At 32.7% G+C, this 144179-nt stretch overlaps 1 protein-coding gene across 1 annotated transcript; it reads right to left on the bottom strand.

Annotated features, from left to right (window-relative positions):
* Positions 1-50838: 50838 nt before the first annotated feature.
* LOC146996645 (uncharacterized) lies at positions 50839-118211 on the bottom strand. Its single transcript, XM_085817961.1, has 4 exons — positions 118057-118211; positions 55407-55515; positions 52853-52985; positions 50839-51630 (listed from the first exon to the last, which is right to left on the bottom strand). The coding sequence occupies exons 1-4, from the start codon at positions 118209-118211 to the stop codon at positions 51242-51244; spliced, it is 786 nt and encodes a 261-aa protein (XP_085674087.1). The 3' UTR covers positions 50839-51241.
* Positions 118212-144179: the final 25968 nt, after the last annotated feature.

The following is a 144179-nucleotide window of genomic DNA, read 5'->3' on the forward strand; positions in this document are numbered from 1 at the left end:
AATACAACTCTCTTAATTTCGAAGGTGATCCTGCACACACAGGTCCTGTGTAATAGAAGGCTCGTCAACGGTCCTGCGGTAAAGTCTCTGAACACTGGTAGTTCGGTCCGAGGTTCGAATCCCACGAACGGGCTGGCTGGATGGGCGTTTTCGTGGTTTTCCCCATGTGTAACGTGTATACGAGCCAGTTTCCCTTAGAAAGCCTCCACGAAGGCATCCCTCCCCTTAGGCAGATAGCCCTAGTGTGCTTTGCAATAATTAAATAAACCAAACCAAACCAAAACCCAATGGCAGAATTTCTGCAACAATGTTTACAAAAGGAATTTCTCTTTACTTATTTAAAAGTAGTTTGTGCTAAATTACGGCAAAGTACACTGGGGCTATCTGCCTAAGGGGAGGGATGCCTTCGTGGAAGGCTTTCTAAGGGAAACTGGCTCGTATACACGTTACACATGGGGAAAAACCCGAAAACGCCAATTCCGCCAGATCGTTCGCGGAATTCGAACCTCGAACCGAACTACCAGTGTTCAGCGACTTTACCACTCAGCCGCTGGTGGGCCCCAAAGCGAAATTTATAGTCCATCTAGGGAAACTGCCCCTTTGGATTAATTAAATATTTAAACGTATTTAATATTTTAATTAGATATATAATGAATTAAATGCTTTTTAATTTATGTTAATCAGATTAAAAAGTGCAAGATAGTGCTATAAATATTTTCGTTAACGCAGGTTTGGCTTTAAACGGTTCAGATTGTTATTTAATAACAAACAGATTAACTATGAAAATTAAGTTATTTAATTTTCCCGAAGGGCAACAGTCTCGAAAGGAAAGCGAAAAACACATGGGTTGGTTTAATTTTAAATGATTTTGACTGTACCGTTCAAGGTAAATCTCTTATATATATTATATAAATTTAAAAAAAAATATTTTGCGGAAATAAAAACTCAGAAGAAATAGGAAAGAGCAGCCATTGCACATTAAATTTTCATCAATATGAATGGCGTAATATCACACCTAAGCTTTCTTAATTATCTACTAATAATTTTAATGATACATAAAGACAAATAGAAAATCAACTGAAATCGTGTCGTCATTCAGGACACGTGCATTGAACTTTGATTAGTTGCATAGTAATACATGACTGAAAACTTCACGTTTTCTATTCTGTTAATATATGATCTAGGAGTAATGATTATTCATAGTATTTCTGTAGCTTAGTGCTATAGAAAATATTTTAAAGAATAGTAGTGGAATACCCATTTCGAATGCATGAGATTGTTATGTATCACCTGTATTTTTAAAATTTGAAGAAAAACACGGAATTTAATAATTAGAATATATTTAATATTTTTAATTAGATATATCATGAATTAAAAGTATTTTTATTTATATTAATCCGGTTAAAAAGTAAAAAATCATATTATAAATATCGTTTTCTAACATAGCTTTGCCTTTAAAAAGTTCATAGTGTTAGTCAATAACGTACAGATTAAATATGAAAGGATAATATCTTTCGTTTTTCAGAATGCATGAAAACTGAAAACAACACATTGAGTTTATTATAAACTTGGTTCGCCATAAATGAGTTTGATTGTGTCGTACACAGTAAATCTCTTACTATATACATTATTAAAATAGAATAAAAAAAAAAAGCGCATATAAAATCTCAGGCGAAATAGGAAAGAGCAGTTATTCTCTACTATGTGTCCGATTAATGTGTCCACTATATGTCCGCTTAATATTCGTGAGAATTTTGATCTACATTCAGAATTCTCAGCAACACATAACATCCATTCGACATGGTTGTATGCCACGTGACATTATTCAAAGCAAGTGTACATTCTATTGGAACGAGTTTCTAGGAATGAAAAAAATGGCAACGTATTTTCTTTGATCTTCCGATTGCTCAATCGAATGCTGACCAGTTTCAGTCAAATCGTAAATTCTAAAGAAACGAAAACACGGGGTGCTAGAAACAGAGGGGTGTCTGTGGGCTTCGGAGCTGTGCAAAAATGCAAGAATCCGTTTAAACATCTAACTTTTGTGCGGCCAGAAAATATAGTAAAATTGAATTCTCTCTATGTAATTTTGTACTATGAAAATGAATTATTAAGTGATAATTATCGCTCAAATAATTTCTCTTGAATGCACAGGGGTAGAAATAGACATATTTGATACATCAATAAATAAGTTTTGTGCTTCGAATGATGACATGGAGTATCTGAATATCTGAGAAATAGTCTTTACTAAAGTGGCTTCCAACTTCTTTATGTCTAAGGACCATTTTTTCAAATTATAAACACATTGCGGGTGGCTGCTTTTTGGTTAATTTTTTTAATGCCAAGTAACATTTAGCTATTTTTAATTCGGATCGAATGATTAAATGTGTGTTACATGTATGTATGTACACTGCGCGGAAAAAAAAAGGATACTTCTATATCTAGCGTTCTACTGGGCCAGTTGACGAATACAGTTTCGTTAGTTTTTATTATTTAACATTTATTGCAGTTTTCGAACACCTGAAAACTAAAACTAATTTATAAATTAATTTCATGTGCATTTTTTTTCAAGTATTACATTTCATAATACTTAAAAACAACTTGAAATTTGGTACGTGTTAATTTATTTGGAATATGTTCATATTAATTTTATAATTTAAATAATTCATTGTGGTCACACGAGCATAATCCAAAATGCACAGCATTTCACGGCAAATTAAGAAACAACGCAATGTATATATATAAAAAAAAGGAAATCTGAATGGTTCCAGGTTTTAAATTACGCCCAAAGGGGCGTTTTTTTTTAAACATTTTCTCTGTTACCGTTACCTATTAAATATCACGGGCGTTTTTTTTTTTTTTTTTAAACATTTTCTCTGTTACCGTTACCTATTAAATATCACATTCCATAAACTTCAGCACTATTCACTAATATCACTTAAACCATAAAATTCAGCTCAAGAGCAGTATCGCAAAACAGTGTTAAATTTAGCATATCTTTAGAATTTCCGATACAGAGTCTCGAGCGTTGGAGATAAAAATGTTTTTTCTGTACATAGTTGTCATGCTCGCTTTGAAATCCTTCAGTTTGTTAATCAAAAATTCGTTAAAGTTTTACAAAATACGAAATCAATAATAAAACAAATTCCGAATTTGGGATTTCAGATGCCCATATTTGCAGTAGGATTACGTCATTCAAAATTGGATGGCTCTAGATACCGTTGTTTTATCACAATGCGAGAAATATACATACATTCGTGCAGATTTTTCATTATTTAATTTTTTAAATATAATGCAGGACTCTAACATTTGGTGGCAACAGTTAACCGATGTAAAATGCCAAAACGAAAGTAGTCCTACGGGACTCGAATCCTTTTGGACCAAAAAAAAAAAAAAACTGAAACGTTTTAGATTTTAAATTACGTATAAAGGGGGGTATTTTTAACATTTTGTGTGTTACCTTTTTTTAATAAATATCATGTTCTTTGCACTGAAACCATAAAATTCAGTTCAAGAGCAATATCGCAAAATAATTTTAAATTGATCATCCGATACAGTCTCACGCGCTGAAGATAAAAATGTTTTTCTGTATAACGTTGCCATTGCTCGCTTTGAAATCCTAGAGTTTCTTAATCAAATCCCTAATATTTGTACATTTATTTACTCATGTAAGTTTTTCCCTAACATTGAATATTCGAGATCCCGAGTAAGCTCCGCCCTTAAGATGTGGCTCTATTGCCATTCGTCGTGGGATAGGGCGAATTGGAAAGTTGTTTTTCGCATTATCAGTGATGTCTTCCAATGTCAATTGCATGAGATAGCGTTTGCTAGTTTCATCCAGGGAAATTATTTCCTTTAAGAAATTTTTGTGAGAAATGTGTTCCAAACCTGCCTATGTAGTTTTCTGCTTTATTATATTTATTTTAGATATGGCCTTGAAAATAATCAGTACAGATAAATGATACAGTTTTGCAAAGTCATTAGCAAACTGAAAACAATTGTAATTTTATCAGTAATACTTAATTAAATAATAAGAATATTTTAGAGCTGATAACACTGAATTCTCAGAAATGTTTTGCTTATTAAAGAGTAATATATTTTAATTTTTTGTTTCAAATCAAATGAATTTCCTAATACCTTAACAAAATGTGTGGCGCTCTCTCTAAAAATTTACTAAATGTCACCTGGGAATATTTTCTTCGGCAATCTACTTAGGAAATTCATCTCAAGACACAGGCCTATTTTTAATATTTGTATATCTCACTACACTCTGTGATTTTGTACTCGGTTATATTTATAAGTATCATTATAAGGCGTTTTCAGAATTAAAATTATATTACGGCATTCTCTACGGCAATGTTTTCTTATTTGTTTAGAATTCCTCTAGTAATTGTGCATGAAATATCACTACTCGTTATTAGCTCAGCCGGGTAACTGTTCTTGGAAATTTGTGCAAATTTTCCTCTTTTTCCAAGGTTTAAAACATGACTACTCCTACACTTTTTCCAAGAGTCTTTTCATAATAATACGATTTGGATAGTTTCGTTGATGAAGTTCCCAAAATATCCTGGAGAAACTTGACTCACATCTAAGTAAATATTAATTGGTTACAAGGTTAAATTTGGTTTACTGGTTAAAAATTTTACAAGGTTAAATTAGTTTAATGTTGCGTTCATTTATAACAAAACTAATGTTGCATAATGTTCAATCTAAGGAAATTGTACATTCTGAAAAGGATCCAGAATGGGGAATAAGGGCCATTAATTATTCCCTATTTTCCACTGAATTGCGTAATTCATCGGAAAGATATTTTTGTTGGCCAGCTTGGGCTACTGATTATTCATTGAGAAATATTAATAACCGTGCATACATAACTAGTCACGATGAAGCTTTATTTTAAACATGATTTCCTAGCGAGAATTTCACAGAAGTTTAATGAGATATTTTTGATTGCTATTTTTTAAACGGGAGGTTTTGCTAATTGCTTTTCCCGCTCAAAAGTTTTTATTAGCTTTGAAAACACCTTCTCAAATAAAACGTATATTTTAAAGAAGCAGGGTACATAGAAACTATCAATAGCGAATCCTAGACTTCGGAGACATGGGTCAGAATTCTCTGTATTTTATGGTGAAGTGAGTATAGTGTTTTGAATGTTAAGCCTAAACTTCGAAATTCTCCAACATTCATACAGAACGAAATTGTTGAAGTAATTTTTTAAAAAGATGAATTTTAAAAGCAAACTGAAATCGCGGACTGAATCTACGCGGACGAAAAATTTAGGGTAACTCGTTTTATGATCGCCTTACGGAAGACAAATATTACCTAAATCATTAAAACAATTTGAGAATCCTGTGCTAAAAGAAAGCTAGGGCGGAAATGTTGTCTGAGTCCCAGTAATTCATTTGGACCAATATGTAATATTGTTTTAGAAATTTAAGGTAATAAATATAATATTTTTCGAATGCTACACTGTAAAAAAAAAGTTCGCTCTTTACAGGCAAAAGTTTTGTAAAGTTGCAGAAATCAAAAAGTTACACAAGAATTTCCTGTAATGGTAACAGCTTGAAAGCAAACTGTGGCTGGTACAGCTAATTTGCCTGTAACATTACAGATAATGTTTCAGTAGCCGCGCGGAAGAATCACGTGACTGACTGGAAATCAGCCAATCAGAAGAAAAGTGTTTGAAAGCTAGTTGCAGAAAAAAACATGGCTGAATGCATTTTGGTTGTATAGCGCAGGTAAGTAAGAAAATGTTTACAATTACGTTTGAAATATTTTTTGTTCATTTTATGCAGATTATTCTCATGCACTTTGCACTGTTATATGTAGTGAGTAAGTATTTAAACGTTTAAGCTTTGCGATTAATTAATATCAGTGTTCGTAATGTCTAATGAGTTGAAAGAGTGCAGAATATTTATTCCAAATGCAGATCTAATAGTAGTATTTTGTCATTGCGCATCCGATAAATTACGGGTTAAATTGCCCGTATTATTATTTATAACTAATTATTCCAAAATTTAATCACTGTTGTGGTATTTAATTGAAACGGTAATGTGGTTGTTGAAAACAAAATTAATCATGTTGGCGTTCGTTTGCAATCGTCTGACCAAAGAACGTTTGACATCTTTTTCCCGGCAGGCCTTGCGAGAAAAGTTTATGTAAACATTTAGAATTCTGAATGTAATGTATATATATATTTTTTTGCTTACTAGGTTTAGTTTATTCTTTTTCTAGGATTACCTAATTAATTATACATGGCTTATAATTCAGTCTAATATGTTTATATACGAGTGTGTTATGAAGTAAAATTACAAAAACTTGAACAATGCGGTCGAGAATCTCGTTTATTCTTTAGTGAAATAATATTATTTTTTCAATGGTATTAATTTCTTACGAATATGTTATAATTCCAAAATGAAGTAATTATATTGATTAAAAATATGTCGCATCATACTTTTCGTAATGTTTTGGTTTACTAACTAGATGCAACTTAATTATTCCATATATTTTAATATACCAATATCAACAGGGAAAAGATGGAAATGACCTAAAATAGTATTTTTCTAAAAATTCGTTAAACTAGTTATAAAAGAAAACTAAAATTTTGTACATTATTTCCAAAAATATTCCATTAATATTTTATAAGTTACAAAATTTATTATATTGTATATATAACTACCATTGCATACTTATAAGTTTTTAAACATTTAATGTAGAATTTATGTTGATTTTATTTTGCCCAATTTTAATACAGTTTTGAAGTATGATAGTCTTGTTACTAGGATAGCATGAATCTGCTAATACAAGTTTAATATATTTCTTGACAAATGTTTCTCTTATTCATGTAATATAATATATAAATCATAAAATAAGTTTTCTTAAAAATAAATTATGATTGTGTATTGGAATTTAAAACAATTCTGTATCTGTATGTTAGTATTAAAAATAAAATAATAATAATTGTTTAATGAAGCATTGATTTTAGCATTAACAATTGTAAATATATATATATACTCACACATGAATAAATGGAAATGCAAGTTACTTTTCCTTACAAAGCCGTCCATGAATATATACTTCCCTTTAGACTGATAGCCTTTGCATGCTTTGCCATATTCTATCAAACCAAATGATGCAAATATGCAGAAAATTTTACTTTCTTTGAAAGTTAATGCCGGAAATAAAATTCAGTGCATTTGTAAACTACATTAATTCTCTTATAACTTGGTATTTAATTGTCCAATGATTTACTAGTCCAAACTAATGCATAATTCAGATATTGTTCAAATAAAAGAAAATTAATAAGGTCTGATTGTTAGACGTATATATGAAGATTTATTTTTTTAAATATTATTTTAAGTCAACTAAATTAATTTCAAATTTAAGTAAGTATTCATGCCTTTCAGTAGCATTATTTTTGGAAATCTTAAATTAAATAACTGAATGCAATATTTCTTGTTAATAAAAGAAAAGCAATGTTATCAAAGACTAGCGAAGTGGATTTGCAAGTTCTAATTACGAAAGGTCCCATGCTTTAAGGGGTCATTTTTAAAAATACTCGATTAAAAAAAAAAAGTATTTAACGTAAAACTTCCAGCTTCACACATGTGGAATATTAATTCGATATATTTTATCTCATTTTATTGATTAATTTCATAGCATTTCATGTGACACTAGTAGAAATTATTTATTAAATTTTATGCAGTTTCTGATCTACGTTTTCATTTTGTTATTAATTACGTTAGGTTACATAAGATTTAAAATTATGTAAGGTACAAAAACCTTCTGCATCTATTAATATATGCTGAAGTGAATGAAATTATGCCAGTGAAATTTTTTAAAATCAAAAACAAATTTCTGTGGAAAATTAGAGTTATAAATTCTAAATGCAAACAAAGGAGTGAATTTGAAAGCTATCAAATAAGCCAAAGTGTTGGTAATTTTTGCAGTTTTGCAGAAGAATTTTTACACTGTGCAGAATGGGAATATGATGTTTGGTTTTGTTAGTACAGTCAAAAGTCGTTAATCCGGACTCGTCGGGACTTCGGCGATTCCGGATTATCAATTTTTCCAGATTACAGACCATCAGTTTAAATCTGGTAAGATGGCATGCAGAAATTATAAAATTAAAAATATGAAACCGTAATTTATGAAATAAAGAACAATTATGATCTAAAGGGTATCAAAATTTACAAAAAAAAAAAATATGAAACCGTAATTTATGAAATAAAGAACAATTATGATCTAAAGAGTATCAAAATTTAAAAAAAAAAAAAAAAAAAAAAAAAGCAGAAGAAGAAAGCTTAATATTTATTTGTTTACTTTATTAAACATTTCTTTCAATGTAAGTTGTTTAAGTTGCTTCGTTTTATGTGATAATACTTTCTCTTTAATTCTATAAACAGCCATAATTTCTTCTTCAGTTACAAAGTTCCGCTGTTGAAGTCCTATAATTGCTGTGTCGAGAATACCGACTAATTTGTCAATCGAAATTTTTTCGTTTTCAATAACCTCTGTATCACTTTCTTCACTATCGGAAGCGAATTATATTGACGAGGAATTTGATTTAAATTATAAACAAGACGGAGTACATCGAGATGAAATACTACATTTAGTAAGGAATTATAAGCCAAATAAAATAAAAACATCTGCCCTGAAGATAAGGATTGCTGACAGATGAACATCCAATACATTGCGCGCCGCGGCGTTTCCCCCGCCCCGCAGCAGAGTAGCGTGAAATTGATAAACAGCAGATTTCTAAATGGTTAGATAAACAAAGGATTATGCCTTTATCCATTTTTTTGCAGCAATTCCACTTTTTGTTTAATGGACTTCGAAACATACTTTCGCTTTGTAGATCCTTTACATATTAGTAAATATATATCGGAAATTCTATTTGACATAATTGAAAGTTCAAGCTTACTTTTATAAAATTGCTCTAACAGTCTTCAAAAAATAATAATTCGGATCCAATTCGAAGATTAAGGAACAACGCAATTTGTAACATTAACTGAATTAGATAATTTTAGCTTAGCTTATACTGTCCGTTATACATTAAACGCACGTGTGTAAACGTATTATGCGCATGCGCACACGCATATTCGCAGCCGTAAAGGTCTTACGCGCATACCTCAACGCGACGCATGCGCAGAAAGTTTGTAGCTTTGAGGTGCGGATTGATCAAACTGAAGTACTGCAACTTAAACACGTAATTTAGCTTAAAATTTATTTGAACTTAATTTTCTAATTTATTTTGATCATGTATATTTCATGTGTCATAAGTCTTTAAAATGAACTTAATTCTCATCCTATTTATTAACACAAATTTTTTAAAGAAGAAAAAGTCACATTTGTTTTGCTTAGTTGCCCACGAAAATTTAAAAAAAATATTTGCAAAATTATCCCCCTTTTAATGCATTTTGGAAATGAATATCCCAAGATTTTAAAATGGATTTATCGACATAATGATATATAGAGAGGAGTTATGTTTACTTGCAGACTTTTTTCCTCCTTTTTACTAATATTATAGTATGAAAATCAAGGGGGAAATTAAGCAATAATTTAATTTTGAAGGATGTGATTACAGTAAGACCATAACCAATCAAAAATATTCATGAATGAACTACTGGTAACTATCATACTATTATTATATAAAAGAAACCTACATTCCAATAAGAATGTTTAGTAACATTAACATTTCGGTATCTGACAATAATAATCTTCATTCCTACTTCCCTATACCTTGAATTTCATTCTTATTATTGCCCAATGCTATTCCCTAGACCTCAAAGCATTTAATGCATCTGGAACTGCAATTTGTGCCGTCTTCTACAGCATGTAATCACCACTCAGTTTGTACTACCACGAGCAATGATCTTCAGAATTACCGTATTGCGTTGCATATTCCATCCCACCCAGCTTTAGAACCAGATTTTGAAAATTAAAAAAAATATTTCCATAATTTTCCCCCTTTTAATGCATTTAGAAAATGAATATCCCAAGATTTTAAAATGGATTTATCGACATACTGATTGTTTTCGTCATACTAACAAAGGCAAACTTTTGTACACTAAAGGCCCCGTTGAATCTTTCTCTTCTAACTGTTGAATATTATGTCAGCCTAATACAAAAAATGATCTATAATAGTGAAAGGAAATACCAACTGCCATTCACTGTGCAATTTTGCCATATCAGCTGCATATTCATCTTCTCTAATTATTTATGTATGATCTGAGGCTTAAGGAATTGCAAGAACAACAATGAGAATGAGAGAAATTCAAATTATAAAGAAATGAGATAACTTATTAGATGCTGCAATTATGTGTATTCTTATTGAAATAGAGGTTTCTTTTAAAGAAATAATATTGTGATAGTAGTAGTTTATACATGATTACTTTTCATTTGTTATATTCCTACTGTGACTGTGTCCTTTGGAAATTAAATTATTCGTTTAATTTTTCTCTCTCAATTTTCGGAAGATACAATTAGTAAAAATAAGTGGGAATATAGCATCAAGAGCATTAGATATCCCAATTTTCTTGAAGCTGTTCACTATTATTGTTTCATAAATAATAGGCCATGCACCCAAAATCCACTAGCAAATCAGTTAGTAAGATAAAAACGACCACTATGCAGACGAAAAATTTAGGGTAACTTGTTTTGTGAGCGCCTTAAGGAAGACATACATTACCTAAATCATTAAAACAATTTCAGAATCCTGTTGCTAAAAGAAAGCTTGGGGGAAAATGTTGTCCAAGTCCCAGTGATTCATTTGGACCAATATGTAATATTGTTTTAGAAATTTAAGATAATAAATATAATATTTTTCGAATGCTAAAACTGTTCGAGAAATTTATTCAAGTTCTGAATTCTGAATATAAGTATAATGTATATTATATTTAATAACTATGGTGGCTTCATTTATGAAAAGATTTGCATATTGGCTGTTTTTGTACAATGAACCTTTTCTAAGCTAGCTATGCGTGATTCCTGAAGATTTTGATCTTTAATGATATTGGGCATCATAGAGAAGTTATGTTTACTAATTAGTTATTTTATGAGGAATGCTGGTTAAATTTAAAAAGTGATTGACTGAGGTAGCTTGTCGTAATGAGACGGTTCACTGTAATGCAATTTTTTAAAGTATTTAAGCTGTTCCTGATTACTTAAGATATTATAAAGAAATAGGATTAAAAGTGTTATATAAGCACATGTTTAAAACATCTATTAAAATAATTTTTATAAGCTTTTTAAGAGCATGATTATGATTTTAAAAGAAATGTTTTTTTCTTTATTTAGGAGACATGGTTTACAAAGAAGGGAAAAACCATTCATTTTTTCTAAGCAGTCGAAACGAACTTTTATGAAATGTTATATTGTGTTATTTTTTAATTAATTCTTTTTTTTAGGTTTTATGTAAAGTTTATGAATTAAGTAATAAATTATTTTTACTTCTGTATTTTAATTAGCATATTATTTGATTCATAATGTTTCACAATAAAATTATAAATTCAATAAACTTCATAATTAACATGCTGTAATATATATAGAGAGCAGCAAGTTTGTTTTCTGTTGTCACATGTATATTTCACAATTTTGTATGCAAATCTCGAAATTTATAATAACTAAGAATACTTTTTAGTATCACTTTCTAAATGGTAATTATTAAGCTTAAAGTTTTATTACATATCACGTTTGTAAAAAATTATAGGTAAAATTAAAATGCATTAAATTTTAAGCTAAACTGAAGTATTAATTTTTGAGACAAATTTGTTTGTATTAAGCATCAAGAATTTTAATGGAAGCAAGGCTTTAAAAATTAAGGTCAGTTGGTGAAGTTTTATGCTTATTCAAAAAGCATGATATTAGGTTTTTAATGAAAGACTTCTATCTGTTAATTCAAAGGAAATTATTTGAAGGTAGGGTAAAAACGTTATGCAGTTGCCATCTATTACTTCAAACAATAGCAGACTGTTGTCAAACACTGAGTGCAGATAAGAATAAAAAGGTTAGTTGGACGTTGTAATTCAAGCTTATGAACAAAATTTTGAATTCCTTGTAGTAACAAAATAAAGTTCATTGCTATGTTGAATTCTTTAATTTACTGAAAATGTCATTTTTTAGAAGGAGAGAATATAATATTTTTGAAACATGAAGAACAGCTGTTCTGAGTTCTTCATAGAAATATTTCACAAAATGTCTTTTATTGTAATAATATGATCATATCAACATGCAACACATTTACTCATATAAGTTAAATCTAAAGGAACATGTGTCTATTTTAGCTAAAATTACTAAAAAGAAAGTTCTAGAACATATCTTAATAATTGACACTAAAACATGCAAATAAAGCATACTTTTTTTTTCAGCTATTTTACAGGCCAAATATAAATTCCAGATGACTTTCCATTATTTTATGTAAAGGATATACATGTAATTTAATGTAAGTAGCATATCAATTTGAACTTAATTATCAAATTAAGCTCAAATCGATTATTAATCAAAATGATATATATATACCTACAGATATTATTGCTTTATATGCATTTCAATGTATTTTATTATAATAAGCATTATTTTAGACCAAAAATCTATTACTTTTATAGACATATCCTTTAGTATTTCATCTATGAAAAATATATTCTACACACATATAATTACTTAATGAGATATTAGAAGGAAATAATCTGAAACCTTTACAGATACAGCCATTGGAATTTTACGTAAGAAAAGTATCTTCTACTCACATAATAACGTGCTGTAATAATACAAGCAAATAACCTGTAACGGTTACAGATATATCTGTTGAGATCTTACATGAGAAAAACATGTTCTTTTTACATAATTATTTGATGTAATATTACACGCAAATAATCTGTAACCATTACAGATATATCGTTTGGGATTTTACATGAGAAAAACATGTTCTTTTTACATAATTATTTGTTGTAATATTACACGCAAATAACCTGTAACCATTACAGATACATCGTTTGGGATTTTACATGAGAAAAATATGTTCTACTTACATAACTATATGCTGTGATATTACAAGAAAAAGATCTGTAACCATTACAGGCAAAACTCTTGTAAAGTTACAAAGAAAACACCTGTTGCTGTTACTCAAATAACCCATGGCATCCCAGTTTCCATGAGTTTTCTTAGTAACCTTACAGATTTTTTTTACAGTGTAGAACAGTTCGAGAAATTTATTCAAGTTATGAATTCTGAATATAAGTATACTGTATATTATATTTAATATCTATGATGGCTTCATTTATGAAAAGATTTGCATATTCGCTGTTTTTGTACAATGAACTAAGCTTTCTATACGTGATTCCTGAAGATTTTGATCTTCAATAATAGTGGGCATCCTAGAGACGTTATGTAACTAACTAGTTATTTTATAAGGAATGCTGGTTAAAATTAAAAAGCGATTGACTGAGGTATCTTGCGGTAATGAGACGGATCATTGTAATCCAATTTTTTAAAGAATTTAAGCTGTTCTTAATTACTTAAGATATTATAAAGAAATATGATTATAACTACATGTTTTAAACATCTATTAACATTATTTTTATAAGCTTTTTTTAAGAGCATGATTATGATTTTAAAAGAAATGTTTTTTCTTTATTTAGGAGACATGGTTTACATGTGCAAAGAGGAAAAACCATTCATTTTTAACAAGCAGTCGAAACTAATTTTTATGAAATGCTATATTGTATTATTTTTTAATTATTCTTTTTTCAGGTTTTTATGTAAAGTTTATGAATTAAGTAATAAATTATTTTTACTTCTGTACTTTAATTAGCATATTATTTGCTTCATAGTGTTTCACAATAAAATTATAAATTCAATAAACTTCTTAATTAACATGCTGTAATATAGAGAGAGCATAAAGTTTGTTTTCTGTTGTCACATGTATATTTCACAATTTTGTATGCGAATCTCGAAATTTATAATAACTAGGAATACTTTTTTAGTATCACTTTCGAAATGGTAAATATTAAGCTTAGATTTATTACATATTATGTTTGTAAAAAAATATAGGTAAAATTAAAATGCATTAAATTTTAAGCTAAACTGAAGTATTAATTTTAGAAATAAATTTCTTAAAGGCATAATTGTATTAAGAATTTTAAGGGAAACAAGGCTTTAAAAATTAAGGTCAGTTGGCGAAGTTTTATGCTTATTCAAAAAGCATGACATTAGGTTTTTAATGGAAGACTTCTTACTGTTAATTCAAAGGAAATTATTTGAAGGTAAGTAAAAAAGTTATGCATTATTTCAAACAATAGCAGACTGTTGACAAACACTGAGTGCAGATAAGAATATAAAGATTAGTTAGACGTTGTAATTCAAGCGCATGAACAAAATTTTGAATTCCTTGTAGTAACAAAATGAAGTTCATTGCTATGTTGAATTCTTTAATTTACTGAAAATGTCATTTTTTAGAAGGAGAGAATATATTTTTGAAACATGAAGAACAGCTGTTCTGAGTTCTTCATAGAAAATTTTCACAAAATGTCTTTTGCTGTAATAATATGATCACATCAACATGCAACGCGTTTACTCTATCTAAGTTAAATAAAGTAGTTTATCTAAGTTCTATCTAAGTTAAATCTAAAGCAACATGTGTCTATTTTAGCTAAAATTTCTGAAAAGAAAGTTCTAGAACATATCTTATTAATTTAAACTAAAACATGCAAATAAAACATACTGTTTTTTGTTTTCAGCTATTTTACAGGGCAAATATAAATTCAAGATGCCTTAAAAACAACAGTGTATAATGAAATTTAAAAAAAATCTTACGTTATTTTCCGTAGCAAAAAGATCCATATCATTGGTATCCATATCGTTGGCAAAAATAATCCGCAGCCTTATTCACAAGCTTGCAAAATTTGAATTAATCTAGGACCCTATAGTTTCACCAAGAGGAATTTTTTGACCAGTAGTGTCTTAGTAGACTGACCAATAGTGTCTTAGTATAGTGATGACTTGTACAGTATCAGAACATGTGTTTACCATTGAATGCTTAAGAACTTTATTGTTCTTTCCCAGGTGCGTGCCTCGGAGGAAATAATGGATGCAATATCGGTGTGGGGGAATGAATACAGTCATTCTGGACTCCGATTATTATCGCAAAAAATTCCTTTCCCCTTAAACGAGATATTATCATTTTAAATTTTACATTGGCATATTTTTCTCCCGATTCAATATAATAACATATATTTTTTAAATAATTTTGCAACTTAGGCTTACATCAATATTTCATTTAAATAAATACGTGTAAGATTGTTATTTTAATTTAGACAAAACAACTTTACTCACAGTACCTAAAAAAAATGTTTAATTTTTCAAAAGTGGGGGTTAAGGGGGCAGGTGTTCTTATGCCAATTACTTTAATGTTATGCTTTATATATATTTTATCTAGAATGCTAAGCTAGCACAAAATCGAATCAATAATAACAGAGGATACAATAAAAATAACTGTAACAATAACTTAACAGAATTAGTTGTCATTTGAAATATGCTTTACTCTATTAACTTCTAAAATGTCATCTAGAAATATTTCAAATCAAAACATATTATATATGCTTTTTTGTACAGTCGCAATGCAACTAAAAGTTGTTGAAACATTATTTATTAGTTGCCACATTCAAAGCAATCCTTTTTTTTTTTATTTGCTTTTCTTTGGGAAAAAACATATGCATTTCTATTTAAAAAATGTATTCTAATAAAAGTTCGCACTCTGCAAAATAAACGAATTGCTTCTCTGTTAACTTCAGGATAATGTTTCTCCAGTTTATTAATTAAATTAATTAAAGAGCCAATGACATGCTTCCCTTTATAGTAAGTTGTACCATGAACTGCACAAAATATGTTTTCGAACTCATAAACTGTATTCATCCATGAATGAGAAGCTGTAGTCAAACCTCCTAAGGACAAAAATTTAATCCATTCTGAATTAAATATTGGTTCATCAGCACTATTTTTAGACATTATTCCCAATGATGGGTCTTTGTCTCGCCCACGATAGGCAATATAACCTGCAACATATGTTAATGCTTCTTTTTCGGCGGTCGAAAATTGTCTAGAGGTTAAAATATATATTTAGAGGTTAATCTAGAGGTTAAAATATATTTAGCATCATACGATGATTTCAAATCCTGGTGTAGGCCAAAAAGAGAATTTATTGAAATTATTATTCCTTTTTGGAAAGGTAGTAAGTTGGCTTTTCCCTGAACTCTTAATCCACCAATGACTTTCTTCATTAATTCCAAAACTTGAATTTTTTTCATGATGTTCATTTAATCCAAATGCTGCTTTAAATATTTTATCTGAAGGAGGGTATGTTTTGGTACTAGTCATAATATCGAAAAAATTGTCGATTAACTCAATGAAGTCGGATGCTTTTTTATTTCCTGTGAGGTGGAGTATACCTTTTGCTGTAGTTCTTGAAAATAATGTTTTTGCTGGAGCGACTTTTTGTCTCTCGTTTCCCTTGACATTAAATAATTTGGTTTTAGTTTGTGACATAATTTAATTTCTCCTGAATCTTTATTTAAAACCGCTTTAATAATATCAACATTTAAAACAGTTCCATCTTCTAAAACAAATTCTTTATCTAAAAAGTGGTTTGTCAGTAATTTGAGGCAGTGCGCTGAATCTGCAAAAACCCATATTTTTTTCGTTTGCAATACTGGATTTGGAAACTGAGAACTATTAATCGAAATCTGTGACTCTTTTCACAAAGTACTAGATCCTCCTAAATCAGACACTATTGCTTTCACTTCTACTCCAGATGATTGAATATGTCTTATGAGTGAAAAAAGAAGTTCTTTCTTCATTGGAGTGTTAAAATCAAAAAATATTGGTTGTTTCTACTGCGAAAAGAGACCTCTGATTAAAACAAACTGCACTTTTTGAAAAGGACCAAGAATTTGGTCCAGTTTGGAGTCATAGCAGAGTTTAGAATCTATGTGCATTTCGTCGAAATTGAGAACGCATATTTTTTCTACAGAATTCAAATATTCGCATCTTTCCTTCATTACAGCAAGAACATCACTCTGAATTCATGGACTACATGAAAATTTAGCGCACCATCTCTTTAATGTGCTAGTGCTAGGTAAAGGAATTCCCAATTTTTTCTTTCCAAAAAATCGTAGCTTTTAGATGACAGAGCTCTTATGACAATACAACGTGAAATATCTTCACTAGTCCACCTGATTTTTTCCTTCTTTCCAGCAATGAGTTAATCTGCGTCTTTGTAAAAATATGCTTTAGACGTTTTTCCAAATTCTCCGATCTGTGCTGTTTTTTCCTAAATTTCGCTGTTTGGGATTTTAATTTCTGAATTTCCGATACAAATTTCTTTCTAGATCTTGTCCACCTTTTTTGTCGCTGAGCAAACATTCTAAAATTTTTCTTTTCTCTATTTTTCAATATTTTATTACAATTTTATAAGGATATTATTTTGTTCTTCAAATTATCAATACGTTCTTGTTTATCTTTACACTTAGGGCATTCAGGTATATTGTCACTTGTGAGTTTTTTTTTAAAATTATTCACATTTGATTTATTATTGTCAGCTTCAATTTCGTTCTCGGCCTCAAAATAAATTTTCTTTGGGCTTAATTCGTGTAGTCTTTCAAAAGCACTCTGCATTAGTTTTCTTTTCAAATGTCTCCGATTTCTTGGTGTTATTTCGTTTACTGCACAACATAAATTTACTTTCGACACAGTAATTTCAACAGTTTCTTTTGCTGCAATCCAAGCAAGCGATTTCTCATGTCATCTTCATAATCACTGCCCAGAAAATGTTCGCTGCAAATTCTTGCGTTTTTCACATTAATAGAATCCAGTCTTCGACATTTATGTATCCATTCTTTCGTCAAAAGCAAATTGTCCTTGGGAAAAGCATGAAATACAATATCTCTTCCTTTCGTATTTCTATAAGAGTTACGGCACGTTGCTACAGCACAAGAAGACATATTACATAAAGGATACTTTAAATATAGAATTTAAAAGTAAAACTGACTGAAACTATATATATTTATACACAAATTATTTTAAATATTTGCATTATTAAATAACAAATACAGTGTCTCAAAAAAGTGATGGGACACTTGTGCTTTACAAAAAGAAACTGTAATAAAATAAATAAAAAAAATATGTAAAAATTTTTTGTGGGTGTGTTTCATAATTAAATTTAGTAACAATTATTACATAACGTACATGTTTTCAAAATATTAATTTAATAAAAATAAAATTGTTTAGAACGGAGCAAAAAATGGCTCACATAAGTGATGGCACACTACGTACTATGCAACAAAAATCGTCTGAAGTAAGCAATAAAAATATCTTTTGGGGTATTTATTTTTACTCAGAAGCAATTGGCAATAATTTATAAAATCGTCTGCAGTATTTCTCTCCGGTTTGTTTTGGAATTTTTGTGTTTTTTAGCTCTGTGTAGCTATGAATGCTAAACGAAAAGAAACTTTGCCTGAAATTCGAAAATTAGTTATTAATTTGCATATTGAACGTGGAAAATCTATTAGAGGAACAGCTAAAACAGTTAACTTGAGTCCTTTAACAGTTTTCAATATCATTAAACGATATAAAAAGAATCATATGATCCAGGATAAAAGAAGACCTGGCCGACCATCAAAACTATCCAATGGAATAAAGCGAATTATCGTTCGAAATATTAAAAAAAAATCCAAGAATGAGTGCTCCTAAAATTGCTGCTGATTTACAAGCATTATATGGAGCAATTGTTAATCCTCAGACTATTAGAAGAGTAATTCGATTTGCTGGATATCACGGTAGAGCAGCAGGAAAAAATTCTTCGTAAGTGAAAAGAATAGAAAACTCACACTGGCTTTCGCAAAATCCAACATTAAGAATTCTAATTACTAGAATGAAGTTATATTTGCTGATGAGAATAAATTTAATATATTTGGTTCTGACGGTAGAATCTTGGTGTGGAGAAAACCCAGGGAAGAATTTCGCAAACAGAACTTGGTGCCAACAGTAAAACATGGTGGATGAGGAGTTATGGTATGGGGGTGTATGTCGTCCGCTGGAGTTGGTAATCTTGTTTTTATTGAGTATATTGACATTTTAAATCAAAATTTGAAATCTTCAACACGAAAATTGAACCTTCATAACAATTTTAAATTCTACCAGGACAATGACCCTAAGCACATTGCTTTGAACGTTAGACTCTGGCTGCTGTATAACTATCCTGAAATAATTAAAACACCACCACAATCTCCAGACTTAAATCCCATAGAGAATATTTGGCAAGAATTGGAATCAAGAATCCGCAAACACAACATTTCTTCAAAATAACAATTAAAATCGGTGCTTCAAGAAGAATGGGGTAAAATCACTCCAGAAATCACAAAAAAAATTAGTGGAATCCATCCCAAGAAGATTAAATCATGTTGTAAAATTTAAAGGAAATCCAACAAAATATTGAAACCTTTTAAAAAGTAAAATTTTTGGATAAATATTTGATGGAAAAGTAAGTGTCCCATCACTTATCTGTGCCATTTTTTGCTCCGTTCTAAACAATTGCATTTTTATTAAATTAATATTTTAATATTTTGAGAAAATGTATGTTATGTAATAATTGTTACTAAATTTAAGTATGAAACACACCCACAAAAAATTTTTACTGTTTTTTAAATTTATTTTACTACAGTTTCCTTTCGTAAAGCACAAGTGTCCCATCACTTTTTTGAGACACTGTATGTATGATTAAAATTAATTTGGGATATGCGACCTCCAGAAAATCGTCTCGCAACTGAATGAAACTACAGTTTTAAATGTGCGGAATCAGAGCAGGTGCAACAGAGATACTTCAGATTACTTCCAGTTCCCCCCTCCATGAGGCTCGCGTGGGCGAGGAGTCGAACAAAGGAATGACCTAGCCCTTCTATTTATCCCTGGAATAAGGGAAGACTGAGCTCTTCGATGTCGTGGGAAAATATGAGGGTTGTTTAATCTAACTTCTGTACATTCCGTTTTATAGAGACGAAAATAAGAAAGCAAATTGAATTCTTTGAATGAATGCAATTTATTTACTATGAAAATGGGTTATTGAACGATAAACTTTAAGGCAAGTAACATCTTTTCTTAAAAACATAGGAGTAGAAAGACACAAATTTATTACTTCAATGGATTTGTAGGGCAAATATTTTATTTATTTATTTATTTATTCCAATGGCAGATTGTGAACAATTACAAATGTAACCCAGTCCATTAATCTAGACAAGGCCAGATGTGGTGATCTCTTTATTATGGAGGCACCTAATAGGTGGGCCACCATCGCCTATCCTATGAAGGGACGGACAGTTACAGCCATGCCTTTTCCGGGATTTGAACCCAGGCCCATCGGCATCGCAGTCAGCTTCAGGTAATAGGTTCTTTCTTGGCCTTTATTTTCACAATCATTTGTCGTAATCGTCAAATTAAAAAGGAGGGGGGGGGGGAAGAATTTTCGACAAATAACGAAATCTAACTTTTAATGCGATCTCCCGTTTCTTGTATTTATATTTGGATACTTATAAGTACTTATATTTTATATACTTATATATGAAAAATTTTATACGCTTTATGAAAAAATAAAACGAAAGTGTGTCTAACGAACGACAAAAATTAACCAGAATATTTAATTACGAAATTTGCGTCTTTTTATAGCATTTTCAACTTGTCTCGAGGGATCGATTAATGAATTTACAATAATTCAAGGAAAGAAGTTTAAATAAAGTGCGACAAAAAATGTGTATGATTTAGTAGGCCGTACAAGGAAATGATGTGGTGTCCACAATTTTTTTTTTTTTTAATTCTGTGACTGAATATTGCTGAAACACAAATTCGAAAAGGAAATTAATCGATGATAAATTTATTTTGAGTACCCCCAACTTCCCTCCTTTATATTTCGCCAAATTTCCATAACAAAGCGGATTTTATCACTTAGATGAAACAACTGAAAAAGAATTCAACAGCAATTCAATATCATCTTATATAGGCTAAATTGAGGGCTACTTATCTCGTAGCCGCTCCAATGGCTGTTACCAGATCATCCTATTCAATAAAATTAGAAAATCCTGTACGAGAGGCATCATTTAAACAAATAACACTCGTGCGCTTTCCATATTCAAATAACCAATCTAACCAACTTGTTCAATAGTGTTAATGCTATAAAAAATGGTAAAGCACAAACAAAGAGCGTCTATGTTCTTTAAGATATTCTTTGGCACAAATATGTCACTTGAAAAGAAAAAAAATCGTTAACAAAAGTCATTACAAAGTCAAACGAGAAAAAAAAAAAAATCTGAATGGTTTCAGATATTAACGGGTCGCCCAAAAGGGTTTATTAAGGTTATTTATGTTTTCTCTGAGCTGGAAGCCTACCAGTCTGCTGTTGAATTCATTCCTGTTATTTTTTGTCATTTAGACTTATTATTAAGCATAATTTTCTTCGCACTTATGCCTAATGCAATTCAACAACAAAATTGTAAGAATTTTAAAAGCAGCAAAGCAACATGTTCAGTTTGTTAGTAATATGGCTTGCAAAACTTTTTTTTTTTTTTTTTTTTTGTCTTTTTATTATTAACGTTTTGTGCGTTAGCTTTATTTATTATATATCGCGTTCTTCGCACTTAAGCCACATTAAATTCAATTCAGCGGGAAAATAAACAAATATTTAAAAACAGCATATCAGCATATCTTTAGAATTTCGGACAGACAATCTTGCACGCTGGAGATAGAAATATTTTATTCCATGCACTGTTGCCACTGTTTAATTTCGAATCGTTGAGTTTGTTAAGCATAAAATCATTAATTTTACAAAATATGAAATCTCTTCATATAATAAAAGAGTCTGTGTGTGTCTTTCGTTCGCGTTGCGCGTAAGCTAATAGACCCACGGCTACGAAATTTGGTACATAGGTGCATCTAGATAAAAGCCAGTGCACCTCGAAGCGATTTTTTCGAAATTCGAATTAGAATTTTTTTATGTTTTGTGACGAAATCGCGTCATTTTGAGACATAATGGGCTATAGGAAAGCGAGATTTTACTCAACACGCTCCATTTTTACATCGTCATGAAACGTAGGCACTGAGCTATTTTACGAACTAAAAATAAATTTCGTGTTTCAATAAATTGATTAAATACGAATTTATTTAACAAAGGGAGCTTAACACCTTTTCAACCGGACTTTTTCTGAAAACGTTTATTTAAAAAAATGTACAGTTTATTTTTCTTTGATTTTCGGACACCTTAAACTTTCATTCTTGCGACTGCTTTTGCAAAAAGAATTTTGAAAAAAATGATAATATTTTGTATTTTTAAAAAATTTGTTAAATGAAGCTTCCGAGTACACTTCTCACATCTCACATCTTTAAAAATATGATTTTGGCAACAATTTTTCTGTCTTATTGTTGTAGATAGATTTTTGATGAAATCGCATTATTTTGAATAGTTTCATTCTTTTAGAAATATGCGTTTGGCAACAAATTTTCATCGTATTTCTGATGTCACTGTTTTTAAGAGATTGCCATACTTCATTGTCATTTTTTTTATATAGATATAATACATTTTTATTTATTTATTTATTTTATTTTTTATTTATTTATTTTTTTGATAAAGTTGTTCTGCAGAGTAAAATTCTGCGCGGAATTTTTTCTTTTGAGTTTCTTTCATGTTATTTTTTGCTTATTTCACTATTTGTAAGATATTGAAAAGTTTTGCTGATTTTTTTTCTTCAACGGAAAGTTGGTTAATTTTTTATTAGGATAATAAGTATTTGTATTAAGGGATATAGCTTATTTCATTGTAATTTTTTCTCTTTATGAAGTTGTTCTGCAGAGTAAAATTCTACGCAGTTTTTAAATTTAACGTTTGGTGTTCCCTTCAGCCATTTTTTCGATACATTTAAAACCCAGACGAAGGCTGGCAGCGAAGCTGCTAGTAGATTATAAAGTAAATACAAAAATTTAAAATTCGGGTTTCCAGGTGTCCATGTTCAGGTGGAAGACTACGTTATTCAGAATTGGATGGTTGTAGGTACCATCGTTTTTTCACAGTGCGCGAAACATGCATACATTCATGCAGATTCTTCATTATTTAATTTCTTTAAAAAGAATGTAGGGCAGCAATAGTTTGAAAAGCGATATCCCGTGTAAACCTCGAAACGTAAACCCCGTTTCGAAAGCAGTAGTCCGTTTGGGCTAACGCCTCCTTTGGGCTAATAAACCAGCTAAAGATGAAGAAATAAACTATCAGACAAATGAGATGACATATGAAGTGACAAATGAGATCATATGAGATGTCACTTGAAATGGAGCGGCCAGTCCTGTTAAAAATTAATGTACTAAGAATGTACGAAGTTTTAAACAGGATATATGAAGCAGATGACGCAGCATTTAGCTTGAAATTAATATATATATATTTAAAAAATATGTATATAATGTACGTAGCGTATTCGGAAACTAAGTACCGTTTCCTTCTAGCGCCGTCGCAGCGCCGCAGAGCTGTGGTAGGCGTCCCGCGCATGGGCACTAGTCTTTCTTGTTCACTGACTTTCAATTGCGCCATTTTGGTTGCTCTATGTTGTGTTTTTAGTTTGGTGTGCACATTCAAAATGTTTAAGACAATTAGTTCTCCCGATGACTGTGAGATTCGTGCCGTGATTAAATTTTTGAACGCGAGGAATGTTAAACCGACCTAAATTTATCGTCAAGTGACAGAAGTTTACGGTGAATACGCGATAAGTGATGGAATGGTGAGAAAGTGGGTAAGAATGTTTAATGCAGGTCGAACAAATGTCCACGCCGAGGCTCGGAGTGGTCGGCCTTCAGTTTTCACCGATGATAAGGAAAGTTGATGAAGCAATTCATGAGAACAGACCAAAGAATATGTATTGTAAAGAATATGTATAGACTTTCTTTTAACAGACGCTTCACAATGACAACTCTTTCAGAGGCATTTCCACAAATGTCACGTACTGTTTTGTTCGGCGTTCGCGATGGGTTCCAAAAATGCTCACTGATGTTCACAAAACAAAGCGACTTGGTAGTGCCCTGACATTTGTCACGCGGTGCAATGATGAGGGAGAAAACTTTTTAAACCAAATTGTGACAGGTGATGAAACTTGGGTGTGTCATTTCACACCAGAATCGAAACAACAATCGATGGAGTGGAGACACACTCATTCTCCGAAAAAACAAAAGTTCAAAGTGACAATGTCATCACGAAAAATCTTCTGGGATAGAAAAGGCGTTTTGCTTACTAGTAGTAAGCGCGGGTAACCGTGCGGTCAAAGGATGCCGCCATGGCGTAATATAACAATAGATGACGTAAGAGAACAATACATGTCGCAATGGGGGCGTTCCTTTGATGTGCCGCCTCCGCCATCTTGGATTACGTAACAACCGAAAGTGACGATACCAGCGCCATCTTGGATTCCCTCCCGCGTTGGAATGACATCATCAAAGTTTCGTTTTTATGGTGTGGCAACGATCTTTTCAAAGTTTTTATTTTTTGTGGCATCGAATATATATTTTTAGGTTTTGTTGCAACGAACTCTTGAACCACGTGTTTGGAATGACATCTCTTTTAATTTATTATTTTTAATTATTTGACACGTGATTAATATTAGTTTGATATTTGATTAATATTAATACTATTTTGTATGTCATTAATTTTTTTATTTACTCTTTTTAATAAGTATCTTAATTATTTAGTACATCATTATTTAATTAATTACTTTTAATGAATTTTTGTGGAAATTAATATTATTTTTCCTGAATTTTAAAAGTAACTCCACCGCTGGGATTCGAACTCGCTATCTCTGGGATGGGAGTCTAGAGCTTTACCTCTCGGCTACCCTGTCCCCTTATCAGACTTGTTAGTTGAAACTCTCTTTGTCCCTTTGAGTTTTTGCACCATTGATGACATAAGGCTGAAAGTCTGCGCATGCGCTTTGACATGAAAACCGCGTCACACATTTGTTTTTACACGACGGCTAGGATTTCTTTTGGCTTCTTAATCATTACTTTATTCATTGCTGTTTTAAATGTAAGATTTTCCCACTGTTTAATTTTTTTTATTATTATGATATTTTTAATTGTTTTCAATTTTCATCTCATTCTTACTTTTTTTAAGTTATTAGTTAATTTATTAATTTTTATTTTATTTTTTTCCCTTTCCCAAACATAAATTTTATTTTTAACTTCAACAAAAGTGAATTTAAATTTTCTTTTTACTTTTTATCTTGCAAAGTTTATTTTAATTTTTTGTTTAACTTTCTTTTTGGTTTTACAAAAGTAATATTTTTATTTACGAATTGAATTTTTCTTTTTCACTTTTTTATTTTGCAAAAGTTTTTTTTTTCCCAAAATTTATTCCTTTTCTTATTTTTACTTTACTTTATTTTAATTTTTTGTTTAAACTTTTTTTTTTTGGTTTTACAAAAGAAATATTTATTTTTCCAAATTTAATTTTCCTTTCCGCTTTTTATTTTAAAAAAAGTTGTTACTACATTTTTAACTTAATTTTTTTTACAAAAGTAATATTTAGTTTCATAATTTTAATTTTTTTGAGTTTTTTGTTTACACAAATGTTTTTTTGTTACATTTTTATTTTACCCTTAACTTTTTCCCCTTGTTTTAAATACAATACGATGTTACATTTCCATTTCTCCAAAAGTAAACTTACCTACATTTCTGTGTCTTTGAAATTTTAAGCTGGAATTTACATGCATATAACTTCACTAGATAATATTTTCTGTAACATTAAGCCAATATACACAATGCTCTTTCTATATAGTTTAACTGGAATACTACATTTCTTACTTTTTTTACTACTAAGTTGGAGATACTCAGAACTTTTCCTTCTAATGCATTGTACTAACTATTAATGCCTGTATTAACTTTTTTGGCCAACTATACAAAACTTTGTTGATTCCCTTTTACACGTCTTACTTTTATTCAAAGGATTCACCAAACTATGTCTGACAAATGTAATTTTTACACTTTCCATTTACACATTTACCCTTATATTTAACTTATAAAACATATTTATGCTGTATTTCTGATTCCTTTTTCCCATAATAAATACAGACTTACACATGTTTCTTTATTGTAAGACTTACTAACTTTAAAACAAATCTTACAAGGAGCAATAAATTTTCATGGTATGAAGCCAACTCAAACCAATGCATGGAGCATTTCTACCCAGTTAAGTTTAGATACATACCAATAGTACTTCATTTCTTCTTATTTTACTCTACAGACATTTATACATATATATTCAGAACACTCCCTTTTATTCAGTAAGATTCATTTATACTACTAACACAAATTTTGCTAACTCTTTGAAATATTTTACGAAAAATATCTTGTATTTTCTTGCACACATCCTACTTAAATCACGAAACATACACTGAACCTTGACTTTTCCTTCATGTGAAAACGTCACTCGGATTCTTAATATGATTCCACCATTTACCGCAGAACTTTATAAACACTACTCTATTTGAACTTATCACAGCCTAACTTAACTCTCTTAACAAGGTACAGAAGATTGAATTATATTTTAACTACAGAGAAGAATATCCACATTGTAATGAATTATTTTAAATTTGAATTATAGTCACATTTTGTGAAGAACTTAAAGTCTATAATACACATGGCATTAATATTCAGCCATGGAAATGAAACTTTATCGTCTTTTTCCCAATTTGGAATATAAAAATTTTTTAACTTGGAATATTTTTAACGTATTCATTGTATTTTAACTGAAATATACCCATATTTCCCATTGTCAATAATTTATTTAGCACTGAACTCTTACAGCCTTTTGAGAACGAAATTTAATTTATCATACCTGACAAATGACTCCTACATAGTTATGATACATTACACGAAATACTGAATATAGTTCCAAATAATGATCTAACATAGTAATTAACAAAAAAGACCTAACACAAATAATTTGAAGATAGAAATTTCAAACTGACATTGCTTAATAATGAACTTTTACAGCTTTTTTGACATTTAACTTCTCATAGATAATAAATAAAATTACACACAAATAATTATACAAAATAGGTAATAATGACAGAAAGTCCATATAAGGACCTACTATAGTCACCAACTTTAAAAATTTTAACGCATTTTGAATATGTCATAAGAAAGACCACACTTTTTGAAAAGCATTATTTTAACTAAACATTGGAACCACACAGTCCTGCGCACATGTATAACATTTTTATTTATCATGAGCATGACACATAATAAGTAAATAAAATGTTCGCAGTGTACGAAACACATTTCTCTTTTAACTGACTGTACTCTTAAGAACAATGCAGTATGGAATGCTTAGAACACTCAGTGCGACAGTTTTTCTTTTTCCCACGCATTGACCAAAATATACACGTACTTTAAAATCAGTTAAACAAATTAAAATGTTAGTATTCAAACAGGAATACTTCACAAATTAGATAAAAGAGAGGTACACAATGAACTTGAGTGATAAATACAGAAAAAGATATATTCGTGGAGAACTTTTTAAGATAAACTTGCTCTATTTTTGCACATGGGTTACATTTTGCATTTCAGATTAAGGAAACATTCAAGATAATTCCTGTATAACTAGGGATTTTCACTTGTTAGTAATGTAATTTATTAGAATGGTCGCAGATATATAGGACAAGGATGCCATTTCCAAGGAAAACAATTTTCCCCAAGCCAGACTTTAACAGTGAAATATAAAATGAAATAAGAAAATGTCCTATTTCCAACAAAATTAGTATCTGAGTATGCAAAAACATGAACAAGAAACGAATATTTTTTCTGAAAATGTTCCGAATGGGATAAGTCAGGACTAGTTTCATGGACAGAGCGTGAAAAATAATGATGAATTTTTAATTTTATTTTGTCTGTAGTACATTTACTTATGCTAAAATCTTCCATTTGGTTGACTGTACTTTACATTTAGACGCAAGTTGATAAATCAGAGTGATTTTGTGTTTTAAAGCTTCAGATTCAGAAATATTACAACTTCAGAAATAATACAACTCAAAAGCAAAAAGATTAAAACGACAAGAGAATATACTGCAAGCAAGCGAACGCGATAAATGACTTTTTTGGGCTGATTTTCATGAATTCATAGATCGGGTGCAAAATTTTAATGCACTGTATATGAACTATTTTTCAAATGTATTACCATTACTGTTTTTCAACTTTACATAGACTTTAAGTAAACATTTCATGTTAATTTACCATTTTTCTTGAGATTTATCTACGTATTTACTAAATTTTTGCATTTTGTTTATAATTTTAATACCAAAAGGACATAAGAGAACATTTTTTTCTTGAAAATGTCCATATTTTTACCCAACTGTTATTTCTTTCATAGCTTTGAAGTAACCTATTAAACACATAGTTATCTTGTATTGACCAAACAGCCGTTGGTCTTGCCAATGTTTGAGGGAAGTCACAAAGCTAGAGAATTTAAGTAATATTTTACCAGTACGGAGAACTTCTTACGGCGTTTTTGGTGAAAATTGACCGAATTTAGTAGTTCATTACTAACCAAGGAGCCTTTAACTATTTTTTTAATTCGGAAAAAACACACTCAGAAATTATCATCAAGATTTTCCATACAGATATATTGTACTACTTTTCATGCCATTAGATTTCCAATGAAATTTGATTCATTGTCACATAGTTAAATGTTTGTTATTTTTTCGCATACGAATGCATTTCGCGTCTCACATACGCTCATTACATATGATTTAACAAAACTGCAAACAAGTTAAAGGAATATTTCCTGAAATACTGTACATTTCATTCCGGAAAGTTTACATGAGTACCTTCATTTCAAACCCCTAATGTTTCTTTTCCTGCTTTCACAGTCAATTTAGAGTATAGAATTTTCAGTTTTGACAGAAGTTATTTGTGGGTGGCTGTGATGTGTTCGTGTTTTCATAAACAGTTTTTTGTGGAGTACCTTTTCGATAACCTTTTGAACACTTTGAAGGTTACCACTTTTACATTACTGCCACTGCAAATCATTGAGTTTTCAAATATTTTCCTATTTATCGCTTACAACGCTTCGTAAAGACTTGAGAACAAAGTTTTACTAAATAGTTATATTATTTGATTTAATAATTGTGTTACACATTTAGAAGATTTAACAACACTACCATGCTGAACCAGAAATTAAGAAAAGAAATGGAATTTTTATCTTAGTATACTATAGGAATAGATTAATTTTCTCTGACTTAGATGTATTCGAATGTAGATAATGGAGACTTTTAACTCAGCTCATACGGACTTGGAATATTTTCTCTAAGTCACCACGATCACTGACTTGCATTGTTTTACATTTTTCTCGTAAAGACTATTTCTTAAAAGAAGTTTATATACTAATTCCATTAGAAACATGTCTAAAAAATATCTCATCTTCTTAAGAAACATCAACGCTTTGATTTAAATTACTAGGAAAACAAGAACCATTGTTTTGTAAACATAGTTTCTCTCTGACTCAAAAAGTTTATGCTTTGTCATATTCGAAATAAACAATTAACCTTACATACCTAATATATTGTATTGATGAGTTATATTTTAACTTACTGCATTACATTTCAAGCGAATGTGTTTATTGCATCTTTTAATAAAATCTTAAAAGCTTAAATGAGTGTTTCATTACAAAATTTGTACTTTCTAACTTCATTCTACTGAAACGAAAACATTCATAACTTATTACGAAGAAAAAGTTTTACAGATTATACTTTTTGATTAATTTTCATACCACAGTATTATCTTCGAAAATTTGTTTCCTAATCCACTGCTAATATATTACTAATTTTCGCTCTTTCAATACACTTCGTACGTGATAAAAAAACTCAGTTTAGAAACTTTTTTCCTTAACGCCTTGTATTGCATTGCTGAACCGGGGCCATGCTTTCATTTTTATTACATATCATGCGAATATTTTAAAAAAAGCATATTTTTTCCTTCTGTTAGCACAATTTTAACCAGCATTTTACTATTACAGAGACTTCTTTAGTAAAATTTCAAGGGTTAAATTGATCGTTTAATTATTAATTTTGAAGATTCTGGATATATCCTATTTAAAAGTTCATAACCGATTAGCAAAATAATTTATATATGTACTTTGTTGTCCTCTTGGTTAATTTTTAAAGCGTTTTTCAACTATAACACTTGATTTCTAGCGAAGTATCGAAATGATTATTTACTTTCCACTTTTTCCAAAGAATTTCGTAGACACATATGTTCAGTACAGAATATTTTCCTAACTTAAAAATATTATTACCAAAATAGAAAAATATGCAAAATTTTCCTAAAAATTTATATATTTGTTTTTTAAAAACATGTACACGAATATCCACATTTAATTATTTAATGTGTACTTTCGTATATCAGAACTAAAATTTCGAACGAAAATTTTTTAAATAATGTCATATTCCATAAAATTTATGTCTTTGTGATGTCATCGTCTTTTCGCAAACGTTTTGAGAGTAGACGTTTAGACATTTAGAAACTGTTTTCTCTTTGCTATTGGAAACTATTTTATCTTTGCTGTTAGTATATGCCAATGAATTCTGGATACTTTTTCCTCTTGGTTTATCTTCAGCTTATGAGTTATTTAAATACTTAAAAATATATTTGTAGATCTTTTATGTTGACACTTGTGATAGATTTTTTTTGGACGTTTTTGGAAAATGTATTTTATTCACGTGAATGAAACTGATGTTTTCTCAAAATTTTATTATTCAGAGTGTTAGTCAATTACGATAGAATGCCGGATTGGTTCTCTTTATTCAACATTCATATGAACTTCGGTATTCCAAATCCCTCACGCAAAATGTAATTTTTCTATCAGTAATAGGAAGACGAATGGAATAAATGCAGGTTATGCAGACATAAGATAAAAAATCTGGAAGTAAAAGACATTCTCCAGATCTAAACAATTCAGCAGAATGTGCAAATATTCATCCTATTCGAAGCTTATTTTTTCAATTACATAGAATATAAAATGTAAATTTAATAAAAAGAGATATAATGAAGATCAAGTATTCTGCAAAATCTGGATGGTAATTATACAAAATTAGTCATAAAGCAGGTTTTCGTAAAATGTGGCTCCAGCGGAGGAAACACGCCGGCAGTCTTCTGAAGCTCTAAGTGAGCACCTGATCTTTGCTCTTACAAAAGCTAAGTAGAATTGTAAATTCTACGTAAGAGCGAAGATCAAATGACCACTTAGAGTTTCAGGAGACTGCTGGCATGTCTTCTTCGTTGGAACCGCTTTTTACGAAAACCTGCTTTATGACTAATTTTGTATAATTACCATCCAGATTTTGCAGAATACTTGATCTTCATTATATCTCTTTTTATTGAATTTACATTTTATATTCTATGTAATTGAAAAAATAAGCTTCGAATAGGATGAATATTTGCACATTCTGCTGAATTGTTTAGATCTGGAGAATGTCTTTTACTTCCAGATTTTTTATCTTATGTCTGCATAACCTGCATTTATTCCATTCGTCTTCCTATTACTGATAGAAAAATTACATTTTGCGTGAGGGATTTGGAATACCGAAGTTCATATGAATGTTGAATAAAGAGAACCAATCCGGCATTCTATCGTAATTGACTAACACTCTGAATAATAAAATTTTGAGAGAACATCAATTTCATTCACGTGAATAAAATACATTTTCCAAAAACGTCCAAAAAAAATCTATCACAAGTGTCAACATAAAAGATCTACAAATATATTTTTAAGTATTTAAATAACTCATAAGCTGAAGATAAACCAAGAGAAAAAAGTATCCAGAATTCATTGGCATATACTAACAGCAAAGATAAAATAGTTTCCAATAGCAAAGAGAAAACAGTTTCTAAATGTCTAAACGTCTACTCTCAAAACGTTTGCGAAAAGACGATGACATCACAAAGACATAAATTTTATGGAATATGACATTATTTAAAAAATTTTCGTTCGAAATTTTAGTTCTGATATACGAAAGTACACATTAAGTAATTAAATGTGGATATTCATGTACATGTTTTTAAAAAACAAATATATAAATTTTTAGGAAAATTTTGCATATTTTTCTATTTTGGTAATAATATTTTTAAGTTAGGAAAATATTCTGTACTGAACATATGTGTCTACGAAATTCTTTGGAAAAAGTGGAAAGTAAATAATCATTTCGATACTTCGCTAGAAATCAAGTGTTATAGTTGAAAAACGCTTTAAAAATTAACCAAGAGGACAACAAAGTACATATATAAATTATTTTGCTAATCGGTTATGAACTTTTAAATAGGATATATCCAGAATCTTCAAAATTAATAATTAAACGATCAATTTAACCCTTGAAATTTTACTAAAGAAGTCTCTGTAATAGTAAAATGCTGGTTAAAATTGTGCTAACAGAAGGAAAAAATATGCTTTTTTTAAAATATCAATACAATATATTAGGTATGTAAGGTTAATTGTTTATTTCGAATATGACAAAGCATAAACTTTTTGAGTCAGAGAGAAACTATGTTTACAAAACAATGGTTCTTGTTTTCCTAGTAATTTAAATCAAAGCGTTGATGTTTCTTAAGAAGATGAGATATTTTTTAGACATGTTTCTAATGGAATTAGTATATAAACTTCTTTTAAGAAATAGTCTTTACGAGAAAAATGTAAAACAATGCAAGTCAGTGATCGTGGTGACTTAGAGAAAATATTCCAAGTCCGTATGAGCTGAGTTAAAAGTCTCCATTATCTACATTCGAATACATCTAAGTCAGAGAAAATTAATCTATTCCTATAGTATACTAAGATAAAAATTCCATTTCTTTTCTTAATTTCTGGTTCAGCATGGTAGTGTTGTTAAATCTTCTAAATGTGTAACACAATTATTAAATCAAATAATATAACTATTTAGTAAAACTTTGTTCTCAAGTCTTTACGAAGCGTTGTAAGCGATAAATAGGAAAATATTTGAAAACTCAATGATTTGCAGTGGCAGTAATGTAAAAGTGGTAACCTTCAAAGTGTTCAAAAGGTTATCGAAAAGGTACTCCACAAAAAACTGTTTATGAAAACACGAACACATCACAGCCACCCACAAATAACTTCTGTCAAAACTGAAAATTCTATACTCTAAATTGACTGTGAAAGCAGGAAAAGAAACATTAGGGGTTTGAAATGAAGGTACTCATGTAAATTTTCCGGAATGAAATGTACAGTATTTCAGGAAATATTCCTTTAACTTGTTTGCAGTTTTGTTAAATCATATGTAATGAGCGTATGTGAGACGCGAAATGCATTCGTATGCGAAAAAATAACAAACATTTAACTATGTGACAATGAATCAAATTTCATTGGAAATCTAATGGCATGAAAAGTAGTACAATATATCTGTATGGAAAATCTTGATGATAATTTCTGAGTGTGTTTTTTCCGAATTAAAAAAATAGTTAAAGGCTCCTAGGTTAGTAATGAACTACTAAATTCGGTCAATTTTCACCAAAAACGCCGTAAGAAGTTCTCCGTACTGGTAAAATATTACTTAAATTCTCTAGCTTTGTGACTTCCCTCAAACATTGGCAAGACCAACGGCTGTTTGGTCAATACAAGATAACTATGTGTTTAATAGGTTACTTCAAAGCTATGAAAGAAATAACAGTTGGGTAAAAATATGGACATTTTCAAGAAAAAAATGTTCTCTTATGTCCTTTTGGTATTAAAATTATAAACAAAATGCAAAAATTTAGTAAATACGTAGATAAATCTCAAGAAAAATGGTAAATTAACATGAAATGTTTACTTAAAGTCTATGTAAAGTTGAAAAACAGTAATGGTAATACATTTGAAAAATAGTTCATATACAGTGCATTAAAATTTTGCACCCGATCTATGAATTCATGAAAATCAGCCCAAAAAAGTCATTTATCGCGTTCGCTTGCTTGCAGTATATTCTCTTGTCGTTTTAATCTTTTTGCTTTTGAGTTGTATTATTTCTGAAGTTGTAATATTTCTGAATCTGAAGCTTTAAAACACAAAATCACTCTGATTTATCAACTTGCGTCTAAATGTAAAGTACAGTCAACCAAATGGAAGATTTTAGCATAAGTAAATGTACTACAGACAAAATAAAATTAAAAATTCATCATTATTTTTCACGCTCTGTCCATGAAACTAGTCCTGACTTATCCCATTCGGAACATTTTCAGAAAAAATATTCGTTTCTTGTTCATGTTTTTGCATACTCAGATACTAATTTTGTTGGAAATAGGACATTTTCTTATTTCATTTTATATTTCACTGTTAAAGTCTGGCTTGGGGAAAATTGTTTTCCTTGGAAATGGCATCCTTGTCCTATATATCTGCGACCATTCTAATAAATTACATTACTAACAAGTGAAAATCCCTAGTTATACAGGAATTATCTTGAATGTTTCCTTAATCTGAAATGCAAAATGTAACCCATGTGCAAAAATAGAGCAAGTTTATCTTAAAAAGTTCTCCACGAATATATCTTTTTCTGTATTTATCACTCAAGTTCATTGTGTACCTCTCTTTTATCTAATTTGTGAAGTATTCCTGTTTGAATACTAACATTTTAATTTGTTTAACTGATTTTAAAGTACGTGTATATTTTGGTCAATGCGTGGGAAAAAGAGGAACTGTCGCACTGAGTGTTCTAAGCATTCCATACTGCATTGTTCTTAAGAGTACAGTCAGTTAAAAGAGAAATGTGTTTCGTACACTGCGAACATTTTATTTACTTATTATGTGTCATGCTCATGATAAATAAAAATGTTATACATGTGCGCAGGACTGTGTGGTTCCAATGTTTAGTTAAAATAATGCTTTTCAAAAAGTGTGGTCTTTCTTATGACATATTCAAAATGCGTTAAAATTTTTAAAGTTGGTGACTATAGTAGGTCCTTATATGGACTTTCTGTCATTATTACCTATTTTGTATAATTATTTGTGTGTAATTTTATTTATTATCTATGAGAAGTTAAATGTCAAAAAAGCTGTAAAAGTTCATTATTAAGCAATGTCAGTTTGAAATTTCTATCTTCAAATTATTTGTGTTAGGTCTTTTTTGTTAATTACTATGTTAGATCATTATTTGGAACTATATTCAGTATTTCGTATAATGTATCATAACTATGTAGGAGTCATTTGTCAGGTATGATAAATTAAATTTCGTTCTCAAAAGGCTGTAAGAGTTCAGTGCTAAATAAATTATTGACAATGGGAAATATGGGTATATTTCAGTTAAAATACAATGAATACGTTAAAAATATTCCAAGTTAAAAAATGTTTATATTCCAAATTGGGAAAAAGACGATAAAGTTTCATTTCCATGGCTGAATATTAATGCCATGTGTATTATAGACTTTAAGTTCTTCACAAAATGTGACTATAATTCAAATTTAAAATAATTCATTACAATGTGGATATTCTTCTCTGTAGTTAAAATATAATTCAATCTTCTGTACCTTGTTAAGAGAGTTAAGTTAGGCTGTGATAAGTTCAAATAGAGTAGTGTTTATAAAGTTCTGCGGTAAATGGTGGAATCATATTAAGAATCCGAGTGACGTTTTCACATGAAGGAAAAGTCAAGGTTCAGTGTATGTTTCGTGATTTAAGTAGGATGTGTGCAAGAAAATACAAGATATTTTTCGTAAAATATTTCAAAGAGTTAGCAAAATTTGTGTTAGTAGTATAAATGAATCTTACTGAATAAAAGGGAGTGTTCTGAATATATATGTATAAATGTCTGTAGAGTAAAATAAGAAGAAATGAAGTACTATTGGTATGTATCTAAACTTAACTGGGTAGAAATGCTCCATGCATTGGTTTGAGTTGGCTTCATACCATGAAAATTTATTGCTCCTTGTAAGATTTGTTTTAAAGTTAGTAAGTCTTACAATAAAGAAACATGTGTAAGTCTGTATTTATTATGGGAAAAAGGAATCAGAAATACAGCATAAATATGTTTTATAAGTTAAATATAAGGGTAAATGTGTAAATGGAAAGTGTAAAAATTACATTTGTCAGACATAGTTTGGTGAATCCTTTGAATAAAAGTAAGACGTGTAAAAGGGAATCAACAAAGTTTTGTATAGTTGGCCAAAAAAGTTAATACAGGCATTAATAGTTAGTACAATGCATTAGAAGGAAAAGTTCTGAGTATCTCCAACTTAGTAGTAAAAAAAGTAAGAAATGTAGTATTCCAGTTAAACTATATAGAAAGAGCATTGTGTATATTGGCTTAATGTTACAGAAAATATTATCTAGTGAAGTTATATGCATGTAAATTCCAGCTTAAAATTTCAAAGACACAGAAATGTAGGTAAGTTTACTTTTGGAGAAATGGAAATGTAACATCGTATTGTATTTAAAACAAGGGGAAAAAGTTAAGGGTAAAATAAAAATGTAACAAAAAAACATTTGTGTAAACAAAAAACTCAAAAAAATTAAAATTATGAAACTAAATATTACTTTTGTAAAAAAAATTAAGTTAAAAATGTAGTAACAACTTTTTTTAAAATAAAAAGCGGAAAGGAAAATTAAATTTGGAAAAATAAATATTTCTTTTGTAAAACCAAAAAAAAAGTTTAAACAAAAAATTAAAATAAAGTAAAGTAAAAATAAGAAAAGGAATAAATTTTGGGAAAAAAAAAACTTTTGCAAAATAAAAAAGTGAAAAAGAAAAATTCAATTCGTAAATAAAAATATTACTTTTGTAAAACCAAAAAGAAAGTTAAACAAAAAATTAAAATAAAGTAAAAATACAAAAAAGAAAAAATTTTGGAAAAAAAAAAAAAGAAACTTTTGAAAAATAAAAAAGTGAAAAGGAAAAATTCAATTCGTAAAAATAAATATTACTTTTGTAAAACCAAAAAGAAAATTAAATATAAAAAAAAAATAAACTTTGCAAGATAAAAAGTAAAAAGAAAATTTAAATTCACTTTTGTTGAAGTTAAAAATAAAATTTATGTTTGGGAAAGGGAAAAAAATAAAATAAAAATTAATAAATTAACTAATAACTTAAAAAAAGTAAGAATGAGATGAAAATTGAAAACAATTAAAAATATCATAATAATAAAAAAAATTAAACAGTGGGAAAATCTTACATTTAAAACAGCAATGAATAAAGTAATGATTAAGAAGCCAAAAGAAATCCTAGCCGTCGTGTAAAAACAAATGTGTGACGCGGTTTTCATGTCAAAGCGCATGCGCAGACTTTCAGCCTTATGTCATCAATGGTGCAAAAACTCAAAGGGACAAAGAGAGTTTCAACTAACAAGTCTGATAAGGGGACAGGGTAGCCGAGAGGTAAAGCTCTAGACTCCCATCCCAGAGATAGCGAGTTCGAATCCCAGCGGTGGAGTTACTTTTAAAATTCAGGAAAAATAATATTAATTTCCACAAAAATTCATTAAAAGTAATTAATTAAATAATGATGTACTAAATAATTAAGATACTTATTAAAAAGAGTAAATAAAAAAATTAATGACATACAAAATAGTATTAATATTAATCAAATATCAAACTAATATTAATCACGTGTCAAATAATTAAAAATAATAAATTAAAAGAGATGTCATTCCAAACACGTGGTTCAAGAGTTCGTTGCAACAAAACCTAAAAATATATATTCGATGCCACAAAAAATAAAAACTTTGAAAAGATCGTTGCCACACCATAAAAACGAAACTTTGATGATGTCATTCCAACGCGGGAGGGAATCCAAGATGGCGCTGGTATCGTCACTTTCGGTTGTTACGTAATCCAAGATGGCGGAGGCGGCACATCAAAGGAACGCCCCCATTGCGACATGTATTGTTCTCTTATGTCATCTATTGTTATATTACGTCATGGCGGCATCCTTTGACCGCACGGTTACCCGCGCTTACTACTCTTACTGAATTTCTTCCCAGAGGTGATATTGTGAGACTTTAAAAAAACTAAGGCGTGCCATTCAAAACAAACGAAGAGGAATGCTCAGTAAAGGAATTGTGTTGCTCCATGACAATGCTCGGCCCCATCCTGTTGGTGTCACTCAATCGTTAATTCGACAGTTTCATTGGGACCCCCATCAACATTCCACAAATCCAACACGTGACTGAAACTGTCAATTTTGTCACTTGTACAGTAATATACTATTGCAGTTTTAGGTCATTAATTTCTAATTTTAAGACATAGAACGATGTGAAAATTATAAATAAGTAGAAGAAGAAATGACAATGTCAAGTGGAAAGCAAGTAAAATGAACATTTATATTATGAAAAGAATGCGTCAAAACATCGTTTTTTCCTTTGTCTATATTTTCTTACTTCATCTATTTTCAGATACCCCGTGTAAAAATAATTGGTAATTGTAAAATTATTATAATGAGTTAAAGAAAAATCAAAAACTGCCAAAATGTTTGGCGACCCGCTGCTGCAGGACGCGACTCACAGTTTAAGAAACTCTGGTATAGATAAACAGTTAAAAATTGTAAAAAATAAACTGATTTGGCGATGTAGCCCTCTTTGGCAAACTTCAAAATGCAGGTTCTGAAAACTTGGAAAGTCGCCAAATTGACATATTCATGCAGCGGAAATGTAAAAATAATGAAAGAAGAGCTAACAAACAAAAGTAAACATATTTTGGCTGTCAATGGACACAAATTTAAAATAGAAGGATTTAACAGAACTGCTGGAAATTTAATCTTTGAAAAATGAGGTCAGGATACAAGAAATTCTATAAATCATTTTACTGTGGACCAGGGCTTAATTTCTAAAATTAGAAGTGCCGGAGCCCTATGGAAGACCGTCAGCAGACAGGAACAAGAGTAAATAAATAAATAAAATGACTATTAAACTCTCTAATAATTTTTAAATTAAATAGTAAATTATTATCAAATTAATTAATAGCTATTTAATTAATGTTTATAAATTGTTATTTAATCAATAATTATTATATATCATTATAAATTAATTGATAATTATTAGATAATTAATTATTATTTATTGAAATAATTAAAGATTGAAGTAATTAACTAATTAAAATTAAATAAAATGTAAAGAGATAAATTGAAATTCAATACGCGATTTAATATAATTTTATTGTTAAAATGAAATTTTCGAGATAAAATTTCTACTGAAATTGTTATTCAACTACATAAAAGAAGTTCCGAAGTCTTTTTATTCAGGGCTCTGGTGCGTTCCGACTAGAATTATGATTTATTACAAAAACTAAGAAGCACCGGAGCCGAGATACGGTGGGTTCCGGCCCAATTTAAGTTCTGATCGTAGGGGGAGGGGGAGTTCTTTTATCATATCAAAAATTAAACATACTTAAAGTATAGCTGATGAAAATTCCAAGGCGAAACAGAATGAGGATATGAGTGGGTGGAAACGAAAAATGAGGGGAATCTTGGTGAGAGAGAACATTCTCTTTGATTGACCGCAGCTCTCTGTTGGTATAATTATATCCATCAAGAAGATGGTTTTCAGGGGTAAATGAGTCCTGAATGGGACTCCTAAATGTAAAGTTGCGGGTTACGCCCCCCCTCCCATTCGTGGATACTGTGGGAAAGACGATGTATAGGACGTGCTTGAGCAGTTTATCTCAGTATTTCACTCTTTTTGTATTCGCTGTCATTTAACACATATTTAAGAACACGAATTTTCCTTCCTGGGAGGATAACTAACTGTAAGCATCGATAACAATACACTAGATACGATGGCATGGCGAGAAATTTAGACGTTCCTAAGCAAACTCCCCCAAATTTATTGCTTTGTGGAAAGGTTTCCGCATGTGAGTGAGGGGACTTTATTTGAACTTCTCATGAGTTTGTTTTTCTAGGGAAATAAGAATATTGCATGGTCTGCTTATTGTTAAACTAAAACGTTAGGAATTCTAAATTTTGTTCCCTTTAAATTGTGGTTCAGTTTTATAAAAAGAAATACCGAAGCTCATCTTAATTAGGGCTGCGGTGCGCTCCGGCTAAAGTGGTAATTTATCTTAAAATTTTAGAAGCACTGCTGTGGACAGATGCGTCATATTTTTGTCATTTTAGTGAAATACAAATACTACTGCTTTACGTAATAATAAGAATGTAGTGGATTACGTACTGAAGTTATAAAGCGAACAAAATGCAATAAAAATGTGAACAAATAATTATCACATTTGCGCAATTATAGTCAGCGAATGGAATTGAATTCCAAAAGTTAAAAAATTTCTAGGTCTGCAGTGGTCAAGTGCTTTTCCTAATGACTAAGACAAATGCAAGACATTTCCATTAAAAATCCTCTCTTTCTTTTAATGTAAAAATGCTATACACTTTTCAGTGTTTCATTTTATTTTGAAGTAAGTGAACTGTCGTATTGCAAGCTGCAAGCTAAATTCGATTTTTTTAAGAATCGCCAGAATTTTATCGCGTTTGCCCCTAACAGAGATATGATAAATTTTAGGGATAAAATACGATAAAATTTTCCCTTAAATAAAATACGATAAAATTCGAATGTGAAGGGACTACTTCACATTTAAATCTGCCACCTAATTGCTTTTTAGAGCCTATCTCGTCAGCTAATGAGACGAGAATTTCTTCTATTACTTCCTCAACCGTAATCTCCACTGAACTTTGATATTCTTTCGAAATCTCAGATCAGATTTTTCAGTTAAATATCCTCTTCGGTAAAAGCTGCTAATTTCAAATGTCTAATGTATAATCTTGAAACAATATCCAGATCACACTCTAGCCCACCAGGGGCCGAGCGGTAAAGTCGCTGAACACTATGGAAGTTCAGTCCAAGGTTCGAATCCAGCAAACGGGCTCGCTGCATGGGTGTTTTCATGGTTTTTCCTATCTGTAATGTGTATTCGAGCCAGTTTCCCTTAGAAAGTCCTCCACGAAGGTATCCCTGGAATAGGCACACGTGGACGAAGGCATTCATGGATGAGATTTAGTGCATTTTGTGACGAAAACTTTCTTTCTTTTTAGCTCGAAAGGGCTACTAGTCTTGAACAGAGATGGACAAAACCTCTGTTTTCTGGGATTGAATCAGAGCCGTTCTCTCTCTGAAATGAATCAGCTCTTTTTTATGTCTCATCTTTCACCAGTAATAACATTGATGAAAAAGATCGAGAAAAAGGGGTGAATCTGGAGCAGTTAGCGAGTATGGATCCAAGGACGGAAAGGATGGAATGAGCGGATCGGGACCAATTAACGAAGCTGGAGCGAAAAGAATCGCACGGGTCGTGGGATCTGAAAAATTGACTCATCAAATGCTAACTCTCTAAACTGATTTCTTTCATCTGTAGTTTTGAAGATTGCCTTTCTACACAGAACTAACAATAAAATGCTAGAATGAAAATTTTTCAAAACGTCGGGGATGATAATTATTCTTTTCTACCCTAATATGAGAACCGAACTTTTCTGTCACGTTTGCAATAAGATCTCCGCTTTTTTTTTTTCCCGAATCCGATTGCAAAACTATATATTCCTAACACTATTCCAACTACAGCTCTCCGTGAACGGTAAAAGAGTTACGTTTTCTAGAATCGGAATTAAATTCACAAAGTAAAGTAAATTGGTCCTTTGAATCCATTCCGGAGCGGATCAATCAATCCTAGCCTCGAACCTCAATTTTTCATCGAATCACTTTCGATGTCCGTATTACTTTCCAAATAAAATGATGTTACAACATCGGTTAACCAAAAGGGAAAAAGCTTTTATCACATGAAAAGCGATTGAAAAAGTTATGGGTAAGAACAAATAAAATTGAAACTACAAAGCATATTGGTCTAGAAACCAAACGTCGTATAAAATAAACAATTCAAGCGTCAGAATTAGAGGAGCTGACATCGAGGAAAAAACGATTTCTTTTGAGCAACGTTAAAATCTGAACCATCCCAATTTTTTTTTTTAATCCCAAAGGGCGCTAGCTGAAAAGGGCTATTAATTTCGTTTTAGGATTTTGTGTCGAAAACTTTAAAATGTCCGTTTCACTTTTCAAATTGTTGCCACCAAATAGTATCACCCTGTGTTACATTTAAAGAAATAAATAATGAAGTATCTGCATAAATGTATGTATGTTTCTCTCATTGTGATAAAACAGCGGTAACTACAGCCATCCAGTTTTGAATAATGTAATCCTCCGCCAAACATGGGCATCCGGAAACCCTAATTTGGAATTTGTTTTATTACCGATTTCATATTTTGTAAAACGTTAACGAATTTTTTATTAACGATCTCAACAATTTCAAAGCAAGCAATGGCAACGCTGTATGAAAAAAAATTACATCCAGCGTGCGAGACTGTGTATCGGAAATTCTAAAAATATGCTCATTTTAAAAATTATTTTGCGATATTGCTGTTGAACTGTATTTTATGGTGATATTTAATAAATAAAGGTACAGCAGTTTTAACTCCTGATTGGTTCTGGGTGAGCATTGGTGTATTGCAATAACCCTCCCCAAGAGCATTCCAAGGATGTTCAGGAGGATTAAAGTCAGGATATTTGGCTGTCCAATCCATTTGGTGTATATCCTAGCTTTCCAGATAGTCATCAACTAGGTGGGCCTTATGTGGTAGTGCGTTGTCATCCATAAAAATGAACTCAAGGCAAACAGCTCCCCTGAAAAGTCACACATTGTGCTCTAGGATCTCCTGTGTGTAACTCTGGGCGTTCATGGACCCAGTGTAAAACAAATGGAGCGGCTTGCGGGTATCTTGAATGATCTCTACTGAGACCATCACTTCTCCACCACCACATTGCTCCCTTTCCATTATGTTGCTGGAATGGCATCGGATCCCAGGTTCTCTCCATATCAATAATCTCTGAGAATTGGGTTGTAGGCTGAATCTGGACTCATCCATGAAGAAAACATTAGCCTACTGAAACTGTGTCCAGTGTTGGTGTTGTATGCACCATTGTAAATGCTTTCTTTTGTGAGAGGGAGTGAGTCGAATGCAAATAGCGAACATTCTAGCATATCGTCCTGTCTCATGGAGCCTTCTGTTCTCTTGAAACTAATGTACCTGTGGCAGTAGTGAGGTCACAAGACAGGGTTGTATGGCTGTAGACGTTCTCTGGCGCTTGGCTGAAGTACCAAATGCTGGTCATCATTGGTCTTTCTGGCACTCGGGCAACCATGTCCCATTCTTCTGGACACTGTTTTTAAATTGTCCTCAAACTAGAGATGAAATTTGATGTTACATCTAGCTCTCTTGCAACCTGAATCTGGGACTGCCCTGTCTCAAGCATACCCACAATTCTCATCTCATACCAGTATCCAAGCGATGATGTGTACTCATAAAAAAACAGCGAAAAACAATAAGATTATTTAAGAAAGACAATAAAATTCATTACTGTGTTGCAAAGCGGAAAGAGTTGAGCAGCTGGACGCAGACTTTTATAGCTGCTGCTGATGTAGCGACATGCACAGCAATACATAAACTCATCTCCCAGCACCACGGTGGCATTATATGGCAATACACTGTCCAGGTTTTGTGTGGTATTTTAGGAGAAATGAATGAGGGAAAATGTTTTCCATCTCTTAATTTTGTACACCAGTGTATTTACGAGTATTTTAGCTGAATTCGATGTGTTTTATTGTATGGACTTTTTTTTTATTGTTGCTTTCACCAACAGTCTGTTGTAATGCAAATTCAATTTATTGAATTTTGAAGTAACTTTGCTGTATGATAAAGTCTTGACAAAACCATGGCATCAATTGGTAGCTGAGAAAATACTGAAATACGATTGTAAATTTCAAAATTTTAAAATTTAAACTTTTAAAAATACTTTCATAGCACAAACATAGTGCTGCTGTTTAGATATGTCCTGTCTTTACATTACTTTGTTTTTATTCCCACGTTCTTCTTTTAACACTATTCCTAAGGACTCCTAAACACTGCCTGCTGTAGACACCGATTCTAAAAAGGGTTCCGTGAGCCAAAACATTTGAGAACCGCTGCTATAGGGGAGTAAGCACGACATCAACACCCTTCCAGGGATCTCTAGACCAGTGGTTCTTATCCTGTTTTGTTCCATGCACATCTTTCACCATTGTTAGAAGATCATCTCCCCTTCTTTCCAGAACATGAAAAATAACATATTTTTTTATGAATTAAACAGATAAATGTATAGAAAATGTTGATAACAAAACTTAAAAGTAGTTTTTTATGTTTATAATAAAAAATTAAATATTTAATAGCCAAATAAAAGTCTGACCACATCCCCCTTGGTTGAGAACCCCTGCCTTAAACATTAAAATCCTTACCTGTAGAAGAATGGGATTTGTTGCGACAAGTTTTTTTATGATTAACAACCTCATTTAAAGGGTGAAGGTAACTAAAAACTAACTAACTAAAAACTAAAAACTAACTAACTTAACTAAAAAGTGTTTAATAGCAAATATTTATACATGTATTTATTTTTATAAAAATCAATAAAACTATGATTTTATAATTTTCTTTTCTGAAATACTTTATAACATTGTTTTTTACTTGCTCAATTTTCTTGTTTGATTATATAACTTAAAAATCTATTAAGTGGAAGGTTTCAGATCAATGTCATAATTTAAGCAAGTACTTTTACTACGACATGCAAAAATTATGTTAAAAGAAAGGTAAGACTTATAATCCAATATTATTCTTGTAGTATATGAAATCCCTAATTTCTGAAATACCATAATCATTCACTTCTTCACATGTTGCAAAACTGCAATCTATTAAAATATTCATATAATGTTCTAACATCTCTAGTGAAACTAAATCTCACCTGTCCAAATCCTCTGGCATACAATCTGATGCACTAGGCTCAACATAGTATCTGATATGTAAGAACAGTTCCTACTAATTTATATGAAAAATTAAGAATAATTTGTGACTCATTCGCTTATCTTGGAATGTGCTGAGCATATTGTTCAATAAAAGGACTTTATTAAAAAAATTCAGGCAAAGAATATTTTCATGAAATAATATAAATCTGATTTAAAAGTTTTAATGAATGGATCTGGCAGAATCTGTCCTTAAGGACAAAGTATATTCCAGCTTAAATTTAGTGAATTTTGCAGGCATATGCTTGCATTCAGGTTGCCATGAGCTTTTTATCAGCTGCATTCAATGAATTCCAGTAAAAAAAGAATATGTTCATAAAAATACATGCTAGCTGCATTCAGAAAATTTGTAAGAATGTGCTTAAATGTCTGAGTATAACAAAATGTTTGAATATTTTTGAATAATTTGAATGCTGTTAAGAAAGTAGTCACTGAATTGTTAACTTGGACTTCTAATAGCTTAATGTAGATTTTTCAATAACCTGCACCAGAAATTTTCCTTTTCAACACAATATTAGAAATCGATGGTGCTACTTTGGTAGACAGATACACAGATTTTGGAGGTGTTTTTTTTTTTTTTTTTTTTTTTTTTTTTTTTTTTTTTTTTTGCGAGTGATTGGACTTATGGTAAATCCATTGCTGGACAAGTTATTTATGGTAACCGATACTTTGTTGTCATTTTATTTAAAAAATAACGTGTTTTATTATGCATAAATTCCGTGTTTTAAACATTATTCACGGCTTCTAAATATTACAAATCAATTTAATTTTGTATTTTTATTTGAAATAAAATTTTATTGTTTATGATATATTATATAATTTTATTTTGTGGATGATATAATCAATGTCACCTTGCTTTAAAAATAATTGGTTTTAATATCTAAACATTATTTATGGCTATTAAATATTAAAATGCAATTTAATTTTGCATTTTTTAAAAAACTGATTTTATTATGTATGATTATTTAAATAATTTTAATTCTATGCGTGATGTAATCAGCTTCCTGATTGATTACAGAATATTTGTGCATTAACGAACTGTAATCAGTTCCCTGATTGGTTACTGAATATTTGTGCATTATCGCACCATTTTAAAATTTTATTATTCATTTCTTAGATTACATTTCATAGCGAAAGGACATGTCCTTTTCAAAAATTAATGTTGTCATTGGTAAGTACCAAGACTTATTGGTATCGGAATAAAAAAATTGGCCTTTGAGACCTTTTGGCCAACCTGGCTTTCCTAATCAAAGATTTATCTATAAATTTTTAGAAGGGTCAGAGGAAATTTATTTTAAATTTTTGGAGAAACCTCGCTAATTGCTTCTTCAGTAAAGTGCGAGAAATGTGGATCACATATGAAGATCATTAAAAGAGCCGATTCTGAGGACGACCGTATATGTTATTGTGGTCAATAATCGCTGTAACGGTAAAAACGGTAAAGTATTAGACATTTCTCCTTTTTTACCGGCAGTAAACTTCTAATTGCTGTCATTTTAGCTCTAGTGTACTTATTTACTTCTTTTTTAAAGTAATATTTCAATTCTTTTAAACGTTGGTATGATGGTTTTTAATTCGATATTCAATTTAAGTAATATTTTAATCCAGTTAAACGTTGGCGCAATGTTTTTATAGTGGTGTTTTTATTCTATTTTTTTTTTTATAAAAGTAATAATTTAACCTTACTTTAGTATTTTATACTCGTAGTAAATGTATTTATTTACATTTGCCTATCACTTAAAAAAGAACGTTTTCAACAAAAATTAATCCATTATTTTTAACGATATTTATTTTTTTAAAGTTTTGAATACTTTACTATGCGTAAAATATGTAAAAACAACATTTTTCAAGATGGCTGACGATTGTAAAACCCGCGCCAACAATTACGCCAAAGTAAATTGCCAAATATCCGTGCAACCGTCTACCAAAGTAGCACCAAATCAATATTGGTTAATTATAATTAAAAGTCAATATATCAAATATATGACCATGTAGCAAAATCAAGTCATAATTTGTCCATCATATAGAACATAAAACTGTGTTAAAAATTATTGAGAAAATAAACTATTCAATTACATCCTGAATTATTCAGAACTGATTTTAAAACTATTTCTATGATGCAGCTGAGAATTTTAAAGATGATCTTTCATCAAAATTTAAATACAGTTTATCATCACAGAGCACCATTTCAGCTATTCAATCAATCTGTTCGGCCTTTTGTTCTTTAGGAAGGGGGAAAAACTAATTTTAATTTGAATAGTGCTTTGTGTAAACGCCTTGCATTGTTCTACTTACATATCTGACTTATCAAAGTAATTAAAAATAAATATATATTGTTTAGATTATTAATAAATTATCTATGCATATATATATTTTATTAAAATCTAATTTATTTTATGTTTATATATTACACATCTGTTCATTATAAACCTTTATAAAATGTAATACATTGAAATTATAATACATCATAAAACTTAATCATTATGTGTATCAATGTACTTTAATCACAATGCATTGAAATAATTAAAATGTTTTAAACAGGTAAGAAACCTGCTAAATAGCTTAAAATTTTAGGAATTCAGTGATTGCTGCTGTAAGGCAACTTCAATTACAGAATTATTTTTTAAATGAAAAATAAGTAATCATGATGTAATTACAAATGTTAGGTGGTTAAAAAATTTGTTATCCTGGAAATAAAACGCTCTTAGTATAGTATCAACTCATCACCTAGCAAATTGGTAATTAATCACTTAATGAGATAGCAAGTTTGCCTCAGTTATAAATTAAATTTTTAAGAGTTGCATGTTGTAATAGCATATTTTATTAAAAACTAGCAGACTAGAAGCAGTACATTTCAAAAACTTTAATAATTTGGATCAGCATATGATGAAAATTAAAGTAATTTTATTATGCATGTTTAAAAAAACTTTAAAACCTAACTGTAAGCATTTGAATTCAGCATATAAACTACTACCGATTGCTTTAAAAAAAAAAAAAAAAAAAAAAAAAAAAAAAAAAAAACTACTACCAATTGCTTAAGCTAATAAAACTTCATAGCAAATTAAAAATGTATTAATTTGGAAATTTGAAAAGGCATAGTTTAATCAGAATAATTTTGAAATTGAAAAACTATCATGCATTTAAGAAAAAGGATATTATACTATCAGAAAGAGGAAGGAAAAAAAATTGGGAGAACCTGAAGATATATGAGAAATTTTTTAAAGTTCAGTTTTTAAAAATCAGTTTCTGCCATGCCATAAATAACAACTTTTTTTTGTAATTATAGATGTATAAGTTGATTACATATTAAATTCTTTTATGTATTGTTTGATATTTTGATTGTACTTTTAATACTTCTTGATCAGTTTTGAGTTTTGGAAAAGTTTTGGCATTTTTCATTCTGGCATACAATTTTAACAGGAGGGAAAAAAAATAATCCAGAAGAACAATTGCAGTCCTGTATTTTGTAAAATGTTTCTAATCCATAATTTGTCTCCTTTCTCAGCAGCATTCACTAACTTCTAGACTTTAAAGAAAAATAAGGATATTCTTTAAAACAGGTGAAAAGGAGAAAAGTGATATTATTAAGTCAAAATTAAACTAGCATATTTTTGGAACACTTTGTATATACTAAATTGACTGCTCCAAGATGTGCATATTTTAGTATTTTAATATATATTATAGTTTTAAGCTAAATTTTTTGCAGATAAATTTTCTTTCTATTCTACATATAAGAATATAAAACAAACAAAAAAAGAATCAGCTTCCAAAAACTATGATGTTTTCTCAAATTTTACTTCATTATCGGTAGGTAAATAATTTTTATTGAGAATTCTATATTTCGCTTTATATTTTTCATTTCTACATATAACCCATTTTTTATATATTTTGTATTAAATTTTAACTGATATAGAAAATATGTCAAGGAATCATAAACTGATGTCTAATAAACACATTTAATATTACTAGAGGGTGTAATTTTAACTTAATAAGCGTCAATTATATAAATTCAGCCTTCTATAGATTTTTTTAGAAGTTAAAATATAAAATAAGAATGCATTAAGAAATATTAATAAATACAGAATTCATTCAGAAACTATAAACTAATATAAAAAATTAAATCACTTATGCACAGTCTACATTTTTTTAAATAAATGATTTGTATATTTTAAGGAATTTTTAGGACTTTTTTTTGGTCACCAGTAAACAACCATCAAAATAAATCTTATGTTTAGTTTACATACTACTGTAGTTATCCCAACTTTATTTTACATTAGTTTCTTTAATTTGATATACCAGCTCTTAGTTTAAACCAATCTATCATACAGTAAAATAAACATTAAATCAGTGTTAATTGTTTTTAAACATTTAAGCGACAGTATACTAAGTAGAATCTGTTCATAGAATTCATGAAATGGGAATGATTACGTTTGTTACCTAAAGTCTAGGAATAGATATTCATAAATGCACCAGAAAAATGAATTTTCATTCGTTTAATATTAAAAAACAAAATAGCTTACATCTGAATAGATATGAATTATGAAAATTATATCACGTGATAAAGTAGGATGTATAAACAATACACTTATATAAATAGCAGACATACAGAACATTCACGTGTATAGAAATCTATGGTGCTAAATAGCAACACAGAATACATGATACAAATCCAAAGCAGAATATTTTGTAATGTACGTATGTAATGGCAGCTTAATGGGAGAGGGAGAAAAGACATCCTTACAGATCCTTACAGAATTTACTACTACCAGGAGGACTTTGCATATTTACACTTCAAATACCTAGCTGATACTTACCATTAGAAACAGTAACTAATAAACCCATCCCGAAAAGAACAGGACGTGAAAATAACCAAAGAATCGGTACCAATTTTGTAAAGCCATAAAAAATGTCAAATGAATCTACAGAATATCAATAAAAAAAGACAACAGCTTGTAAATCTTTAGCATGAAATATAAAACTAGAAATAAAACATATTGCAAATATGGTTTTATACATACAAGTTATCTGCATTGATAAATGCCCTCTAAAATGCTGAGTGGTAATTTACATGATTTAGATTTATTCTTGTGTGATGTATGAAACTGTGTCAGTAACACCTGTCATTTCATCTCTTCGTTTTCGGGATTCCTAGCTCGTACTAAAGTATCGATCATAAATCCTCCATTTGGCTGTGGCACTGGTGTTGCTACATATGGATTTGAAATAAAAGGACGGACTTGTTCAGGTGGAGCATAGTTAGGCTGATACGATGGCCGAGGTATCCTTTCTTCACTTGCATAGTATTGATGATTTTGATAATACTCGGGAGACCTCGGAGGAACATAAGCATCAGGAAACTGAGAATACAGTCTGGGATGTGTTCCAGGATCTCTTTGAACATTTGGAGGAGATCGGTTTGAATATGTGTTGGGTGATGGAGGGCAAGGGTAAGGTTCAGGAGGAAACCTTATTTCACCTTGATAAATGTCCACGGTTGGAGCTACCGGTATAGGAATTGCTTCTGGTTCTGCAGACGGATTACCATAAAAGTGCTTCTTCTGAGTATGAATCTAATGATATAAAACCTTTTGGGCTGCTATTTTGTGAGTATGTATCTAAAGGTGTGAGTTTTGATGGGCTGGAGTTGCTAGGATACGTTTCCACCAGGGATGGCTTCAATGGACTTGGTCGAGAGGAGTAGTCTTGGAAAGGAGCTAGTGAAGTATATGATGGAGGGAAACACTTTTCCTCAGGTGCAGTATATGAAAAGCCAGGCAACTCTTTTGCTGGAGTATATTCAGCTTCTCTTTCATAAATAGCCGATTTGCTAGGATGTGGATTAGGCACACATGTGGTAGTAATTCTCTCTAATGGTACTTCATCATCACTATCATCTCCTTCACCTATGTTACTGAATGGTTCCATCATTGTGCTTGTGAAAGGCTTGCGCTCAGGAATAGGTTGAATTAATTTTATTAATACTAAAGGTCTGAGAAACTGCGAGATTTGGTTGAGAAACATTTGAAGGACCTGGGGCTTTTGCAGCTAATGGTAAGCTTTCTTTTTCTTTTGGAACTTCTTTATTACTTTTATCTTCAGGTGTTGTACCATGCCCACTCTTTGGTGATTTATCATAAGGAATAACACAGGGCACCATTTTTGTAGCTTCCTTTTTAACTGTCCTGAGAGGAGCTTTATCTCGAACTGTAACAACAGTGACTGTTTCTCTAATTGGTTCACGGGGCAGTACATTTGGAGCAATGTCTCTTTTCAATAACTTTTCTGGTTTTGCAGAAACTTCTTTAGCAGATTCTTTTTCAGTTGGACATTTATCTTTCACAACTTGTTTAGTACTGTTCTCATCATCATCTTCAGCAGAGTCTTGTTTGTCATCTTCTGATGAACTTTCCTCCTCTTCACTCTCATCGGAGACGATTGCTTCCTCGGTGCAGATTCTCGAGAAGTGGATTCATCATCATCTTCGCTACTAATGGCTTTCTTATTTATGTTGAGTTTTATTCTATTCCCTTCACAGCTTTTATTGACTTTCCACTGATCTTCTGATTCTTGACTGCTTTCACTTTCTTCGCTGGAACTCATGCTCTTTTCAGATTCAGAATCGGAGCTGACCCATTTACGAACCTTTGGTTTTTTTCTTTGGCTTTGTTTCTTTGAATGATGCTTCACTCTCTTCAGAAGATGCTGCTTTTCTTCGCTTTGGAGTTCTATAATGATAATAATGAAATTAATATATATATGCCTTTCTACATTTTTGAAATTTAAACATAAACATTAACACATAATTTTAATATATATTTACTGTCCAATAAGTTTTAAAATGTATATTAACCGCTTGCGCTACGATTAAACTTCACCGTTGCAGTGCCGTGTGCTACACTATAACAAGCGGTAAAGTGTTTCATTTACGCCGCCCGCGTCTGCGAGTGCAATCCAGAGCTGTAACTCGAGAAATAAACTGTTTGAAATTAATCATTTCTTGACTTATTTAATAACTTTTGACGAATGGTAATATATTTCACAGAGAAAATCTTTTTAATTAACAACGAACTTATTTAATGAAAATGAATATTCAAATAATAAATGATGTTCATATATTTTAAAAAAGTCAGCACTGTAAAGTTAAAATCTCTTACATAGTATTTTAATTTCTAGAAATTCTATATCATTTTTCCAGGTCTTCCATTAAAGTGTCTACTGAACTTCGTTGTCCAAACTGCCAAATTTCATCTCCAAATCTGTCTAATGCAAATCCATATGTACCAAAGACTTATTATATGTAATGGCCACCTTAACAAGGTTAAATACCCTTTCTGTTCTTTTATTTTTACATCTATATTACAATACTTGTCCACTTTCCAATAGGTTGATTTCGTATTATATGTATAAGGAATAGTTTCAAGAATAAGAATATATTGAAATGGCATCATTCTTATTAAAATTTTTTACTTTTCTATTTACTTTTTAATATCAGAAGCATTTTTAATTTTGCTGGTTCCTGTGAAAGCTTTTTTATGAAAAAATTATAAACCATACAATATCTCTTTCTAAAACTGAACACTTTCTGCTCTTTATTAGTATTTGCTCTTTTTATGCAATTCAAAGGATTTTTCTTTTGGCATTATGATATTGCTTAGTTCTGTGATTTGACATCTGATTTGAGCATTTTAATTTTACCATTTATTTACTTACAAGTCAAATGAGGAGAATACACTATTTTTAGCAATATACAACATAAAAGATATAAAAATAGATGTGCTAATTTTACTGTATTATGAATTTCAAAGATGTCAGCTAAAATTATTAATTTTGATTGTTCTTTTTATTTAAAAAATGTACTTTCTAGTTTTACATTATGTCAAATCAAAAGCTTTTAAAATCTAATGTTAGCAAGAGGAGAAATACATGAGTAAATATGGTAGAACTCACTTTTTGGGTTTAGGTTCTTGCCATTCTTCCTCTCCCTCGTTTGAAGATAATTCTCTATAACTAATATACTTTTGTGCAGCTCGTCGAGTAACAGGCTTATATGTGTCACTTCCTTCCTCATCCCAATCTGCATCTAAAACAGAAGATTAAGAAAGCATTAAAAAATAACAAATTATAAACATTTCAATTGATTCTCAGATGTCACATTATATTTAAGTGAATAGATTTATAAGCTTACACAGCAGTGCTTGGTATATAAGCTTACACAGCAGTGCTTGAATAGATTTATAAGCTTACACAGCAGTGCAGTTAGTAAGTAATTAATGCCAGGACTTAATTGTAGATAATATGGAACTGCTTATAAAATTGGATATTTGTGTAAATATCGCAAAATTTAATTCATAAATTAGACTCAATAAAATAAAAGTATATTGCACTGTATTACATTTAAAGTAATGCAAAAATATACTGAACATTATAATGCACTCTCTCTCCCTCTAGTAATTTAGAAAGTAAATATTCTGACATTTCATCCTAACGCAAAGATGATGATTGGTGGGTGATGCAGTTTCTGTACTGTTCTTTATAATTTATTGCTCTAAGTAATGGTAGGAGTAAAAATTATTCTTTTTCCAAGAAAGCAGTAAAATATGGGATGGATATTATTATATTTTCTGAAATAAATCGTATGTTTTCCAATCATTTATAATTGATAAAGTGCATTTACTTTATATTAAAAACTTTTACTTGAGGAATTATTTGAAATGTGTTTAACAAAACAAACAAAAAACAAATTAAATAAAAAAAATAAAAATAAAAATAAAAAAATCCCACTTTTATAAAAGCAGAAAAGTTCTCAGCCTGACCCAGAGATGGTGCTCCAAACAGCAAAAATTGTTTTCCTGCCTGGATGCAGGTGTCATTAGTTCGTATGACACGTTTCAACATGCTTTCTCAAGTAGTTTGTCTACACGAATTTTCGTAGTAGACGTCTTGCATGCTATTTGTTAAAATGGATAAACTTGAATATTGTGCAGTCATAAAATTCTTTGTTTTGGATGGACTAAGCCCTAAGGAAATTCATCCGAAGTTGAAAAAAAGTTTACGAGGGACTCTGCTCCTGCCATGTCAACCATTAAAAATTGGGCAGCTGAATTTAAATGTGATCGACCATCCCTCAAAGATGACCCACGTGAAGGACAGCCAAAACCCGCAACCACACCAGAAACCATAAGAAAAAAAGTGTATGATATTGTGTTGGACGATAGGCAAGTGAAGGTGTGTGAGATAGCTAAAGCTTTGGGGATATCAGATTTGAAAGATCTGAAAAAGTAGCTTCAGTTTAACGTCACCTTCCACATTTTAACGAAGCAGCATTTAATATCTCAAACATTTTATACAAATAATGTAACTAAAACAAAAAAATTATTACCACTCAAATAAATCATAACATTGAAAATCTTTTAATCTTTTCATCACAGGAAATACAAATAATTTTTATAGATAGAATATTGTTCAAGATATAAATAGAATAAAAGAATGAATATTATGGCTTGCTTAAATTTATTTTTTATATTTAAAATCTTTATTCAACAAATACATTTAAAAAAAATAATGAAAGATACTGAGTGTTCTTGTATATTTATCAATACACTTATTTCACTGTGGAATATAAGCAAATCATAAAATAAGTTCACCTTATTCAGGAAATTTCTAAGAAAGGTATTTTGATAAATGCAGTTGGTATACCACACATTAAAAGCAGAAAGTAATAGTTTCACCGTAGCATTAGTGATTAGCTGTTATCAGCTTTTAGAGGATAAATTCAGGTTTTTAAGTGCTACTCTCTAGGAGGTATTAGAACAAACAAACAAAAAAAAATTCAAACAAGTAAACATTTAGAAAGTGTTTTAAACGTTTAAAAGTTTTAAAATGTAGAAGAACGCTTGAGGCACGTTACGGCCGCCCTGTGGAAGTTTCACTTGAACGCGCTAGACACAGTACGGACGACGAAGTTAGTTAAAGCTTTTTTTTTAAATAAATATTAATCTTTTTAATAAAACCTCTAATTAATAGCTTTTGAATCATCTAGAATGAAATACTAGACAGAGTAGAATTACCTGTAAGAAAATGTCATGAAAGCAAAAGACACTATCTTAAAAGAATTTGATGGATAATACTGGTTTGACAAAAGTTGGGTTGGCAAAAGAACTGGATATTTCTGTGACAACACTAAAAGCGTTGTTTATAACAGGAAAAAAGTTGAAGATCAGAAATTTGTGGACAGTCTGCTTCAAAGTACAAAAGAGCAGAATAATGATATTGACAGCAATGATCATTATTAAGGCAGAAAATTCAATTCAATTTAATCAACATTTTATCTTTCATCAAACATTAAAATTATAAAATTAACATGAACATTTCAATGATAGTCTGTTAATCTTTTCTACTATCTCAGTTCTCTGGTTGTTAAGATTGTATTACAACCATGAACATTGAGACCAAATATCTCGTACTAACCTGAACTATCTCTTCCTCGTCTTCTTCTTCTCACTTTTCTTCTTGCCTTCCCTCTTGTTCTAACTATTCTCCATTCACCAGAGACTCCACTCTCTGGGTCCGATTCATTACTTGATGAAGGTGGAGTATGTTCAGAATCAGTGCTTTAATCATAAAAAGAATTACAATTATATACTGAAAAAACTGGATGTAAAACAAAAAGCCTTAACGATATCAAAATAATTCTCATATATTACGTCTTAGTATTACAATATGCAATGAGAAGTTTCTCTGCCTTCAGTTGGTGCAAACGTATTTAAAAGTTCCTAATGTATTTCCTGATGATGGTCATAAATCTTTTATTGATTTAATAGAAAAAAACATTAACTATTCAAAAACTGAGTTAACTTTTACTTAAATTCATTTAAAAGTTAATTCTAGATACAGTGCAGCACAATCTGTACGACTCTCATTTATACATCTTTTACATTTATGTGCCATTTCTTATTGGCTTCGATTCAGCCCTATTTATTTTAATAGTAAAATATTTCTTTTACACATCGCATACACATTGTTATATGTCACGTTTATTTGACTTAGTGCACTCGTTTTACATTATGTAGTCCAAACCTTTTCAAGTATTTTTCTCAGAAATGGGGATAGAAGAAGGAAACAAAGACATGAGATTTCACAGTCTAGTGTAAAGTTGAAAAACCAGTTCATAAATAAAGGGAATACTTGGAAGGAAAACTTTTTCCCTTTAGAACAGAAAGCTGTGTTAAGTGTACTAGACAGAGTAGTATAGCCTGATAAAAAATGTCATGAAAGCAAAAGGCACTATCATTAAAAGATAAAGTTAAAATATTAAAACAATTTGATAACACTGGTTTGAGAAAAGTTGAGTTAGCAAAGAAACTGGATATGCCTGTGACAACGCTAAAAGTTTATACATCTTTTACATGGTATCGCTTTTGGTAGAAAAATGTTGAAGAAAGAATCAGAAATTTGTGGACAATCCGCTTCAAAGATATTGCCCGTATGAGATGGAAAGTTTCCCAATGTCAAAAGCCTAAAAAATTTATAAAAATGCATAAGTGAATAATAGGATTAATAAATTTTTGGAATTACATATTTATTCAAGGATTTTGATACTTGCATTTGATATACATATGCTCTCAGAATTTAAATGATATTGTAGATTAGTTCACAGCAATTATTAATCATTTATTTGTTTGCATTAAATTTCATTTAAATTTAATTCACTTTAAATTTCCTTTTTACGAATAGAGAATGTTTGTTAAATTCAAATATACAAGGTATGCATATTATATAATTTTCAAAATTTTTTGTGGGGAAAATTTAAATAAATAAGAGCATAAAATAAAATATTATATTTAATGTATATAATAATAGAAATAAATTATAAAACACGAATATAGATCAAATTAGAACAAAAAACTTAGAAAGTTGCAGACAGTGGAAAAAGCGTATGGGATTCGAACTCACGACCCCATATGTTAAACCTTGTCACCGTCAACTTTACCACTAAGCTAGCAATGAATGAGCAGTGTAATGAGAGAGAATTACCGATTTTATTCGATTTTATCAAAAAATGAATAAAACAAAAATAAAAAAATAAAATTTAAAAAGTCATTCGAATTTTGGAAACCGCGTTTCGAGGTGCACTGGCTCTTCTCTAGATGCACCTATGTAGCAAATTCGTAGGCCTGGGTCTATCAGCTTACAGCCAGACCGAACGAAAGACAGACTCATAGAATCTTCCCTCTATTGTGAGTAGAGTTATATATCAGAATACCTTTCATTGTTACATATTCAAAGAATCCTTTTAATAACGTTCGGAACAATGAATTTACCAATAATTGTTTTAGGCTTTGTTGAATTAAAACAAATGTATACATTTTTAACAATGCTTATAAACCATAATCATTAGAGATATCAAATCTAGTGGTGCTAAACTCTTACGTGTGGAGCTTATTTGCTTGTTATTTTTATTGCTGAAATCGCATTCGAACCATTTTTAGAAATGGAGTTCTTTTTTTTGACAGTATTGTGTTACGTTTTTATCCCAACACCCTTTATCGACAGCCTATTGGGCATACTTATTTGTTTTGCGACTGCCTTCCTTTTGTTTTCTCGAAGAGAAGAGAGAATTCGGGAAAATAATGATGAAAACTGTATTAACCGTAATGAACACAAGTTTAATGCCGGAAACAAGGTACGTAATTTAGGTTTCCTTGATTCATATGCTGATATTAATGAATTTAAATGATGATTCCTTTGATGTCGACATAGACAGTGACACCGATCTCCTCGAAGTTAATAACGAAGCTTTTGATAATAACCATCTTAAGTTGCATATTGATAGTGATACTGACCACATCGGCCATTTTGCCAAAGACTTCGATAATAATTCTTATGATGTGCACAATATCAGCGATGAAAAGCAATTTAATTACCTCCAACATGAAACAGAAAAGGATTTTGATTTTCCAAAACCTGATAACTCAGGTAATCAAATAGGCACGAATAGCAGTATAACCATCTTGAACCAGGAAGAATTCAGTTTGAATACCTCTATTGAAACATTGAATGCTGAATGCATTGTATCGCTAAACGATCTTGGAGCACAAAGAGACATCGATTCTGGTAATCTCCTTAACACAAATAATGAACCAAAAATGAATGGCAAACTGGATCAAGTAGACAGAACAGAACTGAAACCAACTGAAGATTCTGAAGAACAGCTCGTCGATCTCGTCCTTGATACCGTCCCTGTTATCTGCTATGATGACGAGTACACTCAACATCCTTCTTCGAATCATAGCAAGCGTTTCAAAATTTCAAACATAAGGAAAACATTACTGAAATATTTCTGCTTTAAAAAATTAAAAATAAACAAAGGACTTAAAACATATTATATAGATCTGAGATAAGTTTACATAATTTCAGTTTGTATTCGTGATAACTTTGTTTGCCATGACACCAATCTCGACTGACCAGTACTTGCCTAAAAATTGGACATTGACTGACCAGTGACTGACTAAATGACAATCTCATTGACTAAAAGTAGGACATTGTCTGACCAGTGACAGACTAAAAATTAGACATTTTCTGACCAGTCACTAACTGACGATCACATTGACTGACCAGGGCCTGCCTAAAAATTGGACATTGACTGACTATGTGACGGTCTCCTTGATTGCCCGTTGACTGACTAAAAATTGGACATTGTCTGACCAGTGACTTACTAAATGACAATCTCATTGAGTGACTAAAAGTAGGACATTGTCTGACCAGTGACTGACTAACTGACTATCTCATTGACAGATCAGAGACTGACTAAATTTAGACATTGACTTAGCAGTGACTGAGTGACGATCTCATTGACTGAGCTCTGACAGACTAAAATTTGGACATTCACTGAACAGGAACTGAGAAAGTGAAGATCGTCTTGCCTGACCAGTGACTGAATAAAAATTGGACATTGACTGACTAAGTGACGATCTCATTGACAGCCTAGTGACTGAGTGACGATCTGATTAACTGACCAGTGACAGAATAAAAATTGGACATTCACTGAAAATCGACTGAGAAAGTGAAGATCTCTTTGCCTGACCAGTGACTGAATACAAATTGAACATTGACTGACCAATGACTGACTAAGTGACGTCCTTATTGACTGAGCATTGGATTTGGACGGAAGAAATTGCCTTTTTCGATAAGAGAGAGGAAAGATGTTTTCAGTCCAATCGATTGCGCTACAGCTGAAATGGAAACAGAAAATCATTTTAAAATTCTTTTCTAGAGCTACATTTGAGAACTGCAAAATTTAAATAAAATTATATGGTAACCTGGAATTAAAATATTATTTGCAGTTAAATGCCGTTGCTCATTTTTTTTTCTTGTGCTCTTAAATTAATTTACTAGTTTACAAACCATATTCAGTTATGATTTACCAATATGCTCTATTTTAACTATAACTTCTCATTGAATTAAGTTAAGCTGTAGCTATTATTGAAATTTTTTTAGGCATATTTTTCCTTGTTGTCTGTGCTCCCAATTCGAAGTGACAGTCAGCTACTTCCTTTTTGTTTTTCCTATGTGATTTGTCGGCATTTCGTATAAAAAAAACCTCCAGATTATCATTAAACACGAATAAGGATGTATTTTTGCATTTTAGATTTTTTTCTCTCTCTGGCCTTCATGTCAAAACTTACTAGAAATAATAAATGAGAATATATTGCTTTCTTTTCAAACGAAGCATTTTCAATATGTGTTCCATAGCAATGTGCCCTGTGTTTAAGAATGCTAAGAGTTTTACCCTGTTTGATTCCCCGCCAACGTGCTTGCTGCATGGTTGGCTTCTGCAGGTTTCCTTATCTCGATGTATATTAGGCGATTTCCCATAGAACGTTCTCCGCTAAGCCATCCCTCGCGCCAGGCAGGTAACCATCCTTTTCTTTGCCCTTTTCAAATAACCTAACTTTTACTCAAAGAAATCAGTCATGACATGAAATTTGGAAGAAATTAATTTAAATAACTTTTATAAAAATGTCTCGATTGGATATATACTGGAAGTTAAAGAATTTACACCCCACGGATGCACCCAAAACAAATATTAAACTGAAAGCTTTCAGACTTTGTATTGCGCCCAAAGGGATCATTTTTTCATATGCAGACATAAACGTTTGGACAGAATTCGGGCTAATGTCCCTCTGGATTAAAAATATTTAAAAACAGCGTATTTTATAAATTAGAAAATGAACCTTTCAAATACTTTCATATATTTGAATAAATATTTATGAGGCATTATTAATAAAAATGAGAATAAAGGAAACCCTATGAATAATCCTGAAACGTTTAGTCTGAAATTTAAAACTCAACGTAACTATCGCAAATGACTGAGTGCAGGGGGTGTTCAGGTATCCTTTTAAGGATTTTGCAAAAGAATTATATATATAAACAAACGTTATAATTTCATTTTCTGATATATTCCGTCTGAGAGCCCTTTTGTTGAACCATCATATTACATCTTGATTTGTAAGAGAAAAGTCTTTTCCTGAAAACATCAAGGTTGATTTTATGCCACTTCTCCTTCACAATGTTCCACAGTCCGTCCAATGTTTGGGGATGCCACGTATAAAGAGCTTGTTTGAAAAGTACAAATGCACATTAATCCATAGGAGACACATCAGGAGATTTGGTGGATATGCATCTAGAGGGAATAGCTTCAATTGCGGTTTCATATCTCACTTTTTTCAAAACATAAAGCAGTAGATTTAGAGGTGTGGTTTGTAGCCTTATCCTGATGGAACTTAATAGAGTCAAGATTGTTTGGATAAAGAGATGGAATTTCGTCTTTTTTTATATAGGTGTTTAAAGTTATTTCTGATTGTAATCCGAATTGATTTTGATATTTTTTTCTACTTTCCTTATTTTATGTTTCCCCTCATAAAAGAATCCAGTAAGAACAATAAAACCTTGTAGGATTTATATTTATGTTAACTAACATTTATTTTAAGTCTAAACTATCTTTCCTGTCAAGCCTTACTTTTCCCTGGAATTGCCAATGCCAGAGTATGTAAATTTTAGTAGAACGCGCAAGGATTCAAATTATCAGCGGAAGTATCTGAGTTAAATACGTAGAAAGGAAACGAGTTCGAAAGGGTGCTTTCTTGCTTCACGAGTGTGGAGGTGGCTAGTTGGAAATTAAAAAACCACGCGTTTCGGCCTGTGTACTTACCTCGGCAAATTGTTAATCTTTGAACGTAATATTCAGATTGCTGAATTATCAGCGGTATTTTAGAACACGGTGAGGTTAGTTACGTTTAGAGAGCCTCGTAGTTAGTCACTTGTTATTATCTCTTTTCAGTTTCTTATTTTTATTTTACCGCCGGGTCGGCGTAGTTTGTGAGCGTCAAGAGCACGCATTTGTAATTTCTAAAGTTGAATAAAAAGGGATTTAAACCCTTCTCAAGTCTTTGGTCTATTTTCCAGTTCTCAGCAGTCACCACTATTGTTGCATGCAGGTTGGAAGCGCGCAACATAACATTAGCGCCCTAACACTTGTCGAACTGAAATGGCCGAAAATTGGATGGAAGTTGCTGGACAACAACAAGAAATGGCAAGCCAATTGGAAGGATTTGGATACCTGGTCCAGACGTTGAGAGCGTCAATCAAGCCAAACGTCAATTTCGACGGAAAAAATTCAGTGGCGATATTTCTAGAAAGCCTCGACAATCACTTCCAGCTCTACCCTGTGCCTGAAAGACAAGAAGTTGCCATCGCTACAATCTTTAATCAATGTGCTCACCAATTTAATACTGGAAAAACACTGCAAATTCAATCATCATTTACAAGCTGAAAAAAAAATATATAATTGTGAAAAATCAAGTATTCTAACAACCACTATAATAATAAGTCAAATAAATAATCAAATCTGCAACTTCATGTCTTTAAATAAGATCTATAGCTCTGATTGTAATCTAATTCAAAGATTTGTAATCTTTGAATAAGGTGTAAATTTTCGGAGGCGTTTTTCATGTTCATTTTTAATGGTAAATAAAGAAATGTTAAGTAGGATTCAAATCCTTTAAAATTTCTACAAATCGTTGTCATACTATTGAATGTCGTGATATTGCGAATTAACGGAAAATGGTGGTGAAAATTTCACCCATGACGTCTAGATTAAGACCATTAGCTTTTAGGCTACGTGTTTTTTCGTCCTATTAAATGCTAATTTTTAAGAAAGTTTCAGTCTAATATATTGTATCATCAGCTCAGAAATCACATTCTGTTTTTAACCTCAGATATCAGAAAATGTAAGGGAGCCTAATTGCCAACTATGTTCGCTTGAGTTGGGTAAAACTTTTTACAATGAAAACAAAAACTGTAAACACACAAGATAATGGGTTAAAATTCAAAATTATCCTAACCTTTTGAAATAATAGCCAAATTAACAACTGCTAAATGTAATCGCAATGTAAGTTGGGTGAAAATACAAATAAGAAATCTGATGTGTACACCACATAACTTCTTTGTACAAAATATTAAATTATACGCATTTTTCTTGCATTTTATTTAAACTTATTGGATTGAATTAAATCTACTTCGCCGATAGCGCATAAATACTATAGAGTAAATGCATTCTTTAAAATTCACTCTAGTATTTCTTTACCATACCGACACTCTGGTGCTAGATTCACCTAACAGTATTATATTTCGTTCATAATATAACTCACAATGTACAAAATTTATATCATTTAAAGAATAGAATTGTCTAACCGTTGCCACATGTTCTATTCATATACTACAATACAGCTAGAAGTTAGTCTGACTTAAGTAGAGTTTAATTTCTGTGATTCAAAGTTAAGGTAATGTTTGATCACATTTAAGGCTCAGACTGGAGTAAAAAGATGTTGAAATGTATTATCCCTGTAAATTTAGTTAACATAACTTAGAAATATATTAAAAATGATTAGACTCCACCTGTAACGGAAATTAAAAAATAAGTTATCTGAAATTTGTTATTTTACTTGGTAACCGCTAAAGCAATTCAATTCGCGAAACCTTAGGTATTCTCCTGCCATTTCAAATTGCTTCGGAAAGAATTTGGAAATTTTTTCCCATAAAATTGTTCTATTTATTACAGTACCCTCTAGTTCAACATATTTTAAAGAGTATATTAGAATTTGATGCAGCTAGAATTTATAATAAAGCCATGTCTGCCTGATATGGACATGGTCCAATAAGAAGTGCATATACTCCCACTTCAAAAACACCGTTAACATCGGAGAATGAAAACACGGTCGTCGAATTTGCGGACCAAAGCAAGTATGAATGACACCTAAGCGAAGAGCACGGGAAATATCAAGACACAACTCCGAAGCGGGATTGCGCTATGCTGGCCTTTAACTTGAAAGACGGCCTCTTTGGCGATCCGAAATGGAATGAAAAATATGCATTTTCAATGGCCAGATAAAGGAAGCCCAAACCAACGCATCTAATTATTTACATATCAAAACGTTTGATAAACGTAACACTAAAAATGGGAAGAAATACGCAGCCTTTCTTTTTGATTTAGTACAAGAATACAAAAATAAATTTCAAGATTTTCGGAAAAAAAAAAAAAAAAAAAAAAAATAAAAAATTTTACATCTTTTAACTCGACTTAGAATCGATATAGAATTTTTCAACAAATCTTCGAATAGATTGCGTACATTTGCTATCTGATATTCACTTCAAGGCAGCATTGATGACGTCTCTTTACTGGCTTTTATAAGCCATGACTAGGAAGAGATAAATATGTCTCACTGCATACTCAAGCGTAATTCTTTGTCATCACTATTTGGCAGTACGCATTAGGGCATGAATTTTCAATAGTTAAGCCGATTAAATCTACTTCGCCGATAGCGCATAAATACTAAGAGCAAACTTAGAACAAGAACATCGGACAATCGTCTTCAGAAGTCCCTGAGAATTTCAACCACTTCACTCGAACCAGGTATTCAAGTATTAGTTTCTCAAATTTAAGGTCCAATAGTACTTTATAATTTGTTGTAATTGCAACCAAAATTTACAATGAAATTTATAAATAAAATGCCTAGTAAAACGTGAAAAACTTCTCTTTTGCTACAACTATATTAAAACATTATAAGTTAATAATGTTATTTAATCACGCAGTATATGTTTTAAAGTTATATTTTGTCGTCAGCCATCAGTAATACGCAGTGAAGGTTCGCCGAATTAATCAAGTAAATGAGAGATTCATTTACATTTTCTATATGTATGATATAGTGTATATGCTTTCTTATATAAAGCACACGTTAAGCAAGCTAGAAATAAGGCAGTCAAACGCGCACATTTCTCTGTTACAGGGGAAGTTCAACAATTTTTTTCGGCAGTCAAACCTGAGCAGACCGGAGAATTTTCAATGAAACCTAAATAATTATCTGATTTGCTTATTTTGTAGCCACGAGTTGCCACTGATATTCGAAATTTTTTGTGTAGTCCGAAATATATTTTCTTTTTCCAGTGCGGTCCTTGGCGGCTAAATGCTTGAACTTCTCTGCTTAAATCATCAAACAGAAAAAACTCTGTATGCTGTAGCTGCTGAATGTCTCTATTCAAGGGAGTGCCCGAGTATGGTTTCTGTCCGTTTGATTATTTGCTAGGGTAAATATGCAGTTTCGTGTATTATTAGAGCAGGTGCAAAATTAAATATTTGCGCTTTTTTGCCTATAGAAGCGAACGCGCCAGCAGCAGAGTTTTAAAATTGCTGAACACTGATAGCTTCATCAAGGTCGAATCACAGAAAGAAATAGGACGGATTTTTCGTGAAGATGAAATGTAAGAACTTTGCTAAAAAGTCTATATTAGTACTTACCACTTTACTATAAGTTTTTAAGATTTGAAAGTTTATTGAAAAGTCTAGATTGTTATTTAATCCTTCCTTCGGGGCTTTAGAAAATTGATCCTTAATGAAACATCAATGAATGTATCAATAGATAAAGATTATATAATTTATTCAAAATTATTTTGATTTCATGTCAGATGTTGAACTCTGAACACACATTTTACATCGAACTTCCTAATTAAATTCCTAAAAGATTTTTCGATGAACAGAACCATGATCAGAGAAAACAGCAGAAATTCAATTTAAGCAAAAGCCACCGCTCTGACTAAAACACGCAAAGCAGTTGTATTTAATACCTCTCGATGCGCACTTACGTGAATATTCACGGATCATCAATTGTATAACTGGCCTTCAGCCTCAACGGCTTTTGCTACTATAAATCACTTCGAAAGTCTTTCATGGGTTGGTAAATTGCAGAGGTTTCTTAGTAAAAATCTCGGTTAAACATAATTGATCGATCTGAAGTTTTTAAAATTTATATAGTGCGATAATGTAAGGAAAAACTAAGGAGTAACAGATTGGTTATAAGATTCTTTTTTTCATAATAAATACAAGCTCAAACCGTAAATATAATTTTAAAAATCCATGACATTATCGAACGAAACGTATTCCTATGTCAGATGCATTTTATGAAGAAATATGATTTTTTTCAAAATTTGTAGCTCTAAATTCCCGAAGTATTTCACAGTCCAACCTATATATGCTGCATTCATTTGTTTAAAAGTTAGTAAAGTTTTATAACAGATTTTTCTTAAAAATCCATCAGAGTGAAGAAATAGTGCCCTTAAAAACTATTTAAGAGCAATCACAAAGCAAATTTCGTAAAAATCTAAATAAGTGTTGATTGAGATATTCTTCTTATTTATAATCGAAAATGCAACACAAATCTGAAACGATTACTTTTTGGAATAAAATAGTTGTTTTAGTTAATAATCTCGCTTGTCGGAATGAGATCAATCCCACGAAATTCATCGTGGCAAGGATTCAAGATTGCGCTTGTCTTTGACAAAAATCTCTGGCACCATACGGATGACTGTACGACTATGCCCAGTTCGGCGCTTAATTTTGAATGTGAGTACCCCATGGAGGTAAGAAAGGAAGGAGTCGCCAAATCGGCATTAGAAGTGAGGCACTGCTCCGAAGCTTCGGTCACCAGATGGGGTGTTTCTCGTTTATGTTCAGAAGCTGGCTTGACAGCGCTCTGATAGTATTTCGACACACGACAGTTCCATACAAATCGAAAAACGGGACTCTTTCCCGTAAATGAAACATTTCTATGTGATGGATAATAGCAATTTGTATAGTTTAGTGACATTTACGCAAAAATCACATCTTGTTTATTTTTCGATAACTAACAACAGCGATTTTGATTATGAACTTGTTTTATAAAATTTTAAGCTGTTGAGCAACAAAAATATAGATTTTAGCGAATAAGTTATGCTTAAAGAATGAAAAATACCTCACCGTACATTTAAAATTGTATACATATTTCGATACCCTTGATGGAGTATTCATTATTTTTTTTTATGTTCCAAACGCCAAAATGTTCTAAATAAAATAAATTTTTTTTCACATTCCCATATTACTATAGCATGTACTTTTAAAATTAGTGTAAATTACTTTACTCGAAAAACATAGTGAATGCACAGAAATTAAAACTTCCACATGCAGGAAATGAAAAATATGAAATATGTATAGGCATTTATGCATGTTCTTGCAAAAAGCATGTGTCTGCCTTTAACAAAATACGTAAATATTTACCAAATTATTTATAAATATATTTGAAATGAAGGATTTATTCATTCATAAACAATTGGGAAAGTTACCGCGAAGAAATCTAATTATTAAACGTATCTAAATTTATAATGATTACAGATATTATCTAAATATATAATTACATTAACACTGAATTGTAAACATAAATTGAAATCCTGTTGACAAATATGTTATAAAACTATTTAAGCAAGAATTGTTTGTACTGGAAAGCAATTTGTTAAAAGGTATTGTAAAGCAAATTCTATGAGATGTATACTTAAGAAAGTGATAAAGAAGACTTTTACAATATGTATTGTTGAAATTTAGGACTAAAGAATCTGATAAGTATACTTAAAAATAATATTTCCCTTACATTTTATAATAACTCAGTTAAAAGTTTTAAATAATATTAAAAAAAAATCAATTATTTATTCCCCTTCAGAAATATTCAGAGAACGTTAAGTGCTATTTAACGTATTTCGCTATTAAAATTAACAGTGTTATGATTTGAAATGGACCGAACAGAGCAATAATTATAAACTGACTTAAAATTTTCAATTTAAAAATGTCTCAGAAGCTAAAACATCATGTTATATTTGAGAAAGTATTTTATAAAGAAGCTCTATAAATAGAAAAGAAATAGAAAAGAATAGAAAAGAAATAATGCATAATTTTAATACTAATAATACAATAAACTTTTACCTTAATTTTTGTAATCCTTAACCGAATAAAATCGAATTACTTTACATTTTGTTTCTAATGTAATTAACGAAAACTTGTGAAAATATTTCATTCAAATTAAACCGTTCTCAGCAAGCTGCTCAGTGAATGGTATAGCATTTGTTTCCATTCATAATGAAATGTTGTTTAAAAATGTATTCTTTTCATATACTTTGGAATGTGAAATACTTTAGGAAAAGAAAATAAATGCATTTAATATGTATATTTGCTACGTAATTTCAAAATGTTTACATCCGATCGTGTCAAAAACCCATTGAACCTTAATGGCAAATGACCCAATATTTTGGTCACCACGAAGGGATCGCCAGTGCATCAAAGTAGTGTATGAGGGAAACAGATTAGGGGCACTCCATCTTACTTCCTACCTCCATGGTAAATAGCATTGCAGAAAAAATGTTGTTCCATTATAGCGAGGATTAGGGCGAATCACTACTTCCGGACAGGGAAAGGAAATTTCATCAGTAGGAAAAGCGAAACGACTTTATACAGGAATGAATGTAGCATGATGTGTTGAGAAAGTAGTAATGAAATGTGAAAGTATTTAGAAATCTGAAAGAATTGGGAAGAGCGAGACTCATTGTCGGCTTAATGTCTTGTCGGTTAACTGTCCGTGTCGGCAAAATGTTTTGTCCGATAAGTGTCCTCGTCGGCTAAATGGCCTGTCGGGCTAACTTGTGTCGATTAAGTGTCTCGTCGGCTAAGTGGTTGTCTTCTAAGTTTAAGCGACCGATTACAAAAAGGTTGCTTAAAAAATAAAATTTAAGGGAATAAACCTTACAAGAAAATGTAGATCAACTTTTCCACTGTGTGAGTGAATTTTTCGTACCTATTTGAGTCACATCAGTTATGTCAGACTTGTGGAGATTAGTAATAAAACATTAAAATTGAGACAAATACTTCATCTCTCTTTCGAAGAAAATGTAGGATATTCTCGTTTATCACTTAGACTCTATATTATTACCGAGCTATTGCAAGATGCAACTTTGCCGGTTCATGAAGTGATGCCCGACACGACGTAATGAGCACTGGTGTTAGAGTGAATCTCGGAGGAGAAATCGGAGGCAAGGGAAAGAAAAAGGAGTTTGGCCCTAAAAGGAACAAAAGCCAAAGAGTGAATCACACAAGTTCCTAAAAACCAGACGAGAGTTGGAAAGAAAAATCAAAAGTTATGCGATGATGAAGTCGTACAAATACGAAAAACAGTCAAGATACTGTATAAAAAAAAAAAAAAAAATAAAAAAAAAAAAAAAAAATAAAAATAAAAATAAAAAAAAAATAAATAAATAAAATAAAAATAAATAAATAAATAAATAAATAAATTTAAAAAAAATCATATAGGAATAGATACCAAAACACATACTATACGATAAAAAGGAAAAATATAAACGATAGAGTTACAAATGTAGAAATTACTCAATACAACTTCAAAATCAACGAAGTTGAAATGAGATATTTGAAAAAGTATAGTCAACCACCGACCGAGGAACTACGGAGCAAAATTATGGTCGCCATCGATAACAGTGTGTTCAAAACGAAGTCTAATATTTTTGTCTTCGTGATGTATCTTGTAATTAAAAACTTATGCATAGTTAACGAAGTCGCGTTGGAAGGCTTTTGTAAAGAATTTCTCATTGGTCCATTAATATGTATTCAGAGGTGATGCTAAAACGGTTTACTAACTTTTAAACAGATGAATAGAGCTCATACAGGCTGTGCTTTCAAATACTTCAGAAATTGGGTTCTTAAAATTTTAAATATACTTATTGAAATGCGTTTGACATTGAAACAGGTTTTCATCATGGACCTTATAAGAAGTAGACTAACCCAAACGGGTTTTCTCCCTCGTCTGAGGCGTTGCCGGCTGTCACTCTGATCACATCCGGAGGAGAAAGGACGACTTGCAGAAATTTGACAGTCGTGGTCTATTGCAGCGTGTATATTTGTCAAGAAAAAGCTGGTTGTAGCGCCTCATTTTACAAATTAGAATTTCTACATATTTTTATTTTTAAAATTGAGATTGACTTTTAAAAATTTAGCATATTTATCAAGCATAATTAACGTTCCAAATAATTATAAAGCCATTGCATGCTTTCAGGGCTGGATATTTGTTTTGGTTTTCCTATGCTCTAAGGAAATTTGTAACTACTTCTTTTAGAAATTAATATTTTAAATCTGAAATAATAGAAAATTTCCGTCTTCTTAAGAATTTTATAACCATCTAATGAAACCTGCTGTGAGACATATTTCAAAAGAAATCTTAAATGTTCTGGAATCTGGAGAACTAAATTTCCGAAATATTTCACAGTGCTACCTTAAACAAACTGCATTAATTTTTTTAAAGTAAGTAAACTGTTATCATACAGTTTCTTGAAAGTTTATCACAGATAAATGTTGATGTTGATCAGTAGCAATGAACGAGAATACAATACCTTTGTTAAGGAGCAGAGATGACGTACTTGTAAAATTTCCCGAGACCAAGTCGCAATTATGACGTTTTAATATTAATCTCAACAAGTTTGACATATATCACGTGTTTCAATTATGAATGAAAAATTGATTCTTACTGTGAAAATATTGACCTCCCTTTCGCTATAAGATTTTTTTTTAATTTAATGCGTGTAAGCAATGTGTACACCGATTTAATGCCCGAAAACACTAAAGCATCAATAATGCTTACTCAAGCAAAGAAAGTAAAATATAATTATAAAAATGCCTATTTTAACAAAGATTAGGTGACAAGTCATATAAATAAAGTCAAATCTCTATCTTCAAATCTTTGAATAAGATTTTTATCATCGTTTGTAAATTTTCAGAGGTGTATTCATGTTCGTTTTTAGTCGTAATGAAACTAATGTAAAACTGGACTCAAATTCATCCAAATCTTAAGACATCTCCATATTCTTGATATAAAAATTAATTTCGTAATAAGGCTAATTAATTGAATGGGGGATATTATTTCTGGTCACGTAAGATTGCTTCAGTGGCCTCTCGATTCAGACCACCAGCTTTAATATTTGTGCTTTTTTCGTACTACGAAATGCTAATTCTTAACAGAGTTTCAATCTAAAGGATCATGAGCAGAAAACAGCCTGACCTTGGTTATTTTATTTCTATGCCACTCAACAGGGATAATAGCTAACGACGCTGACTGCCGCATCCAAGTGACCGGGTTCGAATCCCGAAGAAGGCATGGATGATTGTAAATGTATAGTTCCTGCTGGGCATTTTCCTCCTAAATATGCAGCGAGACGAAACACCTCTCGAGAAGTTGTTGGCACAGAGTTGGCAGACCCTCAGACCCGTTCCCCCTGGGTTACTTTCCCTTGAAATTATGGGTGCAAATGAGAAGAGTCGCACTGTCACCTATATGAAACGCAAGGTTCTTTGCATATTAGAATGAGATTAACAAAATGAATGTGATTTCCGAACTCATGATGAAACGCAATAGCCATGAACTGCTAGTCTAAACAATCTGTTAAGAATTAATACTTTGTAGTACAAAAAACTCTAATCCTAAAATCCAGTGGTCTCAAACTAAAGATCGTCGAAGCAATCTCAAGATCAATCATATAATAATTAAATCATTAATAATTCATTAATAATTATAAATAATCAAGAAATGAATTAAGATTTTTTATTCCTCTTAGGAGCATACTATAAGTTTTGGAGATTCCAAAATGTGATCGCGAACCATATTTTCAATATAGCTCTTTTAAATAATTCTAAATCGACACTTCGAAACAAGTCATGATCCACCATCCACAACACACAGATTAACAAAATAGTTTCAAAAGCAGTTCAAGACACCGCCTCTAGGACAGAAATGTACGGGTCTGCGTTATTTCAAAATCTGCGTTATTTCAAAATTTCCTGAATGTCTACCATATGTAAGGAAGAGCATACGTAGCGAATGTATCGAAATTTAAAGTGAATTAGTGATTTACTTCATTCAGATGATAATTGTACAAGTGTTCTCAATATCACGCAATAATAATCAGTAGTTATACCAAACTACGAAAAACGTTAACCAGAACGCAACGCACAGCGCATTCAAAGAGAAAACTAATCCGATCTCACGCTGAGTTCCCAACAATAACAGGAGCTATTTAAAAAACTAGCAATAACAGTAACTAAGCAACTGAACTCGGATGCTCTCTCTCCGGCATTTATAGCTTTCAAGCGGGAGATATTTTTAGCGAAATTTAAATGTGTTATTGAAATTATTCAGCGATGTAGGAAATTCCCTCTACACTGCAATGAGAGACATATCAAAACGAATTATATGACATTTCCTGTTGCCACGTTGTCTTGTAAACTTGGCATTGGGCCTCTGAATAGGAATAGAAAGTATACAGTCTAGACATGATTGACAGAAACCTGGACAGATGCCACGGCTGACAGAACCAATTCAGATCCATTAATATAGAAAAAAAAAACTGATGCTAACATTTAAAATTTCAAATTCATTTACGCAAGCCTTTCATTATCCTGATTATTTCAACTACTCTAACTCGACGTAAATAAAATATTACATTAAATGTTTCAGAAATATTTCTACATCGATTTGCGTGCGCAGTCAACAGTATGTAAGAATTAAAGTTTGGAGGTATTAAAAGATTTTCTTAATAGGAATAAACTGGTTTTATTTACTAATGTTTGCTCTTCGATCAAAAAAACGAAAACCGATTTCATATACCTTGATAGCGTCATATCTTGAGAAAAGAAAATCAGTTATTTATGAATGAACAAATCTTCTTCATCCGCTATCCTCGAATGATTCCTCATTCTGTAATTATGATTTTGTTAGGCTATGGTTTAGTAGCTTATTGTGATGAATTAATCGTGGACACCAATTAGATTTGATCAATTAAATAAAACTTGTTTCTGTCTGAGCGTATTATCCGTAAGTCTCCTCCAACTGGTGAATATGATTTCGTTAAAACTTTTTATATTTATGAATATTCCTCTCGTTTAATTCATACAATTATTACAGCCATTTGTTTGCAACGGTTCAAAATATTTAACTTCTTAAAATTTTAACAATTTCATTACAGTTTTCTTTCATCGATTGCACTGTATTCTTCTCTACTGTTCATCGATTACCCTAGAATCGTGATTTTTGCACCTCCCACCACGTTCAATTCCTGACGAAAGGTTTCATTGAATTAAGGTATTTGTGAAATTTTACTTAGGTATAACACCAACAACAGCTAATTTCCAAGCCCACATACACAAATAAAATTGTTCTCTTGAAGACATTAACGTCCTCCTCTTTGCGAAGCAAATCCGTACGTTGCTTCAGAGAGAGGACATATAAATGTTTGTTGTTCTTGAGCTCAACAAAAACCTTACGCAAATACGTATATTTAGTTTTAAGTACAAAACAGTGACTATTAATAACTTATTAAAGACATGATTATAGATGGAAATAACTAATTATTCAACGCATTCCTTGAAGTTTAGTAAACCTGAGTGACTATATTATTCTGAGTCACCTCACCAGTATTAGATTGCGTAAAACCGTGTAACACTGGCAATTCGAACTGGGTTTTAATTTCGGCAAAGAGTGTGGCTGCAGGCGTAGTTTCCTGGATTGTTTCCATGTTTATCGCGTTTGTGAGCCAGTTTTCATTAAACAAATCTTCCATAAAAGTATTCTTTCGCAAATACAGGTAATCCTCGTGTGCTTACAATATTAAAATAACCATACTTATTTTAAATTGAATAAGATAACGACTTTTCATTCTTCTAAATCATTTACTCATAGAATTCAAATTTTAAATTAAATTTAAGCTAAAATGATGAGTCATTCGGAACAATTAATTATAAACTTTCCACTATTCTTTTAGATGTTAAAAAATAAACCAAATAAATTCTCAAATTTCAGTTATATCTCTTGTTATTTACTTTAATTTTGTATCACAAAAATTGTGCTAAATTGTTAAATGAACTCCATAGTTTTATACATACTTCGACATTTGTCGAAGTCTATATTGTGCGACCCATTATTTTCTCGAAGTAACGCAGTTTAAGCAGAACGATGATTTCGGTTGCCTGCGAGTGAAGTCTGCTAGAAGCGGTATCTATTCATTTGTTGACGAATTTAGCAAATTAAATATGTAACTCTTGGCATTTGGATAAAAGTTTTTAAGCTTATTTTGAATAATTTAAGTTCTTGATGTTTTAAATAACAAAACATTCGTTTTTTTTCTGCAACATCTGCAACCTCGGATTCAAAAATTGAAACGAATTCTGTGTTTCTGACGAGCATAAAATCATTCCGCGTTTAGGAAGTTTGTGACAACTATTCGTAAGTTTCACTAACTCTTACATTTTGATGTGTGCAATCTTTTATTGCTTATGCCGCAATTTTTGATCGGATCAGAAAGTAACACAAATTTAAGCTCAGACTGACAGAGCTGAAAAGTAGGAATATGGCTCGTATAGTGGAATGCTCCCCACTATCTCAGTAAAAGATAGTTCCTGTTAAATCAAATTTTAGGGTCAACATTAGACAGTGGGATGTGCTACTGGAAAGCTACGCAGAAATTTAACAATAGTATAAATCTATAATAATTCTAACTTTAAAATAAATTTTGCTTTTATAAATATTCGAAATTTAACTACATGAGAAAACAACCTCATTCTTGTGATACTACTTTTATTACAACAAGTCATCATTTTAGATTTGTGTTATATTTTCGGTCAAAAATCACAAAAAATGATGTGATAATTTTTTATTTAGATTTTCACCAAACTTACTTTGTGATTAGAGTCAAATAGTTGTTAACTTTGCTAATTTTAAAAAAGGTTGAGATAATTTTGAATTTTAACACTTTAGCTTATGTATTCGCAGATTCACAGGTAATTTTGCGCTGTAATAAAGTTAACCCAACTCAAGCGACTACAGTTAGCAAATTAAGCTCCCTTACGGTTTGCGCTATTCGAGGATAACAAAAACAAGAGCAGATGATATATCATATTAGACCAAAACTTTGTTAAGAATTACCTTTTCATACGACGCAAAAACACGATACCTAAAAGAAGCCGCTAGGGAAATTTTACACGACCAGTGATGACATTTTACATTCAGTTAATTAGCATTATTATGACATTAAATTTTATTGCAAGAATTTTGACATATTTTAAGATGCAAATTGTTTTGAGTCCACTTTCACATTACTTTGATTACCATTAAAACGAATAAGAGTAACGCCTCTGTAAATTTGAAAACTATGATATAAATGATATTTAAATATTTGAGCTACAGATTTAATTATTTATACGACTTATCACTATAATCATTGTTAGAATATTCAATTTTCATAATTATATTTTACTTTTACATATTTAACTTGTATAATGATGAGTGAAATTTCTAAGTTTATCAAGCATTAAATCGGTGCGCACATTGATGACAATCATGTTTAAAAAAATAAAATTGAGGGGCGGGGAGAAAATCTAGTATTAAAAATGCATATCAATTTTTTTCACAGTGTTAATCAATTTTCCATACCTATGTGAGTCAAGTATATTATGTCAGACATGTAAAGACAAATATTAAAATAATAATACTGAGACTTGGTCGTGCAGAAAATCTTACAAATACTTCATCTCTCTTTCCAAAAAATTGTATGATATTCTCGTTCATCATTGATCAATATCTGCATTTATCTCTGACGACTTTTTAAGAATATCTTTGATAGCACTTTACTAGCATTTAACAAATGAATGAAGGTTATACACGTTGGGCTGTCTAATTCTTCGGAAATTGTGTTCTGAAATTTTAAAAACATATCATATTTCTTAATGAAATACGTCTGGCATGAAAGCAAGTTTCCATTCCATTATGCCATCGATATTTAAAATTGTATTGATTCACGGTTTGAGATTATAATTATTACATGATAAAATTATAACGAGTTTGCTATTCACTAGTTTTTTCGTATAATCTTGTGCTTTATGTATTTCAAACTTGCAAGTTGCTGTAATATTTATATGATAATAGTCTTATTTTTTTAATGAAACTGCTTTGTGTATTTCAGGCAGAACGTTGGTAATTCAGTAGTATGAACATAGTGCTTTGAAGCGGGTTTTTTATTATTGATTTCGTTTATGGTGTTATGAATTATGTGAGTTATTTAGTCATATTAAGTAATTTATAAATTTTGTCTAATGTTAGTTCCTCCTTGAAAACGTGCTACGTTTCGCAGAATTGGTTGTTTGCTTATTATAAAGCTTGATAAAATTAAAAAGAAAGTACAGGCAACTTTAGAGCACATACACTTCCTAATTCTATTGATGGAAGTTTGTTTTAAATGAATTTTTCATTTATTGAATTAATATTTAAAATGGTATCAGAAATCTACAGAAGTTTCCATCTTTTCTTTCTGGTAAATGAAAGCTGGACCAAAAAAAAATTGTTATCCTTAATATTTGATTGATTATCAGTTTGTCGACTTTTCAGAATAATTAAATCCTCTGTCTAATAAATTATTAAATATTTCAGTACGTTATTAATCTTCTTTTTACTGTTATATGCAAGGTAAATCTTCAAAAATATCTATTTTAGTTATCATTTTTTTGGTATAAATTTCGAGTTGTACGTAATTATTATGCACGTAATTATTTATGGAAATTTATAACAAACTTGGAATTTTTTAATTCAAGGTGTCCACTTTTATTTATTAACTAAAAATAATCCTGTGTGTAAACTGGTACAAACCTATACCTGGCTACTGCATTTTTCTTAACCGAATCATAAATGACCTAGTTTGAATCACAACCAATCATGCACAAGAATTCGAAAATTCAATTGCTTATAACGACAAGCGCCCCATATAAATTACGGACAAAACATGAACCTCTTCTACCAGTACTAGTAGTGAGGCATCACGGACAGGACTAGTGATACCAAATCGCACTATAGCCCATTAAAGGTTCTGCTATGAAATGCACAGAACATAACAACAAAAATTCCGGAGATTCATCACTTTGTAATCCAGAACTTTGTAATCATGCTAACCCACTCATCGGCTTAAGGTTGCGAATTTCTCTCTCTATCGCTGCGACCGGCTCCATCAACGCGGGGGTGAAGCACTAATATATGTGAAACGAACTTTTGAACAATATTTCAAAAGTTCCAGTGATTCCTACGGAATTGAGGCCGTCAGAGCAGTTGTCAAGCTGCCCAAACTCGGTTCAGTGATATTTTGTGTCGCTTATAACAAACCCAATAACCGCCTATCTGCCAATAATCTTGATTATTTACTGGATACAGACGTTCCCACTATTTTAGGAGGCGGTCTCAATGCGCAGCACTACGATTGGGGTTGCAATAATACTAACTTAAATGGACAGACTATGCACGATTATATTAATAATCATCATCAGGTATATATGTATGCACTAGAAGAATCTACTTATCGGCCTAAACTTATACTTAATATGTTGAATGAAACTACTTAATATGCTGAATAGGAAGCCGAACATCCTGGACATCTTCATCTCTATGACCAGTGTACCTATGGCATTATCCATAATCAATGATATGACATGTGATCACGTGCCAGTTCTGGCTTATTGGAGTTAACAAATCTAAGGACCTTGCCCCCAGGAAATTTAATGGAATGGGATCTTTTTCATAATCTGCTTATGACTTACACTCTCAGTTTCTGGCCGCTTAAGAAAAATACGAATATAGACTGTGCCATTAAGAAATTCACAAGTTTTCTCAAAATTGCAAAGACCTAAGCTTGAAAAACAGCGGACCGAAATTAGTTTGAACACCAGCTCTCTATGCATATTAAGGAAAGCATCAGTTTCCGCAATCGTTTATGAAAAGATTTTAATCGCACATGGAATCCTGCGATTAGGATAGAGATGAATAGACTTAATAGGCGCATCAAACACCTGATTCAGACTTATAGGCCAGTACGTGGAACGCTAAAATTGAAAAAAATTAACCTGGAAGGTAACTCTATTCGGAAATACGCTAAGTCCATGAAATATACTAGTCATTTAATGTACCAGCACCAATTAAACATGCTAGTGGCTCTGACCACGGAAAGTCTGAAATCTTTGCTGAGCATCTGTCAAGTCAATTCATCCCGAACACCTCTCCAGCTGATATCGATTCGGACCAAGATGTTGCGGAATATATCACCGAATATTTAAACTCGGCCAGTGTAATGAACATTGTAGATATGGCTTCTCCGCACGAGGTGAATTCTATCATTAGATCGCTTAAACCTAGAAAGGCCAACAGTAAAGATGACGTTAATAACCGGATGCTTAAAAACATGTCATTTAAAATTATTTGTAAACTCGCAGGCATTCTTAAAGCCTGCTTGCACAATAATCCGAAGATTTTTTCCGAAGGCTTGGAGGCATGCAACTGTTTTCTGATTCCCATGCCTGGGAAATCACATGAAAATACTGCTGTTTAGAGGCGGATAAGCCTGTTGTCATCACTCAACAAGATTCTAGAACGTTTGATTTACAATCGCATGAAATGCTTCACTTAACATCAGCACGGATTTAGAAAAGGACTTTCTACGTATACGCAGCTCGTTCGGCTTACTGAGTTCATTGGTTCAGCCCTCCATAACGAGATGTGTGTTGCAATCTGGACGAGGCCAAGGCTTTTGACCGCGTCTGGCATCAAGGTCTCATATATAAGCTGATCAAGTTGGGAATGCCCCGCAGCCTGGTTCTGCTGATTAAATCTCTCTTGTAGAGTCGCATCTTCGATGTTAAACATGGAAATGAGATCTCCAGCGTTAAAAGCATACATGCGGGCGTTCCGCAAGGCTCTATCTTGTCGCCGATACTTTACATTTGGCATGTCAATGACTTTTTCAGTTTCAGAGACGACCACAACACGTTCCTGGCTTGAATACTATTAAGATTTTCTTTTTAAATTTTCCAATTACAAAGTTTTAGCAGGCACATTGTAGCGAGTGGGGGGATTTCAATCCCCGCATCTCGGGAATATAACATGTGATTTATCAATACCAATCACGTGATATATAAGTTTCTCCGCAAAAGCGTTCTATAGTACATACACAGAAATGCACACCAAAATAATAACAATAATAATAATACTTATCTCGGTATGGTAAATTTGGAAAAATGTGTTCCTGATAGCACTTTGATGTTGTTAAAAACAAATTAGAGGGCAAAAGATTAGGCATTAAAATATCAGCTGGCTATATTATTTAATAATATTTGCCAGTTTACTCGTACGTTTCAGTGGTAAACATTTGCAATCGTTTATATACTTTATTTGATAAATTTGTCAGAAATATTTCTGAAAATATTTTAATCGTTTATAACATTTACATTGAAAAAACAAAGACAATAAAGTGAATAATATTTTTTTCAGTTGACTTAATTTAATTCGACATTATACATTTCAGTTTATCATTTGGCAAAACGAGTAATAACTTTTATTTCTAAACAGAAACCAAATACTGATGTTATTAGTTTATAGTAACTATTTGAGTCATTTTGTTGGGATATGTTATGATGTATTAGATGTGTATGTGATGAGTTATTATATTGGGACAGATTTCATATTAATAAGGAAATGCCATATGAGTTATTAAGAACTCATGCTAAACTTTTCAGATAATCACTTTGTCAAATTTATTTAGTTTCATTCAGTTTGCTTTTTATGACCCAAATGAAACAAAATGCTTTGTTTTGAAAATCGAAAATCAAGATATTATTAATTTCTGCCGAGCATTAAGTTTCAGATTTGTCTGCATTGCAAAGCTGGCTAAATAAATTACCCTAAAATATATTAGCTGTAAATAAACAACATCTTTAGGCAGTATGTGACTCAATATTTTCCTTCATAGGAAGTATCTTCTTTCATTGTTTCATAACAATGCCGAACAGAAATTCATTTATGCTCTCTTTCCTAAGTAGATTATTCTTGTACGTTGAAGTATTTTACCTTCGTCCAACATTATCTAAGTACGCAATATGTTACACGCTAAAAATCCAAGAACGCTAGAAAACATGAAATATTTTATTTGCACCATAAGTGATTAGAAAACACAAATTCATTAGTGGTTTTAAGCAGCAGAAAATTTAACCTCTGAAGTTACTCATAAGAAGAAATTAAGGGATTTCAACAGAGTGATGAGCGAATAAGCCCTGATTTTAAATTAAATATCTCTACAACAAAAATTGATAGAATTATGCGGTAAACTGTAAGTTTACAAGCAAAACTGTAAAAATGGTGTACAAAAGTTTAGAAAATTTAGTTACGAAAGTCGGTAACAAATGGCGATCTAATCGCAATGACCTATCAATAGACTTCCAATTCGAAATTGTGCAAGCAGGAAAAATGGGCTTCCAATTCGAAAGTGATCAGTACGAGTGTTGGCTAGTGAAAAAAGGCTACCGTAGAAAGTGGAATAATGTATTCCATTGAACAACATGTTTTTTCCCTCCAATTTCACCAATTACAACATAGTCCTACGGCAACACGTCGCAGTTTTCAAAACCGATTCAATGTTCCAGTTGAACCCGATGCAAAACCCATTCGCATGCTCTTCGCAAAATTCGAACGGACTGGCAGCGTGGCTGATGATCGAAAGGGAAATGTTGGGTATAGGCAAACTGTAGTCACTCCTGAAAATGCAGCCAAAGTTTCTGGAATTGTAAAGTAAAATCCTAGGAAAAGCATCTGACGGATTGCATCAGAGACAGGTTTGAAGTACACGAGCACGCAAAAAATATTAAAAAAATAGCCTACGGCTGTTTCCATACAAAATCCAAAGTCATCAGGCCATACTCATGAAAGCTATACAACAAAGGGTTGACTGGCAGCGTGGCTGATGATTCCAACAATTGTCGACAACGACAGATTTCATGTGAGCTGCATCTGATTCACAGATGAGGAACATTTTCATTTGAATAGATGGTAAATAAATAAATAAATAAATAAATAAAAAAAAAAAAAAAAAAAAAAAAAAAAAAAAAAAAAAAAACTGGAGATTTTGGTGTTTCGAAAATCCTCATTCGTGTGAAGAAAAAGCACTGCATTCGCCTAAAGTTACTTCATGGGCTGCGATATGCGCCAGAGGCATTATTGGACCCTTTTTCGTACGAGAAACGTTTTCGTCGTTTTCCCCATGTGTAACGTGTATACGAGCCAGTTTCCCTTATAAAGTCCTCCACGAAGGCATCCCTCCTCTTAGGCAGATAGCCCTCGAGGCTTTGCCATAATCACACACACACACACACACACACACACACACACACACACACACACACACATACACACGTACGAGAAACGTTACAATTTTGGAACAATTTGTCAGCATTCAACTAGCGTTGGAGGATCGACCAGGTATCGACTGGTTCATGCAAGATGGGGCTCGACCACATCGAACGGATAAAGTTTTTCGCTTTCTTCATGATTACTTTGGGAATAGAGTAATTGCGTTAGATTATCCGCAATTTACTGACACAGGAATAGCTAGGCCTCGATATTCTCCCGATCTGAGTCCTTGTGACTTCTTTCTGTGGGGCGCATTGAAAGACACTGTCTATCGAAACAATCCCGCTACTCTAAATGAGCTTGAATCGTTGATTAGTGTTGCATGTGATTCCCTTTCCGTTGAGACATTGCAAGACGTGATGTCAAATTTCATTGTTCGTTTACGCCACCTCATTGTTTCGAACGGTGACCATTTTGAAAAAATTGTATTTTGATTGCAAAGGCTGCTTCGCTTTATTTTGTTTTTTTACTCTTTTCAGGAAAAGAGTTTTCAGCGCAGAGCGCCATCTGTTAACGATTTTCGTAAATAAATATTATAAACTTTTGTACACCATTTTTACAGTTTTGCTAATGAACGTACAGTTTACCGCATTATTCTATCGATCTTTGTTGTATAGTTATTTAATTTTGAAATCAGGGCTTATTCGCTGGTCACCCTGTAACTGATCCACATAAACCAAGGCCATCTTGATGGGAGAAGGCCCAATCCAAAGGGGTTCTCCCCTGATGTGACGTCACGAGCGAGGGCAATCACATTGAAGCCACCTTTAAACGGTATGAGCGTAAACAGAGCACACGATTAAGCTAGAAGTTATGTAATATTAACTATTCCTTAACTATGGTAAATTTAATTTCTAGCAAAAAATAAATAAAAATAAGATTTATCGAAAATTAAGTTCATTTCCTAGCTCACTTTAATGTGTTTTCCTTGAATAAATTCTGTTTGACCTGTACTTCTTAAACGTTAGTTCGTGATACAAAACAAACACTTTTATGATGAAGAGATTCCCTCCTCCCCATTTTTATTCGTGCTCTAATCAGTTTTATTACGTATACCATAACACTCATGTTAAATATTATAACAATCCAGTAAATTTCTCTTGTATTTTTTCATTTTCAAACTATGTATCAAACACCTCGTAATTTTTTCTTAGAATAAATTCCTCTTCTAAATTAGACAATAATAATAATAATAAAGTTCTTGAAAGTTAAAGAATATTGAGCTTGTATATATACTTTGTACATTCACTAAGTTTAAGAAGGAATGTATTAATAATTATAGTCTACAGCGTATTAATTATATAACATTAAATAATTCGCTGTAATTCCTTTTCCTTTAGTTATTACTTAATTAAGTTGCATAATATTAATTAATAATAATAATTGCATAATTAATTTAGTGTTAATTGAATTTTAACAGATTCCGCGAAAATGTAGCGTTTTGGAATACAAGTCAAATTACTTAGCCAAAATGAACAGCATATTACAACTTTTAAGTTCACCAAAGATGAACTACTGTGTAAAACATGGATTAGTAAAATTAATAGGGAAGACTTTGTACCCGGATCATGTGCTTGTGTGTGCGTTTTGATGAACGTTTCATCATAAGAGACGATAAAGCAACACGACCAAATGAAACAGTATTAATACTTCAAAAAACAAATTCCAGTTTTATCAAAAGATGCATACCGGACTATTTTTTTATCGTCAACCTAAATATTTATCTTATCCTTTACCACAAAAGCGAAAGACACCAGAAGACAGGACTAGAGAAATAAAGCAACGGTGTGAAATTAATTTAAGAAAAAAACTGTGTGCTGCAGACAACATTGCCCCTTTTTAGAATTTTTGAAACTTTACAGCAATAAATTATCAAATACGTGGGTAATAATGAACGCATCTGATTATATACTTTTTTTTTGCGTATTGAGATGGAATACTGCCCAGTGGTGACTGTGTCTTTTAAAGTCGAGCCTGATTTAACTGTTTCAGTTCTTTGTGAAGGTTTAAATATAACAAATATGTTTTAATGGCTTTTGGGAAAAGATATACTATCTAATAAATGGTTAAAATCAATTGTACAGTTATAGGAAAAACTCAAAAATAGTCGAAGACGTGCTTGATTTGCTAACGGAAACTCTGCAGAAGTGTTCTGAAAATACATCTGAACAGATTATGATATAGCGATTAAATGCTTTAGGGAAAAGATTTATTATTGAAAGCTAAACGCCTAACCTACACAGCTGAATTGATAACATGAACTTGTACATTATTTTATAACAGCCCTACGTGTTATTTTCGAATACGAGGAGGCACGTCCTTGATTTTACGGCAACCTTCCTACTTCCTAAAAAAAAAAAAAAAAAAAAAAAAAAAAAAACATTAAATACTGGGTGCTTTGGATTTAACTCCCGACAGCAAGATTAAATGCAAAGTATTTATCTCATAAATCTTCACATCTATAAAATGATGAAAAGGTTGGGAATCTTTTACTTGATTTGTATTAAACTTACTATTACTAAACGGTAAAATTGAAGGTTTGTCTTGTACAGGTGTTCCTCAAAAAGCTTCTACTATTCAAACCACTATGATTTCTTTAATCTTATCTTCAAATAAAGAAGTTGTTGCAATGTTTCCTGTCCATAATCTCAATCCAAACGATTTAAAAATTTAGACTTTAGAGGTGTTAAAATTTTTTCATAATTTTGTCTTCGAGGTTGTTCACATAATTTCCGACAACAATGTTAACTATAAATCCATAAATGCTATGCAATGGTCATATGGCGTCTGCTACTGAAAATGAATTTTACTTGGGAAAACATTTTTTTTTACTATTTGATTTAGTTTATTTACTGAAATGTATAAGGAATAATGGGTTGAACCAAACTGAAACCAATCAAACCAGCTTTTAATGATACAGATAATAAGCTGTATTATGCAAGTCTATTCCCTTTGAAAAAAATATGTACCATAGAGCAGCACCATTCTATACATATAGCTCAAGCACTTTTGAAAAAAGTATTATATTCAACCTCTTTAGAAAGGCAAAATGCTTTTACCGCAATTAAATATTTTGAAGAAAAAACTTATAGCACTGCAGGGTTTCCCTTAGTTCCATTAACCAATTATTAAAATTTTTGATGATAATGATCGTTTTAAAAAGCAAGCAAAAACCCAGAAATTGAAAAAAAAACAATCCTTATTAATACATTAATTTAATATTAGTAATCTAGAGTATCTTGTTGAAGACATTTCGGTGAGTATTTAAATTTATGAAACAAATGTTTGGTTATGAAAATGAGTATTTCTTAATTGCCGTAAAATTTTTATATTGAACATCTTTCTATATGTGTCTATGGATAACAAATGCAAAAAGAATCAACATGTCAAAATCTATGTGTAAATCAAATAATGAAGAAATGGAATGCATTTATATCGCTATGTTCCCAGATTAATTTAAAAGGAATATATTTTTATCTTAAAATTATGATATTACCAATTAAATGTAAATATTCATAAATCTTACATCTAAGAGATGCATAACTCTCTCTTGAATGTCAATCATTTAACTTAACGTGAAATATTAATATTTACAGCTCTCGAATTTCTGGGTACGATTTTTTTATATGAGACAGCAAAAACATAGTTTCTTGTAGTGCTTGGAAATAAGTGAAAATATTTAAATTTGAATACTAGTCACACTATGGTTAAAATTTCATATTAATATTTATCTTAATTTGTTTAAAACTATTTGAGATTGCAGTGTTTAAAAAATTACTTTATAATACAGAAAAAATGCAATAAATCAAGTTGAATTTGTAGAATAGAAATAGATCAGAAAATTTTCAAAAAATGAATTTTTTTAACTTTATTTGAAAATACTTAAATATTAATATAATATTTCAAAATGCATTACTTATGCTATTGAATTGATCCAAAGAGAAAACATTTTGCTTAGAATGAGAATCATTTTACAAAAATAGCCTTCATTCAACATGCATTTCTGAACAGTCAGATGTGAGTATAGATGTTTGCTGTTTGTCATTGGTTAGTGAACAACACTACATTTATATCTCTTCTTTTTTCTTTCGCAATTAAACAAACGGCAAAAGCCTCTAAATTAACATCAGAAATTAATTCATTGTCGTGTTAATTTGCATTAATAAATCAAATTTTCTACGAAAGAACAGAATTGTTTCTCTAGGTGCGTGCAGTGAATAAGAGTAAGTTAGCGTAAAATTAACCAATGAAATCCTGCGTTAATTTAATTCTGCATAAGGTTTCATTCCGACTACGTGATTTGATTTTACATCCATGCTACCAAGGATCCTTTTAATCTCAATCACTTTACTTTTCATTTTTACTTTTGTACTGATGTGTTCATGAAATAATAAAATCCGGAAACAATTTTTAGAATACAAGAGACAGAAATATATGTTCTATACCTAGTCCAGTGGTTAGCTTGTTAGACGCAGAATCGAAAGGTTCCGAGAGCGAATCCCCGCTAACTCATCGTTAATTTTTCTAAATCTTCTAATACTCCTAAATTTTTTTCTTTCTACTCCCTAAATTTTCTATCCTTGGATCCTTGAAATCATGATATTCACACAATTTTTGTAAGATTCATGTAAAGTGCAATCTCAAACCGTTGGTTACGTTCCGTTATCCAATTATGAAAAATAGAAGAAATTTAGTGTGGTGTTTCACTTACTTGTTACAGCAATATTCAAAGCTAGATTAGTTAGAGCTACGCAAGCAAGTGCTATCAGCTTAAGGGAGCCATATATCTGGTAAGGACCTTTTAGGAGAAACTAGGTGTTGTTAATATTACACAAGACAGAAAATCAATCATGTGGTCGAGTTTGCACGATGATTAAACTACGAGATCAACCACGCCATTGACAGAGTACGCGGTTTATGTTCAAGCAATTTCTGTTCGTGACTCAGTATTTTATACCGTTAACGTTCTGTTTTCGATGGCACATATACAAGACAGCACATTGCATCCTATGTGATCTGTGACAGCTAACAGTTTTGTTCCAGCCTTTCCTTTTCATATATACAGGTAACAGTTACAGAAAGGGAGACAAATTCAATCTCCTAGAGTTTAGGTGGTATTGTCTCGCACACAGCATATTCACCATTTCCAGACACAAATCGTGTTGCAAGATACATCAAATAAGCATATACAAGGTATTGTTACCATTTTGACTCAACACATTATTCTCCGTAGCTTAATTATAGATAATCCAAATACTTTTTACTGGTAGTTCGGTCTGAGGTTCGAATCCCGCGAACGGGCTGGCTGCATGTGAGTCTTCGGGGGTTTCCCCATGGGTAACGTGTATACGAGCCAGTTTCCCTTAGAAAGTCATCCACGAAGGCATCCCTCCCCTTAGGCATATAGCCCTCGAGGATTTGCCATAAAAAACACACACATACTTTCCAAATACCCTTTACATTAGTAATGCCCTTTACAAAAACAGCACGTTAAAGAGAAAACACTTCATGAACTTTGCAAGGTTTTACAAAAAAATTTACACCCAGTTACAGCAGTAAGAAGAGTTTAACTTTAAAAAACAAACTTAGTGAATGTTATATTCTTGCTATAGGCGTGGATCCTATTTACATAAATAAGTAAATAATACTAAAATATACAATAGAAATTGAAAAAGAATCTGAAAGATTTCAGATTTTATATTACGCCCAAAGGGACGTCTTTTTAGCAATCTGTGTGTTATCTTTATTTATTAAATATCATGTGCTTCGCACTTAAACCAAAAAATTCAATTCAACAGCAATATCGCAAAATAATTTTAAAACGAGCATATCTTTAGATTTACGATACACAGTCTCGCGCAGTGGAGATAAAAATGTTTTCCTTTTCCGTACAGTCTTGCCAATGCTCTCTTTGCAATCGTTGAGTTTGTTAATTAGAAGTTCGTGAAAGTGTTATAAAATATGAAAGCTGTAATAAAATAAATTTAAAATTCCAAATTTGAGCTTCCAGATGCCCATATTCAGAGGATTTCGTAATTCAAAATTTAATGCCTCTAGATACCGTTGTTTTATCACAATGCGAGAAACGTATGTACGTGTATACAGCTTCTTCATTATTTAATTTCTTTTAATATAACACAGGGCAATAATATTTGGTGGCAAATATTTGAAAAGTGATATGGACATTTACAGTGAATCGACGCTAAATGCCAAAACGAAATTAATAGCCCTTATGAGCTAACACTCCTTTGGGCTAAAATGAAAATTTATATAACGAAGCATATGACGTTGTTTTATTATAAATTTGCAACCATTCTGCGTGTTGTCACTCGAGATTTTAAGATGGTGTTCTCCGGTAAATAAGTAAAAGGTAATAACAATGATGAATGTAAATTTGGGTTGACAGTTTCTCCACAGAGAGGGATTTAAGATTAAAACTTTTATATTAAAAAATGGATGGTGATCGATTAAATGGGTTTCCGTTATTTCGAAATATCAGGCAGGAGTTCTCTGTCCGATGGGAGTGATGCCTTATTGAAGAACTTTCTAATAGGAAATGATTGTATCCAAACTAGACTTGCGGAACATCAGAGAAACGCCGAAGTAAATTTTTTACTTTTTGTAGATTTCTATCGTTATAGCTGTTTTCTCAAAATTAAAATCTGAGTTTATGATTACGTACAAAATAGTTTCTAATTCTGGAGGTGTAGGAGAAGCTGCTAAGGGGAAACATATTTCTGTCTTGCCTTCTTTAAGCGTCTTGGTGCAATCGGAGCTTAAAGAAAGTAGGATTTCAAAATTAGGCAAAACAGACTTTGCCTGTAGATTTTAAAAGTTATAGAAGGCGAATTTTCCAATTTATTGGAATTTGTGAAGAAATGTGAAGTAATTATAAATCAAAATGATGTGTTAGAAGTGTTCCTTACAGACGACAGTGTCCTAATCAGCAGTCAGCTAAGGGTCGGCAATATTTATCGTATGGTATAAAACCCGGAAAATATAAAAGAAAAAAGAACTAAGAACTAAAGAAGAAACTGAGGAAGAGGTATTTGAGAACGAAAAGAATTCCAGTGAGAGTTTAGTGGGAATTCTGAGCATGGCAATGACAGGACTTTAATAACGTGACTTTGTAACTAAATAAGAAATATTGCCTGTCTATGAATTTGAAGAAAATTTATTAACACATCCTTTAATAAAAAAGAAAATGTTAAATGGAGGTCGATGAGAAAGAAATGTTTATAAAACAAACAAGTAAATATTGAGATATTGGCTAATTTTGATTCGCTCAAAGTTATAATAGCTTCGTTATCTCATATTTTTTATTTTATAATTTCTACATTTTAAGTTATTATATTTACATTCATGTTCTAAAATTTGGACTCACCGAAAGCTTGGCGATTTTGGATTTGGACTTTGTACAGAATCTTTCTAGCAAACGTCTGCAGGTTACGTTAGAAAATTTTTCGCAGAAATATACCTCCACTTTGGCACAAAGACATTTTGTAATTTGCTACGATACATTAGGAAACGAAATAAAATATATAAAAATTTTAAGACTCATCGGTTTTACCATTCGCCTGCTGGTGGCTTGAAGATTAAGAAAACAGAAAACTTTTACAGTTGATGTGAACCCGTATATAAGCTTAACAAATTTTTCTGCTTCGTGTAAAAAGTTCGTGTTCTATAAACGTCCAATGTATGAAATCTTACACGTCGAGTCAATGAACCTTTAAATAAGATTAATTTCAAACCATATTCATATTATACTCTTTACTCTTATTGCACTATTTGAAACATTTAATGGTGTACTCATGTTACTTGTTAAGGTCGAAATGACTGTAAAATGTTTAGTCATTGAAGTCAATAAGTTAGCTGAAAATTAATTAGTTTAGTGCTCTGAGAACAATACGTTAAATGTTTGTATCATTACAGGTGTCTGCGAATGTGTTACGGCGCAATGCCGAAGTATTTAAAACTATTTTTCCCATACTCATTCAGAAGATTAAGAAATTCTTCGCATTGTGCTTAACAATATATAGTGAAATACTAGCTAATGATTTAAAATGAAAAATGTACTAGTCGTGATTGTGTCCCCTAATGTTAGTGTTTGCTAAGTGAATAAAGGTGGTATTCAGTAGTAGGGAAACTATGTTTGTTTGCTTTTAAAATCAAGTCTTATTTATATATTGTATGTGTAAAGCGGTAAAACGGAAACATCAGAAATTAATAGGGTCCGAAAAGGAAAAATATGATCGTCAGAAGAATCGGATGAAATCAGGAAGAGCAAGCAAGCTGAAATTAAATTAAAGGAAATGGGGCTACAGCTAGAAAAGTGTAAATTGGACGCAGAGGCGGCTAAAGACCGATTAAAGGGAATAGAATTTCGGGAAAGACAGTTAAGAGAGAGAGAACATCAGATAAAAATTAAAGAGCTAGAAATTCTAGAAATAGATAAATAAGAAATCAAATCGTTCTTATAGGAATGAAGGTGTGCCAGATTCTGAGAGGAAGGGAAAGAATTTCTTGAAAAATTTAAAAATAATGAAAATATATATATATATATATTTTATACATGTTATGATTCACCCGCCATCGAAAGATTAGGAATGGCTGTTCTTTTCCGATCATGCTGAAATGATGTATAATCTGTATAAAATTGCTGAAGAACATTAAGGAGAAAATTATTTTGCAGAGTTTAAAAACCAAAGTTAAAAGTTGCATACCTACTTTGGTTGAAATGAATTTAGATAACTATAATAAGATTAAAGACCACGGTATTAATGGAATTCCAGATTACCCTATTACAACATAAAAGAATTCAGAAAGATGTGTGAAAAAGCAAAGATGTGTGAGGAAACTGATACTCAGCACATAGCGAGGGCTGAGGCAGCACTTAATTTCTACTTAGAATCGTGAAAATGTAAGAATTTTGAGAAACTAAGAGAACTTTTAATTGTAGATCAGGTAAAAGATCATTTACCCGTAAGTGGTAAGGCGCATATATTGTTAAAGAGGTAGAAAATTGGTTATCTCCATCAGAGCTTGCAAATGATTTGCATAATTACGTTGCAGCAATGCCTAGAAATTACAATTTGAGTGCTCAGGAAGTAAATTAAATGGGACCTAAACAGGAACTGGTAAGACAAGGGGAAAAGGTAGTGGGACTGCATAAGAGTAAGGGAAATTTCAATCTTGATTAAAATTTAAAATGAATTCTGAAGAGAATTTTTCGTGGCGTCTGTACGAACGTATGTACGTACGTATCTGGCATAACTCAAAAACGAGTAGCCTCAGAACATTGAAATTTTGTATATAGGACTGCTATAACATGTAGATGTGCACTTCGTATTTGGGTTGCAATGAGCCGCGCAAAACGTATGTAAATATATTTATATATATGTGGAGTATAATATATTTATATATGTATTTTATATATATATATATTTATATATTTTTTATTTATATATATATTTATATACAGGGTGATTATAATTAAAGTTTAAGTTTCAAAACGCTATAAAAAAAGAACCACTGATGAAAATGATGTGAAATTTGAAAGGAATGTTATTGAAGAAAGCGGAAAGCGTATGGCAGAAGAAAAAATTTAGTTTCAAAAGTTAGCAACAGATGGCGCTGTAAGCGGGAGAATCACGACGAGAAACGAGAAATGATTCGTAAAACAACGGGTTAAGGTGGAAGTTACACATTAAAACGCATTGACAAATTAGAATTGTTGAATAATTTTATTTGCATGACTGTACATATCACATCGAAAGGGACAAATCGGTTTCAAGAGTTTTGCGGCGACATACCGCATAAGAACCATTCATCAAAGCAGTTCGGAACTGTCGCGAGACTGGCGCAAAACATGTTCAATATGGTGTCCACCGTTGTGTGCAACATGTTGAAAGCGACAAACAGCATGTTCCACAACGGATCGCAGTGTCTCCGGGGTGATGTTCAGAATGTGTTACGAAATGCGTGCCTTTAATTCCGCTAAATTTGCAGTTGGAGCACAGAACACAACACCCTTCAGATATCCCCTCAGCCAGAAATCACACGGAGTAAGATCAGGCGATCGGGACGGCCAGGCTGTAGGGAAATGACGGCTGATAATTCGAGCATTTCCGAAATGGCGCCTCAGCAGCTGCTTCACGGGATGTGCAATGTGCGGAGGAGCGCCATCTTGCATAAAAATGTTTTCATCCACACATCTATGCTGTTGCAGAGCTGGAATCACGTGGTTGCGCAAAATCGACGCATACCTCTGACCAGTGACGGTTGCGATAACAGGACCGGAAGCACCCGTCTGCTCGAAAAAATATGGTTGTAGGATGAATGATGCCGTAAAGCCGCACCATACCGTGACCTTTTCAGGATGAAGTGGTACGGGGTGCGTTGCCAGTGGATTTTCTGTTGCCCATATTCGACAATTCTGGGTATTCACGTATCCTATCAGATGGAAATGGGCTTCATCTGTCCACACAATTTTCCACGGCCATTCATTATCCACTTCCATGCGAGCCAGGAATTCTAACGCAAACGTCTCCCTAGCTGTCAAGTCAGACGGAAGCAACTCCTGCACATGGCCAATTTTGTACGGATAGCATTGCAGGATGTTTCGTACAATTTTTAGCACTGCGCTCGTAGGCCTGTCCAATGTTCAGGCAATTTCTCGTGCACTGCACGGTTGCACACCACCGGCCGACCCCTCTTGTAATGCTGTGGCCACTTCTTCAACTATCGTCGAATGCACTCGTTTTCTCCCTCTACCAGATTGCACATCAAACGAACCTGTTGTTTCGAATTTTTGCCTCATTTTCTTTAGACCTACGACACTCATTGGACCAACGCCTTCTTTTTTACCCTTCAGTGTCCTGAATTTTTGCAGAGCTACTCTTGCACAATCATCATTCTGGATGTACCAGGAACAGCCTGGTACCTGGAGGCTTTATAACACTGAAATTTAACTAAAATTTTAATTTACTTCTTCTTCCGCTTGCAGTGCCATCTGTTGCTAACTTTTGAAACTAAATTTTTTCTTCTGCCATACGCTTTCCGCCTTCTTCAATAACATTCCTTTCAAATTTGACGTCATTTTCATGAGTGGTTCTTTTTTTATAGCGTTTTGAAACTTAAACTTTAATTATAATCACCCTGTATATATAAATATATTTATATATATGTATCCACTCTGTTACCCGGCTCAGTGATCTCAGTTTCTTTACTCTTATATGTTTGTAAATTCTAAATTTTTTGCTTTAAAAATGATTAAATTACGTTATTCTTATCTTCCGGTTAAGGTTTTTATATAGTAAATCTGTATGCAATATTTTTAGAATTATCAACAGTTTTAAAGTTTTTTAAGTGCCGCTAAGCCTTTTTTTTTTATGGCGGCCATTGAAGTTTACATTTGAAACAGCAGACTAGTGGATTTGTTGCCAACCTAGATAAACTTAGCTTCGCAACAACAAAGATAACGCCTTCATTTATTATTGCCAATTAAATTATGCTTAATCCTTTCTGGAATTTTTTCGAGGAAATAAGTGTTTAAGATTTACTTCGTAATTTTTAATATAGATATTTTGAGTTTTTATGTATTTTTGCCTTCTCGCGAATTGAGAACTGAATTAATTGAAGGAGAAATACTCAATCGTCTGTGAAAAACTGTTTCTTTTTTGTTTTATTTGCTTAATTTCTTTTATACATCATTCTAGCTTTATTATACTATTTGAATAGAACATGTGGCAACAATTAGATAATTCTATTCGCTAAATTATATAAATTTTGTGCATTATGAGTTATAATATGAACGAAATATAATACTGTTAAGTGAATCTAGCGCCAGAGTATAGCTATGGTAAACAAATACTATAGTGAATTTTAAAGAATGCATTTATTCTATTGTGGTTTATGCACTGTCGGCGAAGTAGATTTAATTCAATTTAAGTTTAAATGAAATGCAAGAAACAATGCGTACAATTTAATATTCCGTACAAGGAAGTCATGTGGTGTACACATCAGATTTTTTTTTCATTATACTTCTGTTATGTGTAAAAGCTCGACGGTTTGATGGAACAGAAAAATGCTTCGAAAAAAAGGCATGACGAGTTTGATTAAAGGGTAACATAAAAATCTCGAGGAATTGTTTATATTATCATTCATTTTAGTTTAATTTTATTCACTGTGTATCAGTTAGAATAGATATTTATTTGCAAGATAAAAATTCACATTTTGCGAGAAATGGTTTTACTATAAAAAAGAAAAACAAGATATGCCATATAAGAACTGCTTATAATTGCTATTTTTAACAATATCATTAGATGGCGTCCTCACCGACCTCTCCGTCAAGAGGACATCGCATCTTGTCCACTAAGATGTTCCACCTATGGATATTAAGCTTTAATCTTTGAAAGAGCTACAGAGTTAAGAAATATAGACTATCAAATGCCTATATAGGTCCTAAGCCTTTTAAAGAATGAAGACCTGCGATCTGCAAGGTCCTCCCTGTGGGGTTTAGAAAAGCGCTACTAAATGAAACATAATTCAGAATTTTAAAGTCAAAACCAATATTTTTGAAAAAAACTAAAATCTTCAATCTACTAGTTTTGTTTCACACTTTGTACAGATGTTCCTGAGGTTGCGTCCCTAGATGATGATGTACTACAATTTATTTCATAACCACCGCTCTACTTACAACAAGCAAAGCAGTTTTATTCAAAGTTATTGATCTAGCATTCTCAACTTGGCTGTAGAAGTTTTTTTAAAACACAAATATCGCTAGACTATTCTTAAAAACTGGTAAGTAATATCTTGGTTATAATTTGTTTTCATAATGAGTATTATTTCAAACTGGAAATCTAATTTGAAAAATCAATGGCATCATCGAATCGAAACCAGTTTCCATGTCAGATGTATTTCTTGATCAAATCTGATTTTTTTTTAAAATTTGAATAACTAAATTTCCGAAGTATTTTTCAGTCCAACGTGTATAAGCTCTATTCTTTTGCTTAAAAGTGAATAAATTTTATTACAGATTTTCTTGGAAGGTTATCAGAGATAAATGCTAACATTGATCGAAAGCAATGAACGAGAATGCCATTTATTTGTTTAGAAACAGGTGCGAAGCATATGTGAGATTTCCTAGACGTCCATGTCTGAGATTTAAAAATTTTATAATCTCTAAAATTCTGACATAGTTTACGTGAGTCTACTAGGTACAGAAATGTGATTCAGACTGTGAAAAACTAATCAGCGTTTTGTTACGAAGTTTTCTTCTTAAAATTAATTTTTTAATTAATATTTCTGTAATTAATGTGTGCATGGATTTAATGCGGGAAAAACCCTGAACCTTCAAACATCATTATAAAAGCTGCAATAAAAGTAGAATGCAGTTATGAAAAAAAATATTCTAACAAGGATGGTAATGCAAAGTTAATACTTACTGGATAAGTTTTTAGACATTCAGAAATACAGCTATCATACAGTTTAGAAAACTGTCGAACCTCTTTATTATTAAACAATTAATATAAAGTCATGAAACAGTAATAAGAAGGTAGTTTGACACCTAACAACCAAGGTTTTAAGTGTGCACGTCCAGTGCGCTGCCGAAAGCAAGTGTCAATGCGACCCAAAAGGCGCGAGAGAAGTATCAAGGCAACGTATTTTACCGTTGCGAGAGGATTTCAAGACTGGTTTTCAGCATGGACGGGCAGGTTATTTGACGTTCCGAACTGGATTGAAATAAAATGCGTTTTTAATGGCCAGATAAAGTAAGCAAACAAGTACATACAATTATTTCCTTTGCACCGTGTTGGACAAACATAATCTTAATAATGGAAAGAAAATACGCAGCCTTACTTTTTAATTTGATTCAAGAATATGAAAATAAACTGGAAGATTTTCGGTTCAAATATTTACTGGAAATGCAGCGGGAAGAGGACTGTACTGAACCAGGCAAACTCCGATCCGATGCACCAGCAGAAGAATGTCTTTCGCAACTACTATTTTGAGCGTGATGGGTGAGTTCAATGAAAAACCTGGCATCTAATGCATGGCGCAGCTAAAGGGAATAGCAGCGCAACACTGCGATTTTACCAGGAACGGTTTCTAAAGTGACGTAACACACTGTGTTCGAGAAGTTGCATGGAACACGGGTAATTTGCCGCCAACTCTGATAATAGGAATGCGACGAAAACCTCGCATTTAAGAATCCATCTTGGGGATTTTAGATGAACATCGCACATCTAGTGCAAGAGCTATTGCACGTCGTCTGCATATGGATCAGCTCACCGTTTGGAGAGTATCGCGTACCTATAGGTATGGTTATACAGATAAAAGTATGGGGGATATTAGGCATGTACCGTGGGTAACTTGGTAGTACCTTCGCATACTAACTACCTGTTAAAAAAGAAAAAGAAAAAAAAAAGGAAACCAAACATAAAAACTTCATACGCATTTAAAACAGAAAACTGTTAAGGAAATGGACAACTTAAGTTTTAAGAATGACCTAGAGCAGCGATTCTCGACCAGTGGTGTGAGTACCACTGCGGTGGTGCGTAAGGGGAAATTATGTGGGACGCAAACGATGTAATATCATCTATTAAATACAAAAATTAACTACCCAAATGTACTTTAGCCGTCCAGACGGTAAAATGGTTAGGGGAGCCTAACTGCGATACCGAAGGGCCTGGGTTCGAATCCCGGAGAAGTCATGGTTGTAACTGTGCGTCCCTTTCTTTATAGGAGGCAATGGTGGCTCACCTATCAGGTGCCTTCATTATAAAGAGACCACCACATATGGGCTTACTATAGATTAATGGACTCTATTACAAAACTGTAACTGTTCACAATCTGCCATTGGAAAAACTATATGTACTGTTTATGTGTTTTCTCTAACACTCTTAAAAGTATGAGATCTGAGCTTCGTTCAAGGTTAAAAACCGCTCATAGACTTTAGCAAAATAATACGTTTCTTTTTTTTTTCTTTTTTCTTTTCTTTTTTTTTTTTCCCCACAAATATACTTTTAGTCACAGACAAAAAATGTATAACAAATGATGTTTTTAGAAAGAGTAATAGAAATGGATTTTGCATTTAATAGGAAATAAAAATGAGTTTCCGTAAAAAGGTATTATATTCATTAATTCTGTTATAATTAGTATATCATTAATTTTGAGGCTCATAACGCTCTCTTTTCAACTAAAAGCATTTTAAGTCAATTTGCTGTCTCTAACAACAGGCATTTTGTTTTCTTGTTGCTTTGTATTCCTCACTTTTATAAGCGATTTGAGAATATTGTCGTTTGTCCTTTGTGTGAGTAACTCTAAACTCAACGTTAATATCAAAAAGATTTTATAGCTACACGCTATCAGACCGATCGTGCTGCATGCAGCGCCTGTCTGTACTGCAGCCGCAGAATCAAATAGAATTAATTTTCACAGAATGCAAATTAAATGTCTAAGGAACATTAAAAATGCATCGTGGATTATATGTAACTCAGCCTTTCACACAGACCTCAAAATCAAACGTATCAGTACTGAAATTCTTGAAACTACATAGAAGTTCTACAGAACATACGGCAATTACTTCCATGAAGTAATTCGTAATATTGGAAAGTATGAATACCTCATCGAGCAACCTCACAAGAGAGCAAAACAATAGATCATAACGTAAACTGATCAAGTTCAGTCTTTCTCACGTGGAAATCACTTCTTCATTTTTTTTCGTTTCCAGCTGCATTCGTTAGCCGAGCGGACAAATCGATTTCAAATGAAAGACATCTCGAGTTCGATCCAAAAAGAAATCATGAATACATTTTCTGGACTTGTAAATATTTTATCTTCTTAAGTATTTAACTTTCTGCATTTACATTAATGCCGCATACTTAGCACAAGATTTAAGTTAACATTTTGGCGGATTTGAACAATTTGTTCTCCCCCACTGCCAGTCTTAATTAGAAACTGATGTTGTTGCACGGATTCGTAATAGATTCAAAGCACGCAAATCCGATGATAGAGTGAGAAAATTTTTCTTACCAAAATAAACACTGGAATTTTTTGCGGAATTTTCCGCAGAAAAACAAACTCGTACAGATGTGGAGAGTATCAAACGGTACAATCCGTTGTACGCTTCAAACAACTAAGAAGGTTAAACACAACGCAATGCAAAGTGCATCTAAAGAGAAAGCTACCTGGGATATAAGTCAACTCATGCGAAACTAACAAATCTCAACGAAAATAACTGAACTGAACAACTACTGAGAGCAGATGAGGTCCCTTCGGCCCTAAATAGTTTTCATCCTATCGCGAGATATTTCTAGTACTTTCTGTTCTAGAAATTATTGGAAAGCAATAAGAGGGCAGAATTACGGTTACAGATAACATCATGGTCAATTACATTTATTTAATTTCAATACAAATTCCCGAGATACCGATTTACTGAATGTTAAATATGCTTGCCATTGTATTCTTATCTTTACGGTATAGCTTTCTCTTAAAATTGTCTCGCGCTACTTTACACAAAAAAATACGACAATTATATTTATAATCCTACTAAAATTACATATCTAATTACAAAATTGGTAACAATAATTTAGCGTTAAATATATTATAATTCAAACTGCTGTCGCAAGATTTATGTGAAATACCACCACTTAGGAGCTACAAGGAATACTTATCACATATTTATGTACTTTTACTTCTGGTGCGTACCTCAAGTACAGTAAGTTTTAGAATCTGAAAGTTTAGCAGAAAGTGTCTACAAATATATTTTAATGGATACAGCCTTCCAGTGGAGCTTTGGTAAAGCTCTCCTCAATAAAACATATGTAAGCGCTTTAAAATGTAGGTTTTAATGTAGGTCAGAACTTTTTGTCACATTTTAAAATATTGAAATCGATTATGTATTTTCATTTGAAGAAAATGCATTTACGCATATATTTAAGCATACATCCCTATATAAAGATTTTGGAATTTTTTTGAAATTGCGTCAAGTGTTGAATCATCGTTAGAGACGCTCTAAATCAAATTCTGAATTACTTTCCTAAACTTTGCTTAACAGCAAGCCAAAGAAACAATTTAACAACAAAACCGAACAATAAAAGAACTAAAACTATAATTTATTCCAAATCCACCGCTCTACCTATAGTAGGAAAAGCAATTTCTTTTAAAAATATGAAGGTATAGCGATGAAGCTTCGCTGACGTCTGTGATTCTATACCGTATGGAGCGCAAAAGGATACGAATAAACTAGGAAGTAATATTTTTCGTACTAATTTCAAACTGAAAAATATCTCTACGAATCCGCAACATCATCTAATCGAACCCATATTTCTTGTCAGATGCATTTCATGAAGAAATTAAATTTGGGGGGGGGGTATTTCAAGAACTTCATTTTCAATTATTATAAGTTTGAGAAGTATTTGAAAGGTCGAATTTCTATAAGCTGCATTTATGTGTTTAGAATTAATAAAGTTTTCTCACAGATATTCTTGAAAAGTAATCAAAGATGTATGCTAATACTGATCGATGGCACTGAGCGAAAATGTCATGCATTTGTTTAGAAAGTGAAACGAAATATTTGTGAGGTTTCCTGCGCAACTAATCCTCAATTGTTTGGTATCATGAGTTCGTTCATCATGAGCTCGGAAATCACATTCATTTTGTTAACCTCAACATAATTTGCAAAGAACCTGGAGTGTTATAATAGCTGACAGTGCGATTTTCCACAGTTCCACCCAAAATTTTAAAGGAAAGTTACCCGGGGGGGGACAGGTCTGAGGGTCTGTCAACTCTGTTTCACTAGCAACAACTTCTCGAAAGGGTTTTGTCTCGCCGCATCTTTAGGGTGAACCATGCCAAGCAAGAACTATACATTTATAAAGAACATCTATGCCTTCTTCGGGATTCGAACCCGGGCACTTGGGCGCGGCAGTCAGCGTCATTAGCTGCTATCCCGGTTGAGTGGCATAGAAATAAAGTAAATAAGGTCAGGCTTTTTTCTGTCCATGATCTTTTAGACTGAATTTCTGTTAAGAATTAGCATTTCATAGTACGAAAAAAACAAGAATACTAAAAGCTGGTGGTCTGAATCGAAAGGCCACCGAAGCAATATTACTCGGCCAAAGAAAATATTTTCTCTTCGGTTAATTAGCATTATTATGACATTAATTTTTATGTTAAGAATTAGGAGTTTTCTTAATATTTTGATGATTCTGAGTCCATTTTTACATTAGTTTCATTTCGACGAAAAACGAACATGAATAACACATCTGAAAATTTACAAACGGTGATATAAATCTTATTTAAGGATAGAGATTTGATTATTTATATGACTTGTCGCCTAATCGTTGTTAGAATAGACATTTCTCTAATTATCTTTTACTTTCTTTGCAGCTTGTGTCATCATGAAGGATGCTTCAGTGTTTTTCGGGCATTAAGTCAGTGGAGACATTGTTTATGCACATGTTGATTAAAAAAAAATAAAATTAAAAAAATTTTATAGAGAAAGGCAGATCAATATTTCAACAATAAGAATCAATTTTCCATTCCTAGTTGAGACATGTGAATTATGTCAAACTTGTAGAGATTAATATTAAAATAATATAATTACGACTTTGTCTCAAGAATTTTCACAAGTAATTCATTTCTGCTCCTTAACAAAGGTATTGCATTCTCGTTCATTGCTATTGATCAATATCAGAATTTTTCTGTGATAAAGTTTCAAGAAACTGTATGATAACAGTTTATTTAGTTTAAATATTAATACTGCAGTTTACTTAAGGTAGATTGTCAAATATTTCGAAAATTGAGTTCTCCAGATTCCAAAACATTTCAAATTTCTTTTGAAATATATAATAGTACGAATTGCAACGAATTTGCTACTCACTAGGTTTTTCGTACACTCTTGCGCTTTATGTATGTATTTTGCGATTGCCAGACATTGTTGAGATTATTTCAATATGTTGTTAAATCAAACTGTTTTGCATGTAGATGCAGAGCGGTGGGTTTTGAATAAAATAGAGTTTTGTTATTTTTATTGTAGTTTTTTCATGCTGTTGTTGGCGATAAAATCTATTGGGATTTAACTCCGAAATTTGCATTAAAAAGCGTGTGACACGATAACAGAGCACTTGATGTAAAATTGTTAGAATTTTAAAAGCATTATCCAGAGACGCATTCATTGATGGGAACAGCTTCAGTATTAGAGTACCTTCAAAGTTTGGCGAATTTGTTTTTGCACCAAACTACATGAAATACGTTGTTTTGAAAAATGGTTGCCATCCAGATTGTCGACGAACCTCCGTGTTTCAAAAAATGGCGGCCATCTTCATTTCACCAGAAATCGTGGATAGTAGAAATAAATTTACGATTATTATACACGATTTTAAGAGAAAGAAATATTAAGAAATGATTAATAAAAATGATTAAGGTTAAAAGGATGTAATTTTAAGAACAATACCGAAAACCTTTAGCTATTTCACCTTTAATAAATAATTTGGTAAAAGCGTAGAATAGGCTGCATCAACAAAGTAGAGTAGGCAGAGCTGTGTGACGTCCATAAACGGGCGGGAATAAGTTTTTGACGTCACAATGTAAGGTCCATGCAATATCATCAATGACGTCACAGCAGAGGGTGTGACACGTGCCATCATCCAAAACCTTCCGAAGGGAGGTGAGTTGTTTCAGGCTACTGGTTGAGATCAGGTGTTTGTTTCCTACTGCTACAAGTTTCAGTTTCATTCGATTATCGTTTATCAGTACTGTCAGCGAATAGGCGGCCAAGATAATTTTTGCACCTCTTGCATCTTAACTTAGGATTATAAGATAAAAAATGTATAGTAGTACTGACGTGTACTGACGATAGTACTGACGTGAATAAGAGTTGTATGTTTTAGACTTGAAATGCTTTATCTCTATCGTTTTAATGATTCAGCATTCTGTTCTAAATCCCGAATCGAAAAGATTTAAACAGAAACGATTCTGTCCCAGGTACAGAATATACGGGTTTAGAAATGTCTTTTATTAATTAAAATAAGTTGCAGACATCAATAAGAATTATCTATAAAAAGGACACATTAAAAGTTTTCGTATTTAAAATTGCATTATTTATTTAAGAAATCACCGAAAATGAGTTAATTTTGTAAAAAACAACAACAACAACAACAAAAATACCTATCAGTCTTTTTGTCAATTAATAAGATTCGATTTATTAAGATACAATAACAAGCTGAATAATACTAATTCAGAAGTCAAACAACAAAAATCAGCGTTATATTTTAAAAATTTTCACAGGACTAGTTTCAATGGTTTTACCGAACCACCATCCTCAGCTGCAAAACCGCAAAGGAACGAGATAAGAAATAATGATTAGATAAGATAAGAACGCCTGGACAAGAATAAGCAAGTGGCGCCATCTGTTGATGAAACCAGAACTAAAACATAATTTCTTTACAGGCCGAAGCCAAAGATGGATTGAAATTAGGATCGTTAACTAGAACAGAAAGATTTTTTTGAATGTGAAATGCCTCTAGAAAATCCAGTTCTCCAATAGAAGATGTTTTTTGAATAATTTTGGCAGCAGAAAAATTGAAAGTGTGATTTTCGGACCAACAATGTTGAGCAACAGAAGACTTCTGTGTTTCCTTTTTTCTGACATATGCCTCATATTCCTTGAAGCTAAATTTTAAGGCTCTCTTAGTTTGTCCAATGTAAATTAAACCACACTGGCAAGGAATCCTATAAATACTCCAGAAATTTATACCCGGAATGGGGTCCTTGGGTATGGAACACGGAATTATATTGATGGGAGAATAAATAACCCGAAAGTTAAATTTCTGCAAAATATGTGCAACTTTATAGCTAATTGATGGAAAGAAGGGAATGACAACAGAATTTTTATAATCTCCTAAAACAAGAGTGTGCCTTTTAGTGTGTTGAGATGAGAATTTTTTAACTGCTTGATTAATAATGTTGGGTGAAAAGCCCCGGTCAATAGCTATTGCTTTTAAATAATTTAGTTCTTCATCAAGGGCTAGTTTGGAGGAGCAAACTTGAAGTGCACGGAAAACATAGGAATAAAGTGAAGCTAACTTTTGTTTAGTCGGATGACATGATTAAATGTGTGGTGGAAGGCAAACCGATGAAGGTTTACGGTAAACAATAGTACTGAAGTTGGATGTGTTACGTGTGACCAGAATGTCGAGAAACGGAAGAGAATTGCAAGTATCAAGTTCAAAAGTGAACTGAACAGCAGGATCAATAGAATTCATTGTTGAAAGAACTTGATCTTTATTACCAACTTTATTACCTTCAAACAGGGTAAAAGTGTCGTCTACGTAGCGGAACCATGACGGGTAGTTTAAAGTTTCAAATAATTTTGATTCAGAATAATGCATGCAGATATCAGACAGGATGGGACTGAGGGGGCTTCCCATGGCTAATCCCTCAGTATGCTTGTAATATTTATTTTGGAAAACAAAATGTGTTTGTTTCAAACATAGTTGAGTGAGAGAAATTAGCTCATCAATTTCGATGCAAGAGAAATGAAATTTGCGAAGTCTGGTTTCTTGACATCTTAATGCACCGTCCACTGGAACATTGTTGAATAATGATTTTACATCAAAAGAAAGCATGAGTAAATTTCTAGGGGAAATGTTTTTAACCTTTTTTTACAAACTCTGTTGAATTTTTTATGGTGTAAATGTTGTTGTCGGTAACAGTTTACAATTGGGTGTCCCTTGTTTTTTGGCGATTCTTTTTTTGATGCCAAGATCGGCACCAGGAAGGTACGATTTCTTGATGGTTGCTACACAAAACAAAAATAAGAGGTCAAAGAATTGCACAGACTATGTGTCGATGTACACATTGATCTGTTTTCACTTAAAAAACATCCTAGAATTGCACAAACTAGGCATTGCGCACTGCCTTAAATTTGTCCAAGTACACATCAATCTATTTTCATTTAAATGAAATCAGGAAGCTAAAACAGAGTTTAAACTATCATGGTAACCAGAAGTGAGATTTTATCGCCAAACTTTAAAAAAAAAATTGTCGCTAATCGAAAGGGCACCCAATTCTACACTAGAGCCTTATTGTCTAATAGAGTTAAAAATCTAGAAACTAAATATTTAGCTAATGCATACCAGGCAGTACCTAAATTTGATACAATAGGACGAAAAGGAATACCACTTTTATGAATTTTGGGAGGAGCATATAATCTGGCACAATTAGCAACAGATGGGATAAGCGAATGTTTTAAGTTGCTTGAAATGATTTGTGAAGATTTGATCACAGTTTTTATTTTTGACAAGTCCGAAGGTGAAGGATCTTTAGGGATCGGTTTATATCGTCTTTCCTTTAAGAGTTTAGTGACACCATCGATGTAAGTGTTCTTATCCAAACTTGCTCTTGATGAAGAACTAAATTATTTAAAAGCAATAGCTATTGACAGGGGCTTTTCACCCAACATTATTAATCAAGCAGTTAAAATTCTCATCTCAACACATTAAAATGCACACTTTTGTTTTAGGAGATTATAAAAATTATGTTGTCATTCCCTTCTTTCCATCAATTAGCTATAAACTTGAGCATATTTTGCAGAAATTTAACTTTCGGGTTATTTATTCTCCCATCAATATAATTCCGAGTTCCATACTCAAGGACCCCATTCCGGATATGAATTCCCGGGGTATTTATAGGATTCCTTGCCAGTGTGGTTTAATTTACATTGGACAAACTAAGAGAGCGTTAAAATTTCGCGTCAAGGAACATATGGCATATGTTAGAAAAAAGGAAACACAGAAGTCTTCTGTTGCTCAACATTGTTGGTCCGAAAATCACACTTTCAATTTTTCTGCTGCCAAAATTATTCAAAAAACATCTTCCATTGCAGAATTGGATTTCCTAGATGCATTTCACATTCAAAAAAATCTTTCTGTGCTAGTTAACGATCCTAATTCCAATCCATCTTTGCCTTCGGCCTTTAAAGAAATTATGTTTTAGTTCTGGTTTCATCAACAGATGGCGCCACTTGCTTATTCTTGTCCTGGCTTTTTATCTTGTCTAATCATTATTTCCTATCTTGTTCATTTGCGGTTTTGCAGCTGAGGATGGTGGTTCGGTAAAACCATCGAAACTAGTCCTGTGAAAATTCTGAAAATATAACGCTGATTTTTGTTGTTTGGTTTCTGAATTAAGTTTCGATTTGTTTGAAATAGCTCAGGAGTAAGACCCCTCATGTGAACTGAAATATTTATATAAAATCCGCGAACTAAGTAATAAATTATATTTAATGCTCTTATCACTTTGCATGGTAACAGAAGAGGGCACCATAAGATACTGTAGTGAGTGCTTTTCAAAAGGGAATCAAGAACTTACGGAAATATTTATCGCATCACAATTAATTATCCGTACTGTATGGAGACACATAAATTAAGTCCAACTTATAAAGATCAATATGAAAATGTTAAAGCAGAGTTTATCCATCTGGGCAATGGAAAATTTTACAAATACTTCTCTTTTCTATCTAAAGAAATATATAATATTCCTATGATTATCATTTATAAAATAATCATTGTTATCTGGTAACTCTAAAATATATATATGTGATAATCTTGAATAAACTTTGGATAAATGAGAAGGCAGCTTAGAGGTGTCACACACAGCAAAATCTGGGAAATTTGTAATTTCCATTTCATATCAAGTTTTGCCTTTCTCTTGGTATTTCTATTTGAACGAACAATTTTTGGTAATAGGCATCGATTCGAAGAAGCATCCGTCTTAAAATAAAGTAATCCAATATATTATGTTTAGTATGAAAAATATTATTGACTTTTTCTACCAGTTTCGTCTTACGCAAATGTGTTATAAAATGTTTAGCCACGTAATTGCTCTACCATTATGATTTACTACTTTTGTGCGATCGACCAATCAGACTGCGACTCTCAGTCACATGTACGTTAACTACTCTCACGTATTCATTCTCAGTCGACGAAGTTCCTCGGTAAGATAAACTGCTCCAGCATTTACGCATAATTTTTACGACCATTTACTGATGTTTCAATAAGAATTAATTCAACAATTCCGAATTTCTTCCCCGTATGACTTTGCCACCTCTTCAATTTCGCCTGCGGGCGCGGTGCTACGGCACCCTTACTGGAATTAAATTTAAAATGAGAGTGGCCTCCGGCCTTACTTGAGCTATAGGCTAAAAGTCTTATGTAGTTGATAGCTAGACTATGAAAGGACGATTTTCATTTTCTTGCTCTACCATTCTCCTACTCCAGTATTACTGAAAAGTGGCCACCTCTGCATTCTTATCAATCTTTTCACTATTGAATCACATCATGCCCGCTGCCCTGGATATTTCGTCGCGAAAATTTAATCTTTACTTCGCTATGATTAGTGTCATATGCCAATGAGCCTATTAATCTGTAAAATCGTTCTTTCCGCTTTTTGCTTTAGTGTCGTAGTTATGTGTTATAAATTTTTTTAAAAAATACCAAAAAAAAAACATAAAATTTAAAAAAAAATACAAAAAAAGTTTAAAATTATAAAACTTCCAAAAAAATCAAAGCTTGATTTTTCCTATCCCTAAACTTTCTCGAGCTAATGTAGATCCCTCTAGTGTGCATCATGATAACCAATTATGCAATTTTCCTATTTCTGCTCACTACTTGTGCATGGCTACTTGTGCATGTGGAGGTACATGGTTTTGAACCATAGACACTCCGTAACTTATAATCATTGGCATTGGCATATCAATGACTGTTTGACTGACTGACTGATAACATATCGACAGAATACCACAGAAATCAGTAGTATATCTGGCTTAATCAAATTTATGCCATCCCTTGTATTACTCCAGTAGAAAAGACTATCTTCATATAATGTTCGCCGTAAGGAGAAGCAAAGACGGATAAGGGATAGGAAGACCAGCAACGCAAGAGCTCACTAATAAGTAAACAGACCCAGTTTAGGCGTGACTGAGCCATAATATGTATGACTATTTTCATTCATTCATTATACGTATCGCCGAAATACTGCATTTAAGATGCAATGTGTCCCGCTCAGTGACTCTTAAGCCCGAAGGGCGCATGACGATTGTCTGTCTGGGTCGAGGTAATGGGAGGAGTCGGAATTGAGAAAAGGGGGACTATTTGCAATCAATCAATATATGTCTTGCAGCGCTATCGCTAACATGTGCGATGTTGCCGGCTAAATGACAAATCTGCCCAAGAGGCGCACGACGTAACTTTTCGGACGGAGTGGACTGTTTTTTGTTTTGCTCATTACATGCTCCGCCCTTGGGCACAGCACGGAAAGGGAGAGATGTCCCGTGGATATCGTTTTAAGGGAAACTGGCTCGTATCCACGTTACACATGGGAAAACCACGAAAACGCCCATCCAGCCAGCACGTTCGGCAGAATTCCAGCCCCGGACCGAACTACCAGTTTTCAGCGGTTTTACCGCTCGGCCGCTGGTGGACAAGCACCCGTTTCTGCTAAGTATTTTGAAATAACTGCTATACCAATTTTAGGTAAAGAGGTGGCTGTCGAGTGTATTGTATATAACTGTTTTCTTTGTTTCAGATTCATAGCTGTTTTACAGCGTATCTTTCCCCCCTAAATTTTTCTGATGTATGTCATAACTTTCGATCGCTGCGCTGGGCAATGCTGACTCAGCCTTTCATCCCTTGAGGAGGTCGATAAAAATGAGTACCGATTTTGCTTGGGGACTAAACACCAGGAGTCCGGCGGCAAGCTGACCACTTGTCCAGCAATAGGCACAAGCATCCCGGGCCTAAGGTCTAGAGAGCAGATATCAGGGCACTGCCGGCCATGGCTTTCTAGGGGCTGTTTGTGCCGCTGAGTTTAGTTTTAGCTAAGTTTTATATTTATAGCTTTCATTTACTATGCGTGTGAAAAGAATCCACCATTTAAATTTTTCTCGACATCTAAGACATGACTGTCTCGAAAGCAGTGTGCGTCTACTGGGGGCTCGAGAACTTTCTCGTGTTCGCAGGAACAAAAATTCTAGCGCTAAAGGTCTTGAAGAAAATGTCATGCCTCCCTCGAGAAAGTGCTCTTTTGTTTTATCTTATTATTTACTCGAGAGAAATTATACGTAAAATGTACTGACTTCGTATGCTTACGAACTTGACTTTTTTTTTTTTTTTCCCAGGAAACGTATTGTTCAGTGTAAAAGACAATTTAATGCGTCAATTCTCACACGTGTGTGTTTTAATATCTTATTTTAGTTTGCGCTTATGAGTGCTGCAAATATGATTACTGATTAACACAACCTACTACATCGGTTCCCAACGAACCATATTATGTCTTGTATATAGCATTAAAGTCAATATTATTACGAATTTTTTACGTATATAAATTATTTTAGCGAAATTGTATGTGAATTCATATATTTTTTGTGTAATGTAACAGGAAGGTTTTGAAAGAGAAGATCTTCTGCAAGAAATCTCTACATGGAAAGTCTATTTAACAGTGATAAAATGGCTGTCTCCCTAAATTGGCGAGATATCGTCAAGCTAGCGATCGTTTTCGAGACTAATTTTTGTCGTTAAATTTCCCGAGGAATCGCACAACGTCGCGAAACTTGGCGACGATTTGGTCCGGCCGCTGTATAAGTTTAATGCTGTATTGTACTTGAATAATTGTAATTAGTCCTAGTATATGCAACTGTAGATCTAACTTTAACCGTGTATATCTTCCAGTAATTTTGAGAAATGAAAGTTGCTAGAGATTTCTCAGCGGCCAGATGGAAATTATATAACACCGCAGAGAGCATTAGCTCTCAGTTACTGTTACTTCTGACATAAGGTCTAGTTTAGTTCCGAGTCGTAGTTTTAGTTCAGAGCTGAATTCGGAGTTTTCAGATATCCGACAGAATTTCGCCTTTTAGATACTCTTTCCATTGTATTGTGCTAAACGTTCTTAGTAGACTGAAATGTAACTACTGATTGTGCTCTGTGATACTGAATTGAGCCGTACGAGTATTTTTGTGGTGTAAGTTGTTTCTTTGAGTAAAAAAATAATTTAACAATCTCTCATCGGTTCTGTGTGCATCCAATACATTACTAACCCGTGCGTACTCAAGAATGTTTTGGTGTCAGACATGGGAGTGAATGCATTTCTTTCCGAGTCGCACAGTCATCCCTAGTTCTCGTTTTGATTGTCATCCCTTGTATTACTTCAGTAGAAGCTCTCTCGAACTCTATGCGAAGACTTTATTATTCCGAAATGACGTCTTGAAGGGCTGCTTTCTAGATCTTTAAAGACGTCCGGAATCTTGGAAGTGTCTGCTACCGTCGGAATACTTTCCATTATCCGATTCGAATTTTCAGTACAAACACGCCGTTCCGAATATGGAGTGAGTCTCAGTCGTCTCAACATTGTTTTGTTCTAGGACTCTAGATCGAAAAGTCTGCTAGGCAGGTTTCCTGTTTGAAGACTCCTGTTTGGTATTAATACTAGCGATGAAATACGCGAGATAATGGCGAGAGTTGGTTCTAAATAAACTAACTGAGTTAGACCACACAAATGTTTCATTATTTACATAATGTACAAAGTTACAAGTTAGGTGCTCTATTAGCACAGACAAGGTGGGACAATGGAACGTACCATAGATCCGCTGAGTATATTCTTCAGATACTAACTAAACTAAATTTGGCTCGTCTCACAAGACGGCGCTAACCATGGAGGGGGGTTATATGACACCGAAAATTCGGCCTCCAGTGAAACAAGTTTAAATAGATCTATATAAATTTACAATCGAATTCAAATTTACTCAAGTATAAGAAATGCACAATGAAATACAATTTAACACAAATTATTTCAATTATAATTAAATTCTTTAGCATATAGTAACAAATAAGAATGTCACACATAAAAAAATTACACTTGCATTATATGAATAAAGTCCATCCATAATAAGGAAATGTTACATTTGATTGTCATCTGGTATCGGAAAAATAATTAATTTTCTGATAGGCCTTTTAAAGAGGTCCTTTGCAGTCGCATGCATTAATTACTTTCTTTTATCCAATCCGTGTATAACCTCTTCAGTTCGACCTAAAACCTAGTGGTAGATAGGCAAGTTGTCTTCCGTCACGAGCACCATAGTTCCGGATTTAAGTTTTTTTTTTTTTTTTTTTTTTTTTTTTTTAAACTGCCACTTCGTTCGCTCCTGACGTTGCAATAAATGATCCCGTTGCCACATTTTTTCAAATATATTTTTGAAAAAATGTGGCAACGGGAAAAAATGTGGCAGCCAATTTGATGACTTTTTTCCATCTGGACAATTTGTTATCAGACGTATTGAAAACTTCTTGTTCTACAGGGGCTGTTATAGAAAAGCCAATAAAAAAATTAACCAGACGATAATTCATTAAAATCCCTTGCATCTGAAGAGAGAGGTGAAATCGTTTTATAGTTTAATATTTTCTCTCATTTGGCTACTAAATTTTAAAATTCTTCAGTAGTTAATTTTGAATTCACAACTGTTTTTCAAAACGCGTTTTGAAGGCAAGGCATACCAAAATTCGGTGCACGGTATGGTGTAAATTTCCACTCAATATCCCCTGACAACATATAAGTCGGTTAATCCTTGTTGGGTCACCTTGGCTAATTTGAACAGCTTTTTTAATTCACGTCGAGCTCCACGTAAGTTTATGACATTATGTCTAATTATGGTTGAGCTTTTCCCCTCCTCGCGAAAACCCTCATTTGGGCAGCAATTAATTCCTCCGAAGATAGGTCCGAGATAATTTTCTAAGTGATTTGCTTGTGTAGCGAGGTACACAAATACTGCAACATATAGTTTTTTGAAAACGCCTTTTCTTTGATTTTTTTTTTTACTTTGAAAAACATGAACCGCGAAAATAGAGCCTAGACTTGTTAAAATTTGATTCAGCTGTCACTTATTCTGCAGGCAGAGCACCCATTATTATCCAATTATTAACACCCATTATTAACACACCATTATTAACCCATTATTAACCATTATTAACACAGAGTTGAGCTATTAGCACAGCTCTGTGTTGAAACACTGTACGCATCATGTACTATTTTTCTAGCAAGACTCCTGCCGCTGATGGGCCGAAATATTTGTCTAAAAGCTCTCAATAGTGCTTGTGTTGAAAGATGGAATTCTTTCAGATGAGAATAGTACATGATCAAATAAGTCAAACTGTATCTTTTCTTTAAATTTTATTTATTTGATAATTATTATCGCCTGTCCAACCAAAATTTAAGCTATTCGGTATTTAGGGAATTGTACAGAAAAAGAACTTCTTTTAGAACTTCATTTATTTGCAACAAATGTGAAGCTTAACGATATTCTCTTATATCAATAATTAAGAATTTCATTTAATAAATCATTAAAGCGAGAAAGTGTTAAAGCCAGAATAATAAATACGAATGAATATTAAATTTTAAATGAACCAAAATTATTTTTTCTATAAAGTTCAAAATTTTAATCAATTAAATAATTTTCAATACTTCGTAGTTATATACTATTTTAAGTAATACAAAATTTTTAAAACTCAAAATCAATAGAAAATACACGGAGATCAACTCTCTCTAAGAAGTATACGCTTACATTCGTCCCCATTAAACACTTGCACTCGTCTTTAAATCTTTATGTAATCCTTTTACTGTTTTCTCCTCATATACATAACGATCTGTTTTTGCTCAAAATATCAGAGAATTTCAGAGAATCAGCATTGGGCTAACCATGGCAATACCTGCTCCTACCAAAACTGTTGTGATGTTGTCAAACCAAACGTTGTTGTCAGTTATGAATAAAAGCCTATTTTATTATTTTTTTAAAATTTTATTTATGTTTTTTGTTCCTTAGACTGTTTTAAAGGAGAAAATTTTACTTCCCCTTCTACATACATTCACTTTCTAACTGGCAACAAATTCTTCGTTTTGTTACAACCAGTGGAAGGCCTTTATCGTCAAACATCGAGAAGGGATCTTCCCGCGCAATTGGGCATCATTACCTATTGTCTATTTTGCGTGAACGCTTCTCCCCTTAGCCATTTTGTGTATACGAGCCAGTTTCCCTTAGAAAGTCCTCCACGAAGGCATCCCTCCCCTTAGGCAGTTTCCCTAGTGTGCTTTGCCGTATTCTCAATACACCACCTTAGGCATTTAAGTGTGAAAGAAAGACAAAAATCCGGGCTTGATATATCTTTCAAGTACAACAAAAACACAGGCCCGTATTCGAGGATACTCTTAAAATAAAAGTTTCGCTTAACGAGCCGTTGAGAAGCACACATAAAAGAGAGAGATAATCAGACAAACCGATGAAGGCTGAAAAATCAAGTTTTCTTTAATGTATAACAAATGCTGGTTTCTTTAATCATTAAATAACTTACGATAGATTAACTGAGAATAAATATAAACTATGAACACTTTCTTAGTTTTTAGAAAACATTTATTGAGTATGATAAAAGTTGAGAATAAATAAGAACATAATCTCTTTCTTATTTATTAAATTTGACTTCGACGCATAAAAAATATATATAATGTTACGCAATTTGTACATGTTCTAATAATTTGATTGAGATCATATGCGAAATTGTTGTATTTTTCTGTATAATCTAATATGAAAATCTAGAGGGGAGACTGCTGTGCAGAAAAAGGAGAATGTATATTTAACATTGAGTAACTGTCTATATCGATAATTTGGCGACAAATCACCAAATGTCGTTAACCGTGGCGACCATTTAAAAACATTTTTGTTCGGTCCCTCTGTATCAGTAGTAGATATCGTAATTCAATGAATCTAACTTATCACTGTATTAGCTGTAACAGTATCTGGGCCTCATATGCCTTCCAGCAACTTCAAGAATAAAAAAAAAAAAAAAAAATACTAGAAATACCTTGGCGGCCTGGAAAATCTATTAAGACTGGACAGAACATCAGTTCTCAAACGTTGTTGTCAGCTGTTAGTTTAGCATGAGTTCATAGCACAGAGAACTCTCTCTGGATCAGATCTCTGGGCACACTCTGTATGAGATCTTCTGTTATAAGCGCATTGCATTGCGTTGTGTTTGAAGTTCCTAGTAGTTTAATGTGTAACTGCTGACTTCACTCTGCGATACTGTGAATACATGTACTAGTAGGAAAATTTCAGAACTTTGAAGTGTTTCTTTTGATAATATAAAATTTATCATCCTATCATCGGACCTGTGTGCATTGTACCCACGTAACAATGTTACGGAGTTCCACAGGATTCTATCGTTTGGCGTCAAACTGCTTCATATTTACATAAGTGGCCTGCTGAGACTGTTTAGAAACCGTATCTACAAATTATGCTGATAATACAGCAGTACTCTAAAACGCGCAAATCGGAAACCGCAGTAAATCTTCTTCACGGCAGTAACATATAAATTAACATATAAATTAAACATAACATATAAATTACGTTTCACTCAAAGCTCCGAAGGCTTTTATATCTCTATCTCTGTATCTCCTCCTTAAAATAAATTCGCTTTTCGATATTGAATAGACCGTTAGACTTATGAACGCATATCCAGGCCAAAAATTCTATATGTTGCTCTGGCGTGGCTTAGTACTTCTATTAAAAACAAGAGAAAATTAGAAACACCATAGAAAAAGAACGTATCACCCAATCTCATTTTTAAACGATTTCTAAGCGTCATCTATAGATCATTACATTTCCAAATATACACTTTCTTCATATTTTTAATAACGAAATCAAATACAATTGTTATTTTAATCTTATGCTATAATATTACACAGCTAATACGAAAATGAGAAAGTTGTTTTACAATATTAAAATTGAGATTTGTATACTTTTCCTTTTCTAGCATCTTTTTGAATTTCTGAAGAATTCTGCTTATTGGAATCTAGCATTAATATGCCATTTTCATTTGGCACAACCGTTGAGATGCCGTTGTTAATAGCTTCCTATCTGTGTGCTAAGAAAAGAAATGGTCATAAATAACTGAGGAAAAATGGTTAACTCATGTGTACTTCAAGTTGCATTGGATACTGAACTGTGAAAGAAAATTCAGCATATTCCATTAACCAACAACGTGATTCCTCGCGCATGCAGAATCTTAGTGATAAAAGTTTGTTGCAGGTAAAGGAAAGTATCAAAGCCATTCAAAGTGAGTATTCAACTGAGCGATTCAAATAATGTTCATAAATTGTAGTCAGTGGATGGTATCTTCGAGATCGATGAAGCAGAATAGAGGATGAATTTTTAATTTTTAAACAGTCCAGTTAGCATCAAAGGTATAATCAGGATAATTATTTCGAAAGAATAGTTTTCAACGATATTATAAAGTTTTAAAATATGAGTTACTATGTTAAAATATGAGTGAAAAATATGAAATATGAGTTATGTATAAAATATGAGTTAATGGGTATAGACTCGAATGTTCTGATTGTGCTGTTGCGGTATTGGGCAAAAGCCTGGATTTTGTTCATATACCGAAAGAGGAATATCGCAAGTTATAACTTCACGTTGCACGTTGCACCGCCGTGCGTTTGAATTGAAAGATCTGCGAAATAATTTTAAAGGACATTTAACTACTAAACGACATTTGTTGTAAATTTGGCAAAGTGCATCAGCAAGTTAGCAAAGTGTGCATTCTCTCTGAGTAAAAAATTCAGTTGTGTTAGAAAATATTTCATTTTTTACTGCATTGCGCAACAAATCTTTAAAACCGTGCGAATACACAACAGTATCCTTAAGGAATAAAATTTGTGAATATTTTTAATGGCGCTGGATTATTTTGTTCTGCAAAATTACTGACTTTTATGTATCAAGTTTATGCTTAATTTCAAATACGCGATTAATAAATCAAGAATTAATTAAACACTAAGGCATAGTGCTCAATTATGGGAGTTTTAAATACAAATTAAGAAAATTAAGAAAAAAAGAAACAACAAATTCCGAAAGCTTTGAAATTTATACACACACATAACAAGTTTCGAGAACATTTGGGCTAAAAATATTTAAAAACAGCCTATCTTTGCAATTTCGGGTAGACTGTTTCGCACTCTGGAGATAAAAATATTTTTATTCCGCACAGTGTGTTGCTACTGCTCCCTTTGAAATCGTTGAGTTTCTTAATCAAAGGTTCATTTAGAAGTTTACAAAAAATGAAATAGACAATAAAATAAATTTGGAATTCAAGATTCGGGCTTTTAGGCGCCCATATTCAGATGGAGGACTGCGTTATACGGAATGTGATAGATCTAGGTATCTTTGTTTTTCATAATGCGAGAAATGTACATACATTTATGCAGATTATTCATTATTTAATTTCTTTAAATATAATACTGGGTGATAATATTTGATGGGAACAATTTGAAAACTGATACAGCTATTTACAGTGATTCGACGCAAAATAACTTTCCGAGACTAATATCCCTTTTCAGCTATTGCCCCTATGGGCTAAAAATAAAGATCGCGAGTTAGGAATAGAGAAAAAATGCGCTTTGGCGATATGGCAACATCAGAATGATATTCTGGAGATTTGGTATAGAAATTCGCACTAGTAAATTGCTGAAGACAGTGTAGCTAATTTTTTTACATTAAAAAAAATCTAAATAAAACGTTTCATATAATCAAAATGGGTTTGTTTTGATGAGAATAATTTTTTTTATTTCAAGAACCTTTATTTAGTATATACTAAAACCTGGGAACAAATTTATTTTATTGTGCTATACGGAATAGAAGAATATACCAATTAATTGAGTACCTGCTTTATCACAGATAGTTAACTTCCAAACAAGGAATGTTGCATGAATTTCTAAAGTGAAATAATTTTAAACCATTTATAAATAAATTTTATTTAAAATCGTAGAGTGCTATAGCCTGTCTTTCTACGCGATGAAGCTATTTTCATCTGTAATGCAGGAATCTGATATTAGACATAATGAAAATATTAAAAAATTTATTCCTGATAAGTTATCAAAAAGTATTTCAAGTCAAAGAATTCGTTTTTGCACTTCGAGCAGCTTCAATTATAAATTTGGATTATTCTTTTAATCGCTTGGTAAATTTTAATAATTCAGTTTTGAAAGTTAACTCGTTGTATTAAATGTTAACGACCGAAACCAACAGACTATAAAAATAAATTTATAGTAAAAAAAATCTCGCGCAGTAACATTATAAAGCTAATATTTCAAATGAGTTTAAATATAATTTAAATTTTCTTCAAATGTGAAGCTATAGTGGAGTGTAACTGCTTTGTAGAAAGAGACGCAGCCAATATTACGTTATAAAAAAATCTGATGTGTACACCACATGACTTCCTTGTACGGAATATCAAATTATACGCATTTTTTCTTGCATTTCATTTAAACTTAACTTATTGGATTGAATTAAATCTACTTCGCCGACAACGCATAAACCACAATAGAATAAATGCATTCTTTAAAATTCATTCCATTTGTTTACCATAGCGACACTCTGGCGCTAGGTTCACTTAACAGTATTATATTTCGTTCATATTATAACTCAGAATGCACAAAATTTATATCATTTAAAAATTATCTAATCGTTGCCACATGTTCTATTCAAACACTATAACAAATCTAGGACAATGGATAAAAGAAATTAAGCAAACAAAACAAAAAAGGAACAGTTTTTCACAGGCGATTGAGTATTTCTCATTCAATTAATTCAGTTCTCACTTCGCGACAAGGCAAAAATACATAAAATCAATTTTTCACACTACTGTACATTTTTTGCTTTAAAAAGCAAAAAATGTACGATTTGCAAACATATAAGAGTAAAGAAACTGAGATCACTGAGCCGGGTAACAGAGTGGATATATATATAAATATATTTATACACGTTTGGTGCTAAAGCAAAAATTGTACAATTTACAAACATATAAGAGTAAAGAAACTGAGATCACTGAGCCGGGTAACAGAGTGGACATATATATAAATATATTTATATACGTTTGGTGCGTTACATTACTAAAAGCAAAAAATGTACAATTTACAAACATATAAGAGTAAAGAAACTGAGATCACTGAGACGGGTAACAGATTGGATATATATATAAATATATTTATATACGTTTGGTGCGTTACATTACTGTACATTTTTTGCTTTTAAGCAAAAAATGTACAATTTAAAAACATATAAGAGTAAAGAAACTGAGATCACTGAGCCGGGTAACAGAGTGGATATATATATAAATATATTTATATACGTTTGTTGCGGCCGATTGCAACCAAAATACGAGATGCACATCTACATGTTATAGCAGTCCTATATACAAAATTTCATCGTTCTTGAGGCTACTCGTTTTTGAGTTATGCGAGATACGTACGTACATACGTTCGTACAGACGCCACGAAACAGTCTCTTCAGAATTCATTTTAAAGCAGTTTTATAATTTTTTTGGTGGAAAGGAGTATTTTATTCTGTCCTTACGTAGAGATATCACGCAAAAGCATCGTTAAATTGCATTCGATAGCGGTCAAAATGGATATTTTCGTTGAAATATGCTGCCTGAAACTTTTCGCGATTATAATACTTCCTTTTACTTCGTACAGTGAAGTAAAAAGCGTGCTCAAGCCTAAGGCAAGCAAAGAACGTCTTGATTTGTGCAGCGTACTCGAGGATTGTGCCTTAAATTTTTGTAATTTAATTTCTAATTTAATGAAATGTTAGTCAAGAAAACCTTTTATTTTAGGTTTAACACAGTTACTTTAATAAAACGACACTTATTTACCATCGATTGTATGGGTATACTGTTACAAAGCTGGTAATTATTCTATTAATGACCTTTTTGCCATTTTTAAAACTTGTTTACTTAGATGACACGGTTTGTAGAAATTCTTTTGCAGTAAAATGTAAAATTTGAAACTTGCGTTTTTATTTTTCTTACATACATTTCACTTTCAATTGTGCTCCTTTAAACTGCTGATTTCACTCAATCGACGTCTTTATCGAAAAATCTGTTATTAGAAAATGTAACGATACGCGAAAATCAGATTAAAAAGATACAGACGAGAATCAGTCATCCCCGCCGTTTGGATTTTCTAGGCACGTTTAGTTTATAAGTGCATTACAAGAAACGAAAATCAATATAGCAATTCCAGTAATAAATTTCATTGTTACAAAAATGTAACGGGTTGGGTAAAAGTGTCACACATCTATGCAGAAAATGCATTAATAAATTTTTTATATTAGAAAATGTCTCTCAAATTTACTCTTGAAGATACTGGAAATCGTTTTCTTTAATTAAATTCGTTCTGACAGGTGTTATAGTTCCATTGATTAGATCTGAAACACCACTTTCTTACTCTAACACAGTACGTCTTCCACTTAAAATCGACAGTCACTGGACATAGAGGTTTCTTTAAATGCTACGGGGAGAATATGTCTCATGCATATTGAAATGCTATAAAACATAATAGTCTCAATATTTTACTTGTTTCGTAACTCTTCTACTTGCAAATTGAGATTTGAGTTTCGAGACTGCAGTTAAACTTAATGATTCTATATTTTTCCCTCAAAAACCTGTATAATGACTATCCTTTTTCTAAATTTCCTGCAAAAGGATTATCAATAAATTGCTTTTATATTTTATTTGCGCAACATCGCTGAAGATGTTTAGAAATAATTTAAAGTATTTCATTCTGTAAAGATCAAGCGGATTCTTTTTAGATTAAGCTAAAAGAATTCGCCATGGAGCAGTGAAATAGTGCAATAATGTCTGAATTAAGATTTCATTCTGAACATAAGGCACTTGATTTCTACCCTTCCGCGTAGCTGGTTTGCTGTCTGCTGATCTCTTCTTATTGCAAATATATCAAAAAAGCTAAAATATTTATATAGGCACAAATAATGGGCCAAATGGTTTTTGGCCGCAACATGTTTGCTGAAAATAAAATGAAAATTTAAATCGCCTCGTCTGCCAGGTTCCTATTCATTATAGATTAACATTTTACTCAATTAAAATTCTTTCTCTTCATTACGGATTCAACCTTCTACGTTCAATAACATCAGTACGGAAAAGTAATCTTTTCTTACATATATACGGGGTAGCCGTTACATATATACGGGGTAGCCGTTTTCTTACATATATACGGGGTAGCCGTTTCTTACATATATACGGGGTTGCCGTTACATATATACGGGGTAGCCGTAGAGTCATTCTTTCGACTCCCCTTAGGTACAGGTCTTTAATTAGTCTACCTTTAAAGTTCTATTTGGACTCTATTTTTCGGTTTAAAGTATTTATTATCTTGCAAGTCTTGTTCCTTATATCTGATAGGTGGGGAACCCACGTTAGTTTGCTATCCAATAGGAAGCCGAGGTATCTGAGAGTGCCCTGGTTCTTTAATGTTTGGCCGTGCCATTTTATCCTGGGGGGACTGTTAATTATCTTGTTGCCCTTTGGAAAGATTATCATCTTAGTTTTATTTATGCTAAAATCTAGTTTATACTTTGAGCTCCACGCAGAGATGATGGAGAGAGCTTTCTCTGCTTTCCGTTCTATAATAAGTCTGTTACCCCCGTTAATTACTAAGATGAAGTCGTCAGCATAAGCTTGAAGACTTGCTGTGTCTTCCAAATCTAATTCTAAAGCCGTATTAGCCATGATATTCCACAGGGTCGGGCCGATGTTAGACCCCTGTGGCGCTCCTATTTGGTAAGTGTGTGTGATGTGAACACCGTCTCTTTGGTAAGTTATAACTCTATCGTGAAGATAGCTGCTTAGTAGCCTGTAGATATTCTTGGGGCATCTGAGTCTTATTAATTGTTCCTTTAGACCTGGCCACCAGAGCCTGTTAAAGGCCGAGGTGACGTCGAGAGCAATGACGCATGTGTGTAGCCCATTTGTTTTGTTCTCGTTGATGATCTTTTGTAGGTTCTCAAGGGTATCTATCGTGTTTTGACCTTTTCTAAATCCGTATTGTGCTTTGTGCAGTAGGTTATTTGAGTCTAAGTGATGTACTAGACGCTGTGTCAGAAGCTTATCGAGAACTTTGCCCCAGGACGAGAGGAGGCAGATCGGCCTATAGGCGCTCGGGTCTTTGGGGTTCTTTCCTTCTTTTTTGAAGAGAACTAACTCTGCATTTTACCAATACACGTGGAAAATATCCTGTATGAAGGCAGGCGTTGAATTCTTGGGTTAAAAGATCCTGATTGGCTAGTCGCAATTCATCTACGAAGTCTATGTTAAGCCTGTCCAATCCTGGCGCTTTGTCTCTCTTTGTGCTTTCTGTTGCCTTTTCTTATCTCTATGTTCGTAGAGTCTACATCATGTGGAGTGTCTATGGGACTCGTTGCTTTCTGTCTTATTAGTGTCTGTGCTCATCCGTGTCATTGACGCTTGGGTCGTCGGGAAAGTGGAAACTTAGAATTTCTGTTAATGTATCTTTGATGGTGGAAGTTAGGGTGCCGTCACCCTTTTGGATGGCACTTCGTTGGAGCGGACCTAATCGTTTGCCCTTGGCAGTATCATAATAAGTGCCAAGGGGGATGTGATCTGTAGGCTTTGCCAAAATGCGTCCCATGAAGCTCTTTTAGCTTTGGAAATTATTTTCTCATATTTAGCTTGTTCGATCTTATATTTAAGACGGAAATCTTTCCTTATTGAATCAGGAGCCCGGTGGTAATGGCGTCTTAGGGCTCGTAAGCTTCTTTCTTTGGATCTTTAATTCTTTTGTCCACCATGGATTGCTTCTGTGGTGTCGGATTTGGCCTATTTACGATTTCTTTGTTGCGTCGTATGTCTCCTGAATGAGGACGGTGGTGTCTTCTATTTGTTTGTCTGTGTCTTTTATATTTCTTAATCTGCTGTGGCTGTTATTTTGAAATTTACTTTTTATCGTGTGTCTGAATCCTAGCCAGTCCACCTGGGAGAGTTTCATTTTAAGATTTTAGGTTATGCTCTTCTTCTATATTTGTTATTTCGTAGGTTATGTAATTATGATCACTTAGGTTTGCTTCTATAACTTTCCAGTTTATGATTGCTAATTGATTATGTCTTTTGAGAAGTGTCAGGTCGATCCAGGAAGACCCTCTGGCTCCTGAGAATGTTGGGGGGGGGCTTTCCGGATCGTTTAAGATACTCATGTCCGTGGTAGCCAAGAAATCACATATCTTGAGTCCTCTTGGATCTGGGTGATTTGGGCTCCATATTGGATGTTTAGAATTAAAGTCTCCGCTGATGATGATGGGGATGTCTTTTTGATTCGCTATTTGACTTTCTAATGTGCTGAGAATTGGATCTATGTCTTGTGAAGGCGGACAATAGACCGATATCATAATGAATGGGGTACTCCCCTCTATCCTAATTACACATATTGACTCGTTGCTGTACAGTTCTAATGCTGGGATTCTGCTATCTGTTAAGATAATTGCTGCTTTTACCCTATTTTTTGCGTAATACTTCCTATAGTGTAGTGGACAACCACGTATTTGGTCGTCTTTTGTTTGGTCGTATTTGGTTGTCTTTTTTTTGTGTAGGGCTCTTGAATGCATGCTATTTTTATATAACTATTTGTTTCTAAGTAGTCTCTTAAGTATGTAGTCGCACCCCTTGAGTGCTGAAGATTTATCTGAATTGCTGTGAAATTACTCATAATTTATTCTTTCCTTATACCTTTGTAATTCCTTAATGAAATATGCGCAATGTTTACTTCTACTAATGTGGTTTGTTTCCAGTCTTGTTTCGAATTTTGTATTAACATTGTGGCAGTTAATGCATCTAGGAGTTTGTCTGTTACACTCATTTTTGAAGTGCTCTTCTGATCCGCATCTTGTGCACCGAGGATGTGCTGTACAGTTTTTTGCTAAATGGTTATAGCCTAAGCAATTTGTGCATTGAGAAACTTGAATGAATTCCCTTACACTATTCCTGGTCCACTGTATATTAATTTTCTTAGTCTCCATTATTGCTTTGAAGCTGGTCGGGTCTATAGAGGCTACCCAGTTATTACCGAATCTGCCTTTCATATGGAAAAGTATTGCTATCTCAGCGTTTTCTATCCCTGGATTTTGAGTTAAGATTTTCTCTTTTATTAAGTCCTTATCAAGGTCTTTGTCTACGTTGTATATTACTATCCTAGGATTGACTTTAATTGGTCTTTTAGTCTGTACAATCTCTTTTAACTTAGAGTTTTCTTTTATCGCATCTTACAGAATGTCTAGTTCCTCTTTCTTGTCTACTTTTATCAGAACCCCTCCTTTTCTTACTTTTCTAACTGCTTTGACTCCGACTTTAAGGCGTGCTTTGTCTATGTTACTAACTACTTTTTCACGTACCTCTTCTGATGTCATGTCAGATTTGGGATAAACTATCGTGACGTATTCTTGGGTGTTTTGTGCTCTCGTCTGTGATCTGGATCTCGATCTACCTCTTTGTGCCATGCTGGCATATGTGGGCTTTGCTATGCTTGTAACGCCAGTTATATAGTCTTCTATCCATTTTGTATTCCCTAACTGTCCTTCTAAGTTTGCTATCTGCATGTTCTTTTTGGTAATTATATTAAGAACTTTAACAAAGTGTTCGTTTATCTTTTTTGTTACCTTTTTGTGTATGTCTGCGGAATTTAAGATTCCGTCTACCTCCGTCAAGTAACCTAAACTTTCTTGGACGCTAAAATGATATTCGTCGAACGTAGACCCTCCTTCTACCTGCGTCTCTGTTTCTAATTCTGTGATATCCTGCTCTGTTTGTGGAGCTGCATCTGATGACGAGTCTTTTTCTCGGCTGTCTTGCCTTTTAGACTTACTTGACAGACCTCCTCTATCTTTGCTTTTATGTGTTACGTGGAAAAAAAATAATATATTTTTACGCTTAATTTTTATCTCTTTAAAACTGACTGCTTGGTGCAGCTACAAAAAAAAAAAAAAAAAAAAAAAAAAAAAAAACTGCTACTAAAAACTACTAAAATTTGTAAGTACATAATCAAAACTTTTAAATCTAAAAGACATCAAAGAAAGATATCCTCCCTGGTGTTTTGGTAGAATCACGATTAATTGTCAAAAACAAAATTCGAAAATGCACTTCCACAACAAAATCTTTTACAGGCTATCTCTCACTAAATGAAAACTAATTTAGATCTCCAACCTGAAAACACATAAATTTCAATCTTAAATCTAGAGATAAGCTTAAACCTTGAACATTTCAAATATCACACAGAACTCTACAAAACACCGGGGAAAGATACAATCTCCCAATTAAGAAGTCTACTCAACAAAATCAAAATAAATTCTGTAAACAGATCGTATAGTCACTAACACTAAAATTGATTTTTTTTTTCCTACTACCGCAATATAATTACCCAGGTTCGGTTGAAAAACCATGTTTCCGTAAGGATCACATGGGTGACCTACAGTAGACCACAATTAATACACACAGAAAAACATACAATATTAAAGATAATAAACACATTTATTGAAAATTCCCACAGATTATAACTTAAGATAGCTGGCCAGACTACCCCTACAAAATCTTTCAAAGTTATTCATAGTTTTTTTTTTTTCCATATCAATCTCATATTTAACATTAATCCATTAATACAAAAATCATCGTGAAACACTTCACAGTTCTTAATCATTTTAAGCAGGAACTTAAGAATATTAAACTCATTTAAAAAAACTAATCTAGAATAAAACATATTGAACATGGCACTTAAACATTAAAACAAAGATTCACTTCCTCCAATTAGTTCAATTAACTTCTGACTACTAAACGTTAAATAAAATATTACTTTCTCAGCTAGAAATTTGGTAAAAATATTCAATTTTTATCTACTTAACATGTCAACTCTTGCTTTAGTATTAAACATTTCCAAATTTAAAAGGATTATGCATCAAAATAAAACACCAATGATAATTAAAAAGTCACTCACGAAATCGGCGTACCACCTTTGAGAGAATCAGGGAGCTGCCCAAATCCATTGATCTAATTTCAAAACACCGAAACAATAACTACTAAATCTTCATCGTTGTTTTCCGGAACCGGAGCCTTTTCATAGTTCATAGTTTACAATTTCCTCCGTTAAGCAGCACATTAACTCAATCAACTTCCCGTTTTCGAAGTTCCACTGAAGAATAAGAGAAAGAGGTCGAAACTGGAGACAAAAGGCCAAAGCAGACCTCAGGCGATGACGACTTTCCATATTTCCATCTTTTCTAAAGCAAAATAGATACTCCAACACGAACGAGCAGTTCAGACTGTTCCACAAATGGGAAAAAGAGATCTCAGCGACGAAATTGAAAATAATAGGCCGCAAGAATTGCCGCCGTCAAACATGTCGAGCACCCACACTGTCTCGGACACTCCGTACCCAGAAATCTCGGAGATAAAAACTTAACTGTATACCGCGGTCGACCACCGAAGAACCGCCGCGTTTTTCCTCCGCTTCATCTCAGCATTTCAGTGACCGCGGCCGGCCCCGTAGGGGCCGCCGTCAAAGTAGCAACCCCTAAGGCTCCAAAACCCTCTTAAAAGTCTTCCCTAAAAATCGTTTTTTTTTTTTTTTTTTTTTTTTTTTTTCAAGTCCAAAAAAAAGATCCATCTGCCTTCCGTGCAACGGCTTAAGAAACCTCGGTTTGCACACACCAAGAAGCGCCTCAAAATTACTATTGGTTCAAACAAAACTAAAATTAAAAAATTTAGCCAATCTTAATAAAACTAGGACTCCCTTTCGCCAATTAAAAGAAAGGTCATAAATCGCCACTGAAATTCTCAGAAATTCAGAACTTTCTACAAGAAGACAGACCCTTTCTTTCCCAGGCAACAGAAGAATGTTTCCAACCTATAAATCTGTCAAAAATATCGCTGCCCCTTAGAAGTATTCGCCTCTGGACGAGAAAAACGCGTGTTTTCAACCCCCGCGAAAAAAGGGGAAAAAATGCAGCTGGACAGTGACCTCTAACCTCCAAAGACGCCTACGCGTGAGAAACGGAAATACAACCGCGCCCTTTTAACTGTAACACATATTCAGCCAAACTTAAGGGAGCTTTGCCGTAAAGTTTAACAATATTAAATATTAAATATTATCAATTTTAAAATAAGCTCAATACAAATTCATTAAACACAGTAAAATATTATAATAACTAAGAATACATTATTCACAGTAAAATAACATGCAATAATTATATACAACAAAAAAAAAAAAAATGCATAAGAATTTACATAACATATGTCTTATAGACTGCCCTTCGCTGTCCTGGCTTTGATGCCTTTTTCGCTCCGTGTTTCGTGTTTAGGCATACTCATTTTGTATCTGCACTGCGCAAGTATCCTTGTATAAATTATATGAATAGTTAAAAATAAACAAAGTTTTGAATAATTGCTGAAGTTAGCGTGCAATTAAAAAGTTATATTAAATGGCAACTATTATTTAAATTTCAAAGAATTAGTAAATCAACATTTTAACAGATTCAGAGGAACAATGTTATATTGCAATATAACTGTCTTATATAAAATTATAAGTTGAAATAATATGAAATCAGGCAGATGAAGAATAATTAAAATAATACAGGAATATTAAAAATTAATAACTGACATACGTTTTGATTACAAATACCAAATACAACAAGTAAGTATAGGAAAATATTGAAAATACTAGATACAAATGTAATGTGCAAGCAACTTATCCTAATCTTTCAGGGTCTCTCCAAATGTTGTATAAGCAGGGTGTCTCAGTACAACACTTCGAAAAAACGGTGGGAAAAATCCATATCACATCCAAAGTAGAAAAATTAGTCCAAATAAGAGCGAAACTAAAGTTTCAGGAGCTAAAATGTTGAATCCAATATGAAATCTAACGCACTGTTGTTGATGAATCAAACGTTTTCGGCAAAATCTGGAAATTCCTGATAAAATCCAAAATAATTGTAGGATCCCTCGGAAAATGGTACCAAACTGCTCCTCCCAAGAAGGGCTCTTGAAAAATCCAAAATATTCTAAATTACTTGAATATTTCCGTAGATAAGAAAATCTTATTGAGAGCAATAAAAATAGCCAGCCAACAGTTTAAGTTCCAACATAACCATCCCTTACATATATATGTAGTCCTTAAATATTTATATATTATATATACAGATGTAGAGAGAGAGGGGGAATGATTAGCATGTACGCAAATATCCTCTGTTCGAGCAGCAAGCACGTATCCATACATCCTGAGAAAGGAATTTTGAGGCTTCATAATAGTAAAATAATAGTGACGTGACACTGATGTAATAGAGATGAACGCATGTAACGTTAAATACATTTTTGCAAACATTTTGATCATTGCAAATGATAAAATCGCCTATGGAAAAATAAACGGAAAAATCGCATGGGAAAGAATTCTAACTTCCCTGTTCTTACATGAAAGTTATAAAATCGCCTATGGAAAAATAAACGGAAAAATCGCATGTGAAAGAATTCTAATTTCCCTGTTCTTACATGAAAGTTATAAAATAGCCTATGGAAAAATAAACGGAAAAATCGCATGTGAAAGAATTCTAATTTCCCTGTTCTTACATGAAAGTTATAAAACCGCCTATCTAGTATGTTGACGTTTTGAGTTGTAGACGAGAGTGCTGACATTTTAATTAGACGTTAGCGATGGAAAAATAAACGGGAAAATCGCATATGCAAGAATTCTAGCTTCCCTCTTCTTGGATGAAAGTTAATAGAACCGCCTCGCAAGTATACTGCCGTTTTGAGATGTAGACGAGAGTGCTGTAATGCCACACTTTATATAACCACCGCTTCGCCTCTAAGAGACAACGCAGTTTGATTGAAAAAAAGACATGATACGGTCACGTAATGTTAAAATCGTTAACACTAGATGAATTGTTCTAACGTAAAAGTGTACGAGAAATCTGGTGAGCAATAAAAAAGTAGTAATTTTTCGTAGAGACTACAAGTTTCGTTTCGCGGATGAGTCGGTCTAACTACATATCACAGCTCTTTGTGTTGCCCTCTGCAGCTTAGCCGATGGTGTAAAATTGAAATTACAAGCGATAACCGCTTCGCCGACACAGCGTAATGCAAAGTTATGTTCGGTCTGGTAACCCAACATAGCGGAGAGGCGTGGCTTATAGGATGATTAGGCTTGGTGGAAGTAAGCACAGGAATTAATTGTAGTTTAAATAACAAGCTTGAAGGACGGTACGAGACAACTGACGAATGTTCGAATTCCAATAATGAAAGTAAACATGCTTTAATTCCGAGTTTTATAAGTAGTGTGAAAGATTGAGAACCAAATGCGAGATAAATGTGATAGATGAAAACTACCAGTTTAAAAGGCAGCTGGTTCATAGTTGGAAACCCGTCAGGATCATGGACCTTATAAGAGATGGACTAACCCAGTGGCCAGGGCGACATGTCGGCAAGAAACAGTAGGGACGAGCTGGTTTACTTTAACACTGAAACCTATGGCGTTTATATCACAAACCTCTTTTTAATTATTAAATGTGATACGTTGTATAGTGATGAGATTATGAAAGCCACAGTTTTTTGCAAATAGGATTTAATATATCTCATTAAAACACTTTTTACTGCATTTCGCGCATTTTTTTCAAGCGTAATTCTCGTACAAACATCTTTACTTTGGTAAAACACTAAAAACTCTAAGCACAAAATTTATGAGCTTAATTTTGCTTAAAAATAAAGTAAAATTAAATGAGATTGATGGTACGCGATGCTTTGAAATAAATAAGGTAAAATTAAACAAGATCAGATCATTTTTTTTTTAAAATTTAATGAGCATTTTCAGGCAGTGATTTTCCAAACTATAACATTACAAAACGATCATATTTATTTGATTATATGATCATTAAATTATTAACATTAAAGTCGATTATTTATTTTAGTAATTCATAAAATTCGGAGCATAAAATTTTCTGAGCGTAATGAAGAGGAAAAAAAGATAAAATAAAATCTAGAAGCACTCTTTTTTTAAAGTTTTGTGTGTTACCTATATTTTTTGAATATCGTGTTTTTCGCCCGTAAACCACATACATTTGAAAACAGCATATCCGTACAGTGCTCGCCCTGAACTCGCTGAGTTTGTTAATCAAAAATTCGTTAAAATTTTACAAAATGTGAAATAGATTAAAAAAAAAAAATTCGAAATTCGGCCGTCCAGATGCCTATGTTCGGGTGGAGGATTACATTATTCAAAATTCGATGGCTCTAGATACTGTCGTTTTTGTCACAGTGCGAGAAACATACATCTATTCATGCATGGGCTAATAAATTAAATTAACAATAAATAAAAAAAATCTTCTGCAGAACTAAAAATAAATTTAAAAAAAATAATCAGTATAAAATACAAGCAAAATTAATTATTACGGTTAAATGCAATTTTAATATTAGAATTAAATGTATAAAAATTATTAAGGAGTCAAAAGTGTTTATCATTATGATGTATTATGAAATATAATTGAAATAAAATTCCCTTATAGAAATTGTGCTATAATACTCATCTATAATTTTAAAAAAGGAGCACAATTTAGAATTTTAAACAAAACTTTCGAAAATTCATTTTTAAATATTTTAATATTTTTTACTTATTTACACCAATAAAAAGCATTAAAATTGCAAGAGAAAATTGCTTGTTTGAAATTTTCTATTACTTAGATTTAAAATATTATTTTCTAAAAGAAGTAGTTACAAATTTCCTTACAGCATAGGAAAAGCTAAAAAAACATCCAGTCCTGAAAGCATGCAATAGCTTTATAATTATTTGGAATGTTAATTATGCTCGATAAATATGCTACATTTTTAAAAATCAATCTCAATTTCAAAAATAAAAACATGTAGAAATTCTAATTTGTTAAATGAGGCGCTACAACCAGCTTTTTCTAGACAATTATACACGCTGCAATAGGCAATCAATGTAAATTTCTGGAAGTCGTCCCTACTCCTCTGGATGTGATGTAGGTGACAGCCGGCAACGCCTCAGACAAGGGAGAAAACCCATTTGGGTTAGTCTATTTCTTATAAGGTCCATGGTCAGGATACATAATCTAGAGTAGACACTGCCTTATTATAGTTAAACATTAAGGCATTAAGCTATACATTGAGGCAAAATTTTAATTATTAATTACAAGTGAAAATTAAGTATTTGTAATAAAATATCAAACGAGAGCATGTTGATGTAAATCCGGGCATAGGTTTAATAACTGAGAATTTCTTTTAAAGGAATGCCACTGATGTAGGGTTGCTTCGATCGCATCGATTCAATTTATTGCGTCATCACGTAGTTTTGATTAACGTTAAATTGCAGTAGCAGTATTAAACCACTGTGAAATTAAAACCAACAGTGACTGAGTTTCTGTTTGTGAAACCCGATGGGAAAGAATGCAAATAAATGTTAATCTTTAGTGAAGTGTAGGCGTCAGACAGGTGTTTTAGCCTTTTCTTACATAATAAAAACGTTGAAATAAAAACGTTCCAATAAAAACGTTGAAATAAGAACGCAGAAAATTAAAAACTTGCATTGACGACTGGTAAATAAAGTCATTCATGCATGATACCGCTTAGTATGAGAAATGAACACTGAAACTGATATGCAAACATTTTAACAATATCTTAATTAAACGGAAAAAATTAAAATATCTGCTTCACATCCTAAGCGATAAAATGAATTTAATAACTATTAATCACCCCTTGTGACAAACCTTCATAATATATCATCTCTGAATGTTGTCTGAAATTTCTCAAGAGCATACGTATAATTCCAATATTTATTTTGCGAGGCCCCTCCCTAACTCCGCCGTGACTGTAAAAATATTTACTCGCGATTATCAAACCAATATTAATTCGAATATCAGACTTATATTTTATAAAATAGCATATAATTGAAAAATGTCCTCTCTCCACAAACACTTTCATACGTATGAGTTTTCCTATATTTTAGAAATTAATTTTATCAGCTTAGCGGAAAAAGTTTTATTAGTGGTTTGTGACTCAGGACAGTTTAAATGATTAATTGTATTCTTACACTATTTAAACATTCTGCTTTGTACATAGTCCTGAACTTTAAAAATTCTACTTTGTACAAATTGGATATATTACACACACTATTTGCCTTTGTTAATAAAATAATTTTACCATTTCAAATGTGAAAGTAGAAAGAATGTCGATTTTGATCCCAGAAATAAATTTTTTTTAAATTTTCGATGTCATGGTAATGTTTTTCGAAATACTGTGCATGCAGATTTAGATTTTGAAAAATTCAAGCTATGGTGTTAATAAAAATGAATGAATTATATTGTATAACAGATTCTGTTCTGTTCTGTGAGGATACCGGCGGGAAGCTCGACGTATCCTGATCGATAAATTAATATCTCGTGGGCACATAACGCAGAACGGTAGTGCCCGTGGCATCTCAAAGTAGAAGAAGAGAGGCAAGAGGGGGAGAAATGAACATAAAATCTGCAAGTGAAAATCCGAGATGATCAACAGAGAGGCATACCGGTGCAGTATCGTGGAGGAATACCCTACTAGAGAATCATATAACATAACTCTAATGTACGTGTATGTGCTAATAACGTGAAATAAAGCAAAACACACAAATACAAAAATGCAGATATTTAAATAAAACAGATAATAATATAACGCAGAAAATAATACGAATTGTATGTAAAACATGCATAAAGAAAATAGAGAAAAATAAAATATATACAGTAACGCACAAATACAAAAATGCAGATATTTAAATAAAACAGATAATAATATACCGCAGAAATTAATACAAATTGTATGTAAAAGATGCATAAAGGAAATAGAGAAAAATAAAATAAAATGTATACAGTAAACAATACGTACACTGGTAGCACTGATCAGAATAAAATTACGTGGTAAAGTTAGAGTCCCGTACTCCGTAAACATAATCCTTGGTGTTGAGGCTAGCAGCCAGAGGGCGAATATTTTTGTCTTCTAGAATCTGTTAATGTTAAACCTGAAGACTGCCTAGATGGACTTAACTGACAGCTTTATTAAAAAAACTTCTTTCGTACGGTTTAAATATTCTTCCACTTTCAAACCTTAAATCTTTGTGTAGAGTCTCATTACTGACATAAAAATGGACGTCGAGTAATCTGAAGTTTTGCTATATCCTTCTGGGAGGTTGTCATCAGATCGGCGAGGTATATGAAAATTTGGGTCTAATCATTGCAGTATAAATAGGTATTTTCTTGTGTAAGTCCAAATTAGAAAAATTCCCAAGTAGTGGTATCAGACTATTTAAAACAGACACGGTTTGTGATGTGGTCCTTCCATGTCAACTTTTCATTAAAAGCAGTGCACAAATACAGCTACCGTAGCTTTGAAAAAAGCCAATGTAGCATTTTTTCACGACGGGAGCTTCTTCATTATATAAGTAAAGTTTCTTATAGTTTGGACTATACTTGCGAGTTTTTCTGATAATCAACAGCTCTTATTTTTGCATACTAATACCTGTTCTCCAAAGTGTACAACATTTCTCTAAACTAGGAATAATCTCCTGTAGTTTTTGTACCACATGATTCATCTACTAAGACTCGAAACTGCAAGAGCCGTGCTATCGGCGTAACAACCAAGAAAGTAATTATAATCAAGATGAGTGGGACCGCAGCATAATACAAGTACAATATAGGACATAAAAAATCACCTCTGACCATCATCAGTGCACGCCTGCTTCCTGTTCAAAGCATCTTTTCAATGCGAATATAAAATGTTCTCAGTGATAAAGGAACTCACAATTAGGGTTAATTCCCTAGAGAAGTCGAGCTTAAATAAGCCTGAAAATTAACCACTTCACTGTTTGCCCCGATAGAGTATCGTCAGTTTGAAATGTTTATTTAACCGTCAGCGACGGCAGACTATCGTCGAGGTGAAATTTGGCATGAACCGTGACCCCCGAGAGAGATTCGACGCTTCTTATTTTTCCTACCCCTCAGTACCAGTCGAAAAGGAAAAGAAGTGATTGATGGCTTAATTGACCAGACTCACTCCACAGATTGTACCTGAAAAGCAAACGACGGGGGATCGCTTTTTCCGAGGGAATAATCCCCCTTAACACAGATTTCGAGAGATGCACAACAATTCACACACCTTTTAAATGCTATCCTTTCAAATCCGAACGTGGCCTTTTTTTTTTTTTTTTTTTTTTTTTTTTTTGAGTACATACAGTGTATACTCTGAACTCTTTCTGAAGTAATAAGAATTTCGCATAGAAATAATTCCCTTACCCCTTCATGATTAACTTGTTATAAATAAAATATTTTCTGTTTTAATTTTGATTCCTTGAAGAATTTTTTTTTAACTTTTTGAATGTAGAGAAATGAATTCACTTTGAAAACGTACCACTTTTTCATGTTATTTGGCTGTTTTTTAGTTGAAGTGATTGTATTCGCTTTTGTTTTATTTTATTACTGTGAGAAGTAAAGGAAGTTTATAAGCGCGAAAATTTTTGGGGTTCATATTTCATCGGAAATATCCATTTTGCCCGTTCCCAAATCCATTTTCACAATCCTTTTCCAACTGTGCGTACGGACAGAATAAAAAAGTCATTTTTTCTTAAATGGGTAGTTAAACAGTAAAATAGATTGAAAATAGATTTTTTTTCCTGACATCTGTATGGTACGTACATACGTATGTATGTATCTCGCATAACTCAAAAACGATTAGTCACAATACATGCAGATTCTTCATTATTTAATTTCTTTAAAAATAATGCAAGGCGATAACATACTTGGTGGGAACAATTTAAAAATGATTCAGACATTTAAAGTGACAGGACGAAAAATCCCGATATGAGATTAATAGCGCTTTTGGGCTAATAATTAAATGTATGAAAATATATGAGAAGTAATTCGAGCGTGTTTTATTACAGTGCATTAAGAAAAATAGTAGCAAAACATTATTTATAGCTATTTCAAATAAGCAAATATACTGATTTTTGCTTTAATTAACAAAGCTTTTATTTCACAATCAAAAATGGCATTTGCATTTGAATAACTTTCAATCGATTTTACTCTTCTTACTAATTATCAGATGCAAATCGAAAAGTCCTAAAATGCATAGAGCCCACCAGCGGCCGCGCGGTAAAGACGCTGAACACTGGTAGTTCGGTCTGAGGTTCGAATCCCGCGAACGGGCTGGCTGCATGGGCGTTTTCGTGGTTTTCCCCATGTGTAACGTGTATACGAGCCAGTTTCCCTTAGAAAGTCCTCCACGAAAGGCATCCCTCCCTTTAGGCAGATAGCCCTCGTGTGCTTTGCCATAATTAAATACACCACACCACACCACCTAAAATGCATAGCATTAGATGAGACGGATGCGAGTTTTTAACACGTTTTATCATCACATCATTACCCCGAATACACATACACACATTTATATATATATATATATATTATATAAGATATTAAGATATTTTATTTATTTTTATGTAAGATTTTTAATTTAGGAATATTTCGTACGAATATAGTTTTATTATTTATAAAATGATGTATGATATATTACACTTTAAAATTATTCCTATATTTAAAATAATTATAAAAACAGATTTCCAGGGACGACATAGCTTGGTCTTAAATGGTAGTGTGGTCAAAGCTGATAATATCTCCTCTACGAGGTACCAGCTTTTGTGTTCGATGGTCGCCTTTATGGGGTTGTCACTGACGTCCTTGAGTGTGACAAGTACGGGGTTCAGGTTCATTTCAATAGAATTTCTCAATAGACCTCACAGGTAGTGGAAGGGGGAAGGAAATATTTCTCTCGTTAACTGAGCTAAATTTCAGACACAAAATGTTTACCTTTGGAAGAGAAAAATGGTACAAAATATAGAAGTTTTGCTCGCCGGTGAAGTGGTTAATGAATCTCAAAGCTGAACAAAATGCAATTCTGCTTCCTTCAAACCAGTTGTCTTTTCTAAGTTCCACTTGCTGATCGCAGGTTTTGGAAAAGTACATGTCCAAAACGTACGTTTACCAAAATAAAGTTTCATATCATGCGAATTGGTACATTTTCGTTTTCTTGGTAAAATATTTCGCTCCTGAAAAAATAAAATTGCATCCTCTTCTGTGTTTGACAGAGACGCATTTTCCCAAAGACGCATTTTCCTAGCACTACAAAATGGCGCAAAAAAATCAGTAAAAAATCAGTAAACAACAAGGCGAAAAGGAATCCAAAGGATAACCGCGTGCAAACAATAGGCTTGCTCTTTATTGGCACATCAGCAACACTTCTGCTGGAGTGGCGTTAATACGTAAGTACCGATGTCTGTAAATGAGTAGTGTTTCTTTACACCATGGGCCACTCTATATATGCGGCCAGCTAAATATTCTTTCGAGAGGTTTGAGGCAGGGAAAGAGGAATGGGAGATCATCGGATAAGTCGACTCGGGCTGTTCTTCACAATTGGCTGCGGAACTAAAGAAAGTCGAACTGTTACCTGTATTCTAACGCCTAAAGCAGCAGGTCTATGCACAAGGTAACTGTATGCAGTACCTGTAATGTACCTGTATACTAACAAAAGTCGCACACTTGGGGGCCCTTGTCACAATGAATTTCGTACGCTTGATCTGATTTAGACAACTAAACTTGGTAACAAAAGCAGCTATTTTGATTACAACAAAATCATTGTTTATCATTTGTATTAATTTTTTTGTTATAAGCCAAAAGAATGGCTTAAGGAACTTTTATTTGTATTTTCCTCAAAGTTGTTCTCTGATTCCTGTTACATAGCAGTTAAGGGCAGGAAATTCGTAAACAGGTAAAGGCCATTTTGAATGTTAACCGTTAGGTTAAGTCTTCACGCTTAGTACAATTTTGTAACACCGTTTACCCATTTCAAGTGAGGATAGCTTGTAAATTAGGTTCTCATGCTATTTGCTCTGTGTCAGATTAACAAAATGAATGTGTTTTCTGAGCTAATAATACAGCATAATAGATTCCGTGATCTATTAGACTAAAACTCTGTTTAAAATGAATATTTTATTGTGCGCTAAGAACGCCACTTCTGTGAGCTAGTGGTCTGAACCTAGCGGCTGTCCAAGCAATCTTATGCAGCCAGCGAATGCATTTTGCGTTCAATTAATTAGCATTATTATGATACTAAATATTAAAGCGAGGATATTTACCAATGTTTCAGAAATCAAATGGTTTTGTGTCCAAATTTAGGATATTTTGATTATCATTAAACCCGAACATGAGTAACGCCTCTGGAAATCGATATGATATAAACTATGATATTAAGCAAATTCAGAGATTGGAAGTTATGCATTTGATAATTTATACGATTTGAAATTAAAATCGTTGCAGAATATTTTATTTTCATAATTACGTTTTACTTACTTGTTTACTGATGACTGATGATGCTTGTATGCTGATGTTTGAAGAACCAGGGAACTTCAGGATTTAAGACAACACACTTATTGACTACAGACATGTTGGTTAAAAAATATTAAATTTAAGAAAAACATATCTACTAACAAAATGCAGATCAATGTTTTTACACTGAATTTTCCGTACCTATTTGAAATACGTAAATTATATCAGACTTGTAGAGGACAATAATATAAAACTATTAAAATTGAGACTTGGGTATTTTATAAATCTCGCAAATGCTTCTCTTCTGTTTGTAAACAAATACATGGTATTCTCGTTTAATAGTGTCGATCAAAATTGAGGTTAATACCTGATAGCTTTTTAAAAAAGTCTGTACTATTAAGCACTTAGGAAAATTAGTTCTTCAAATTTCTTCTCGAAATATATGTGACATGGAAAAAAGTTTCTATTCGATGATGCCATGTCTGATTTTAAAAGTACATTTGCAGTTTGAAATTATAATTATTAGGTAAAAATTTATAACCAACGTGTTACTCGCTAGTTTTTTCGTACAATCTTGCGGCATATAACAATTTTAAAATTGAGTTATACAATACGATACAAGATGTAATTGCAACATGTTAAATGAAAGTGCGTTGCTTATTATAGGCAGAGCGGTGTCTTTGGAGTACATTATTTATCTTGTTCTTTTGCATGGATTGTGATTAAATTGTTTTTTCACCCTTCAAAACGTAATTCGCAAGTTTCATTTACAGAATGGTGAACATTTTTATATTTTTGAAAAAGAACTGATTTGTGTCTTTAAAAGCCGAATAACATTTAATGGAGGAGGGATTTCCAAGAGTTCTCACGGAAAGTCTTATCAGTTAAAGTATTTAACGGGCAAATAACGCCCCAAGAAGACTTTTTTTTTGGCCTGCCTAAGAATGTCAGAATATCTTGCTCTGATTCGAGATTTCCTTCAAGTGCACGAACAAAGATACATATTCCATTTCACTACATATTTCCTCAAAGTTAGTTACTTCGCATAACCCTGTAGAAGAAAGTGATCTCTAAATGTTTCACGTGTGAATATCTGTGCCCTTTTTGCATTTACAGACGGCTAAAACAGCGAGAGGTACAGAATTAGTTAAACGTAAGTCGCAGTTAACGTTACAAAACATATTTGCTAATCTTGATGTACATGATAAAGCTATTACTATTGAAAACATTTGTCATCTTGGTACTGATAATAATGCTGCATTGAATAATATTAATGACAAGCCTAATCCTAGTAAAAATGTCCTTGATAATTATAAATGTAAATATTGCCAGTAGTAGTACCCCAGCAAGCACAGGCGTGAGGCTGCAGCCGGATCAGCCTAAAACCCCTTATCCTAAAACCTAAACCCTCAGAGGGTGTTATTTATTATGCCATTCGCAAAGACTTATCTAGACAGTCTTCTAACTGTAAATTTTCTGGACGCCTTACTTGTGAATTCCTTACAGTTCAGCCGGTTTCTTCGGACGATCATCTTACACTTAATTCTTTTTTTCTTGTATAAAAATATTGAAAGTTATGTTGTCAACCCAAGGCATAAAAAGCCTGTAAAAGTGTATTTAATTATCTCCTCTCAAACTCAGATTGTTATATAATACCTGAATCTCTACGCGATGCGATGTGCGTAAGAAAGTAAAGCTCGCCAAATATAAGACCAGGGCTCTGATGCTAGTATTTAAGGTGCAGATATAATCCTAACGAGAGTTTTCATAGTATATATAATGGTTTTTCGTATTAAAGCTGGAATATATTTAGCGAAAAATCAAATGCGCCATTGTCAGAATTGTAAGAAGTGCCACAACACTTCCGGGAATTGCCATGTGGCACCTAGATGTGTCAAATGTGCAGGAGACATATTTAGGTCCCTGAATTGGCAATCGTGACCACCAGGAGCGTCTCGAGACGCCAAAGCGAGAAAATAGTTCTGGCTCCATGTAGCCTGGTATAGAGGATGTTGAAATTTCCTTAATGGAAAAAGAAGCATGTTAATAATTCTCCAAGAACGTTTACAATAGAATAAGGAATTAACTATGCTCAGGCTCTTAGTCCGGCCACTGCTGAAAGTCCTATTACCCAAAATGTGGGTACTGCCTAGAGTACTACAATTTTAGTTGCTACTGTGGCTTACCAAGTTTACAAGCAGATTAATATGCCAAATATCTCAAACAGAAATGAAATTTCAGGTCATCTGGAACTGTTTAAGGTTATGAATCAGTTTCAAAAAGAGTCTGGACTAAATTTTGCCAGCATTATTAAAGTCTTTAAAAGTGAAATGCATGCTTTGAAGCAGTGCGAAAATGAATTAGATAAAATGTCTGTATTGTATCAGATACTCGAAGAAAACCACAGGCTATCTTATCAAAAACAACTATGAATTCTGAACTTAAAATTGTGACAGGTGACGTAAATGTTTTATTCCATAGAAATAATGAAGTTCATATTTTTGTAAATGAGTACAATCCCGACGTAATCCTCCTACAGGAACACAAGCTCAGGCGTGTGGCAACTATTAGAGTCAGGAGTTACTACATGTATACACCGGATAGAAGTCGTGACAGCCAATGCCCGTAGTATATAATTCTTGTAGTTAAGCTCTCCACCCAATACCACATCAGAATGTCACAGCTTTTAAATATTTGTAGAAACATTAGATTAAACTTTGGAAGCAGTCAAGATCAAAAATATGCAACGCCTTCGCCGGGAACCGAACCACGGACCTCTCAATTACGCTCTGAGCGTGCACCACCACACCACGAAGGCATGCTATGAAGATGAGAGAAATACCTTATATACTCTCCATTCTAACGGGCGACTGGAGTTTTTAGGGAACCCAATCGCCAAATCCTGGTTGAGGAGAATCATCATGCAACACCCTATTAGTTCGAGCTCCACTGTAGAGACATTAGGCATTCTTGAACGCGGGTAAAATGAGAGTGAAAAATTAGCAACGCCTTCGTCGGGAATCGAACGACGGACTTCTGGAATACGCGCCCAGCGTGCAGACCAGTACACCACGAAGGCATGCTAGGAAGGCGGGATAACTTATGCCTTAACTATGACCATCATACTACTCACCCCACGACCACTAGCAATTATCTCCGCCTATACACCATCTAACAAGTGATACAAGGAAACATTTAGCGTGGTTTTCAGTTCTCTCGACCATAGTATTGTCTTAGATGGAGACTTTAATGCATACCTTCACGAGTGGGACTGCAACAATAACACATTCCCTGGTAACATAGTTCTCTGATTTGCCACAAGCGGCCTTACTTACAATTGAAGTCGAATTACAATTAAAGTAATTTCAATTACAACGGTCGTTGATGTTACATTTGTTTACAGGTGTATTGTCCCTGAATTTTCCTGAATAGTCTCATTTCTAAATCTTTGCTTCTGTCAAATGCTTCCTATTCACCACTGCATCCAGAATGAAGATAGCATTTCGTATTTACTTTACCCACGATTACAAGAATTTCACAAGATTAACTGAATTTCGCCGATAGTTTTAATTGAAATGAGAAATAATAAAAATAATGCTTCAAAACAGCAGCATGCCGAACAAAGACAGGAGAAAACTAAAGAATGTAATATTACTATTTTTTCATTTTGTAAGAAATTTTCTTCCCGGAATAAAACGACATATTTTTCTACGCAAATACTCCTCGACGTGTCACTAGAAGATTTGGCATAAAAAATTAAGCTTTCCAAAATTCTGCAATGAATAACTGCACCGGGATCCTGAACTGGTAAACAGTAAAGCAATCTTAAGGAAATTTAATAATAGCTTCATCTGTAAACTCACTATTAACGAAGATGTCAAATATATGGACATAGGCCATATACAGCCCATCTCCCAAGGAATCTTTCAGAATTAACCCAGTCTTCCTCTTTTAGGTAATTTCATTCAGCTCTACGTTCATCCCATCATCTGAAATCTACACAATTTAATCTTTCTGCATCAATCAGTAGGGAAGAAGAAGCACGGACTCGGAATAGCGGAGTGAGACTTGAAAATTCAGCAGCAGTTAGTGTGTTTCCTTCTTGTTCTTTTCGCCATTGACAGAACAGGTGGTTCACTGCGTTAGATGCTCATTAAACCCTGCTAGTTCCCCGTGAATGGAATAATGAACAACTGGAGATTAGTGCAATGCGTCCGGAAAACGAACAGTTCGCAATAAAATACCCAAAATTGATAACTTTGTTTTAGTTTATTAAACTGGTCTGGTTTACCTATATTTTTTTGAAAAATTCGCTTACATAAGAATTCTGAAAGTTTCTTATAAATTCGCACACTTTAGATTAAACGGAGAATTATCAGCCCTCAAATAACCAAACTGAGTTTGAAATTACGTTACTGCAACACATAGAAATAACCGCCATTCAGTAAGATTCTAGCTGTGACACCAAATATCTTAAAACCACCGCTCCGCCTCTAAAGGACTATGCAGTTTAAAAAAGTAAGAAGACAAAGGTCTAATAATTGGTATGAGAACGAAAATCAGCCTGATTTTTATACAATATAAGTGCAGGTGAAAAGTGGTGAACAATAAACTGGAAGTAATTTTTTTCATAAAGAGTAGAAGATTTGTTTATTTGTCAAATACGTTTTCGTATGGATGCCTGGTTTCAGAAATTACCTGTGTTGCCTGTATCCTGCTTTGCGTTATTGGATATCAACATACAGATGATGATAAGCATTTTATTTAAAGTGATTATTGGTTTTGGGGTGATCTCCAGTATGATAGTAATAAAAATTTCAATCACGGAAATAAAAGGAAAAAAAATCTGAAACGTTTCACATTTTAAAATACGTCCTTAGAGGAGTTTTTTTAACAATCTGTTTGTTAACTTTATTTATTAAATATAATTTTCTTCGCACTTAAACCATAAAATTCAGTTCAGCAGCAATATCCCAAAATAATTTTAAAATGAGCATATCTTTATAATTTCCGATGCAGAGTCTCACGCGCTGGAGATGAAACTGTTTGCCCCTACGATTCCTCGCTCTTAGCGTCTCATCTGCTTCCTGCCCGCGCTTAACAAATTTTACGAAAAACATCTTGTACAACGAGAGTAACCACCTCCAAGTACAGAGCATCATAAGCAATAAACAATATGGATTCCGCCCTAGCCTATCATTTCTTCATGCACTGGATGAAATTCGCCAAGTCATTCATCACAACAAAATCCATCTTCTCCACACGGCCTTCATCTCTCTGGACCTCCATGGCGTATTCGACACGATCTGGTGGCCAGCGATCAGACAATCTATCAGGGCCGCACGTTATCCCCAGAATATTTAGCTTACATTTTCCAGCTACCTGCAAGACAGATTTCTCCGTTCCACATAACAGCGGCACAAGAGTAAAGACGCAAGAGACAGGTTGCTCACAAGGTTCCTGCGCTGGGCACGTTCTGTGGAACCTTATCTTGAACAGCATCCTAGCAGCTAACTGGTCACAACAAACCCAACTGATCGCATACGCCCATTACGTTGTATTCCTGGTTCAAGGGAAAATAAGTCATGGAATTGAACAAAGAGCACAGAGATCTGTCATCAATTCAGTTCTCTTTGCCAAGCCTCAAACTCACCCTCTCTGCAGAAACATCTACAACTCTACTAATACCAAAACCCGAAACCAACCTCACTCACCGGCCCTGCGTCAAAGTCCAAGGCCATAATCTCAAATTCAATTAAACCCTCAAATATCTGGGCGTAATTTGGGACCGTGGTACAACTTGGATCCTCCAGCTCCAACATCTACGGAGCAAAACAAATGCAATATCGCTCAAATCAAGGCCGTTTCAGTCCACCAACAGGGGACAAAAGCCGTACATTACCAAAATCTTTTCTCAAACATTAGTGGAACACATCGTCCGTTACGCTGCAGCCATCTGGTCAGCACCCATGCAAGGACGCAAAGAAAAGCACTTTCAGATCATACAACGTCCCTTCTCATTTATGATGCGCAAGGGCTACCGCGCTACAGCCACAAATGCTGCTATTTTCTTGGCAGGCATTCCGTTTCTACACCTGCGAGCGAAGCATGAGAGTACACTTTCAAGCCCTGCGACGTCTCAGCACTAAACCAACAATAGCAGAAATCTGAAAAACCATAGACACATTAACCTCCATGGGCCAAGATGTGCGCCAGCTATACTAAACCCTCAGCCAGCTTCTCACTAATAACCCCCCACACGATCTACATAAGCAACCAAAGAGCATCGACTGCAAACATTTTATGTTCCATGAAACTCCATGCAGTTGTCACAGGATGCAACACCAGCACTCCACTGTCACAATTACGAAAACCTATGTAAAGTGTAATTATGCGAACTGTGCTACTGCCAACTGTAAACTATGCATATTGTGCAAAGTACGATCTGCGTTTACCGAAACTAAAAACTGTGCCAAATGCGCAAACTCAGAAACTGCACAGTGTAGAAATGTGCATCCTCCTGTACTATAATTCCCGCCATTTGCATCTGTACCATCTGCAGCCATGTGCATCCTCCTGTTTCCTCCGTCAAAATTCTCGCAACGATCTATTAACTGCGAGCATATAAATGCACGTTCGCAAACAGAGATCTCAAGCAACTGTAAACCTATAATCAAATTATGAACGATGCGCGCAAATAGCGAACTATTAGCGATTACACACATGTTTACCTATGTGAACTACGCAAACGTAGACAACCTTACGGTGCAAACGCTTGCGTAATCTACGCCCTACGAACTCCTAGCACAGAGCTAAACATACTATGCCCCGCGTGTCAGTTGACGTCATTATGCTAGCAACTTAGCTCAACACATGCCTTAATTATATTTCTTTACGTGTTTTAATTCTTGCTGTCTAATTTTTTTAATATTCTGCCACGTTCTTGTTTCTTTCCCATATCTGTTAAGTCAAAGTATCTCCAAATCTGTAAAACAAAACGCGAGCGTCCTTGTCTGGCCATTTACATCCTTTTCAGGTCTCAATAAACTACCGACGCAGCCTCTTGGGACTCCAGGATGTTCTTGCCGCTAGAGAGGGGAGGGTGTGAGACACACGCCTGCTTACTTGTTAGACACCAGGCGTTCCCATCCTCCGTAACCTGTACAACGGTGCCATTGGTCGCTTTCAAATCCTTGAGTTGTTAATCAAAAATTCGTTAATGTTTACAAAATATGATATCGATACCAAAACAAATTTCAAATTTGGGCTTCCAGTTGCCCGTATTCGCAGCAGAATTACGTCGCTCAAAATTTGAACATTCTTGGTACCATTGTTTTTATCAGGGACAAAGCCCCTTTGGCATAACAATTGCGATTTTTAATTATTAATTGCAAGAGAAAAGTAAATAGTTATGATAAAATATCAAACGTGTGGATGTTGATGTAGATAGCGGCGTAAAATCTGGTTTATTAATAACGCCCACCAGCGGCCGAGCGGTAAAGTCGTTAAACACTGGTAGTTCGGTCCGAGGTTCGAATCCCGCGAACGGGCTGGCTGCATGGGCGTTTTCGTGGTTTTCCCCATGTGTAACGTGTATACGAGCCAGTTTCCCTTAGAAAGTCCTCCACAAAGGCATCCCTCCCCTTAGGCAGATAGCCCTAGTGTGCTTTGCCATAATTAAATACACCACACCACCTGGTTTACTAATATCTATACTGATAATTTCATATACAAGAATACTACTGATGTAGTGTCGCTTCGATCACATGGATTTACTGCTTCACCATCTAGTTGTTGATAAAGTTAAGTTGAAATGAAGTGGCAATATTAAGCCACCATGAAATCGAAGAGAACAATGGCTGATTTTCTGTTTGTGAAATTCGATACGAAGCAATGTAAATAAATCTTAATCTTATGGGAGGCAGAGTTTAGTATTTACTTACATTTCAGACATTTCTCTTGATATTATGAAACATTTTAACGAATAAAAGGAAATTTCTATAAAAAGGTTTTAAAAAAAGAACAACGAAATTAAAAACTTGCATTGTCAAATGGTAAATAAATTCATTTATTTATGACGCTGCTTATTATGATAAATGAAGGCAATTTTAGACTCATATTTAACAATACCTTAATAAAGGGAAAAACTAAAATATACACTTCATAGCCTAAGCGGTAAAATGAATTAAAAAAACTATTAATCACTGTTGGTAACAAATTCTCACAAAATATTATCTCAGAAGGTTACTACTTTTTCGAAGACCGTTCGATAGGTATAATTCTGATGTTCACCTTCTACATGGCCCCTCCTTAACTGCGCCGCGACTAAAAAATTACTTATATCAACTCAGGTATCATACTTACAGCTCATATAATACTCATATATAATTACAAAATATCGCTTAATCCAGAAACGTTTTCATGCAAAACAGATTTTCATATATAGCCGAAATTAACTTTATATACTTAGCTTAGTGGTAAAAGGTTTGAGAGTTGTTTGACACTAAGTACAGTTTAAATCACTAAATGAATTCTTGCACTGTTTACAAATTCTGCTTTTACATATTAGATATATTGCATAGAACAATTGCCTTTGTTAATAAAGTAATTTTTCCGTTTTAAATATTAAAATCCGAAGATTTTCGACCCCGCCCATAGCCTACTCACCTCCTCTGAGATTACACTTATTCGGACGTCGATTTTGTCTCTTTTTATGATTGAATTCTCTAGAATATTTTTTTCTCTTTTTTAAATTTGTTCCGCATTTTGTACTTATTAGCCAAAAGGGGACTTTCGTCCTTTTTTACGTTAGGCTCCAAACGACATTTTGCGTCGAAACACTTGAATGCGCTGGTTCACTTTTCATGTTGTTGCTTCTAAGTATGATCGCTCTGTATTATATTTAAGAAACTGAAATAATGAAAAGAATTTGCATGAATGTATGTATGTTTTTCACACTGCGAAAAAACAACAACACAAAGAGACATCAAATTTTGAACAGAGTAGTCTTGCACCCCAACAAGGCCAACTTGGAAGGGGAAATTTGAATTTGATTTATTGTCTATTTCATATTTAGTAAAACGTTAACGAATTTTTGATTATCAAACTCAGCGATTTCAGAGCGAGCAGTAGCAACACTGTAAGGAATAAAACATTTTTACCTCCAGCGCGACAGACTACTATCGGAAATTCTAAAGGTAGGCTCCTTTTAAGTATTTTATGATTTTGCTGTTGAATCAGATTAAGCGCCAAGAATGTGATATTTAATCAACAAAATAAACACACTAAACATTAATAATACAAAGACAAACTAAGTTTTGTAAGGTCATCTTAGTAAGGAAACTGAACATTGATATGACGAACTGAGGAAAGACTGATTAAAAAAAGAGAAATTTTATGACAACACTTAGCGCTGCATCGGGAGTTCTAAACGTATACTCACATGCTGCTTTTAAAAACATTTGCAATTTTACTGTTGAATTACATATGGCATAACTGTGAAGAAGATGATGCTTAAAAATAAAGCTTTGGTGTTTTTCTTGGTATTCAGTATTGTCAGTATCCTCAGAGAATCCCGACTGGGCCTGACATATGATTAAATTTGAAGATTAGAGTTTTCCATACGAGGTTAGAATTGAAGAAGGAAACGAAAGGATGATAAAGAAAAACAAGAGGTTAGGAGCGTCTACAACAGCTGTCTAGTGGACTGCCAGTTGACGGGAGCGTGAAAAACCTTAAAAACCCGACCATCAAAATCTGAACCCCTGTGGCTTTTTAATGAATATTTAGATGTTTAATTTTCATGCAATTTGCATACCACTTATTTCTGTTAGGTACCGATTTAAGTTTTCTTTCTTTGCAGCCAAAGTTGAAATGGGCCAAAAGTTCCTTTCGCAGTTTTATTTCTTTATTAAGTTGCTTGCTGTTTACATTAGCGGAACGATAATTAGGGATAAGTTCTAAAATTTTTTTGCATCAATAAACAAGGGAGAAGAAGCTCTTAGTCGAAATGGAGCCTTTAAAATTAATCAGCAGTTAGTGTCTTTCGTTCTCTCATTTCGCCATCGACAGAACTGTTGTTTCATTGGGTTAGGTGTTCATTAGTCTATTAGATCCCCGTCAATGGAATGAATAAAAATTAGATCTTTGTTCAATGTCTTACAGGCAAAAGAGACTTTGCGAAAACTGCTAAAATGTTCACATTGCCATTTTTTCTTGGTTGAAGAAACCGCTCTGGTTTACGCATACGTTTGTGAAATAATTATCTAGATCAGGCTTTTCGAGTATTCTTATG

The sequence above is a fragment of the Stegodyphus dumicola genome, chromosome 6 (assembly GCF_044657685.1).
Source record: "Stegodyphus dumicola isolate Sdum_Otavi_A_Nest chromosome 6, ASM4465768v1".
Taxonomy (NCBI): Eukaryota; Metazoa; Arthropoda; class Arachnida; order Araneae; family Eresidae; genus Stegodyphus; species Stegodyphus dumicola.

Bases quoted from the DNA above. Each gene is read 5' to 3' on its own strand.
- LOC146996645 (XM_085817961.1), bottom strand. From the start codon at position 118,211: ATGGCTAATACGGCTTTAGAATTAGATTTGGAAGACACAGCAAGTCTT. The intron at 52,986-55,406 runs GTGAGAAGAAGA...CTTCTGTTTTAG, and splicing joins GAGGGAAGGCAAGAAGAAAA to ATGCAGATTGGGATGAGGAA. The intron at 51,631-52,852 runs GTGAGTTCTACC...TTATCATTATAG, and splicing joins CAAGAACCTAAACCCAAAAA to AACTCCAAAGCGAAGAAAAG.